General features: G+C 33.1%; 5 protein-coding genes across 16 annotated transcripts; 3 read left to right on the forward strand and 2 right to left on the reverse strand.

Moving 5' to 3' along the window:
- The first annotated feature begins 17,277 nt into the window (after positions 1-17,277).
- Positions 17,278-26,665, forward strand: ATPsynF (ATP synthase, subunit F). The gene is made up of 5 exons (XM_076489148.1): positions 17,278-17,410; positions 17,686-17,816; positions 21,681-21,779; positions 24,069-24,185; positions 24,655-26,665. Exons 2-5 carry the CDS (start codon positions 17,738-17,740, stop codon positions 24,684-24,686), a joined length of 327 nt encoding a protein of 108 aa, XP_076345263.1. The 5' UTR covers positions 17,278-17,410; positions 17,686-17,737; the 3' UTR covers positions 24,687-26,665.
- Positions 25,640-31,559, reverse strand: LOC143244457 (ras-related C3 botulinum toxin substrate 1-like). 2 transcript variants are annotated; one of them, XM_076489146.1, is made up of 5 exons: positions 31,008-31,559; positions 29,541-29,612; positions 28,741-28,858; positions 28,062-28,124; positions 25,640-27,470 (listed from the first exon to the last, which is right to left on the reverse strand). In XM_076489146.1, the coding sequence occupies exons 1-5, from the start codon at positions 31,040-31,042 to the stop codon at positions 27,180-27,182; spliced, it is 579 nt and encodes a 192-aa protein (XP_076345261.1). In that variant the 5' UTR covers positions 31,043-31,559; the 3' UTR covers positions 25,640-27,179. The 2 variants fall into 2 exon arrangements, with proteins under 2 accessions (XP_076345261.1, XP_076345262.1); XM_076489147.1 differs by lacking the exon at positions 28,062-28,124 and having other exon boundaries at positions 31,008-31,516.
- A 14-nt stretch (positions 31,560-31,573) lies between these two features.
- Positions 31,574-48,294, forward strand: LOC143244456 (WD repeat-containing protein 13-like). 3 transcript variants are annotated; one of them, XM_076489144.1, is made up of 15 exons: positions 31,594-31,777; positions 31,956-32,088; positions 36,567-36,622; positions 37,330-37,412; positions 38,202-38,256; positions 41,124-41,233; positions 42,284-42,366; positions 43,105-43,245; positions 44,146-44,312; positions 44,739-44,798; positions 46,040-46,123; positions 46,696-46,754; positions 46,952-47,071; positions 47,250-47,374; positions 47,850-48,294. In XM_076489144.1, exons 4-15 carry the CDS (start codon positions 37,357-37,359, stop codon positions 48,038-48,040), a joined length of 1,251 nt encoding a protein of 416 aa, XP_076345259.1. In that variant the 5' UTR covers positions 31,594-31,777; positions 31,956-32,088; positions 36,567-36,622; positions 37,330-37,356; the 3' UTR covers positions 48,041-48,294. The 3 variants fall into 3 exon arrangements, with proteins under 3 accessions (XP_076345257.1, XP_076345259.1, XP_076345258.1); XM_076489143.1 differs by having other exon boundaries at positions 31,627-31,777; positions 31,956-32,128; XM_076489142.1 differs by lacking the exon at positions 31,956-32,088 and having other exon boundaries at positions 31,574-31,777.
- A 6-nt stretch (positions 48,295-48,300) lies between these two features.
- LOC143244455 (uncharacterized) lies at positions 48,301-85,387 on the reverse strand. Its single transcript, XM_076489141.1, has 14 exons — positions 85,369-85,387; positions 83,788-83,902; positions 82,727-82,860; positions 79,935-80,181; positions 79,480-79,672; positions 78,970-79,057; positions 75,349-75,479; positions 72,295-72,379; positions 64,055-64,173; positions 62,337-62,486; positions 56,853-61,530; positions 55,892-56,036; positions 54,724-54,888; positions 48,301-53,886 (listed from the first exon to the last, which is right to left on the reverse strand). The coding sequence occupies exons 2-14, from the start codon at positions 83,867-83,869 to the stop codon at positions 51,170-51,172; spliced, it is 8,934 nt and encodes a 2,977-aa protein (XP_076345256.1). The 5' UTR covers positions 83,870-83,902; positions 85,369-85,387; the 3' UTR covers positions 48,301-51,169.
- Positions 85,388-88,495: 3,108 nt separating this feature from the next.
- On the forward strand, positions 88,496-112,640 carry LOC143244450 (cytohesin-1-like). Of its 9 annotated transcripts, none has more exons than XM_076489129.1 (12): positions 88,496-88,629; positions 92,749-92,822; positions 97,613-97,677; positions 101,427-101,493; positions 102,256-102,402; positions 102,810-102,890; positions 103,497-103,609; positions 105,667-105,815; positions 106,230-106,341; positions 106,693-106,769; positions 109,835-110,055; positions 110,718-112,640. In XM_076489129.1, exons 3-12 carry the CDS (start codon positions 97,668-97,670, stop codon positions 110,788-110,790), a joined length of 1,050 nt encoding a protein of 349 aa, XP_076345244.1. In that variant the 5' UTR covers positions 88,496-88,629; positions 92,749-92,822; positions 97,613-97,667; the 3' UTR covers positions 110,791-112,640. The 9 variants fall into 9 exon arrangements, with proteins under 9 accessions (XP_076345244.1, XP_076345246.1, XP_076345243.1 ...); XM_076489131.1 differs by having other exon boundaries at positions 102,284-102,402; XM_076489128.1 differs by having other exon boundaries at positions 88,501-88,976.
- The last annotated feature ends 9,256 nt before the right edge of the window (positions 112,641-121,896 follow it).

Consider the following 121,896-nt stretch of genomic DNA (forward strand, 5'->3'; position numbering starts at 1 on the left):
AGGGCGAGCATGTTTAGCGCGACTCGGATGCGAACCCGCGACCCTCAGATTACGAGCGCATGCCTTAACGCGCTCGGCCATGCCGGTCCGGCATTATTCTTAAGTTGTCAAATAGATAAGATCTTTATGTTCGGAAAATGTTTCCCAGTAATATTTGTTTGTTTGTTAGCTTCAAAATTTTCGTGAAAAGATAAATAAAAGGGTACCTGCACATAGTAATATCTAATTTATGAATTGATAGACTAGAGGAAAGATAGTTAAGACACGTTCCGTGTACTGTTGGGCTACTCTTGCCTTTGTAAAGTGTCTTTAATCAGCGTCTAGTCTATTGAGAGTGTTTTTTTAATTAGTACGTACAGAAACAATTTTGATAAACCCAATCTTTAAGTTTTTTTTTTTTCTTTTGATGACTTAAATAATGTTTGAATGCTGACGTCTTACATTCTTTTTGGTCATCCCCTGTGTGTTCGATTTCCTTCGGTAGATATAGTAGATAACTAGATGTGGCTTTGCTATACGAAAACACACACACACAAACATTTTCCTGGCCTGGCCACAAAAAGTCACTCGACAAGTAATTGTGGGTCCTAATTCCAGTCACCGAACGTACACTACTTTTCAGTAGTGAGGGCATTATCAAGTGACGATCAATCCTATTTTTCGTTGATAAAAAAGTAGCCCATGATTGGGAGGTTGGTAATGTTGATTAAATGATTTCTCTCTAGTCTATTACTTTAAAATTATGGGCAGTTTGAGCAGGTAACCCTCGAGTAGCTTTGCACGAAAGTTAACGACAAAACTCACATTTTTTTCATTATTTATTAGTTACATTAATGTTTGTCAGCTAATATTGAACGCCTAGCAGATAAATTTTACATTATAAATGCTGTTTTTACGGATGATTGTTTGTAAATTCATGAAGTTCAAATCAAGGGAAGCATTAAAAATATAATCACGGGAGATTTTAACCACTTTTACTAGGCCTAAAAAACCCAGCTATTCACTAGCTTAGACGTTTTATCTACTGCATTAACCACATTTAATCTTTCAATAAAAACGTTTCTCATTTTTTGAAGTTTATGTTTGTTATCTGAGCTTTAAAAAATATAATATAAAAGCAACTGATTTAGTGTGAAAATGTTTAACTTTCAACTTTATTTGGTAGTTTTTGTGAAATTATATTACTATAAAAATTAATAATTGGTAACAAATCTTTTTAAGCGTCCTGGCCATGCAGAGTGAAATTAGTAAACAACAATTTCTGAAAAAAAAAATCTTATTGCAACGGTATGTCATAGAAACTACTTATTAATAGATCACATGAATTTATACATGAAACCTTTCTAATTCTTTATTTAAAAACTCCATCCTTTTGAAATATACATTATTGTTTTTAATTGTACATTTTTATTATAAAACTATCAGGAATAACACCCTACTGATGCGGTTTCTTTACAGCACAAAATCTGGTGTAGATAATGTTCACCTTTTAGCCGTGGGGTTATTGTAATGTGACGGTTAAATCCACTATCCCTTCGTAAAGAGTAACTCAAGAGTTTGCGATGGGTGTTACCAAACGGTTACCCCTACGTCTATAGTCGGCAATTGAAAATTACAGATGAAGCTAGATAGCCTTTATTAGCTTTGCCGTAAACAACACAGCGTGATGAAATTAAAAAAATAAACATTTAAAAATTTGCGTATATATATATATATATTTATAAAGAGCGAGAAATATCTTTGTTAATAAAATCCTATAAAATGATTCTGACAAAAGGTACATAAAACAAGCCAAGAAAGAGAACGTGCTAGTTACGAACACTCAAAGGAATGTATCATGTTACAACGTAAGAAGAAAATATAGTGTTACAACATATGTGGGCCCGGCATGGCCAGGTGGGTTAGGGCGTTCAACTCGTATTCCGAGGTTCGCGGGTTCGAATCCCCGTCGCACCAAACATACTCGCCATTTCAGCCGTGGGGTGTTATAATGGTACGGTCAATCCCACTATTCGTTGGTAAAAGAGTAGCCCAAGAGTTGGCGGTAGATGATGATGACTAGCTGCCTTCCTTCTAGTCTTACACTGCTAAATTAGGGACGGCTAGCGCAGATAGCCCTTGAGTAGCTTTGCGCAAAATTCAAAAAAGAACGTTACAACATATAAAAAGGAAAAATATATATATATTTTTTTCGATTTAGTTGTGCGGAAAGGTAAAGCGACCAGTACTAACCTACCATAACGTATTATCTACATTTTGTGTATTTGAACAACAACGGCAAATCAGCTTATTACAACGTTAGGCTTAGGCCTTTAAATATGATGATTACGTGAATTTTAAGGTTTTATTTCTTCGTAATTTTCAGCCCTCCCCCCGTTTGTACAGCGGTATGTCTTCGGATTTACAACGCTAAAATCAGGCGTTTGTTTGTTTGTTTTGGAATTTCGCACAAAGCTACTCAAGGGCTACCTGTGCTAGCCGTCCCTAATTTAGCAGTGTAAGACTAGAGGGAAGGCAGCTAGTCATCACCACCCACCGCCAACTCTTGGGCTACTCTTTTACCAACGAATAGTGGGATTGACCGTCACATTATAACGCCCCCACGGCTGAATGGGCGAATATGTTTGGCGCGACCGGGATGCGAACCCGCGACCCTCAGATTACGAGTCGCACGCCTTAACACGCTTGGCCATGCTGGGCCCCTCAGGCGTTTGATTCCCCTCGGTTGGCTCAGCTCGATGTGGCTTTGCTATAAGAAAACACCCTCCCACCCTTTTAATTTTTAACAGTAAATTTGTTTTCAACCAACGTAAAAAGAAGCTTATGGTAACTCATATTGACTGCAACAGCCGACTTGTCTTCAATCGCAGATATTTTCATCGTTAAAGATTTTATTTTTAATTACAAAGTATTAACATTACACACAGTGAAAGGATATACGTGTATTAAAAATGTTTTTCGCCAGGTTTCGTTACATGCGTAAGGCTAAGACTATTTATAAAACAGTAAAAAGTTAATAAAAATACTATCTCAATTTGAAAAAAAGTTCGACTTAATTTAAAATTGGCAAATGTGCATTAAATAAACTGTCTAAAACTTTTCGGTGTCTTCTGCTGGGTAGAGCTGAAGACGCATAATTCAGTCCTAAACTGTAGCTCACTAGCGTCATCTCCGAATTTCTCAACGATGTGTGTTTTGCATCCAGAAATATTGAGAAATCTTCAGTGGAAAACAATAGTGTTTTAATCAAAATGGTTTAGCAGAAAACTATTAGTTTCCTGTGCTATTAACATTTATTTTTATTTGTGCCTAAACAATATGATAAAGTAAAAAAAAATAAAAATAAAAAATCTGAGTGTTTAATGTCACAGTTTTACCGTCATGTCAGATGAATGATTCAATACGGTAAAAAAAATGTTGAACTTTGGACATTCATACAATTGTACTTTGAATACGCTTTTTGTTTGACAATAGGTGGCCTTATGTAAAACTACCAATCACACAGAACACAATGAAACTGAAAGGCCTAAACACGTGAGTACCGCAGTACAAATAAGGTTTCGCATTCTGGAAGACTTGCGGTTTGCTTTTTTGGGCGTGGAATGCTTTGGTTAGTTATATAAAGTAAAATTATAATCACCTAAGGCGTGGACTAAAATCACGTGGCGTAATTGGATGTGACTTTTACTTACAAACATGTTTTTAAAGTTCTTAATTGTGTTCCTACATTTCTGTCTTCTCGAGTTTCTTACAAGCCCTAGTCCTTGTGAGTACCATAAGTCATTATAGTTTTATACAGAAACTTTGTTAGAGTCGATTCGTACTTACAATAAGTGAGGAAATAAAAACTTCCTCCTTATCTTACTGGAAAACTTCCACTCAATGAAGCTATCATTTACCCATTATATGGTATGTTTATGTTTAAAGTACAGTTAAGACTACGTGCAAAGGAAAAAAATGTTAAGTTGGTTTCGATGAAACGTTAATAAGATAAAAAACTGCGCGTGATAATGGTGTATTGTGATATTTCACACGTTAAGTTTAACAACTACAAACATCGTGAACACTGAGCCAGCGGATAACTTTCGGCTTTCAGTTTTAGTGTTATATACCAAGGAAAACGTTAAATTGGTCATAAAACGAAGGTTATCTTAAATATGAAATGAATCATTATTGCCTGAAGAACTGCTGTTAACTACAAATGTTAGCTGGCTGGATAGTTTTGTAACATCCTATTGTTTTTCTCTTTTTCTGTTTAATGTACAGACTTACAGAGTTGCTACATATACAGGGTGGTCCAAAATTATCTTTCCTATTTTAAAATATAATGATCAAATAATTAAAGAATTACAACCACGCTTTTTTCAACATCCTAAAACAGCTTTTACTGGGATGTTTTATTTGTTTTTTGTACTTTTGTGAGTAGTGTTATCTCCTAAAATGACAACTGTGCAAGAAAAGTATCGATGGGATGGAATAGTATGGTTGGGCCAATTCCGTGTCCGCCAAACACCAGCCCAAAATACTTCTTTCTTCAGGTGTGTTCAAGTCATCGTGTTTCTTACACCTGTGGGAAGCATCAGAGAGCTTTGTTTTTTGAATTTCGCGCAAAGCTACTCGAGGGCTATCTGAGCTAGCCGTCCCTAATTTAGCAGTGTAAGACTAAAGGGAAGGCAGCTAGTCATCATCACCCACCGTCAACTCTTGGGCTACTCTTTTACCAACGAATAGTGGGATTGACCGTAACATTATAACACCTCCACGGCTGAAAGGGCGAGCATGTTTGGCGCGACGGGGATGCGAACCCACGACTCTCGGATTATCAGTGGAGCGCCTTACCCACCTAGCCATGCCGGGCTTATATCACAGACCGAAAGACCAGGATAACGAATGTCATCGCCACTGTAACAGAGATACTTTTGGACCGCCCTGCATTTATCTGTATTTTTATTTTCTTTTTTTTTTTGTCACATCCAACGGAAGCTGAAGATACCCTTGGCTAGCTGACAAATAAATATTTGTGATTATAAACACCAGCAAAGCAGACGTTGGATAGTATTTAAAATACTAATCCATGGGTTTCGTCTCTCTTAAGGTTATCCAAAATATTTTTGCATTTCCCTGAGCCAGCTGCATGTTAGATATATTCAACAAAATTAAAAATACTGTTTATATGTTAAGCCTCATACAACTTTAACGAGCCAACTTTTTGAACTTCTGTTTGTAATCTAGAACACAACTTGTATTTCACTGTAACCCCCTACACTGGTCTAGTTATTCTTCCTGGCCTGTTTCTGTTTTAAATCTGAGCGGGTTTCAGTAACTTTTGTTTCACTTCTCATCTCCCTTCCCCTCGTTTTACTCGACAGAAAAAACAAACAAACAGGACAGAAACAATAGAAACGTGATTAGTTTTTGTAGTATGAGTGAAACTCGATACTTTTGCTTTAAGTCGAAATTTGATTGTAAGAATCTAATATGTTTTCTAAAACTGATATATCCAGAGAATTACTGAAGAACCTGGGCAGTGGTTTCAAGAGAACGAAGAAGATTCTCCTGTCTAGCGAAATCAAAATTAAAAACAAATACAAAATGACACCAAACTGCCATTAGTTATAACACAGGATGATCCAAAAATCTGTAGACGAGAAATTGCTTAATTTTTTTTTGTCACTCAGGCTTAGAGTGAAAACGTATCATGTCATAACAACTGACAGTAGGACCTTTTCTCACCTATTATAACAATACTCAGTTATTGTCTTTCCTAAAATACGCACGCACTTAATTTCAATGAATGTAAACAAAAGATTGATGTAAAAATACTTTAGTAGACATTTTGTACAATGTATTAAATGTTTATCAAAGTTTTTAGCCTCCCAGTGGCACAGTGGTATAGCTGTGGACTTACAACACTAAAAACTGGGTTTCAGTTCCCGTGGTGAGCAGAGCACAGATAGCCCATTGTGTAGCTTTGTGCTTAATTTCAAAACAAAAACATCAAAGTTTTTTGTTTTGTTTTTTTTTAAAAAAAGGTCTAACGTTACGTTGTAGAATAACATTATAAGTTTATTTGTTGGTAACATTAAGTGCGGTAAAATTTAGCTCTGACTACACTAAACCAAAAAACACATTCAAGGTACGCTGATAATTTATCTCTTTATCGAATATAAGCTGTTCTTAATAAAGGCTTAACTATGTCAAGCCTAAAAGAAGTGGACTTGTTGATTTCAGTGCCTCTGATTACAGTTATTTTGCGTAATTATAGAAATACCGTATTTAAAGAAGTACTGCTGTAGTAAAGATAATTTGACTACGCGGGTTTTTATTAGCATAAAGTATTATTGGAACTACAGAAAAATTTTATATTTTTTACAGCGTACAGTCAATAATTAAGGAGTTTTTCCGATACAATATATTATTTTGGACTACAATATAACTTATGGTTCTTTTTACAGCGTACAGTCAGTATTTAAAGAGTTTTTCCGATACAATATATTACTCTGGACTACAATATAACGTATGGTTCTTTTTACAGCGTACAGTCAGTAATTAAGGAGTTTTTCCGATACAATATATTATTTTGGACTACAATATAACGTATGGTTCTTTTTACAGCGTACAGTCAGTAATTAAGGAGTTTTTCCGATACAATATATTACTCTGGACTACAATATAACGTATGGTTCTTTTTACAGCGTACAGTCAGTAATTAAGGAGTTTTTCCGATACAATATATTATTTTGGACTACAATATAACGTATGGTTCTTTTTACAGCGTACAGTCAGTAATTAATTAGTTACTACAATATAACGTATGGTTCTTTTTACAGCGACAGTCAGTAATTAATTAGTTACTACAACATAACGTATGGTTCTTTTTACAGTGACAGTCAGTAATTAATTAGTTTCTACAACATAACGTATGGTTCTTTTTACAGCGTACAGTCAGTAATTAAAGAGTTTTTTCGATACAACATATTATTTTGGACTACAATATAACATATGGTTCTTTTTACAGCGTACAGTCAGTAATTAAGGAGTTTTTTCGATACAATATATTATTTTGGACTACAATATAACGTATGGTTCTTTTTCAACATTTCATTTCTGTTGACATTTTTGAAACAACAATCCATTCCTGTTATGGGGAACGTAAATCATGCGTAAAATCCTAGAATTAGAAAAATATTCATTGTAAATATCTGAGATAACCACGGATATTACATGGATAAATAAGACTCACCCCGTTGTGATTTCACTAATCTTCACTACACCTACCCTGATATGTCGTGTTTTTTGTTCTCTTTCGGCGGGGCCCGGCATGGCCAGGTGGGTTAAGGCATGCGACTCGTAATCTGAGGGTCGCGAGTTCACATCCCCGTCGCGCCAAACATGTTCGCCCTTTCAGTCGTGGGGGCGTTATAATGTTATGGTCAATCCCACTATTCGTTGCTAAGAGAGTAGGCCAAGAGTTGGCGGTGGATGGTGATGACTAGCTGCCTTCCCTCTAGTGTTAGACTGCAAAATTAGGGACGGCTAACGTAGATAGCCCTCGAGTAGCTTTGCACGAAACTTAGAAAACGAACAATACTACAATAATCACTTTTTTTTCCTACTAGAGTTGCTCACTATTTAGTTTTGTTTTTACAGTATACCATATATCTTAGTATTTCTTTTTCTATATATATCACTTGTATCTAGGGTTAAGGATTTCTGAAAAAATACCATTGATTCAAGAAGTAAAGTGTTTTCTTCCCTATGAGACACTAAACAGGAAAGAAACAATGATCATTTGAACCTTGAGATGATGAATGTGACGTCACGTCATAAGTCAAAAACAGTTAGTAAAGTGGGGGAGGAAAGCAATTCCAAGTATCACCGCCGGGAAATTATTCGTCTCTCGGTAGATCAGCGATTAGTTCGATTCCTCACGAGAGACAGAGTCCCCACAGCTCACTGTGTAGCTTTGTTCCCCTCTTCCAGTGGGTCGGCTGTAAACAGACAAATCCGAGGTTCGTTTCCCTGTGGTAGACAGAGATGCAAATAGCCTGTTGTGTAGCTCTGCATTCAAACAACTAGAGTATTGTCCTACTCTTGAAGGCTCAGCCGCAAGTCTGAGAGTTTACAACACACTTAGCCCAACGCGTGGCTTTGGCTTAACAAACAGACGAATGATGGATATTAATACCATCAAACGTCCAACTGTTAACCTTAAACGACCGACTTGTTTATAGCCGGTGAGTTCCCCCTATATTGTATCATAACAAGTACTTTTTACGTTTTTGGCTGGCTACAGCAATGTGTGAAGAAATAACCAAACTAGTAGGTGAAATAACTCGTTCTGTGCGTAGAATATATAAAAAAACTCAAGTATTAATTAATAGGTGTCTGACTAATATTTCATATGAGATGTTATAACTAAACAAAGTCATGGGCCTCCAAACAGTTTAGAATATGAACTGTTTATATTAAAAAAAGTGTTCAGAAACCCGATGAGATGCATACTCCATTAGTGATTTTAGGGCTAACGTAAATCACATAAAATATCTTTATCGAGCTAAAAGACAGGCCGTTACTTCTTTCTTACGTCTACGTGTACTACTAAAATCATACGCACACATAAGTCTGTATCTGTATAAAAACATTAAGGATTAAAAATGACCCAATAGTTTTTCTCTTCATAATATTATATCTGTTATACTGCAGTACAAACAACCGTTAGAAATGTATATGCGAAAATGCTTATGTGACGGATGACATAACCTATGATTTGTTTATATGATTGGTAGAGTAGACGATGATGGGCAAATATGGAAATTTCTGATGGAGGAGTAAGTGTGTATCGGTTTACAGAAGAGCTTGGGAAAGATTAAAAAGAAAAATAGTGTAACATTTAAATTTAGGTTAAGACTGATTCGTGGTAGTTAAAAAACAACAAACTAAAACACCTAGTTGCCGATTATAAGAGTAACAGGCATAACTGACAATGTTCACGAGTTCTTACGTTGTGTACGCGTCGAAAACTGTGAAAGAAACCTCGTGTTGCCACCATTTTGTTTGGAAGAAATTTATCTGTTGAGTAAATCACAGTCATATTTCATTATTTTGCAGACTTCCTTTGAAATGTAGCCTGTTTTTTAAGGACGCCTACACAATTTTTAATTACAGTTTCATGATGTTCACGTATTACTATATCACCAACAAGCTTTTTAAGCATCAGGCTTTCTTTCCATCTGTATACTTTGATTATTTGAATTAATTATTATTATTAAAGATCTAATGAATTATGAGTACCGTCCCATTGTCCAAGCCACGGTTTGTGGTTCAGTCTAATATGCGGTGTGAGGATAAATTAAATTGCTGAAATAAGTGACATGTATTTCGGAATTCGTTTGAAATAACTGAAATCTATTCTATATATTATTCTCGAACACACAGAACAGAGTAATTGGTTTCTTATTCGTCCTATTTTATAAAATAATTTATGTTAAGGTCCGACAACTTTACTTCAATAATATGTTTCAATGATAGCTCTTCCACATAAGGTACGGACTGGAAAGAGACTGTGTGATTGGCCAACACGACTCTGACGTCGTATCATACGAGCACATGCTACTCAGAACGGCAATGACTCTACGTAAAAAACACTCGAGTTCGTTTGTCTGTGTATATTGCAAAATAAAATGTTTTATTCATCTCCGTTTCCCGTAAAATCAAATTAAACTAAAATTTTTGTGCTGAAGTCTTTTTTTGTCTGCAAAATTTCATCATTTTTAGGGTGTTTTATTATCCCCATGTTTTGAAAAAAAAAAAATTCGATATTTTTTCAGGCTTAAATTCTTTAAATAACTTTCCAAGGGCGCAGGACCTAGGGGTGCTGAGGGTGCAGAATAACCTCATAGCTTGACGTAAGGAGGTGCTCGTCATTTGTAGTTTTCATCATATATAAGAGTTTCGGTTTTGTTCAAGAGTTTTCAGCATATTCATTAAAAATTGTTTCGGCGTCATTTGAATAACTTTCATTATTATTTTCATAACTCCTAGTTAATATCAATGAAAGGTAAATGGATGATGAACTTTGTATGATTAGTTCTTCGTAGCTGAAGAAGAGATAATTTTAATGAAATATAAAAATTATACGTATTTGTAAATAAAATAATATCTTTATCGTAATACCGTTTTGAACTCCAATTTGTTGTTTTTGTTCAACACTTTCACCACCATTCGAAGAGGACACTAATAAATAGTTCTGCGATTCGTTGGCACCCCATTTCACATCATAGTTTAGTTAAAACCGTGTCATATACTAAACAGTCATAACTGTTTCATGCTCTATACATTATTATAAATAATATTACTACATTTTTTTTACTTTACGTGAGTTTGTTTGACCACGTTTTATTGTTGTTGTTTTTCCAAATTGACCAGTATTTATCGGTCCAACACATAATGTCGACAATAAAACGTAACTTAAATACAGTGCGTGAAAATGTTAGAATAAGGAAAATTCAAGCAAAGAGCATAAAAACTACTGCTAATGTTTTGCGAATCGCGGCATGTATTAAATTTATTGTTTCACTACACAGATTCTCCTTAAGGAGTAGTCGATACAAATCCTTGGTCTAAGCTTAGTTCTGTCATTGTCAGTTAAGCCTAAGAATTTGTATAGTATTTCCGAAGAAACTGTAAATTGAATCGTCTAAAACATTGTTATTCCTTTGAAGACTCCTGGTCATCCAGGTACCGTGGGGAAAAACCGTTATATTTTTGTATTTCGGTTTACTGTTGTCAATGGAATATTATTATATTTGTCACGTAAAATTCGATTTTCTTTAACTTGTGAGTAAAAGTTTAGTTTTACTTTGCTGCTATATATGTATTTACATTTTATGATCAACAAGTTTTTATTAATATTTATCACATTGCTATTAATTATAGATAATATGAATTAATTATAATTTGTAATTTGTTTCTAAAAGGTGGCGTTTTCCGTTAATATACGTTAAAAATTTATATCGTAAATATTCGTATATTTCTTTTATCGAGGTAGGCCCGGCATGACCAAGCGTGTTAAGGCGTGCACCTCGTAATCTGAGGATCGCGGGTTCACACCCCCTTTCAGGCGTGGAGGCGTTATAATGTTACAGTCAATCCCACTATTCGTTGATAAAAGAGTAGCCCAAGAGTTGGCGGTGGGTGGTGATGACTAGCTGCCGTCCCTCTAGTCTTACACTGCTAAATTAGGGACGGCTAGCACAGATAGCCCTCGAGTATCTTTGTGCGAAATTCAAAAAACAAACAAACAAATTATCGAGGTGTCGGATCTTTTGTTACATAAAAAACACACACACGTTTAACAAATAGGTTTCTGGTCTCAATACGTACTTGTATTTAAAACCTAGAAACAAAATCATTATATAAACTATGTCGGTAGATGCTCCACGTTTATTTTCCGAGTCAATAAAAAATAAGAAAAGTTGTACACACACATTTTCTAGTTATCCTAGGTGATCAAAATAATAGGATTACAGATAGCGGTTTAATAGCCGTATTTGTTAGAATTGTTTATTTTCTATTTTTAAATACAAAAACGTTCCTCATATTTGCAGTTAAACAACTATTTGATATAAATCTATGTCATAACTCTTACTTATTATTATTATCTTATCTTTTACGTATTCTGTTTAATATATTTAAAGCATTTTGATTAACATATACGTACGTTTGTACCTTTTTTCGTATATTCTAAAAAAATTAGAAAAAAAACCTATTTGGTTATAAATGTTAAGCTGTTTACATTCTAAGTTACTTTTCATGGAATATTATTGTTCTCTTTCAAACCAACTAGCTTTTTTAAATTTTTTAAATACCTTTTTCAGCCGAGATGTGTCAGTGTCCTTACAAGGAAATCCGTCAGGGTTCTAATCTATTTTCGCAAATTGATGCTTTTGTGGCGCCATCTACTGTTTCTCCTTATAGTGCCTACACAAAAGAACGAAGTTTGTTCACGATTAGTGTCAAGTTGCCCTTATTATTATTGAGAACTCAACTGTATAATTCAATAATTTAGTTTATAATAAAATAGTGTTATATCTAGAAAAGGTGTTACAAATTTAAACACCTTGTTAATATTAAAATTTAAATATCAGTCTCAGTTGTAAAAGTACTCCATGCTAGTATAAATAAATGCAACACTACTAGTAGCTAATACTAGTAGTTTGAAATTTGGTTCAAAGTTCGACGCAAGTTACAACAGTTTCATTTGCACTTACATGTTTAGTGTCGATGGCAAAGAAACATTTTAAAATTAAGTCGAATAACTTTTAAGTCTTTAGTTTCTAAATTATATTTAAAAGTTATTAGGTACGGGACTTTTTATAATATTTGTTCATCTGAGTGACTGGGTAATTTTGTAGCTTAATTCTAATACGAAACTATGAAACAAAACACTATACCAGACTTTCTCATGTTTGAGCAATTTAAAATACTAGTAGACTAGTTTCCTGGCTCCTCTATATTGTCGTCGGTTAGTATGTTCTGGGTACGAGGCTAAATTTAAAGTAGCTGTTATGTAATTGTATGTTAACCTGAAAATGACCTAGGAAGGTCAAAACAATGTTCTTTGCTTATCAATAAAAGTGTTAATACCCATACCCACACCCATACCTTGTTAGAACAAAGTGGCTTTGTGATCAGTTACTCGTGTCTTGTAATAACACGCTAATGCACTGTTATAAAGACAAATTCGCATAAACTGACATGAACGACTAAACTTTTTGTAATAAAATTAGATTTTACTGGATTGTTCTTTATCCATTATTTGTTCTACGTTTCATATGCAAAATTTGAGTTGAGGAATTGTTTTAACTATAAAGTTAACTAGCTAAATAAAACTTCGTTAATTGTGGTGTGAATATCTACATTAACACTTCACTACAAGCTATGTCTTTACGCCCTTGGTGACCTCCTCTTTTTATTCACTTTGTAGGTTAAACGACAAAAAAAAAAAAAGTTGCCATTACAAAGTAAATGTTCTCTTTATATTTATCTCATATATTTCAAACAAACTTAATATAAACAAAAATTGGATGTAATTATTAAAATCCATGTATAATGACCCTGCACTATCAAGTTCTGTGAATCTGTGGTCCTTAACGAAATGTTCTGAGAATTACAAGCAAGAACACATCTTAGTGAACTACTTAACGATTTATTTAACTACGTAAACATATAAGGCATTTTATCGTGAAACACTGGCAGATAAAGATACCCACACAAAAAGACACTTCTTTAAATACAGGTCTAAGACATTTACTTCTTCGGAAGTAAATGAATTTTTTTTGTGTGTGTATGTTTTGTTTTACTTGTAACTTTGACAAAGTGTTCCTCAAGCATTTTATCGATTTCCAAGTAGGTTTAAACCTTTTAAAATTTCCAAGTAAATTAATATTCGTTGAAATAGATTATTTACAAATATCGTTACTAGATCCAAATACAAAGTATTCGATAAAATAAAACGCCATTTGATATATGAAAACAAAATGTGTCATAGAAGCATATCTCAGTGTCTTTATTTTTTTAAAGTTAAGGATAAAGTAGAAACGTGAACGGTTTTTTCGCCTTTTTGTTGGTATTTGAGCTATCATACAGCACAGTATATTTTAATATAAATTTCCATCTATTAGGGTTATACTTACTAAAAACTTGCTAGTAATTATAAACACCTATTTTTAATAATTACTTGCTAATAAATATTGCAGACCCAAAACTGTATAAAGTCGTATTGATTACTGAGTCAATTGTGAAAAGGCTCATAAAAAAGAGAAAATATAACTTTCCCAACATCGCTATTAGGGGTAAAAAGAGTGGATTTATGTTAAGGTCCGACAACTTTACTCCAATAATATTTTTCAATGATAGCGAGATCATACTACATTTTTTTTGCTCTAGAGCTAAAATTATATGACAAATGTGATTTAAGTAGTTAGAATTTAGTTTAGCGACTTAAGACGTTTTAAAAACCCAAATATATCTCTCACAAAGATCACGAAATAAATATACCATGGTATGACGCTCTTTGTTTACTCAGACTTGACCAAAATTTACGTGATGGATAAAGCATTACAACTGTTTATAACAGCCTGCACAGTATTTTATTATATAATTTAGTTCCATCAAACTTTAACTACTGCATTAATCATAACAACAAAATTCAACAATCTAAGTTGGAACAGGAAAATATAATCAAAAGATTCGGCAAGACGAGTAACAACAACCAATTAGCACTGACCACTTCCACTGGATGGGAGGTGTTGGATAATGATGTTTGTTTTTTGAATTTCGAGCAAAACTATTCGAGGGCTATCTCTACTAGCCGTCCCTAATCTAGTCGTGTAAGACTAGAGGGAGGGCAGTTAGTCATCACCAACCACCGCCAACTCTTGGGCTACTCTTTTACCAACGAATAGTGGAATTGACCGTCACATTATAACGCACCCACGGCTGAAAGGGCGAGCATGTTTGGCGCGACGGTGATGCGAACCCGCGACCCTCAGATTACGAGTGATGACTAGCTGCCTTCCCTCTAGCTTTACACTGCTAAATTAGGGATGGCTAGCGCAGATAGCCCTCGTGTAGCTTTGCGCGAAATATATGCATTAGAAATACATTTTGTTTATCTGATACAATTTTTTCTTTTATAAAACTGTATGTGTATATGGTATTTTAGCTCTCTTATTTGTGTGAAGTGAAATTATTACACTTCACTAGCTGTTCTTCTTTTTAAATTACAGTAAAACCCCATTTATCGCCACCCTGCTGATTCGTTATAAAGCTCTTGAAAGGTTGTTTGTTTGTTTATCACGAGAGAGAGAGAGAAAAAACTTAAGAAAGTCAGTAACTCTATTAACACTACTTTTTTCATGCTGAAGGTAGTAGTGTAGTAAATAATTTTTACTTAATAAAATAATGCAAAAAAGAACGTAGAATAATAAAATGCGAAAAACTCTGTAGCTATCAGTTTTTTCTGGCGTTTCTAGTGACGCTGTATGAACCGTTAAAACATCATCGTTCTATACAATATCGTTCCTGTGTGTGTGTGTGTGGGGAAGGGGGGAGACACCAACAATCTCAAAACACATTTTCTTCTGTACATTTCTTCTGTATTTTCTCAACCCAAACCAGCCGTTTTTACATATATATTTTTTCTCTACAAGTGGGTTTTCTCGTCATCATTAATGTAACTAATATAATACATCAGTCTAACTAGAAGTGTTTTATCTTGAAACAAAACATATCAATGATTAGAATGCATTACTAGCATAGGCCCACGAATTTAAACTTTATAAAAATTGTTTTAGTTTTAATGACAGATCTTCCATAATTCAGGTACTCAAATTTTGAAAATAATATTCAGTTTTTCTATCACATAAGGATTTTTTACAAATCCGGAAGAGAGTGAGAAAAAAAACAACTCACTTGGATCAAATTAATATTTTGTTTACCAAAGTGAACATTTTTATCATTATGTTTGTTAAAAAAAAAAAACAAATTGAAGAAAAGGGAAGAACATTGATCTCAAACGAATATCTATCCTGATTGTATGTGTGTATGTGTGAAATCTACGTCTTTTAATACTACATGTTGCCCCCCCCCCCAGTAGCACAGCGGTATGTCTGCGGACTTACACACTAAAAACTGGGTTTCAATATCCTTGTGGGCAGAGCACAGATAGCTCATTGTGTAGCTTTGTGCTTAATTTTAAACAAACAATACTACATGTTGTGGTCTTTATTTCACGTTTTGCGATATGACATTTTGTAAAATTATCTGTACGTAATGGTGAAAAATAGATATCACTTACATATTCAGAACATAGTTAAACATGTAAAAATTTCGAGACAATACAATAATGCAGGCCTGTATAATCAGTGGTTTCCAAACTGTGGGATGCGCCCCAAGGACACAAAGCGGTGACTGGGGAGGCACGGCCTTTTTTCAGGAGGACCCAAAAATAACAAAGAAGCAGAAAAACGAGTGTTTAATATTTAAACTTTTCCTGCTAATATTTGAGAAATTTATCAAAGAGAAACAAAGAAATCATTGTATTTCCTGTTATTATCATTTGTAAAAAATTATTCAGTACAAAGAAGGGGGTCAAGAAGAATAATGTTGAGTTGGGAGATGTCACGATATAAAGTTTGGAAACCACAGCATTAATTAATAAGTTATGTAGTCGCCCTGTGCGTGTTATCGATGTTTGCGGCCATAATCCTGAATATTATCTTAGGAAGGTCAACTATGGAGTTTAGGTTAGTCCTAAATCCTTATACTAAGCATACAATAAAAATAATAAAGGTCTTAAACTCTTACTCAGGTAAAGGCTACACGCTACAACCTTTGTCTTTAAAGTCTCAAGCTAATGTGTACTTGTTTCTGTATGGGAGTATTAGAAGGCAACACAGAAACATGTGAATGTTGGTTTGGAGTAACTTAAAATTGCATAGATCATCTGTTGAATTACACAAAATACCTGACTTCTTTGTTTCATCAAAGTGTTTAAGTCTGGTGTTTCCATGGTTCAATTGTATCTCTTGCTTTTGATTCCAGTAGACAGAAGATACATAAAAATCCTAGCCAGTTTTCACAAGGTAACACAATGTTGGTAAACTTTTTAAAAAATGTGTTTTAAACTATACTTGTTTTCCTTTATCGTTCGTGATCAATTTATGTTTTGCATTTTTGTCCAGAATCCTCATTTAGTATCCTGAATCTTCATTTTTCTGAAACTCTTGGATTTTCTTCTGTACGTCAGTGAAGTTTAATGCCACATACATATGATTATATTAAGAGTGTACAGTTTGAAGTAATAAATAAAGTTAAGCCGACTGAGCTTTGTAAAAACTATAGAGCTAATGAAATGTTTAATTCAGATTTGGCGCTATCTGTCAAGCTCGTTTCAAATGAATAAAATGTAATAATAATCCTTTTGATCATTTCCTTCCCTTTATCGTTATGACAGTATGTTAGTTAATAAGAATGTAGTTTAAGTTTCTTTAATAAATATACATTCACAGAAATGTCACTTGATTATTAAATTTCCGCAAAAAGTAACATACTTAAATTTTAACACAGGTTGTGTGTGTGTCTTCTTTAAGGGAATGAAAATCTAAGAGTTAAACAGGCAAGAAAGATTCTAAAGCAAATGCCAAATTTGGTGACGATGAACCCACTTTTTCGGAAATGAACGTTTGGAGACGTCTTGACTGATGATGACGTAATCTTGTCAAAAGGTCTTACACTTACAATAAAGTCTTCTTCATTGCTTGGTAAAACTGCCTTCAAACTTTTAAATGTCTAATTTATTGCACTCTTTTTTTTAAAGAATGCTTTAAGAAGTTTTAGCTTAAAGGTAAACACGAGATTTTGTATTTTACGTATGATGAATATATAATTTATTTTTTTATTTTAACCTATTATCACTTTGGTTTCAAAATTGAATTATAATAGCAAATTTTATGCTACCATTCTTTTAAAAAGGGAAGTAAATGTAAGATAAAAATATTCTTTGAAATTATAATTGCCTATGAAATTTCATACGGTCAAAAAGGAGCCTTTTTCAGTTTTTCTTGTCTTGGAAATATTTTCCGTTAAAAATATATTTCTACGCTACTTTCATTTTTACAGAGGACGCTTTTCTAACCTTGTGGGACGAATAAATTTTGGATAAAATATCAATATGGGTTTTGGAGATTATCCAGCCGAATATAATCCTAAGGTTCATGGCCCATATGATCCAGCAAGATATTATGGCAAAGGTAACAATAATTGTAATTGCAGTATTATGTATGTTAGTATCTTAAATGTTGTTAATGTATAATAATAATTACTGCATAGTCTGAGGATTAGACCTCTTCTGAGATCACCCTGTACCGTGTATGCTCCACATTTCATTAACATCTTGTCGATTGTATTTATAAACTATTCCTTTTTTTTTTTTTCCTCTACATCTCCTATGCACAACAAGAAACCCTTGGTTCTTCGAGACTGTCCTTTCACACTTGTCCGTACGAAATATTTAAACCAATTTTTACAGGTTTAGAAAATCGCGGATTCCCGTATCAGATTTTTATAGTGTTGGCCCCTACTTTTGCTAAAAGGCGATTTATACATATCATTTGAAACTAAACTACTCATCCAAACTATTCATAAAAGTTTTGTTTTTCATATCTTAAAGAAAAATTTGTGCCCTCTACCATAGTCTGGTGGTACTTCATCAGAATTTATGAATTTCAATCTTAATTTGATGTTCTCTCAAACTCTCCTTCTTCTGTGAAAATATTTAGAGATATTTCAGCTTTTCCAAAAGTAAACTTGGGCATGAATGTTCTTTTAAAGAAATCATAAACTTTATTTTTTCTATGGCCTTTATCAAAGCTTTAAAACTCTTTACAAATTTTCCACTATCTGATTGATTACTAGTATCACCACAGTGACAAAGTCCAGTAAATATAGTTTTTTTTTTCTCATAATTTCTACTTTCATTTTTCTTCTTTACCTTCTCAGTTGTTGCCCTTTGCACTCTTTCTTCTTTTTCATGACCTAAAATTCTTCCAGAATTTTTAAAAGAAAAATTGTTCTTATCCCTTTTCTGATACCTATTCAAAATATTTTCTCCTGCCTGAAGTCATCTTCTTAGCTTTCTTATTGCTATCCACCAGCTCAATATTCTTTCTTAAATACAGTTATTAAAGTTGAAGATGTATTTCCAAATGAAGTCTAGTTAGTACCTTGTATTGATCCAATGGTTCTCCTTTAACTTTTATGTAATATTTTCTGTATACAAACATCCAGTTTGTCTTATTGGTCACTTTTATACATTGTCTAGAAGATTTTAGAGATATTTTTCTTTATCAATTTTAACTAATTTTCCCAGGAAAATTGCATGAATAATTAGTATTATGAACAACTTATTTCCTTAAGACTAAAATTTATCTATATTATATATTGGTCAACAAGTTTGCTCTGTTGTTTCATTCACTAATGTAGGATAAATAGCATCTAGTCCAGTGCCTTGTTTTATTTCATGTTTTTCAATCATGCCAGCTCCATTCTAACCTGAACTGTTTTTGAGGATGTTGGATATTCTTTTGCAAGGAGATATACATAATGAATTTATCCTGTGTCTTAACCTAGTAAAATCTAATGAGAAAAACAAAAGCCTTTGTCTTCATTTTTTTGAAGCCAATTCCCATTTTAACATTTTTTTTCCCCTTTGATGTATTTAAAATAACTATCTTGTGTGGTTGATCTTCATTGATGTTCGTAGTATATTTTATCAAAGTCTACCTCTTCCATTCTAACAAACATTTGGAATTTTTTAAAATATTGTAATAGTTTTGATCAATCTTCAATAACATTTTCTGTTTAAGTTATTTGTACTCAAGATAAGTTTTTTCCTAACCCTAAAATTTTTGCTTTGTGTTTTGTGGTAATCTTGCCTTTTTAAAGGTTTTCCCACTTCAGACAATCAAGAACCTTTTGAAGTTTCAGTTTACATGAAATGGTAGCTTTTTCATGCCATCGTCTTTACTTCCTGATTACAAACAACCCCCATCAGTATTTTTGAAGTTGAAATCGCATATAATCAACAAAGTATGTTAGTTTATTAAGACTGTCCAAACCACTTCAAAAAACAAAACTTAAATCCAACCTTGATAACTTTAGCTTACTGTATCTACCTCTTCTGAAGGCAACTCATTCAAACAGTTTACCATCTTCCTAAAAAAGTAAAACTTTTAAACTGAAGATGACTTTTTTTTTTTTTCCCCACCAAATTTTATGTATAAAAAGGATGAAGTGTCAGTGCTGTTGATTCCCTCTAACAATCTTGGACATGTTGGTCAGATTCCCTGTAGTTTTTCTTTGTCGGTGCAAAACAATTTTGGAGATCTTAAGCTGTTCTTGTAAGACAACCTTTACATCAGAGGTCTTATCTCTGTACCCTCCTTTGAACCCTTCAGGATCCTCAAGGAAGAGAACCCAACATGAAATACAGTTGAAGCTGGACAGTTAACTCTGTTATCAGTTAGTGTCATGTAAAAGAATTAACATCAAGAAAATAACTAACCAAAATTCTTTTTTTTTATTATTATTACTTCTTTTTCTTGTTTTATTATTATTCCAGCTGTTAATTAACTAAAATTGTAACTAAAGTGACTGATGTCTCCAAAATAACTAATTATCATCAGGTTTAATTATTTCAACTATCCATGTAAATGTTTTTGAGCTGTTTTTGTAAAAATATAATGTAACATAATGTTTAAGAACAACAAGAGGTCTACTGGTCCATCTAGGCTGTCTCATTCTTTAAATTAAACTAAATTTATTAAAGTATTAAAGTAAAAACCCCTCAAATCCAGCCCTTGCCATTCATATAGTTATCAAGCATTTTCTTTAACTCACTTAAATTTACTGCTTCCATAACACCCAAATGCAACCAGTTCCAGATGTCAACCACCCTGTTAGAAAAATAACAGTGTTAGCTGTAGATTATTCTACTCTACCAAAATTTGTCCCCTAGCCCTACTATTCTTGCTGCTAAGTAGGAAAAAAAAATGGATGTATTAACACCATAATTTCCCTTAACAATCTTAAACACCTCAGTCAGATCTCCTCTAACTCTTCTTTTTTCAAGAGAAAACAATTTCTTAACCTCTTCACCCTATGACAACTTTTCTCTTGTAGCAGACATAATCTGAACACTTTATAACAATTTGATGCATTTCCTAATTTAGTAAAACTTCCTAAAAATAAGCTTTCATTCTTTCTTCTTTCCATGTAATTTGATGTCAACTAAAATTTGGTAGCAAATATAATTTTAACTTCTGATGATCGGAGCATTCGACTTAAATGAAACATTGATAATTATTTTGGAATGGGCGATTGCAATAATTTATTTTGAAATTATAGACTATAATTAATTTAATTCACTAAAATTAACAAGCATGATGAGTTTGGTCTTATGTTTAGATAAATATTGACCACAGGAAACAGTTTTTTTTCTTTATGAAGTATTTTTCTTGTTTGAAAAGCAGATGCACCATATGTACATAATTATGTTGGAATTAACAGTAGTTTTGTAAATAGATGATAATCTTTAAATTGAAAAATGAACATTTGTAAGGCCTACATCTGTTTCTCTCCAACAATGCCCAAAATTGAATGTCTATACAGTGGTGATGCTAGTAGATGGCAGTGCTAATGGAAAGTGACTCAGCCTATCAGTCATTGGGTCATCCATCTGCACAAAGACTGTTTAATAGTTTGATTTTAGTTTTCTTAGTTAGGCTTGCAAGAGTGGAACACAAGATTGTGATATTGCCATCTCTAAATACATTTGTCATGGTTGTTGCCTCAGTGAAAAACAATGTAATGAAATGTGTGTGCAGCATCCGTGCAGGAAATCATACCCCATGTTTTAGCTTTATGGGTCCACAATCTTGTTGCTGACCTCCCAGGAAATTTGCATGATTTTTATTAAAATAGAATATGCAGATATGCCTACATAAACCTTCAGTATGTAAATAGATTTTTCCCTCACATGTGACTTGATATGTGGTTAGAGTTGTATTATTTAGAATTCTTAATGTGTTAACTTGTCATTTTGTGTTTAATTACAGCTGATATTCCCTTTGGGGAGGTGAAAGTTGGGGAACTTGGCCAGTGGATATTACGACGTAACAAGTCACCGGGTGCTGTGACAGGAGTCATTAGCAGAGGTCAGTATTATTTCAATACCAATTTAGCATTGGTGTTGTCTAGAGTGGGGTTTCCCATATCTTTTGAGTTTTCAACCCCTAGACAAACTTATAAAGTTGTGGTATGACTCTCAAATTAATATTTTTTTTATAGTAAGCATAAAATAAAAGGTTTATTTTAAAATTTATTTTTGAAATATATATTTTTTCATTACTACATGAATTTATACACTGTAGAAAAGTGATGAAAGTCATTTATTTGCTGTTGGTACCAAGGATTGGGCAGTTTAGTTGTGTAGGCCAACCTTAAACTAGGGACCATTTATGATCCCTATTAACCCCAGTGTTTTATTTATCCCCAGTACAGTCTCATTGACCCCAGAAGGTTAATACCAACCATTTTTGTAAATCTTGATGTATAAGCTAGTAACTTGTGTGTCCAATGTTTGTCTTCTATGCGATGTGTATATGTATGTGTAACATGTATTTTTTAATTCTAACAACACAGTGAAATATGCATGTTTAATGATACTCAGAAAATGTTTTATAATGACCATTCATTTTACTTTTAGAACTGATTTTTTTCTTTATCTTGAAGAATTAATTTAACTTTATATAAATGATAGGATGAGATAAGAATTGTAAGGTGACACTAGCAAAATGGTAAAGAATTATTGGTAGCATTAAACCCTATAATTAGTAGTTATGGTAACATAGTCGCACAGATAAAATAAAAATGTCAATTATTTTAATTAAACTGATTAATTACCCTGGAGTTCTTACATGGAAAATTGGTCAATTTTCTTATGCCTATTCATTTCAATCAACAAAAGTACAACCTTATTGAATGTGTGGACTCCACTGTTATAAGTAATTTTTTAAAGTAACATATCATTTTAACTGCAATATTGCATAATACTGGTGACACCTGACTGTTTACTGTAAAACATAAACTACTAAATGTGCATGAATATTTGGAAAGCCAACAGTTCCCAACCTGGAAACTATAAAATAAAATTGTCATTGGATTTTTTGGTGATTTTAAAAATGATTGCAGACATCTTTTATAAGATATGGAAGTCAACTTAAGCCACAATAAACTACAAAAAATATTTTGTTTCCAAATTATAACAAGTGGTCATTTTGTCCATCAAGGCTCTCTCATTTTCTGAAACATTATATGGAAATCCCTTATCTTGTATGAATTTATTGATTTTGAAAGTAAATTAATTATAGTACTGGAAGGCTAGTTATTGTCAGTTATGTCTTTTTAATCTTCCAAAAGTAAATCATAAATACTGAAAGTTTGGACAGTTGTGGAAATAACAAAAGTACAGGCATTGCTGTGTAGTAAATACAGATAAAATCATACAATTTAATGAGTGCATGTATTGATTAAAATCGTACAGTGGAGCGCAGTTAAGCCGCGGTATTTGGGGGGTCAACCTGCTTAACCGCGGCTTAAACCTTTGTGACTGAAAAGCCGAAGTCGCCAACAGCTCTGCCGAGGAGCCTCATCAGGGCCATTGCGTGATCATTATATCGGATTATCGAATTAAAAATAATACTTTAATTATTGATCACTTTTTTCACAGATTTACCACGGATTAACTTTAATGTATGGAGAGGTGTTATTCGGTAACAATGGCAGCCTCCATAAAGCTGACATAGAGAGCGGATAAGGTAGATCAACTGTCGATTTCTATTGTAATATATTTTATTTATTTCCCAAATTAAAGCAAATCCTTTTTAACTATCCCCTTGAAGTTATAAAGCCAGGATTAAATTTGTAAGCCGCGTTTTTACACGTTGTTAAATTAGAGGTGAGCTGCGATAATCCTCGCTCACAAGACTTGCTACAGCGGCTTAAGCGATTTCGCGGTTTACTGGTCTGCTGCTTAATGGCGCTCCACTGTATTACCTTTGAGGTTATCCGTAATGTTGGTGCGCACTATTTTATTTTTAAAAATCTGGGGAATTACATTACAAACTTCTGATTAGAGTGAGGTCAGTGCTTTGAGTGAAACTAAAAATCAATACAGCTAATTAACCATATTATTCTTATGTTCCTCTTTATGACATTTAAGTGTGCACTGTTTCCATCAGTTGGCTACCTACACTGTTAATGGTCACTAATATTAGCCATACTATTTTTAAATAACATATAAATAATTTCATATTTTAAGATTTTGTTTTTGAACTGATTACCCAACTTTTTGTTCCATTAGTAGAACATTGTGCATTCTCATGTAGAGTTTACTGGGGAACAAAAAAAAAACTTAAAAAAACAACAACTTTTTCTTATATTAGCTTGGTGGCGCTGGCAACACAAGTACATTCAACCGAAACATGCAGGTCTTGCAGGAATTATTCAGTTATGCTTGGGATGCATTGGCTTTTTCTACGTTATTAACTACCCCAAGCTACGTAAGTACAGTTTTTACATCAGAAATGTTTAATTTTAAGTTGTGTAACTTTTCCAAGGTGCTAAAAAGGTAAGACTTGTAGCTTAAGTGTATTTCAACTATTCATTGTGGGAATATCATTCTATTTGAAGAATAAGTGAGCACCATTACAAATGGTGGAACTTTTATTATCCATCCAGAAGAACAAAATTAAAATTCTACTTTAAGTGTAACAGTAAGTAATACCTCGTACAAACAGTAAAAAAAATAACTCTGCAGGATGTGTACTGCTTCATTTTATTAATGTGTTGTAAAACTAATTCTGTATCCCACCTGGTTCCTAATTCACACCACTACATCTTGTTAAGCATAACTTGTTGGGCTCAACCTCTGTTGTGGGCAATCCAAAGATGGCAAGTTGTGTAGATTTATATGTAATTACAAAAGAAGTTACTTAGTTATCCACTAAATATTTTTTTATGCTCCTGCAGGCCACCACAGGAACTACAAATACCACTGGTGAGAATTGTGGTCATAGAATGGTTAGAGAGGAACTGAAGACCATCTCCCAGTGAAAAAAAATTAAAAGCCAGAAGGATATTTGAGGGAAATAAACATTTTGAAATTATTAGTGTTTGAAGTATTGTTGTATAACACAGCTATATATGTAGAAAACTAAGATAATTAAAAGTAGGTTCAATTAGTAATTGTTAACATTTTCTGTAGTTTTATTTTTTTTACTAAATTCGTTTTGAAACAAAAAAGCTAAATTTTTATTTTCGTTTTTTTTTCAGTATTTAGGAAAAAACTGAAGTTTCTGGTCAGTAGTTATGGTGTATTGAAAAACCTTTTAGCTAGTGAAAAGTAAAACATTTTAATAAATATGATTTGGTACCTAACTCATTAAAGCATTACAGGCTGGCAATAAATAATGGGGGTACAGTACCCACATACCTGTCATGATTTTAAAATGCTTTCATCATTTTTTGTGGCAATGACACATAGTTAGATCTGGATTTCAGTTGAGTATGTAACAAATTGTATCTAATAACTATTTCTAAAGTTTCCTAGGAAATGTTTTTATTAGCCTTGTAGTTCTAGTAACCTTCCACTAAGTGTACTCAATAATAGACAACATTCTGAGCTACTAGTATGTTGTGATGTTTTGACAGTTTTTTAAGCCGATATTTCGGTGAATGAAAATGTTATATGACAAGTTAGAAAGAGTTGCTGATTTTATATCCATAGAATAGAATTTTTTTGTAACAGTTACTAGATGAGGTTTAGTTTGTTTGATGTAAGTCAATTTTAAGGTAGATTAGAATGGACTGCAAAATATTGTTTTGGATATGTAATAGTTTCTATTGGCTTGGGTTTGTTATCCCACCTACAAAATCTTTGAAGATTACTCCCTTATCTTCAACTAAACTTGGCAATTATTTTATCCTAGTGGAAAGTTTCAAATGACAATACACATTGAATAAATCAAATGCTTTATTGAAATGCATGTAAAAACCATAATACAAACTTGTTTTTTTACATACAAAAAATTTTTATATTGGCAGTTATCAAAGATGACATCAGTAGACTCAAATTTATAACTTAACACATTAACTTTCTCAAACTTTTATTACAACTTCATAGCATAAAATCTGATGGAGAGAGAGCACTATAGAATTAGAACAATTAGATTTTTTTCTAACATTTCTGTATACTTGTCATAAAATGCATGCACTATTTACTTAGATATTTAAGTTTGGCTGTTTTGGAAAGAAATTGGGGTCAGAACTGTGAAGTTGTCTGCAATCATTTTTATTTTGGGGTCTTTAGCTTAATGCTGCCAACTCAGTCATACAATATTTTACAAAGGATTAAAAAGTTAAATATAATTTTCCTAAAAAAAAAGTTCTTTACTTCACTCGCATAGTTATAGTAACAAAAGTTTCATAAAACAAAAGGGGAGATGGTACCATGATCATTGCTGTAACATTTCTCTTGGATGTACACGTATCATTGATAATCACTGATGGACTAAATGCCAGATTTTTTTTTACTTCATCACAGGTTCCTTTTGTTATAAATTTTAATTGTTAATTTTGTATCATTCTAATACAGCTATATAACATTGACATGTGAAATGATCAAACTTTACACAGTGGTACTCCATGTGTTTCTTTGAGATTAATTTATGAAGTTTTTATCAAGAATGATAATTTTAATTCCATTATTATACTGAATAAGGGGTGTATGCTCAGACAGCTTTACTCTCTGTATGTATGTCCTTACCTAAACAGTAGTATCTGAAATGAACAATTAATTCAACTCCATTCCTTATTTTCTGATAAAATAATCAAAAGTAGTGTTACTGAAAGTTATTTTCATTTATTTCATCTGTCTAAGTAACTAAAAATAGTGTTCTTATAAGTTTTCATTATATTTAATTGATTTGGGCCACAATTCCTGAAAATAAGGAAATAAAGTTGGTGTTTCCCATTATTACAATTTATTATTCCAGCTGTTAGTTAAATGAAATGTATTATAAACTCAGTGACTAATCATATTCAACCAACAGCCTAACTATATTACCTGTACAATGTTGAACTTGTACTAAAAAGTACATACATATGTTAACTTAGTTTTAAAATGTGATACCTACGTTATGTTACAACTTTTTCACAAAGAATTAATTTTGAATGTAAAAAATGAACTTTAATGGTTTCTTTCAAGCTCTATAACATGTTAAATGAAAACAGACATTAATTATATCTCACCAACAGCTTTTTAAATCTATTTACATGCATTAATTAAAACAAAAATTCAGAACTCCAAGTCCTGAACCAAATATTAGTTGCACTTTACTGAACTGTTATGGGCACAAAGAAAGAAGACAGCATCCTACGTCCATGTGTTCAATGTTGTAGCATGATTGGTCCTTGACAAAACGTTCATCAGTCTGTGTGATGATAGAACACATCTGTCAGCAAGAAACTGGATATTTCTTTTCAGAAGTATCATTTCACAATAACGCACATTTTTTCTTCTTACTTGGCTTGGGTTGAGGGCATAGAACAGCTCTAATTGCTTCATCAAAGACATTCTTCAAACCTTTTTGGGTCAGTGCTGAACACTCAAGGTACTTGAGGGCTCCCACCTCCTTAGCCATAGCCAACCCTTGAGGATAGGTGAGGGTGTTAAGTTTACGGTCTTTCAACTTGTTGATGGTGTCTTTGTCATCTTGTAGGTCTAACTTGGTACCTACCAAAATTATGGGTGTATTGGGGCAATGGTGGGCAATCTCTGGATACCACTGATGTAAAGGTTTAATTAAGTCATTGTAAAAGTAGATCTCTTCTATGTTACTAAATACAATCTTAAGCACATATATTCTGGTGAACTGTTCTATTAGTTTTTTAATGGCAAGGAACTCGCCTTCAGATTTAAAACAAGTCACAGAATAAATATTTGACAAACCAAACCTGAGTTAGTTAACTTGCTCAGCTAATTGTATTTACTACTTTGGAAATCCTCAATAATTACAACTGGATGCCAATAAACAAACATCATTTTGTAGTTATACAACATTTAATTAACTCTTAGTTGCAGTTTGCTAACAAAAATTGAAAGGAAAAAAACAAAACTGACTTTTGCTTCTGTTTTTATTTAAATAACTTGTAGATACCTCACACAGAAAAAAAACTTTGTGGTTTCAAATATGAATTGCTTGTGCTAAAATAAGAAGTAATGCATTTATTCTCTAACAGAAGTGTCATTTTTGTTTTAAATAAAAAAAAAATAGTATTTTATATCTGGATTACTCAAATTACAAAACCAAAATATATTGAAATTCTGCTCAATAATTTGTTTTTGTAGTTAAACAAACAAATAACTGATAATTCACCTTTGCTCTGACATTCTCAAATGATGCAGGGTTCACAAGAGAAAAACAAATTAGGAAGACATCCTAAAGGGGAAAAAGGTTTAGTGAATAATCTACTTACATTTTATGTCCTGTTGAAACTATATTATTTATGCATTAAAAAAAGAACAAAACATGTAAAGTTTTACCCAAATAGGATCAGTTCATAATGTAGGTGTCGTTAAATTATCAACACTACATATCGTTACACACATTGGCTTTCCATACCACACAACAAGAGAAGTGTGGTTCCTTAATACTACACTTAAAAGTTGACTCTGTTCCACGATGCAATATTTAATTCGAAGAATGGTTTGGATAAAGATAATTAACAAGACAGATTAATTGAAAACTAATACCTCATGGGAGAGAGAAAGAAATTAAAGGACTAAAATATTTGATAAATAATATGATGTTGCAAGGATCAGCAATAAACCACTCAGTATTTACAAGGTTGACAATCTGTATTTGAAATTATAATTTTTGTGTATTTTTCAAATTTGGTATGAATTTCCAGATAGTACAAAATTTAAATGCTTTTGTATACAAACTTGCAAATGTCAAGAATTGTGCATCTACCCACAAATGAAAGGGATCTTTGAGAGGTTGGACCAGGTACGGGAATTGTTATTATTAAAGTACGCGTTTAAAACATGCTTACTGTCTGAGGGTAAGACAGTGGCCTTAGTCTGTCATAGTCTTCTTGTCCTGCTGTGTCCCACAAACCGAGATTGATTGGTTTGCCGTCCACCATAACATTGGCAGAGTAATTATCAAACCTGCAATCAGTCTTCATTTGTTACACATCATTTTGATTATAATAAGACCAAGAAATAATGAGAATGATTCACATAAACTGTCACAATCTCCTGTGTAAAACAATATTTGAAAGTTAATAATAATAAAAGAATAAAATAAATACATTTAACATGTACTATTAATGGAGTACATTCAACTTCTCTACTAGCAAACAATATTTTACAGATAGGTTGTTTAACCCACAAACAATACAGTGGTATTGCACATACACATGTATATTTATTGAAATATTTGCTGTTCACTAGCTATACTTTACATTGAAAATATAATAGGGCTAATTCATGATGACAAGAAACCCACCTGAATTAAAAACGTATCTCAAAATGGTTGGTATGGATATTAAAATAGAGAACAACGTTTTTGACCTTCCTAGGTCATCTTCAGGTTAACAAAGTTTGAACCTACCCGTTGCCCGGCATGTCTTACTGACAAATGAACACGGGCACTCTCATCCCTAAGACATGCTCAGCAACAGTCATCTGCAAGCTCTCTCTTTGTTAACCTATGACATATATAATTAATTACAATATTGCTTCTCCAGCTTAGAATAAGTATTAATGCTGAAACAATAGTAAAGAATTAGTCCAGGAAATTAACTGGATTCTTATATTAGTGATACTTAATATGGAAAGAGGTACTCACACTGTTGGGATGTATTCTCCTGGAAATGCATTTGTTGTGTAACTTATTAATAGACATGTTTTACCAACAGCTCTGCAAGGAAATTTTAAATTAAAAACCCAGTTAATACAATAATTATTATATAGGTAATAAGTTTCAAACAACAGATAGTGGAGCAATTTCATGTATTTTGTTTACTTATTACTGGTACTTTTGAAACTTGTTTCTTTGTTTGTTTTTTGAAATTTTACACAAGGGCTATCTGAGCTAGCCATCCCTTTTTAGCAGTGAAAGACTGGAGGGTAGACAGCTAGTTATCACCACCCACTGACAACTCTTGGGCTACTCTTTTACCAACAAATAGTGGGATTGAATGTTGCATTATAATGCCCCCATCATGACTGAAAGGGCAAGCATGTTTGGTGTGGAGGGGATTTAAATACATGACCTTCAGATTACAAGTCGAACATTCTAACCACCTGGCCATGCTGGGCTGTTGAAACATATACAAAATACAGTTGCAAACTTGAAATTTCATGAGGATATTATTGAAAAAAATGTCTGGGCATATAGTGTCCACATACATCATAAAACATTTGCACAAATTATGTTTTCTAGTTTCACTGCTTTCAGATGTTTTAAGAATACATCATCTAGATTTACAGATTCTAAACTTCTTAGTAAAACAACTGTGTTACCACCACAAAAACCTTTCTCTCTGGTAAAGAGATCTCAAGAAAATTAATTGTATTTGTATATGATAATCTTTCTAAATGTGGCATCATCCTGTAGCTATTTCATAAACAATCTCTTATAATTAACAAACATCCTTTCTTACATAAAATGACCAAAACTGCATACAATATTCCAAGTGACATCTAACCAACACCTTCTAATGAACTGATGACCTCATATGACCTTTCTAAGGAGTGAGAAGTTCATATCACATAATGATTTGTTTGAAGAACAAGGATTACTGTTGCACCTTGACCATTTAAAAAGTAGTTATTTTTGTTTTGTCTTCTTGCACTGTTTGTTTGATAGATAGAAAACACTGGGGGTGTTTCTGGGGAACAATGCATGTTCCTAAAAAATTCTCAGCTGTAGAATCCTAGCGTATACATACCAATATTTTAAAATAAGTGCCTCTAAACCTTGAACCCAAATTATATACACAAACATAAATAACTTTTCAATTAATAAATAACCACACAATAATAAATGCTACAATATTATCACATTGCTTTTGTTTACAGTAAGATACCAGTAAAACTTAACTGCTAAAATACACTTAGTATATAATATAAAAACAAATAAAAAATTACGAAATGTGAACAAACTGTGTTGACAGTCTTAAATAACCCTTTGACCACAGTAAGTCATAACAAAACCGAGGTAAAATCTATATTTTTATGCGTAATTTACATAAATACACTCGAAACATGTAATTTTTTGTGGAATTAAACAAAAGTGTAAAGTGTTACTTACCCATCTCCAACTACCACACATTTAATTGCTTGCATGTTGATTGTTGTAAAATGTCAAGTTATAACTAAAATCATTGATCACAGCAAAAACTATATTTAATCTCTCTGACGTCAAACTCAACTATTACTTATGGACATGAAATACTGAATTTATTCAACCTACAAAAGTAATGTAAATTACGTATTAGTAGAATCGCAGCTTAATTAAGCAAGAAGTCCATCCACACTACTTAGTGCAACTAGTATTCTTACAACTACAGATTTGTTACTAAAATAATATTTTAAAAAATCACGAAAACACCTGTTATTTGCACTGTAAATTATGAACTCAACATTATGCAACCTTCCTTAAGAAGAATTATACTGTAGTTTTCGAACATCTGTATTTCCATTCGGCTAACTAATAAATGTAAACCTACAACTAGAAATACTACGGTTAAAGCTACATCGTATAACACTACAAATTCAATACTTATCACTCAGACCGGAATTAAAAGGAAACCGTGACGGAAATTGGGGCGTGGATCTACAGTTCAAATTTTAGTCATGCTGTAACTTTATTAGCGCCACCTAGGGTTAGGATTGACTAATACATGCGTGTTTAGTGAATTTGGAATTTAGTTTGTCTGAAGTAGGCTTTAGCTTGGTATATTTATATCGTTTGATACCTTTTCCTGAAAGAAAAGAACATAATGACAGCAGTTTGGCAGCAAGTGCTTGCTTTAGATGCAAGATACAATAATTACAGAGCTCCAAATAATCCAAATTTTAGTAAGTTTATTTCTGTAGTAGGCTAGTATAAATTGTAATTACGCCTACTTTTACGAACTGTATCTCGTGAGTCATTGACGATACTGATAGTATTAAATGATTCATGAACGATATAAATCATAAGTAATATGTGTAAGATATTTTTTTTTAATTTTTTGGTTAAATTTTTATTCATCAGTACGAAATTATCGGTGTGTCGGAAGTGCAACCATCGATGACGTGATTGAAACAACAGTTTAGAGATTAACACGGTTAAAGTTTTTCTGTGAAACCTATCGCTGGGATCTCTAATGCTTGGCTCATCAATTAAGGTAACTCTTGTTTTTTGGAGTTGAACCTATATTGATCGAGGTAAGCATAGTAATTATGTAGTTTTTAGAACAATCAGTGTTTAAAAGCAATTAAATCGTGCTATAACACACAGGCTGCATTCGTTGGCTTAACAATGTAAATCATTTAAAATCGTCTTTTTCTCTTTACAATTAACCGATTTCCAATTTAATAAACCATAATGAATATTTTTAATATTATTACAGTATATTAAGTCTAACCGTTGTTTGTCATTTACGTTTTAACACACACATGAGTGTGTAGTTTTGATATGTTTTATTTACTGTATTTTACCATGTGAAATGCTTTGACATTAAATGCTAATAATGTCATTGGTGCATCAAATTATACGCAGTAAAATTTGTACTTACAATTTTTCAAATGAACTACTGTGTCAGAGTTCACTAAAATATTAGTGTAGTCTTCAAACAGTCTATAATGAGCAATTCCCTTGGGTTTATACACGTTTATAGTGAATCTTACCAGCTTTTATTCTTCGGGAGTTTGGTAAGTCATTGAATTATAACAATAGTTTGTGCTGTCTGTTGACTTTAATGACTATATGGTATTCCACAGTGGATTGAGCCATATGGGGGTCCTTGACCTCCCATCCAAGCATTCTTGAAACTACAGCATTTCTAGATTATTTGACAATGAAAAGATGGAACATATTTTCTGCAGCTGGTCTAAAGACAAGACTTGAAATAAAACATTGTCCACTGTTACTGGCTGGCTTAATGAATCATATTCATTTATAAACCTTGCTAATTTACCTGACATATTGGATAGTAAAGGTAAAATATTGGACATTCTGTGTTATCAGAACTTATTTTTATACTTGGTTGAAAGCTGTTCTCTGTAGTCAAAAAACTGTGAAACAAAAATTATACCCATTCTATGAGGATGTATGTGACATTTATTGTGAATGTTTAGACTTTTTAAAAATTGTGTCATAATTTGTTATATAACAGTGGTTACATGATTCAAGAGATCTCCCATTTTTGACCCATTAGTTTGATAAATGGGTTAAGATAACACCCCAATAAATACCCCTTTTCTGTGTTTAAAAGTATTAAGTAGATGCTGTCTCAAATCTGCTTGGGTTTAGATGTTAAAATGATGTATTAAAAAAGTCCTCATGCATGTCTCAATTTCAAAGTATTACTGTGTTTGTTGAGGACAAATTCATTAATGTAATCACCCATTTGGGTAGTTGTGAAAAGTATAATAGATCCTTAAACACTGAAAGGTTTATCATGTGATTTCATGTATATAAAGTAATGTACATTTATTTCATTTAAAGTTCAAAGGATAGCAAGTTAATCCATTTGGCCTGTCTAGGTTTCTTTTACAACTTTCCTTCAGTCATTATATAAATATTCACAGTGTTGTGAAAGGTTTATCATGTTATTCCATGTATATAAAGTAATGTACATTTATTTCATTTAAAGTCCAAAAGATAGCAAGTTAATCCATTTGGCCTGTCTAGGTTTCTTTTACAACTTTCCTTCAGCCATTATATAAATATTCATTTTTCCTACATCTACCTCTAATCTCTAAAGTACTCACCCAGTGTTGTGTTAACTTTCTTCATTGTTTCAGCTTCTCTTCCACAGTTGAAAAGAAATATTCTGTAAGCCAACCATTCTGTTAAGTATTAGAAAAGTAACATTATCGTGTGTAAGTTCTCTCTGTGTTAAAGTTGTGCCAGGACAGGACTTTAATAAATTTATTTGTGTAGTGGATATGCAATTGGTTTTATGAATCCATGATAAAATATATAAATATTTCTATTATCTTTTAGGTCTTCTTTGCTCCATTTTATATAAGTTTCAGGATATTTTATTTAAAAACTGCTTGACAGTGTTGTGTAAACATTTTCATGTATTAAACAACAAATTAAGGTTGACAATAAGTATTTATTATTTTGACACGATTTAAAAACATTGGTGGTCAAATCCAAAGTTACTGTTACTAGTTGTTGAATACAAGATTTTTAATTAATCTCTCCCACCCCATTCATCATTGACTCAGAATAAGTTTGAGGGTTCATAACCCTAAAGAAACATGGCTTGGTAGCCACAGTTGAAACATGCATAGACAGCCCATTGTTTAGTTTCGTACATAAAATTACATCAACATTTTTTTAAATGCCAGGAACATATTTAATGTTAAACAGGTAGACTGTCAAACATAAATTAGATGATATGAGAGTACATTAAGGTGCCCCTTGAGAGACCTTTTTATATGGTATATTTGTATATTTAAATGAGATCTAATACGTTTTGTGATAGCTTCAAAAGCACATGGATTCTAATATACATGAAGGACAGGGGTACATAAGAGAAGACCAAGCAATATTTACTGTGGAAGATGTTTTCCTGACATAGAACTACCACAGGATGTAACTCTTGTTACATTTTTATTTTTCCCATGTGAATTATTTTGTATCTAGGACTTGTTTGTGTAGTATGTTTGTTTATGTTTAACATAATTTTTACTACTTTTCATCTAATTTTGTTTTTGTGAATGCAATCTTTAAACAGCTTCGGCCTTCAATCAGTTGGATGCTACTATAGCATGTAGTCTACAAAAATATTTACACTATAGTGTGTGGTCTACACAGGTACTATTATCACCATTTTAATGATTCATTAAAACATAATTTCTTAATAAATTATTTATATTTATCTGTTTTTGTTCAGCAAATAATAATAATTTAATAAGTTGTGCATTCCAAAGGAGTACTGTAAATGTAGCTTGTAATTTTACTAGGTTTGGTTGTTGGAACTTGTATTATTGTGATTATATTTGCTCCAAGGCATTATGTAAGTGTTTTATACTTTATTACTTGGAAAGTGTCACTTATAATTACTGATGTCAGTTGCATATAAAGTTAAATTGAAGATGATAGTATGAATATTCTTGTAGAGTGCATGCTATGATAGCACTGTTAATTGTTTGTAATTATGAGTTGCAATGAATAATAAAAGGTAAAATAAGTGATTTTGTAATAAAATTATTGTATAAGTTAAAGTCTCAATATCTGTCTTGGCCACATTTATAAATGTTTAAACCTTTTATTTCTGCTATACTGATAAACAATATGTAGACATTATCACTGAATAATTCTGTCTTATACATATTGTACACCCTAATTCTTCAATTTAACTGTAATGAAGAAAGATCCACTTTTTGACAGTGTTTTTATAATTTTATATTCAGAGTTCTTGAATTTGTATCCTTTTATGGCACACCCTACGTATAAGCCAATCAAAGTTCAACTTATTTAGTAGAACCAGTCATTTGTTTACACACAAAAAATTCTATTACTTATTGGAATGTATATTTTTATAGTACCAGTAATGTTTTTCTGTGTTGCTAACTGAATGGTGTATAAGGCTTATATCAAAGTAATGTTAACAAGACATTATGGCAAGGGAATATAGACATGCTGCCTGCCATGTTAAGTGTGGACCTAAAGGATAAACCTATTTGTTATACAGAATATTGCCATTCTTTCTACAGCCTAGTACTATAGATGTCACATAGGCAGAAAGTATTGTCTATCCTGCATAAACAGACATTTTATGTCTGCAACAGACTGTACGGTCTGAAGGTTCAGAGTGACTTAGGTTGATGTGGAAAAAGACTGAAGTGGATGATGAGGCAGTGGATTTTCCTGAGTCATATGAAAATTTCTTACAGTCATTGATGTTGGATGTATCAGCTGAAGCACATGGTGTTTTACATGTAAGAATGTCTATTTGAGAACAAACTGTATGACATGTAGATCAATAGTAAAAGGGCTGTACAAAGATTTAATCCTGCTGTGTTTCAAGTAAGTTGTACTCTTTGGATACAGATGACGGACATTGTCTTGCTTGAGTAATGGGACGCTATGTACACTTTGCCTAATAATGTAGTTCTCAAACTCAAGTGGGAAAAGGGAGTGACTGAAAGTATAATGCAAATGCTTAGTGTAAGGTGAAATATAACATATTTAGGTATGGCTTGTAAGCAAGATTAAAAGTAATTATTTAGTCATTTTTATGGTTATTATTATTATTATTTCTGAAATAAACTAAACACAATATATGTTTAAAAAATTTTAGATTGAACAGAATTTTTGCCTTGTAGACCTTTTTCTCCATTAGTTGCTAAATGGAATGTAAATGTTTGCTTGGTTCATAGTTTCACTTCTTCCTTCATTTTGAACATTATATTTCACATGAAAAGATATTTATTAATTTGTTCACTAGCAGTTCAACTAGAATGAAATAGAATATTTGATCTTGATATGAAATTTTAATTTTTTTTGTGTGTGAGCATTATTTGAAGTTTTGTAACTTAAATTGATAAGGTGGTTAAAAGTATTAACCTACTAATATTTGTATTGTGTCAAATTAATCAGTGAGCCATTTGAAGAGCAGAACTTTTTATGATTTGTTTTTCGTAGGAACTCAGTACATTAGACGACGCAGTCAACTGCTGAGAGAAAATGCTAAAGAAGAGGTAATATTACAGTTTTGGTTCATGTTATTATCAGGAAAGTGCAACATATTCCTACAGAGCCTAATGTGACACATCTGCATTCATTAGATATTTGTATATAAGAATATTTTTGCTAAGTTTATTTTACAGAAAAAATAATAACTCTATGTGAGAAAAGCAACAACTGCATACACAAGTGGTCAGGTATGAATCTATATGCTGTTGTCCCAGTCCTTAAACTGAACCCTGTGCAGACTGTGGATGAATCTTAAAATTGAAGTCATTGTGAAATAGAGTATCATATTTTTTATGACCCTGTTTAAATATTTTCATGCCAATATGTATCTTTCTTTTGAATAACTCTTCAGGTGTAACTTTAGATTACTGAGTATTTCTCTATGAATTGAAAATTAGCTTGAAACTCTCAAAGTTTTTTTTATCTTAACCCAGAAAATTAGTCGTGTATAGAGCAAATGGACTTGTACGTAGTATGAGAATTTTAGGAACTGGTGTAGTTTTTGTAACGAGTCTTGTAATAGTTTTTGTTAGAGGTGTTTCAGTTTTAGAACACAAAAACTTGCAATTGTCTCTGAAAATGTTTGAATATACATATATTATTTTGCAATAAATGTTTCTGTGTTTAATGCATTAAAAGAAAAGGAACTTGTGTTAAAAATGTTTGCTAAAAGTGAATTTAATCATCTACTTATGCATGATATTTGTTATAGCGTAATCCTTTCATTCGTAAACAATACATGAGACTCCGTTGTCAACTTCTGGCTCAGAGGTATGGAGTGACTGTCGATCAAACGTAAGTCTTAAATCATCCAATTTATCTGCTCCTTCTATAGCCCTATACTGTTTAAAATGTTAGATATTTTAATCAGTTCATATAATAGATTTCAGATTAAAATGAAGTCAAGAGTTCTGAAGTAATTGCTAAAATAAAAACTGAAAATATTTGATGTGAATTTTAAGTACATGAGATCCTGGATGGTTACATGTATATAGTGTATAAAGACTTGTATGTTTTGAGAAATCTTTCTCAGTGAACAACAATTTGTCTTTAAAGTTTAGTTTTTTACTGAACAGTAATAAATTATTTTATGGTCTGCATTTACTAATATACATTTTGTAACACTTCAAGTATTTGCTCAGGTTAAATGTGCCTATGTAATTCAAATGATTTAATGAGAACTTGAGTATTAATACTTCTACCAGTTGTAGCTGGTCTAAACAGACAGCAGGTTTAAAGAAAGGGGGTAACAGATCTGCTGTCAAATAATAAAGGACATTTATATACCCAAAAATTTATCATCTCATTGGGAGCTGTGAATTGTAAGAAAATTATTAAAATGATTAATAACTATTTATCATTATAAATTTTTACCTTGTTCACTTTTATGTATTTTAGAGAACTATCAGTTTAGAGTACAAAAAATGACAAACTCAGAGTAGAATTGGCAGTGGTAACTGTTTTAATTGTCAATAATATTTATAACATGTTTAATAAGTCTCAAGTCCGAATAAAGATAAAGAAGTGTACATAAAGATTTAAGTTATCATCAGGTTTAACATGTGTATGCATTTTCATGTGTAGGAGTATTCGGAGCCGTAGTCTTGGGGCTCGGAGCAGCAGTAGAGCAACATTGGAGGTAGTTTGTTTTTTCTTGGTTATGAACAAGAGAAATTATCACTAATTTCTTACACAATTTATTAAGTGCAAATAAATATTGCATACTTCTGTTTCATTACAATTAATTTTATGACTTAATTTATGTAGAAACATCTAAGATGCATATATTTGTTCTACTTTGTCTTTCATTATTTTTCTTTTGTCATAATTAATTAAATGTACGTCAGATGTCATGTATTGTTGTTATTCCATCAGTTTCTTCTGCTTTTCAGACCTCTTCATCCTATTTAGCTTCCATTTTACAGTCCTTCTGATTGACCAAGGTAGAAGTAGGTATAGCAGAATTGCTCAACCCTGTTGTTTACCTCTGGCTTTTCAACTGTTAGGAGAAGGTAATTTCGTTACCTCTTGTTCATTGTTAGGCTCCTAGCCTTTGAAACCATTGTGGAGACAATGATTATTGCCTCCACAAGTGACCACTGCCTGGTCCTATACAAGAGTAGTAGACTTCTTATCTTGTGTTGCCTGCTTACTAGCACATTCTTGTGGTAGTCCTCTTCAGTTATTTGTCATTGCTGCTGCTGTTTTTTGTTTCTTCCCACTCCTTATTTGTTTATTAATTGTCCATTTCTGGTTGCATATCTGCTTTATTGGCTGCCTTTTAGTACCATGTGAATGTTTACTGCATTTCACCCAATCACCCGTGACAGGAATATCATGTTTCATCTCATCAGGTTTGACATTTAAGGATGTTTTTGGTGTCTAAATCATGATATCCTATAACCCTTCACATCCAGGTGTGGTACTACTATTCATATCATGATATTTAACAGTGTTACACTAAAAATTCAGTTAAATAACTTTATTATCAATATATGTCAATAAATTTAGCATGAAAAGGTAGGTTATAATTCAAATGTTTTATGAACTAAGATTTAATGTCTTAATTTTACAAAGAAATATTTAAAAACAATTGTAACTATCATTTTCCTGTGTAATGTGGTTTGTCTGAATTCTTTAACTTTAGAACCAGGTTGCTGCAGTTTCCAATGAATTAGAAACATACTACCTTCTAAGTTTGCTAGTATATCAGTAATTTTGTCGAATCCACCAGAGAAGCCATTTCTACTCCATTTTTAACTTTAAAGATTGTTTGTTAACCAACTTTAGATGTGGTCCTCCAGTGGCACAGTCTGTGGACTCAAACTGCTAAAAACTGGGTTTCAATACTTGCAGTGGGCAAAGCACAGACCATTGTGTAGCTTTGTGCTTAATTTTAAACAAACTTTAGGTGTATGATGGACATATTTCTAACCAATAGAAGGAACAGGTTCTTTACATCAAGCTAATAATTATTCTTATGAATAGATTCTTTTCTCTTGATTGAAACTTCTTGTTATATGACCATTGTATTGCTTCTGCGAATAGCTAACAGAATTTGTAATCTGTTTATAGCTTCCTTAGAAAGTTGGATAAATTATTGTAGTTTTGAAACATTCTGTTCCAGTGACTGATACATTTGTTTATGTTCCAAAATGCATACTTGTAAGGCACATTCATCTTTTTTTTTTACACCCAAATCTGTGAGACTTGATGAGGTTTAGGGAAAAATGGATTCACATTTGCACAAAAGTTCAAACTAGTTTGACGGTACAGTAACCACTATAAATGGTTATTTTTCATTCATCGTTATATGTACATATGTTATATCTTTTAAAGAAATGTAACTAAATGTAAAAATTATAAAATTGTCAGCTTAGCCTATCAAATCTATAGTAAAATGAAACACATCAGAAATTTCACAAGTAAACCATGTCTCAGTGTATGCTCACATTCTCTTTGTATTATTCATGCTTGGAAGTCTAATAATTCATGATATTTTAATACAAGGATTACAGTCCCTAAATAAAATCATAAAAGCAAACAGAAGTTAAAAGATTAACAGTTAAAATTGATAAAATAAGTAATTTGGAACCTTTTGATTACCATTGCAGTTAGTTCAGAGGATTTTATATTTTTTAACTGTACACTGATGATTTCTATACTGAAGAAAGAATACCTTAAAAAAATGACAATACCAGTATACAGAAGAGACAAAGCATACTTTCTTTAGAAGGGGAAACACCTTGGAAGCCCCTTGCTAGTACAGCTGTAAGTCTAATCAGTAGTTCAATTCCCTTCGGTGGGCTCAGCAAATAGCTCGATGAGACTTTGCTATAAGAAAACACACACGCCTTGGAAACGTGACAGTACCAGTGTACATAAAGAGTGTCACACCCAGTGTGTACTTTCATGATGACGAGAAACCCACATAAATAAAAATTGAAATAAAAATGTATTTCAAGATGGCTGGTATTGGTATTAAAACTTTAATTAAAATAAAGTAGAGAACAACGTTTCAACCTTCTTAGGTCATCTTCAGGTTAACATGGTGCACCAGCCATTCGGAGATACAGTGTGTACTTTCATTAGAAGGAAGATCACATTGAAGAGTTAACAATAACAGTAGATATAAGTGTCACAGAAGAAATGAATTGTGATTTTTACTGAAGACAACACTCTTTGATACTTTTTACAATAAAACAGTTCATAGAATGTTCTCTGTAAACTAAAACACTGCCAGTTTTAGAAAGATTCATCTACAGTTGATATCTTAATTTTAGATATTCAAATGCTCTCTTATTAATATTCTAATTTAAAAACCCTAACCTATTATTTAATAAATATAAGACTGGTATCGTGCCAATAATAATAATAATCAAAACTTATTTTGATTTACAAAGACATTTTGTACAATAAGTAATTAAGAACCTTGTTTAAAAGTTCCTATATTATTTAATTAAATAGAACAATGACATTTATGTTTCTTATTGTTTGTTTTTGAAGAAATCTGAATCCCTAGATGGCCGAGGAGAAGGGAGGAAAGGACAACACAAACTCCCTGATCATGTGACTGAAGAAGGACTAGTTCCAACTTATGCTGCTGAGGCCAGCAAGTAATTTGAAAATGGGAGTGATTTTTTTTTATGACATACAGACAAAAAATGTAGCATATGTTTTAAAGAAGTTACTTCATCATCTCAGGACTCCATTGGTTGGTTAAATGATATCTTTGGAACCACAGACAGTAACTGAATTATTTCTAGCTTGGTAGCACTATTTAGGCCACTTCTGCACTTGCATTGATAAGTTATAACTTGTAAACGTGATCATATCTGATTCAGATATAAAATTTGATAACCATTGAATGTCTTTAAATTTAAATTGGATCACTGTAAGACGAACCCATGCCTATAACTACCGACCTGAAAACTGGGTGTCACATATGTTTATTTGCAGCTCTATGGTCACTTGTTTACTGGCATTATCATTATCAACCCCAAGTGGTTGAACTGCATTTTACATGTTAGAACTAATATGAATACAGACTATTTAACTTAGTGTCTCTTTATTTATAAAAGTCAGTACAACTATTAGCAACTATGTACAACTATTCCCAGAGTTCCTTTTCACCAACCAACTTGAAGCTGATGTCCACCTTACGATTTCAGTAGTTTCAAACTGCAAGGAGTGTTTTTAAAGTGTTGAGTGGGAAACTTTAGTTACATGGTGTACAGTAGTAGTATTGAGTGGGAAACTTTAGTTACATGGTGTACAGTAGTAGTATTGAGTGGGAAACTTTAGTTACATGGTGTACAGTAGTAGTATTGAGTGGAAGACTAATTATATTAAAGTGAATATTGATCAAGACTGGAAGTACATTATAATAGATATAAAGTAGGAGAGTTTGATATTATTGTGGTTAGTTTTAATATCAATCTATAACGTTTATTGTCTCTGAAAAGTACTACTTACATAACAATCAGTATTAGTGAAGGCTGTAGATACATCGTGTTTGTATGTATGTTTTTTCTTAATATGGGTGTAATGATGTAACCACTGGTCAATGTTTGAAATGTCAATTATTCTCTAATAGTTTTTTTTTTACATTTTAGAATTTCTGTTAACCTATAGAAAAATTTGATTACTGTTTTGATATTTTCAAGGGCCATGGTAGGAGGTACTTCAATATCAGAAAATTATGCATTTGCTGGCGTTCACCATATATTTGACCAACATCACGATGCAGGTGAGATTGATTTTAATCTCAGAAAATGTAATAAATACATTTCAGTCACCCTGCATTCATGCTTGACCTCGACATTTATGTTACAGCACACTCGTCTTAAAGAAATAAAGAATATTGTAGCGTTTCAGTTATCATCTGATGGTATGAAAAATGGTTTATGTAACCTTATGAGAAAAGAAAATTATGTGATTGGTGTTATGGCCAGACAGTCATTAATTGTATGTGTTTAGGCTTTACTGTAATTGCAGTATCTGTTTGTTGTTAATATAAATAAAGCTGTTACATTTACAAAAAACAAACAAACACAAAAGAACATGTTACTAAGTCAAAAGTATCAGTAGAATCTGAAGGATGTTATATCTTAAATGTAAAACAACACGTCAAAATGTGCTACTTGGTCAGAGGTAGTAACAGGTTGTGAAAAATACTGTTTAGTTGCCCCTGAGATTTAAACAAAGACCGAAGTGTTACCAAATCAAAAGCAACATTACACTGTAACGAGCAGAATGTAGTTCCCACTCAGTTAAAGGTACTTTAAGATTTAATTTCAAGTTTATCGTTTGAGTTTGAAAATATACAAACCATTATTTCTCTTACAAATATATCTTCTTTAATTCAATTTATTTTCAAGATTTTCTGATTAAATTCTAATTTTTGAGATATTTGTATTATTGGGAAAGATGAGGTATGTTTATTGTTTATTTATTACTTTGGATATTTTTTTTCATCTACTTTCAGTGACAGCAGTTAAATTTGCCAACAATGACAAATCTCTTTTAGCCTGCTCTTCATTGGATGGGAACCTGTCAATTTGTCAGTTGACTCCACCCCCAGCTACTGTTGTTTATCTTCTCAAAGGCCACACAGATGGCGTGACTGGTAAGAAAATATGTACGATGTCAGTAGAAGTTGTAGTGTTGTAAACTAAAGACTTTAAAGTGGAAGTGGACACGGAGGGCTAGTAAATGAATGTCCAAGGCATTTGAACAAGTCGTATTCATTATATATGCAAAAACGGCTCATTTGGGTTGAGAAAATATTTTACGTAGAAGATCGAACAACATTTCGACCTTCTTTGGTCATCGTCAGGTTCACAAAGAAAGAAAGAGGTAACTGACCGGAAACTGACCACATGTTTGGAAGGGGTTGTGTAACTGAGTGTTGGAATGTAGAGGGCGGTGTTAGATGTTTGAATATATAATTTTATTTTATTATATTTAATGTAGGTATAAAATATTTTCTCAACCGAAACAAGCTGTTTTTGCATATATATTTCTCTACAAGTGGGTTTTCTCGACAATACTGATTAAGTCGTATTCATTGATCTATGTGTCAGTATTTGTGTAATGTTTAAAATCAAATAAATAATTCAAATGGAGCACTTCTTAGTTACAGAAGTTCAATAAAGCTTTCAATGGCTTCCACTCAAAACAAAAGAAAAAACTACATGCTTTGACTTAATTTTGTGAAGAAATATGAAAGTATGAAATATTTCATTTTAATTATATATTTGATTTGATGTTAATCTTATATCAAACTTAGTCTAAAGCAATGATGTGATGAACATGAACTCTAAAAACTGAAAAGACAACATTACTGATGGAAGCATCTGATTATATTTAAGTATAATAGATTACGTGTCTGCAGATTAAATATAATATGTTATTTTTAAGAGTGCATATTTAACAAATGTAGAGCAACATACTGTAAGTCAGTATTACAATACATGCTAATTGTTTTTATATTTGTTTGTCTTTGATTTTGAGATTTTTTGATTAGGATTTGAGTGGTCTGTGTCAAATGACTTACTGGTGTCTTGTTCCCTTGATGGAACGGTCAGACTGTGGGATGCAGCATCGGGTTCTTGTGTCAGGATCGTTCGAGACCCGTTAGGAGCACCTGTCCATTCGTGCACTTTTCAACCACTAAACAACAACATGATGGTTGTATCCTTTAGAAATACTTAAACCTATTAAATTAGTTTGTACATAAAATTTTAGTCACATTATTTGTTCACTTATACAGTGTCTAAATGTTGTATTTTGACTCGTTTTTCACAGTATGCAACAAAGATGTTTTTTTTGTCTCTAAGCTATATGTTTTACTTAATAGGTGCAATGTACCCTGGAGAGAATTAAACTTAGGTACTAGTTTTATGTCTGTAAAGTAAAGCTCTTACAAAATCGTTTCTACTGTAATCTTTAAGAGACATTGCTAGAGTAACTCTTGTAAATTTTATTTCAAAAATTTGAATTCAAACTGATTTTTTTTTACTTGAAAATATGTTTTAACATTTAAGAAAATATGGAAGTTAATTGAATGTTTGATTTCTCTAAAACAGTAAACCTTAAGAACTTTAACCACCTTACTAGACTGGAAACAGCAGAGGACTTGTTCAGGTTTTGAATATATCAACTGGAATTTATCTAAAGGTTAGGACTAATTTATAGAAAGGTTTGTGATCAGTAGATGTAAATGTATCAACTGGAATTTGTCTGAAGGTTAGGACTAATAGAAAAGTTTGTGATCAGTAGATGTAACTGTATCATCCAGAATTTGTCTGAAGGTTAGGATTAATTTATAAAAAAGTTTGTGATCAGTAGATGTAAATGTATCAACCGGAATTTGTCTGAAGTTTAGGACTAATTTATAGAAAAGCTTGTGATCAGTAGATGTAAACCTATTTATAGAATCTGTTATGTGCTGTTGTAGAACTGCATAAGTTAATAGTTTTTTAATGTTTTAATTTCTGTACACAGTATCTAGTGCACTGTTACATATAGTGTAATTCCTCTTTTTGTTAGCTCTTTGTTTTGAAGGTATTTTTGTTTTACTGACAAACAAACAAATGTAAAGAAGAACTGAATTGTTTTAAAATGTTATTTTTTTAACATGTTTGGAAAATAAAGGTTTATAGTTTTGGTTTCACATTGGTGTTGTATGTAACTCGACTAGTTTCTAACAGAAAATAAGTAAACACGAATGAATGAATAATTGTACACCAAACAAAACGTAAATGAAGCTTTATCTGAATTTCCAATTTTAATAATCTGTATTTGGAAGCTTTAGGTTGCTATAGCTGGAGAAAGTACATTAATACAAGAGGGAAGGATTGTTAATGATACAATACTTTCAAGTCAGAAAAAAAGGCCTAGTGTGGTACCCACAATCCTAGATTACCTATGTTAACAATAAGTCCCATATGTGTATTTAAAGGAGCTGATCCCTAAATTTATACTAACTAATACAACTCCTCAAAATGAGTGAAACCTCACATGACACAGAAAGAGGATCAAGCAAGTATGAGCTCTGTGGGAAAGTTATGATATGTAACTTTTGTCTGAACAAGAATATTAGTTCCAGGTTTTGAACTTTATACACCAAAGTTACAAAAATCTCAACTAACAATATGCAGAACACTGCCAGAAAATTTAGAAAAATTATCTGAATTTACCTCAACAGTGATGTATATTCTTTGGTATGGAAGCATTAAATTAGCAGCTTTTTCTACCATGATGCAAGTTCTGTTATAGGCCTAAAAAAACATATTAATAAATACAAGGAAATAGACAGCATGTTCATACCTTTAGATTTTATCAACACAGTGCTCAATGTTTATGAAGTTTCCTTTGTTTTGACTTACTTTCAGTAAAGTTAATTCTGTTTATCTCAGGGTGGAAGCAGTAAAATTACTGGTCAGGTGTATTCCTTGGTGTTTGAATCATCTGGCAGACTGTTGTGGGTTGGAGATGGAGTTGTAAGTATCATTCTATAATTGTGATTGAAATAACCTCAAAATAATTAGTTGCTGTTTGGACATTACCCTTAGTAACGTTTGGTGTTGTAATAGTTATGCTAGTTAAAAGATGCAGCAACAATACTGTTGGTTAAAGGAGTTGTTGTAACAATGTTAGTAACAACACTGTTGATCAACATGACTGTTGTAATAATACTATTGAAGTAAATGTTGTTACAGTAACAATACTCCTGGTCAACATAGATAATAGTTAAAACAGAATTACTGTTGAAAAGAAGTCTTAGGTAATCTATCCATTTCTGATAGTGTAATGTGTTTTATCCCTCTATGAAAGTTAGGAAATGGTTTAAGTTGATGAATATATTGACAAACAGTTTGAGACTTCATCTTCAAAGTAAACAAGTGAACACAACGTATCTAAAAATTTTTTTTATTGGCAACATATCAGCCTTGGGTTTCACAAGATAGTTTTCAGTCTAAAGCAGCACATCCCTGAAGCAAGACAGCTCAGGCTGTTTAGGAAGATGTTTGTATTTTGGTGGATTATTTACCTTTATTTTCAATGTTTACAGGGATATATTGTCTCATACCTGTTTGACCTGCCAACTGGACGTCTAACAAAGGCTAAAAGGTATGGTACAACCGATGCTCTTTGTTACAAAAGTTGAAAATTATATCTAACATTTTCAGTTGGAAATGTTCAGTTAAAACCAATGTTAAAAATCTGATTTCTGCACAGCTATTTTTATGTGTCCATAACATAATGGAGACCTCATAGTAAAGTAATTATATTTTAATGATCACCAAATCCTGCTTTCACATCATCAGGATCTTAGTGGCAGAAAACAGTCCAATCACGTGTTTATCTGCACGCACCTGGGTAAGCAGAGAAGCTCGTGACCCATCTCTTCTGGTGAACTGTGCTGCGGGTGTTCTGCTGCTGTTCAGGTCAGTAAGAAGTTTGTTAATCCATCAGTTTTATTGTACTTTCTTCTATGGTTGTTCATTGTGTATCATCAAGCCTGAACAATTTTAGTCATACCATTTAAGTTCATAGAAATGTTACTGTTAGGAGGTGTCAGGTTTTAAGATTACACATGTGCACACTTTGTGTTTTGTGACATAGCATTACCCGTAGCGATGGAAACCTTCTCTTGAAAAGGAAGTTCCCACTGAAACATCGCTCTCATCATCTCAAAATAAGAAGTTCTTTCTGCCCCATCATCTCATTCCGTCAGGGTGCCTGTGTGGGTAAGGCTTGTTCCTAACTCTTCATTCTGACTTTTAGCAGCTATCGATGTAATTAGTTGATTGTTTCTTTGTGTAGTAAAGTAACTTTTTAATTGTTTGAAGATACTCGGGACCTAAACAAGAACTTTCTAATCACTTGAATACACACAATTCCTGGTGGGCCTTTAACATGAATTATTTTCTTTATATTTTAGGCTATCTTGCAAATAACAGTGAAACTTTTAAAGCATAGTTTATTAGTAACAGCTATAGTGGAGAGCATCGTTCTTGTAAACGGTCTTCCAGATTCAAGGATACGAGAAATAATTTTAAATTTTCTTATATATAAGTATGTGTAACTCGTGAAATTAAACACAAGTACCCCTAATTATTGATGAACATATTCCTATGATAATAATTGACAACAAAGTTTTTAATTCAAAACTTCTTGAAGATTACTTTAAGACAGAATAACATCACTGTGTGTATTTTATAGTGACTGGGAGTGAAGATATGTGCGTATATTTCTTTGATGTGGAACGAGAGAGAAAACCCTGTCTCAACAAACTCCAAGGCCACTCTGCTCCTGTGTTAGACGTCTGTTTTAACTACGATGAAAGTCTTCTGGCATCCAGTGATGCTGAAGGTATGGTGATTGTGTGGAAACGAGAAAAGAGACAGTTTTAGTAATCTTAGATGGATATAACATTGTGATAGTATGTTGCTGATGGCAATGTAATACTTTATTTAATAAATTTGTAAAAGTTTTACTTACAAAATATCTCACAAAGCATTCATTCCACAAAACAACTGTGAAAATCAAGAACGGCGTTGCCGAACCCTTGTTTTATTTTCCTCCATTTTGTAAAAATGCAGTTCTTGTGTTTAGTTTATTGCTTTACTCAGTTTGTAGTTTGAGTGTATTAAACTTGCAAAGAAAAGTGAGGTGGTAATTGTCAATAATTTTATTTTTGGCTACCACCATCACATACAACAAATCTGTAAAATTACCATAAATACTTGAGAATCAGGACGGATCACAGTGAACTCTGCTTAAATTCATTAATTCTATTTTTGGCATGGAAAACATTTTTTTCTTTTCTGAAGGAACTATACTGCATAAAAAGATTATATATATATATATATATACACACACGCATATACATGGCTCACAGTTCAATTATGGCGATAATTATTTTGATTTCTCACTTCTAAACAATCACCTAATTATCGGTAATATCCATACATAAAATATCGTACAGGAAGTTCACTCGAGACTATTTCATTAGTAACTCCATAAAAATGTTACAAATTCAGAAAATTGGTTTCCTTTAACACAATTTCAGCAATACAACTTTTTTTCTTGTATATATATCTATAGCTGCATAGAAACCTTGAGTATGTTAAATTAATTTAAATAATAGTAGCTTAAAGTGAGCAAATTTACAAAGTAAGATATTGTTTAAAAGATAAAAAGAAAGCATCGTGGAACAAAGTAAATTAAGAACCCTACATCAAAACCAAGTTATTCAAGTATGATAAAACGGCTTAATCACAGCTATGGTGTTTAGGAACTTCATATTATGGTATATGTACCAAAAGATAGCAAGCTTGTGAACTGCCATTTCATCAAACTTACCACTTAGTGATTTAGCAACATTTAGTATACTGGTCATGATGCATTTATAACACTGTCAGACTTTTTCTCACCCTCTGCAGAATTTGTAACTTTCATACATATTCCCAGAAAACAAAAACTCTACATTTCTGATGGAATGCTGTTACATGAAAGAATATTCACATTGTACTAATTAAACAGTTTCCATCTTGAAAATGTGATAATACTGTAGTAACTACAAACAGATTCCATAATTCATTTATGGCTTAAGTTAGTTCATGGTGAAAAGCTTTGGTAAGAAAAATATTTTTGTTTCATATAATGATTTTAGCTTCACTAAAGTCTCAAGGTCTTGAGATGTAATAACAGCTATATCTCTTTACCAAAAAAATGAAAAAGCCAATTTAAATTATACTCAAAGATGTTTCTTTTGAGGGGACAAGGCAAGTAATGTTGATAACGTTCAGAATGAAAAAGAGAGAAAATTCTCGTTTTAACTGCAAAAGTTCAGTACGTTATAGTACTCAAGAAAATGTAGGCTTCTTTAATTGACCAATTATCTGTGCCTATGTGGAATTTTTGCAAGCTGTACACCATGTATGGTATACTGCCCGAGCCAGACCATGCCCCTTACCATAAATCAGAAGTTAATGGGTTAACTGTTCTTCCCACTCAATTACAATAAGCATAAACTATTTTATACTAACCCTTATTTTTTAAAAAAAGTGTTGCTAGACAGCTAACACATGTTGGGTAGTTTCATATGGACTGGTCTAATTTTGGAGACATTTTGGGCTCTGTGTTGAGTTCAGAACTCCAAACCTGGAGAAAAGACAGGCAGTTGAAATAAGACATCCACTGTGTTTAAAAGTTGCTTAGAACTTTTTAAAAAAAGAAGTCAATATAACAATCACAATAAAAATTTAAAATAGAGAACATATGAAAACTTGCACTTTGGGAATACTACAGTAGACGACCCATGACTTTAGTGTTGGTGAGATCCCAGTGTTTGATGGATAATATACATTTTATAATCTATGAACTGTATCAACAACAAAAACAATTATACTGTCAAAATATACAAAACAAAAAATTACCTTACTATAGCTTTAACTGATCCATAAGTTACCACCAAACTGTCAGTTTGCAGGTACCATCTCAGTTAGTACAAAAGAAATGTCTATAATTAGTATTACTTTAAGCACAACCTATGTAGTTTTGAACCTTCACAAAATGATGTTTCTGGTGAGTTATAAACATCCATAGACTCTTCTCCTTATTCACAATGACTTAGGGTAATAGATTGGATTTGTTGTTTGGCTTGGTTCTAATCAAGAAAACTACAAGCAATGATATGTTTCAATGTTTACATCTGAACTTCACACTTATCAAGCAAAGCCCGACTGTAAAGTACCTAATCATATTTTCAAGATTGCTTCAGGGAACAATAAACAATATTATCTTCATCAGAATTTCAGTTATTATCCTTGAAGTAATTGTGAGCCATCTTTAAACTGACCTTATCACTTTGAGAGTCAAAACTCCATTATTTATTTTGTCTCAAACAATCTCTGGCAGTTATTCTTTAAATGACCAATGTTTCAGCTTCCTCAAACCGATGACTAGATAAATTTGTTTTTCATAACTACCAAACTTTTGTGGAGAAGGTCTGGGTTCTTCTTCAGTAGTGATACTCTTAAGACCTTTCATTGGTTTGATCAGACTATAGTAAAAGTGGCTCTCTAACTAAGACTTTAATTATATCAGTTTTTGAACAAAGTTTGATGTTTACATTTAAATATTGTAACTCTTCATTAAGGTTCCAACATTTTTGCCAAACTGAAGGATTCTGTTGCATCACCCAACTGATAGTTAGACCTGTTTGTTTATAGATCTACATCCAGTAACAAAGTTACTACTTGTGCTGCTCTCTAGAATCTTACTTATTGGTATTCATAAGACCAATGTCTCGTAAAGTACCAATCAGCCGATAAAGATCAATTATGTATAGGTTTACTTTTCTAAGTCACCTCCAACATGTTCAAAATCACTGCTTCTTTCAACACCAATGTTCTCCAAGTGAACAGACTCACACCAGTACTTCTCACTTCACAATAATTGTTAGCTGTAAAATATGCATGGTTTTTTAATTCCTTATGTTGGTAACACTCATTGTTTTCTAACTCTTCAAGTTGCCTTCAAACATTTCTGTCTGTTAGGAACTCAGAGCTAGGGTTTGAATCATCTTGTTGATTTTGACCATTTCTTTCTATGAGTGATTCCACTTTTTCTGCTTCCTTACGTTGGCTTTGACTGTTTCTTTCTGTCAGTGATTCGACATCTTTTGGTTCCTTACGTTCGCTTTGACTGTCTCTTTCTGTTAGCGATTCAACATCTTCGGGTTCCTTACGTTCGCTTTGACTGTTTCTTTCTGTCAGTGATTCGACATCTTCTGGTTCCTTACGTTCGCTTTGACTGTCTCTTTCTGTTAGTGATTCGACATCTTCTGGTTCCTTACGTTCGCTTTGACTGTCTCTTTCTGTTAGTGATTCAACATCCTCGGGTTCCTTACGTTCGCTTTGACTGTCTCTTACCGTTAGTGATTCAACATCCTCGGGTTCCTTACGTTCGCTTTGACTGTCTCTTACCGTTAGTGATTCAACATCCTCGGGTTCCTTACGTTCGCTTTGACTGTCTCTTACCGTTAGTGATTCAACATCTTCGGGTTCCTTACGTTCGCTTTGACTGTCTCTTTCTGTTAGTGATTCAACATCTTCGGGTTCCTTACGTTCGCTTTGACTGTTTCTTTCTGTCAGTGATTCGACATCTTCGGGTTCCTTACGTTCGCTTTGACTGTCTCTTTCTGTTAGTGATTCAACATCTTCGGGTTCCTTACGTTCGCTTTGACTGTCTCTTTCTGTTAGTGATTCAACATCTTCGGGTTCCTTACGTTCGCTTTGACTGTCTCTTACCGTTAGTGATTCAACATCTTCGGGTTCCTTACGTTCGCTTTGACTGTTTCTTTCTGTCAGTGATTCAACATCTTCGGGTTCCTTACGTTCGATTTGACTGTCTCTTACCGTTAGTGATTCAACATCCTCGGGTTCCTTACGTTCGCTTTGACTGTCTCTTACCGTTAGTGATTCAACATCTTCGGGTTCCTTACGTTCGCTTTGACTGTCTCTTTCTGTTAGTGATTCAACATCTTCGGGTTCCTTACATTCGCTTTGACTGTCTCTTTCTGTCAGTGATTCAACATCTTCTGGTTCCTTACGTTCGCTTTGACTGTCTCTTTCTGTTAGTGATTCAACATCTTCGGGTTCCTTACGTTCGCTTTGACTGTTTCTTTCTGTCAGTGATTCGACATCTTCGGGTTCCTTACGTTCGCTTTGACTGTCTCTTTCTGTTAGTGATTCAACATCTTCGGGTTCCTTACGTTCGCTTTGACTGTCTCTTTCTGTTAGTGATTCAACATCTTCGGGTTCCTTACGTTCGCTTTGACTGTCTCTTTCTGTTAGTGATTCAACATCTTCGGGTTCCTTACGTTCGCTTTGACTGTCTCTTTCTGTTAGTGATTCAACATCTTCGGGTTCCTTACGTTCGCTTTGACTGTTTCTTTCTGTCAGTGATTCAACATCTTCTGGTTCCTTACGTTCGCTTTGACTGTCTCTTACCGTTAGTGATTCAACATCTTCGGGTTCCTTACATTCGCTTTGACTGTCTCTTTCTGTTAGTGATTCAACATCTTTGGGTTCCTTACGTTCGCTTTGACTGTCTCTTTCTGTTAGTGATTCGACATCTTCTGGTTCCTTACGTTCGCTTTGACTGTCTCTTTCTGTCAGTGATTCAACATCTTCGGGTTCCTTACGTTCGCTTTGACTGTCTCTTTCTGTTAGTGATTCGACATCTTCAGGTTCCTTACATTGCCTTTGACCATTTCTTTCTGTCAGTGATTCAGCAACATCTTCCAAGTCATCTTGTTGGCTCTGAATATCCCTGTCCATCATTAATTTCGTGCTATTTTCTGACTCTTTATAATTAATTGCAATATTTCCTTCAGTAAATGACTGTATGATTTCATCTAAGGAAGACTCACATTCTTTACAATTTTCATCAAGTTCCTGTACATCACATTTAAAAAAGTCCTCTTGGTCACTGTCTGCAATTTCAAAATGAAAGTCAGAAGTAGACAATTCGTTATTTGGAGAGTACGGATCAGGTTCTTTTTTAAGTCTCTCAACTCCAATCTCTGTACATTCACCAAAGTTCTCCTCCATGACACAAAATTCTTTCTTAGTGTTCTGAATTGGCTCTTTGGACTGTCGTAAGGTACACCATTCAAAACATGCCTCATTGGAAGTCAGTGGTTTAAAAGTATTTGCATGATAGAAACCTTTTACATCTCTTTTCAGGTGTCCTAGATTATGAAAATCTACAAAATTAGGCAACTTGTCTGGTAAAGTAAGGAGATTTGATAATGGTTGAAAGTCATAACTAACTCCTGACTGGGATTCCTCACACATGCTGTTCCTTACACAACCTGTCATGTGATCATAACTTGGATGACAATTATCAACTTCCAGGTCATGAACTGTCATTATTGCCAAATTATAGGCTTCAGTCACAACCTGTGTTTCATCCTTTTGTGAAGATGACGATTCATTTTCCATATATGACAAAGCTACAGAACCAGAGGTATCTGCACCAGATCTACAAAACTGGTTTTTGTCTTCCTTGTTAGGATATTGGGTACCAGGTTTACAGGAAGTAAAGAAACTGTGACTAAGGACCTCCTTATTCTTGCTGTCACTATAAGACAAACTTTCTTTAAAACAAGGCCTGTCTTTTCTCAGCAAATTCTTGTTGTCTTGAACAATATCCTGCACAAATTCTTCTGCAGCAATCTTTGGTACATCTGTAAACAATGGACATTCAGCTTTTGTATAGTAGATATGTACAAGATACAAGAAATACTTGTAAAAAACAAAGCTACCTAAAGAATAAAATAAAACATTCAGTAGAATATATCAATCCAATCATACTACTGTAACACAAGTAATTATTTGTCATCCAGTTTAAATTAAAATCTGATATTTAGAAGATTAATATACTAAATAGAAAAATCGTAAGTGTAAAATGTGTTACATAACAGAGCTAGACAAATTATTACAGCTACTGAAATAACAGATCCAACTTGACAGTAACTGGGTAAACAAATCTCTGAAACAACCAACAACTGTAAAACAAAAAAAAAAACACACCCTAAAACCAAGTTTTCCAGTACTCTTTGTTATTTTAAATTCTGAACAGCACAGATGAATTTGCTCTCATTTCCAGGTTGTGATGGAGTAAAATCTCTACCCAATGTTCCACACAATACTACTTAGTGACCACTATGCTGTGCAAAACAAGATCCGATTCCCCATCTTTATACACTTGTTTCCTTCATGCCCTCTATATCCTACTCAATTCATCTAATTTAATCTCATTGACTCCCACATTGAGTGTTAAATAATCTAGGTGAATGACAATAATAAATGTTGAAATACTGTGTTGATATCTCAGGGTTAATATTAACCGTATTCACTAACTTATATGATTGGTTCAACCTTCCGTGAGATAACCCTCTCAAAATATTTATACCACTTCTTGTATCCCACCTCCAGAAAAAAAGGAAAGTTGTTTTAATACAAATACCAATTTTACAGTAGTAAATGCACAAAAGCAAAATTGGGCCTGGACAAGAACTAACCTTCTACAACATCGTCATTGTCAGAAACACTTCCAACTGTATACGACACATCAATGTTCTGATGAGTTGAGACCAATGGTTCAAAACAGATTGGTGCACTACAGTTCTGTTTAATGTCTTCTGCAACAGGGTGATCTTCACCTAATGCTCCCTCTAAGTCCCAATCTACAATATAAGATACAACCAAACTTGTAAACTAACCTACCACAAAACTTACATCTTCTATAAGAACAAATCATATAACTGAGCATATCCATCTTAAGATCTCTAATATATTCAAAGAAATTAAATGAGTAAAAAAAGCAGCATTTTACTTCAGCTGGATGACAGTTTTTCCTTTAATGCACTGTTGGTTTTGTATCATCAATAGAAATGTTCTTACACATAGTCCTATGGGGTCAAAATGCATATGCCATGACATTTTACCAAGTACCATTGAACATTTAATGTCAGGGTTACTCTTCAGGCACATTATGCTACTATATTAAGAATAAAAAATGTAAGTTTTTTTTCTACCTGGCACATTGAAAGGTAAACTTTATTATTAGTTGCAGCCCACTAGTTTTGTAAACAGTTACCAAAACTAGTTGGATGTAACTATAATAAAGATTTCACCTTTTAATGTGTCAAAAGACAAAAACGTTTTTTTGTATTTTTTATTTTTAATAACTATTAATTTTACTCTACACTGCTGAGTTCATGATAATTTGTGATAGAATACATACCAGATACAGAGACATTGAAAAAAAATTAAATATGCATTTAGAAGATTCTACAGGTTATTCAAATATGCAAACTGGACAATAACCAAGGGTAGTTTTATTCATTACACAAACATTGTCTCATAATCCAACTTGTCAGTGTAAGCCAGACTGAATTGGTTGATTCACAGACATATCTTTAGTACAAATACTTTTATTAGCACATGCTGTCCTGCGTACAATGCACACATACTTTTTACTAAATGCTTGCCACGTTTCACAAACTTATACACAGTAAATTAAAAATGACAGTGTTGGGTTGCTTCAACACCATGCACGTTTTTGTTAAATAATGTTTATATGCTGTCAAATTTGGCAGATCAGTGGTTTCTCCTATTGGTAAAGGGAGTTAAACAACTAAGTAGATAAATAACCTAAAAGTTTCTCATATCAGATACAGGTCATACCTGCATAGTTTTCATCATACATGCTCCAGACGAAAGCTTCAGCATCATCCTCCACATCATCATTACTCTCGATTTCTGGGGGATAGTTGTAAATTAGCACTGGATAATCTTCATGAAAAGATACGCTTTTCTTCATTCCAAGCAGCTGCAGTTAACAGTTATAACCACATAAGTACCATGGAGACTATTTTATTCAGTATTATTTCATGGGTCTATTATATTAGTTGTGTCACATGCAGGAGAGGTTATATGGGTTTGACAATATATACTTTACTTACAAATGGAATGACTGCAGGAACTTAAAAACATCTTTGACTAAGTCAGAAACTTAAAATCTAAAAATTCCACTTATATTCTTTTAAAGGATAGTCTATTCATTAATATTTTACTGTTCCATACAAATATTCCAAAAACAATCGATAGCTAATAAAAGGAAATCAGTCACCTTTAGTTACGAGTAATATATTACCATGATCTTGTCGAAACATCAAAACCATGCAAACTTTAAGTTTTAAACTTCAAAAACAATGGAAACCACATGGTTGGATCCCTTTAATTGAGCAAGAAGCTGTGTCTGTAGTGTTTTCAAATACAGAAATTCTATGAAAATAAAACATGGATTCAAATATAGGAGTTTCACTCAACTTTATATTATTGTTACTCATACACAATACATAATTATTAACACTACATCAAACTTTTGTGCTTGTTATAGTTGTCTACAATATTCATAATCATTGCTCATTTTTTGCATTCTATAAATCTTCAAGAACAGATATCTGAAATTCGAAACATGATTCCATCATAAAGAACCTTTAATTATATTTCATTTAGTGTGTGTATGTGTTTATATATTTATACATATGTATAGAAATATACATAGAAACTGTCACTTACAGCAATAACAAAAAAACAGGATTTATTGGAAAATGTGACCTACATCTTTGGACTATATACATACCTTTCTTTCTGTTGATAAAAGAGCACTTCGGGTAGGAGTGGCATTACAATCCCACGTAGAAAACTTCACATCTCCTTTCTCTTCTTCTAGTTCATCACTTTCAGGATTTTTTCCTTTAAAATCTTTCTCTACCTTCCAATATCTGAATTTCAAATTAAAGCACTCATATGGTCCTGATGTAGGGCTACAAGTGGTATCAGAGCTGCTAGAATCATCAGTGTCACTCAGATGAAAGTCAACGTTGTGCTTACCAAAGTCTTTTCTGCAGATTACATTTAAACCTCTCTCTATTCCTGTATTTTCAGTGAGAGACTCTTGTTCTGGTATATCATCATCTGACAGGATCAGAAGTCCTTCTTGGTCCTTGCTGGTTACTTCAACATCTCCACTCTGGTCAGTACACAAGCATTCTCTACCAGAAAGAATATCATCTCCTTCAAAGATCAATTCACCTTTTGGACTTTCTAGTACCAAAGGATAGCTATTGTAATACATATTTGGAGAACGTGGCTCTTCGTTGTAACAAAATAGTTGGTTGGACACATCCTGAATAACTTTCTGTCCATTCACGTTCATTGGTTTCTCAATAAATGCCTCCTCTGGACTTCTGTAAATGGATAAACCATCTATACTGGAGGAATGATTCTTAGTTGGTTCCGTTCTGGAGCAGACGTCATCCTGTTCTGAGCACAAAATGCTAAGTTCTTGCTCTTTTGACCAGAATGAAGTGTGGTCATACCTTAACAACCTAAAGACTTCATCATTACCTCCTTGATCAACTATTGATTTTGAACCACAGACATTTGAATCCTCTTGAAAAGGCCTTGGAAATTCAAAATAATTTGGGTTAGAACATATTTCCTCACCTTCGTAACCAATGTTCTCTGAAACATGGTGAGAATGACTCAGACTGGTTTTTGTTTCTCCTTCACTAAGACCTTCAAGTATATCTTCCAACTGGTATTCTCCAACACTTTCAGAACTGCTTGTAGAAGCTGTCTGTTCTTTCTGTCCCTCATCTGTATTGATAACTTCATCAAAGAACCCCTCTCTTTGTTGATCAGTAGCTATAAAAATGTCATCTGCTGGTGCATCTCTGAATTCATTATCACTGTGTTTTAATCTCTGATCAGTCAAAAAATCCTTAAGATATGTTTCATCAGAAGAAAAATCTTCAACAGATTTATCAAGTGGTATAACACCAGTAGAACCATGGTTCTTGACATGTTCACCAGCATTTTCAACCACTGGCAGCATGTCCATTTCATTCTTAACAACCGGAATTGGTGCATTTTCTTTGACTACTTCCAATCTTCTGGATAATTCATCAAATTCATTTTGACAGATCATTGTATCAGAATAATAAAGATTTTCATTGGATGTATTTTCTTCTTCTCTGCCTTTACAAATATTTGTCTGAACAACCTGGATAACTTCAGATAACAACAACTGGTCAAGCACAATGATGACACTGGAGTCTGCAAGTGGTGAAAACTTATTGGATCCTGATGGTGGCTCATCAGAAACATGATATTTCCTGTTCTGATGCTGAAACTTTCTGTCCTGTAAACTAGCCTTTTCTGTGAAAGAGTCGCCTAACACCTCACTGTCAGGACCTTCTGCCTCTGTATGGCACTGGAAAGGTAAGATATTACTTTTTTCTATGGAAACATCATGAATGTTATCCATGGTGTCAATACAAGATACTTCTTTCTGAAGCATTTCATATTGTCCATCTTCATTGCTTGTATCTTGGTTACTGGATTCTGCTGAGTAAAACTCAGACATTTCCTGGTAACTCTGATTAAAAGAACTACCAGTACATGTTAACTTCGAAACCTCATTATCAAGGATATTGTTTACTGAAATTTGAATGTTATCTTCAAAACTGCCATTAACTTCCATCACATGATCACCACCAATGATAGTTGTATTGCCCATGGTTTGTTTGTTACCTTCCATTACATGGTCACCACCACCTATAGTTGTATAGTGCTCATCATATTGTGTAGAGTAGAAATCAAATGAAGAAGAAATGACATCTTCATTACTCCACTGAAACATGCTAACATCTTCCTGTATGTGAACTTCTTGACTAAAACCACTTTTTTCCATGTTCTTAAACAAAGGTTCACAGTTCACAGATCCTTTCTCAGTTACTTTACTATCTGGTTCTCCCTGCTGAAATCTAAAAGAGGAAGACACAGTCAGTTGATTGTTCTGTTCAACTATATTGTTGTATATTAACTCCTCCAATTCCTGATCAGAACTAATTTGATCTTTCTCATTACTAAAACTTTGTTCAAGATTTTCGTTGTCAGATAAACCATTATAGCCATTCTTAATTTCAAGATTTCCATCAAAAACTGCTCCAACTGTTGTGAAAGGTTTATTACTATAGAGGTCTTTACATGTTTCAGAAGTCAACAGGTAACTCTCAGTTGATGGTGTTGGACTTCCTAGTTTCATTTCAAACATTATGAGATCCTCATGCTCATCTTGTGACTTTACAATGTTATTTTCCTTGACTGTCCTATACACACTATCTTGCTCTGAATTATGCTCAACAAGTATACAACCTGAAGAAACAATATTAATGTCTGACATCCAGTGGTTTGAGTCACTATTTTTGTGAGTTTCTATCTGTTGCTTATCACTTGAGTTTACAATATTTTCACCACTATCTAAAGCTGGACTTGTGATTTCCTTATCTGAAAATTTCAAAGTCTCACAACTCAAACTGAGGTGCCCACCATCACCTAGTTCTTCATCTGAACAGACTCCAAGATTCTTTACCTTATAATGTTCTGGGAATGACAAGATGGATGAATTAATTTGGGAAATATTTTCACTGTCAAAAGGAGGAAAAGATAATCTTATATCATCAACAGTAACACATGTTTGCTCAGATTTATGACCCACTTTTGTTCTCATTTCATAACTTGGACCAAGCATCATTTCTTTTTCTCCACATGAAACAACATCACCAAACTTGCACACGGAAGTTCCGATCTGTTCCTTTCCAGCTTCAGACGACCCATCAAATGAAACAATATCTTTAGCTTTAACAGCAGGAAGCAATTTAAAGCTGTCTGAATAACAGCAATCAGAGTCAGAAAATGGGATTCCAGGGTTTTCTAAACATGAACCTCTTTCACCAGTTTCTTTATCTAAACAAAGGTGAAGAATGGATGTCGGTTTCTCTTCTAAGGAATGAAAATGTAAGGTTGAATAGTACTTCACATATGAATCATCCCCACTACTCTCCTTCCTTGTTGAAGCAGTGGAGTCGTGCCTGACCTTTGAAGATTGTGTGTCTGCACAGGGTTCTTTTTTGTTTGATTCCCAACCAGTTGAACAATCACTCTCTGTAACACATCTTCCCCTTACAGATGATTCAAACAAAGTACACCCATTACTTGATACCTCTTCAACTACATGCACCTTGGAATCTCCTGAAGAACTGTTTACTTCTAATACTGAAAGATCATTATTTATCTCTCCACTCACTATTGCTTCTACTAAATTCTTTCCTGAGAAATTTGGCAGTGTTGTTTCAAAGAGAATTCTAAGAGACTTGTCACCAATCATATGTGGTTGACTTCTTACCTCTGAACTTGTATGGCTGCTATCAAACTGGTTCATGTCAGTTGTAGGATATCCTACTTCTGTTTGGCACAGTTCAGTGTTTGAGCTTTTTGTACTAGGTGTTACATTCCCGGTAAAAGTATGAGAAGCTGGAGAAATGTTCAAGGAAGAACCATCAACCAAAATTTCAGTGCTAGATTTAGTACATTCACAGAACTCCTTCTCCAGATCATAAGGAAAGTATAAAATGTTATCTGTGCCTGAATTACTCTGCTCAGTAGTATTTGTTACCTGAGAAAAATAAAAATCTGATTTTTCAGACATATCATGAGGGAAAGTTTTAGTCAATCCATTATCTGGTTCATCATGGTCATTCAAATCTTTAGCATTTTCTATTTCATGTTCTTGTGTTTCCATAGAGATACTACCTTGAAAGACAGCTACATTCTGTATCCAGTCAGTGGAAGCTACATCTGTCTCATTTACCCTACAAAATGGTAGAAGGGTTTCTTCAACCATGGTGACATTCCCATTATGCATCTCTTTCTGCTCATTAGAAGCTATAAGATATGTCAGTTCTGTGGAACTGGAACCCTCTCCAACATCCAGAAACAAAGAGTCACTACCCTCGTCATCTACACAGTTTTGTAAAGATAGTATCTGCTCAACTTTTGTGTCTCGCTCTGACAACTCTTCTATACTACTCCGAAGGTTCTGTAGACTAGGAGATATGTTTTCATGCAGTTTGTCATCACAGTCCATTGTGAAAGACTTAAGAGAAGAAGTTTCATTTGGCAACTGTTCAGAATTCAAGGAAAATAACAAACCATCTCTTTTAAGTGTATGATCCTCCACAGAAACCTCTGGAACAAAATCATTTTCAAACTTTAAGCTGCACTTGGCATTTTTTGTAAAGGGAAAACCATGATCTCTAGAAACTGGATATAAAGCTTGCCACCTCCTCTCTAAATCATCACTGTTAGAAGGTGTAGCACCTTTATTTTTATACAGGTGTGTTAGTAAGGCTTCCAGTGTATCCAACCCAGGCTTTTCACTGTCTGTAACCCAGCAAAGTTTCATAATTTGATATCTGAGGGACACAACAATAACAAATTATATATATATATATATATATATATATATATCCTTAAAGAAATTATCAAAGACAGGAGAATTTTCCTATATCATGTCAATTACCTACAAAATTGACAAACAAGACAATGGAATATTCTTAAACTATTACTTTTTCTGTTACTATCCATTGTTGAAGAGATAATTTATGTATCTTAATGGCTTTGCTCTTATAAAAACTTCAGAAATTTTGTTGTTATAAGAAGAAAACTCTATCTCATCTTGATTTAACTGAAAAATGTGTTTAAAATATATATATGTAGAAGTTCAAATTTTTGCAAGGGGGCTATCTCTGCACAGCCATCTCTAATTTTGAACTCAGAGACAGAAGGAAAATTAGCTAATCAGTAGCGTCTAGGCTTTTGTTGACTGACAATTGGCAGGACTTGACGGTGACTCTTACACTCACAAAGTGGAGAGCACATGATTATTTTGCAGCAATGAGATGCAAACCATGTATATTCAGCTTAACAGTACAGGCAAATGAAAATGCTATATGAAAACAGTGTTGATTAAACAAATATGATATACAGAGTACATTTAGTACAAGTAAAAAACCCTAATAAACCAATGAATGAAACCACCTACAAACATACACACGTTTAAACAAAATTGTATTGCAGTATTAGCTTTACCCAATACTTTTATACATATTTTAATATTGTATTTTAATGTTACAATGCACACAGATAATTCTAAACAGAAAATGCTCTGCTTTCACTCTCTTACTAACTAAAGTTTCCATGTCAACATACTGACACGTACACTTTATCTACATGAGCTAAAGGTATCTTCGGTTGTTGTAAAACCACATTTTTGTCCATGATAACCTTCTGAATGACGTCATCATCCCTGAGCTCTGAGTAAGGCTGATCACCAAACTGAAATATCTCCCACAACACCACACCAAAAGACCTGAAATGGAAAGGATACAAATATGTACACTTTATTATGGAATATAAAAACAAAAAAGTTAATCTGAATAATTTCCAGACAAACAGATGTGTGTGTGTGTGTTGCTTAATATCTGGTGCTTGTAATGTCACTAAAATTGGCAGTTGTGTGCGTGTTACTTAATATCTGGTGCTTGTAATGTCGCCAAAACTGGCAGTTGTGCACGTGTTACTTAATATCTGGTGCTTGTAATGCCACCAAAATTGGCAGTTGTGCGCGTGTTACTTAATATCTGGTGCTTGTAATGCCACCAAAATTGGCAGTTGTGCTGCGTGTTACTTAATATCTGGTGCTTGTAATGCCACCAAAATTGGCAGTTGTGCTGCGTGTTACTTAATATCTGGTGCTTGTAATGCCACCAAAATTGGCAGTTGTCGCGTGTTACTTAATATCTGGTGCTTGTAATGCCACCAAAATTGGCAGTTTGTGCTGGTGCGTGTTACTTAATATCTGGTGCTTGTAATGCCACCAAAATTGGCAGTTGTGCGCGTGTTACTTAATATCTGGTGCTTGTAATGTCACCAAAATTGGCAGTTGTGTGCGTGTTACTTAATATCTGGTGCTTGTAATGTCACCAAAATTGGCAGTTGTGTGCGTGTTACTTAATATCTGGTGCTTGTAATGTCACCAAAATTGGCAGTGCCACCAAAATTGGCGTGTTACTTAATATCTGGTGCTTGTAATGTCACCAAAATTGGCAGTTGTGTGCGTGTTACATAATATCTGGTGCTTGTAATGTCACCAAAATTGGCAGTTGTGTGCGTGTTACATAATATCTGGTGCTTGTAATGTCACCAAAATTGGCAGTTGTGTGCGTGTTACTTAATATCTGGTGCTTGTAATGTCACCAAAATTGGCAGTTGTGCGTGTTACTTAATATCTGGTGCGTGTTACTTAATATCTGGTGCTTGTAATATCACCAAAATTGGCAGTTGTGTGTGTGTTACTTAATATCTGGTGCTTGTAATATCACCAAAATTGGCAGTTGTGTGTGTGTGTTACTTAATATCTGGTACTTGTAATATCACCAAAACTGACAGTTGTGTGTGTGTTACTTAATATCTGGTACTGGTAATATCACCAAAATTGACAGTTGTGTGTGTATATTATTTAATATCTGGTATTTGTAATATCACTAAAACTTACAGGTTGTGTGTTAATAACATCCAACACTTGTAATATTATCAAAGCTGAATATTTAAATATATTAATAAAGAAATTAAAGGCATATATGTATGAAAAAATGTCACACCTGACTAATACTGAAAAAATTGTGAGTTTTAAAAATGTTCTGTAAACAGTAGTATTTGAAAGGAAAAACGCTTGTTATACTGGTGGTGTAATTAATAAATCTATGTCAATAAAAACTATTACCATATATTGTCAACGCTCTTAAATTATGTAAGAAAGAGGTATAGTATTTATTAATATACATTATTCAGACTTTCAGAAGGTAAGGTATGAGGGTACAATATTTATTTGATCACATTTATCCAAACTTTTCTAAAATGGTTAAATACAAAACTCACCAAATATTTGCTTGTTTCGTCAATTCTCTTGTTTCAATGGAGGTTTTGGTACACAGTAGCGAATCTGGCGAGCACCATCGAACAGAAATGGCCATATCACCAAGACAGTAGTAGTCACCCTAGAATATTCAGAAAATGCAAGCCAAACTTAGCCTCACTTCCTTCCAAAATAGATGGAAAATACTTTTTAGTTCCATTCATTTGGGTTTGAAACATATTAATTCCATTCTTAATAAAATAGCACTTTCCTGCTTTTCAGTTTTTCAGTATTTGAATATCAATGTTTTGTATGATTTTACAATTAACATAAAATTTGTATTATACAAAACTGGTACTTCATGGTTTTGTGATTATTTCCAAACACAAAAATATTAACAGTTTTAGAAAGATTTAAATCCAGACTTGTCCTCACTTAACCCTTAAACAGTGGAAAGTTTGTAAGTTGCAGTATCAATTGATGATGGCTGCCATTTAAAGGTTAACCTTAGTCCTCCTGGTAAAAATTACCAGTTTTAAAGAGGAAAACTTGTCCATTTATTGCTCATAAACTCTCTTCCACATACTTATCTGTGGAGTATTTACATGTGTGACACTACATTACCTGTGTTTGAAAGTTGTGGTGTTAACCAGCCAAGTTTGGAGTTTTTATCACTGTGAAAAAAAAAAAAAATTAACCTTCAAATTCCCCAACGTTTATAAGATTTGGATAACTGAAGAAATGTTAAAATGTGTGTGCATGTTATTTTCATGTTTTCTTTAATGTAGCTGAAAATAAACCTAACACTATCCATAAACATGGACAACTGTTCATTTAATAATAAAACAAATTACATTTAAAGCAAGTTTTTCTCCTTTTATTTTGAATTTAAAATAATAAAGTCGTAGATAAAATATTCCCGCAATAATAACAAATATCATTGCCAATTTTTTTTCTCAGGCAGTACTACTATCCCCCTACAATTAATTTTCTCTGACTTATTTATAAAACTGAATACTCAAATATTCCTGAATTAAAATGGAAAACACAAAACTTTAACCCTATAGACACAATTCATGGGTCAAAGGCCATGTCACTGCATAAAACTGACTTGTATTCAAAGTTTTATTTAACTACTAATTTGATTTTATCTTCACAAGTTTGGTAATAAATTGTAGATTAAAATTCCATTTTTAGTATTATATATTAGTTAATTTCTTAATTTAAAAGCAAATATTAAATGACCACACCTAAATATTGATTTCTGTGAGTTATGTGGTATGTTGAATGCAGCACTGGTTCAAATTAGATGTTCTGATGTGAAAATACACAGTTTATAGTTTCATATGAATTATGAACTGAAATTATTAATATTGACAAATTAAAATGTAAAATAAGAATTTTGTATATTTTTATTTTGCTGATGTATGGCTTATGTACTGAACCAAACACAGAAGCCCCCCCACTCATCTCCTTCCATATTTAGAAATAGTCCTTTATATACAATTACTTCAATATATGACATGTGAATAGTCAACAAAAAGCTTAGAATGTCTTGTAGTTGCTTTCTCAACCATTTTAAAGTATTAAAAAGCCAACTTGCTCTTTTGAATGAAGATTACAAGCAGGTAGATTGTTTTTAAATTGCTCAAAATTACATATTTTTTAATATGAAATAGAGCTTAATTACTAAACTTAATAAATTATAATAACATTATATGACATCAGTAGAGTTATTTGTGATTTTCTGTCATTCTGATTGTACACATAAAAGCTAAAAACAAGATTTTGTTTCACATCCTCCATGTGCAAAACTTGTAAAATCTTAGTAGCCCATGGTAAGCAGCAAACAATAACAAAGATTGTTGTAACTACAAGTTATTATTGTTTGCTATATTTATTTATTTAATGTTCTATGTTAAAGAAAAATAACTTTAGTAACTTATTTCTAAATAGTAATAACCAATTTACATACAATGCTGGCCAAAATCTTAAGGCCAATGAACATAAAGAAAAAATATGCATTTTGTGCTGTTAGACTTATATGAGTAGAGCTTTGAAAGATGAAAATAGGAAAAGGGAAAATAAAATTAAAAACTTTTTTAGCATTTAAAAGGGAAAATGTGAACATTATGACATTAGCCTAAATACTAGCTGGTCAAAATTTTAAGACCATACTGGAATGAAGTGTTAATCAGTAAACACATAACGAAATTTAGTCATTTGTGTTCAAGTATTAGCGTTGTCAACATCTCCCACTGACATTTTCTGTGTTACATTGGGTAAAAACAGAGTTTGAACATGGCAGAATTGTCCAGCTGCAAAAGCAAGGTCTCTCTCAATGTGCCATCGCTGGTGAGATTGGGCATAGTAAAACTGTTGTTGCAAATTTCTTAAAAAACCCTGAGGGATACGGAACGAGAATTTCACCGGCATTGAGCAGGAGGATTCGACGGGTTGTCCGGCAAGACACCAACCAATTGTTGAATCAGATTAAGGCCCTTACGAATGCAGAATGCAGCTCAAGAACAATAAGACGGCATCTACAAGAGAAAGGCTTTAGAAACCATAAATGTCTTCAAAGGCCACACTACAAAACAGCTCGGATAAGCACCAAACATGAGACATAGAAAAGTGGACGAAAGTTTTGTTCTCTGATGATAAAAAATTTAACCTGAATGATCCAGATGGCTTCCAATGTTACTGGCACAATAAGGATATCCCACCGGAGACATTTTCTACACGACACAGTGGAGGAGGTTCCATCATGATCTGGGATGCTTTCTCCTTCCATGGAACATTGGAGCTTCCAGTTATACAGGGGTGTCAAACAGCATCTGGCTACATTGGCATGTTGGAGAGAGCATCCTTATTGAATGAAGGCTTTTGCTTGTGTGGAAATGACTGGATCTTTCAGCAGGACAATGCTGCAATCCACAATGCCCGCAGGACGAAGGACGTTTTCATGGTGTATAATGTGATTCCTTTGGACCATCCAGCATGTTCGCCCGAAGTGAACCCCATTGAAAATGTTTGGGGGTGGATGACAAGGGAAGTCTATAGAAGTAAACGTAAATTCCAAACAGTGCATGATCTTCATGAATAACATTCCAGCCAGCCTTCTACAAAAGCTTATATCGACCATGCCAAAGCTAATGTTTGCAGTTATTCACAATGACGGCCGTGCAACTCACTACTGAGACCTCTTGTTGGGCATTTCCTACCCTGTTTAGGACTTCTTTTTGGTATGGTCTTAAACTTTTGACCAGCTAGTATTTAGGCTAATTTCATAGTGTTCACATTTTCCCTATTAAATGCTAAAAAAGTTTTTTATTTTTATTTTCCCTTTTCTTATTTTGGTCTTTCAAAGCTCTATTCAAATAAGTGGTTGAGTGTAACAATGCAAAATGCATATTTTTTTCTTTATGTTCATTGGCCTTAAGATTTTGGCCAACAGTGTATATATAATATATATTAATTGAATTGTGACTGTATATTACAATATACTAGTCTACTAAAAAACAGCCAAGACAGGTCACTTTGTAGAGACTAAAGGTCAGTTCTATATTATTAGATATGAGTGAAGATATCCCACAGCAAAACTGAAAGGTCAATATAATAAAAATAATAAATATATGTTGTTCTGACATTTAAGCTATTTAAGACTATACGTGTGTTTTCGTATTATAACCTGTAGTCCTTTTATAACAACATAATTTATATTTATTTTTATAATGGTTAGAAGGTTAGTCAAATTGATAAACCCCACATAGTTAGAGAAATAACAGACAAAATATAAAATCTTACTGAAAATAAATGCCTGTAATGTTTTTAGGAGGATTCAAGAGATCACACAAATAATATTTGAGATTTCTGAAACAAATAATTTTTTAAATCACAACATAAAAATCATTACACACTCAGACTAGGAACAAAACACTCGATATTTTCAAAAATAAATTTTTCCTAAACTATTTCATTAAAAAATCTGACTTTTGTGTACAAGACACTTGTAATATTTACCTAAAAATCTATCAAATTCTATGAAGGTATACACACTGCATCAGAAGTTACAGTATAAATACTTAACTCGTATATGTTATACTGAGCCTGTCACAAAACTAACACACTGAAAGTAACCCATTACCTGTACAGTTTTAAACTAAACATACATATTTCAAACAATGGGAAATGTTTCCCAGATTTACAAATCTCCATTACTCTTTCAAACCAAAACTAATGAGGTATGAAGTAACTTAACTCTTGACCTTAATAAAACAGCTGGTAAATCAACACTTGACCTTAATAAAACAGCTGGTAAATCAACACTTGATCTTAATAAAACAGCTGGTAAATCAACACTTGACCTTAATAAAACAGCTGGTAAATCAACACTTGACCTTAATAAAACAGCTGGTAAATCAACACTTGACCTTAATAAAACAGCTGGTAAATCAACACTTGACCTTAATAAAACAGCTGGTAAATCAACACTTGACCTTAATAAAACAGCTGGTAAATCAACACTTGACCTTAATAAAACAGCTGGTAAATCAACACTTGACCTTAATAAAACAGCTGGTAAATCAACACTTGACCTTAATAAAACAGCTGGTAAATCAACACTTGACCTTAATAAAACAGCTGGTAAATCAACACTTGACCTTAATAAAACAGCTGGTAAATCAACACTTGACCTTAATAAAACAGCTGGTAAATCAACACTTGACCTTAATAAAACAGTTAGTAAATCAACACTTGACCTTAATAAAACAGTTAGTAAATCAACACTTGACCTTAATAAAACAGTTAGTAAATCAACACTTGACCTTAATAAAACAGTTAGTAAATTCAAAACCTCAATGAAAAATTCATAACTGAAAATTATTTATGCTTTATTAATTAATCTGTTTGAACTGAAGTTGTTTTTATAAACATAATACCTTATACAGAGAAACAAAAATCCACATATAAAGACCAACGATTATGTGGTCCTAAGCTATTCCAACCTTTAATGCCTGAATTAAAGAATATTTAATACCAGTTTAAGTAAACACACCACAACTGGCAACTGTCAGGAATGTACACAAGTAGAATAATCAAGCTATACACCGAAATTATCACTGGCAGAAATGTACCTGTCCCCAAACCATGATCAACCCACCCAGGATTTTCGATTTCTCCGTCACTGACTGGAGAAAACTTTCAACAACAATTTACCAGAGATAGCAATGCAGGCTAACAACCCCAAGTCCATAGATGATTACTTATCCAGCATAGTCAATACAATAACAAATTCAACAGACACAACAGTTCCCAATCGTAACCTCAACAATCATCCAAACTCATGGAAACTCACCAAAGCAGTCCACTCACTAATTATTAAAAGACGCAAACTCAGACGCCAATCCACTATTTTTCATGACACCACCACTAAAACCAGAATCAATCAGATAAACAACCTCATCTGTTGCCACATCAATGAACAAAAAGAACATAACTTGTCTGAGCTATGTGCATCACTAGATAATTCACACGAAGACTCTGCAACATTCTGGAAAAAATTCAAAAATATGTGCAATGATAACTCAAAGAAAAATATCCCAACCTGAAACTAGACAACAGTACAGCAACATCTGACCTTAAAAAAGCCAAATTACTAGCCAAATACTACAAACAGGTATTCACCACTCTTTTTGCACAATTCAAAATTTTATCAAAAATAATGCAAACTTAATTAGTATCGACTTCCCATGCTCCCTACCACGCAAAAACAATGAACATCTACCAACATCCCGCTACTCACTAAGCCAATAACACACGCCAAAATCAGGTTATTAATCAAAATACTAAAAAACACTACCCCAGGGGAAGATGACATGTGCAACATCATTCTTAAAAAAGCCTCAACTTCACTTATTAATTATCTAGTAGCCTCATTTAACCTTTCACTATACTCAGAGTATTACCCATCTCAATGTAAAACTGTAATAATAAAAATCATACCCAAAACAGCCCCAGCATCCAAGAATCCATAAGATTATGGACCTATCAGCCTCATTAACAGCATAGGTAAACTACTGGAAAAAATACTAACAGCACATATCATATGGTACCTGGATAGCAACACGTTACTTTCCAAAATAGAAAATGCCTCTTGTAGATACATACAGACTGCTGATCACTTAGTAAGGTTACCAGAATCTATCATACAGGGTTTTAATAAAAACCTCACCACTGTGGGTTTATTTCTGGATGTTAGACAAGCCTTCAACTCAGTATGGCATCAAGTACAAACTTCTTCAGTTTAACTTCCCATCAATCTTAACAAGATGAATATCAAGCTTTTTAGACAACAGAATAGCTTAAATAAAAATTAACAATGCAACATCTCACACCGTTCACCTCTCGGCAGGCGTTCCCCAAGGATCTGTACTTAGCCCCCTTTTATATGTCATGTATGTTAATGATATTCCATTCCTCAAATTAACGTACACCTATGCATCTCAATATGCTGACGACATAGCAGTATGGAGCACGTCATGTGAACCCCTGCTAGCAACCTCGAAAGTTCAATCCACACTTAACAGTATAACCGCCTGGTGCAACACCTGGCAAGTAGCACTCAATGCAATCAAACCTCAGGCCATAATCTTTAAATGCAAAATATCCAGGAGAAACAAGTCCATTTCAAAAGTCAAACTGAAAACGATGAATAGAGAGCTTAAATTCTCCCCCACCATAAAATTTCTAGACAACACATTCAACAGAAAACTAACATGGACCAACCACTTCAAAAACATTCTCACAAAAGTTTATAAACAAATCTTCTATCTAAGAAGAATCAATAGTATTGTCAAGGGTTGCAGGACCAAAAGTATTCTTATAATTTACGAGATATACATTCGCTCAATCATAGAATATGGAAACATGATTTCAGCAAATGCACCCTTAAACATCTAAAAAAACTGCAACGAACCCAGAATCTCACCATTCGACTGTCATATCATCTCCCTGCATACACATTGACTGCTTGCCTCATGAAAGCAAGCAACATCCCTGCTCTCAAGAAGAGACTAATCTCTATAGTATCACAATACTATAAAATAGCATGTAATTGTACCCAATTAACAAGGCAATTTCCAGAACTAGCAGCCACTCCATGTACATGGCAGCGATACCTCTCTCTGTACAACTTTATTCATGCCCTGAATGAAAACTCAAATATCTAATCATATATGCCATCTAACTTTCAGTGTTGAGCACTGGTAGGGTATATTATTAGGCACCCTACCAATGAAAGTGGGTTTTCTCGAGGTACTCCAATTTCCTCCCACAGCAAAATCTGTTTCGTTGGATCTATAGATCCCAGCCCTGAAGAGAGGCCTGTCTTTAAGTATCTAAATTTTTCTAAACTATAGTCATGTGTGTAAACTGTGTTGATGTACTGACTATGCATCTCCCTGCTCTTTCCAATGTGACCACAACTACACAAATAGATACTTTCCAGAGAATGTATGCTGGAGCTTCACGTCCAACTCTTCACACATTTTCCGGCTCAATGAGCCCTTTTTGCAGCTTTGACCAACGTGCTTCAAAGAGATAATAAACCTGTCAACATTCCAAGGTAATTTACTTCCATCACTCTAGTTTAGTAAATAAGTGTTACTTCAGTTCAGTTAATAAGTTTCAAATTATGAACCAAATTACCTCTAGCCACATGTGGGGTGAAGAGAAACAAGTTTCTGACTGCCCCAGGTTATTTTTCGTACCCCTTTGGGGGAACAAAATAATAATTTAACCCAAACACCTACCAAGAAATAACAGAAATGTACACAAGTAGAATAATCAAGCTATAAACCAAAATTATCACCAGAAATGAGTTTAAAATCTTACAACCATCAAAAAAAAGCTAGAAAAAAATCTGAATGGTTTAAGAACATCAGAACTAAAAACCTTTTAAAGGAAACTTTTCAACACTGGTAACATTTTAATACAAATGATGGTAATATAAGATGTTAGATGAAGCACTGACAGATGAAATCACATTTATTATATTTCACTGTCTGTGATTGAAGGTATTTATGTAATTTTGTACTGTCTCGTCCACTACAAGAGTTTTGGATGTGTAGTCTAAACAGTCATTTAGATAACCCAATTATTGTAAATACCATATATTACTTTTAATAATTTATTAAATGTATACAAAATCTTGACCTACTTTAATGGTTTTTATTATAAGAAATGGCCACGCATCTCTCACCTTGTATTTTTCTACTGACGTTCCATAATCTCCAATCTTCACTGTCCAATCTGAAGTGATCACACAGTTGCGAGCAGCCAAATCTCTACAGTACAAGAAACTTGATTTTAAACATTAACCAATTACTATTGGAAACATTTGTGTATCAAGTTAAACAAGCAAATGCACACAAAAAAGTTAAACTTAAAAAATCAACTTTATAAATGGAAGTGGGCCATTCCCTCCCACTATTTTGAGCCATAGAACATAAACCATTAACACATTAACATAAACGTGTTAGGACAAAGTCAAACATTACATTTCATGCTGCTTTCAAAGAACAGTGGAGGGTCAATCAAAGGTGGAACACCAAAATGTTACTAACCTTCATACTTAGTACAACAGAAACTCAGTGGAAGTGCTTAAGTTCAGTAAACAGTTAATATTTTGTGTCTCCCTTTTGCTTCAATAACTACACAATGTTTCAGCTATTGTTGCAACATATTTAATCAAAGTATCTTTTGTAATTTCACTCCAAATATCTCTGACACACTTCCATAAGTTTCTTTAGAAGTAACTTTTGATTTGTGAAGATTTTGATCTGTCGAATCCAAGATCTGATCAATTGGGCTGAGATCGGAGCTCTGTGGGAACCATTTTATCATTTGAATGACTCCAGCAGCTTCTTCCTTAGCTAAGTAATTTACTCATTGGTTGGATGAGAGTATGGGGTCATTATTTTCTTGGTAGTAGAATCCTTTAAAAATAATACACTGCTCCATTAGTCTATTTATTTTGGAAATATCTCCTGTTGCCTTAGAAGAAAAACAACCCAAACCATCACACTGCCTCCCCAATGCTTTATGGTAGGAGCTATGCTTTGGGGTAAGTGTCTTTCATCTTTTTTTCACAGGACGTACAACCTATGCTTTGTACGTCCCTGAGACTATTTTCCAATCATAAACAGTCCAGTTTTCATACATTTTAACCCGTTTCAGTCTCTTAACAATATTTGGAGACCAGAGTAAGATTGTTTTTTAACTGTTACATGACCAAATATTCCATTCTTGTTTAGTCTTCTAGATACTGTAGATCTGGAGACTTTTCTGTCATTTGGTACATGGTTGTTTACCTCATGTTTGACATCAGTACCAGTCTCCCTTCTGTACCGACAGCTTTATAAATAAAGATAATTGACATCAATATCATTCACTTTATGTGTTCTGCCTCTTCCATTACTATTTTCAAAGTTACCTGTCTCGGTCTCATAAACTAGGGTGTACTTGACAATGTTTGGGGAGCATTTCAAGTCTGCAACAATTTGTCAGAGAGTCCAACCAGCATCATGTGAAGCTCTTATGTGAATTCTATGCTCTAATGAAAATTCTCTATGCTGTTCAGGCTGTAGCATGACAACAAAATCGAATATGCAGTGCAATTAAATTGATTTATTATAGTATATACCAGTATCATATGTTAGCTTCGTTCTATATAGTTAAGACTCTGCATGAGGTACCATAATAGTTAGTTCAGACCCTAAGTTTGATCAGTATGTTCATTCAAAAGAACTTTTATGACATGCCCTTGGTACAAGTGTATGGGAATTATAAAAGATAAGAATTCTCACTCTGGCTCATTCAATTATCAACAGGGGGCAGTGAAGTATTATCATGGTGTTGAAACTTACATTCTGTACTCATATAGGAGAATGAACCTCATAAAATGGAAAGAATAATACATTGTCTTATCTTAACACTTTTGCATGGTATATCAAAGTAGATTTTGACACTGTTTGGCATCTTGGAGTGTAATGTCATTAAAACTTGGTTGTCTGGGTGGGGGTGGGGGGAGATGTGCAACATCTATTATTGATTAATTCACCAATTCATAAAAATGTGTCCAGATGGAGAATTTAAGAAAGAAACATCTCCTATAATTAATAGCATTTGAAAAAAAAAAAAGGAATATGAATGAGCTTGGTAATTCAGGACCATCTATAATCAGATGTGCAAAAAGTATCTCCTAACAGTGGTAAGTAAACACATTGTTTTGCAACAGGTGAGAATCCACAAAAACAAATATCAATGGCAAAAACTGTCCCTTATCTCAGGCAATAGTGCCCAACATAATAAAAAAGAACTTCTGTTTAGAAAAGTGACACAAGTCACATGTACAAAATTTACTTCCATAAATCCCTTTAATCACAATCTACCTCTGCAGATATCTGAAACATGTAATCATGCTATCACATACAGAAACATACAGCACAAGTTACTAGACATAACATAGAATATTTATGTCACAGAGCTGTTGAAATGGATACTAGAAAGCCTGCAGGAGGTCTGGTGTGCATGGAAAGTATGCTACAGGCCTATTGTAAAAATACATAGTCATCATACAGAGGTGATGAAAATGAACTGTAATGACATGAATGAGACTACAAAATTGTTTTAATAGAGCAAACCTAGCCTTGGTACACACTGAACATGGATACAAATAAGAAATCTACACATGTACAATTATTTGTGGCCATAAAAATTTTTCAATCTATTCTTATATTCTGTCTACATTCCTTACATGTTCATAAGCTTAAAACTGTACTGTACATTAACTGGTAATAGTCACAGTTAATAGCTAATAATATAACTTGTGAAGTTGAGAATCTCAAAGAGTGTTATATGTACTATCGATCTCTAATTTAAAGCGACAGACTATGGAAAGACAGCTAGTGTTAACACTCAATTCTTGGGCTACTGTTTAAAAACAAAAGTTGGATTTAATATCCTACTATAACACCTGCATAGTTGAAAGAGTGAGCATATTCAATGATTGGATTTGAATCCAAAATTGTGAATTGCACACCCTAACCACCAGGCCATATTATCAAAAAACTTTTTTTTTTAAATTGTACAATGCACAACAGATGGACTAGTATAATAACACAGCAGTAAAAAAAGAAAAACAGATACAAAATAATTAACAATTTCTATAAAAAAAATACACATTAGTGGGCTGCATAGGAAAGGATGTTATAGTTTGTTATCAATAATTATAATACTAAAATCAAAAACATACGTGTGTATAAACCCTTGCTCATGAATGTGCTGTAATCCAGAAGCCACATTAACAGCCATACGAAGAAGTGATTCACTTTCCACTAACAACTCACGCTTCGATTGATCATTTATCAAGAATTTCTTCAAATCCTGTAAAAACCAAGCATTGTTTTGGCTACTTTAAGATTATTAAATATCAGAATTCCAGATATTACCAACTGTTAAAACACATTCTTCTGGAATTTGTTTCCTTTTGTCCTTTTACACTGATTACATACAATGCCATTAGTTTTAAATACAAACACACATCTTTAATACCCTATGCATTTTTAACAGGAATAATCCAATGTGTAAATAATGTACATGCAAAGGATAAAGGTTTCTACATTTCGTGATGAAAAGAAACCCATTTGAAGTAAAAATGTATTCTCAAGATGGCTGGTACAGGTATTAAAACTTTAATTAAAATAGAGAACAACAGTTTGCAAATTCTCTTTGTTAACCTGAAGATGACCTAAGAAGGTCAAAATGTTGTTCTGTACTTTATTCTAATTAAAGTTCTAATACCCACACCCATCCATTTCGAGAATACACTTCTACATCTGTCCTTCAACCATTTGTCTTTCACTTCTGCAACCTGCATATAAACCAAAATGTGACTTAAAATTTGTCTATCAAACACTTTTTTTGAGTGAAAAGTCTTAAACAGGCTGTCCCGTCTAATGAAGCTTTGGACTGTTGACAGATCATATTAATTTCCAGGTGTTTATATTACTCAACACTTTATAACTTTTATAAACAAATTTTCTGTATAATATATAATGTGTTTGGCACTATAGAAAATATAACTTACATGATTAGAATATGAACACTAGTCATGCTACAATATAACATAAGATCTTGGGACAACAAAGGACATACTGGTTCATCTCGGCTGTTCAAAACTCAAGCTAAGTTAGCCTAAATAAAAAACCCTTTGAAGCCAGTCTATTTAACATCTGAAGACAACACATTCCAAAGGTCACCCACCCTGTTAGAATAATGAAACTGTTATAGCAGAAGATGACTCCTAACCTACTAAAATTTACACTCAAGTCCCTTCATACAACTGTTCTCACTGTTACATAAAAATTGTTAATTATACATGGTTAATCTGTGTGGTACTGATATCAGTTAGAATTGTGAATTATACATGGCCAATCTGTGTGGTACTGATATCAGTTAGAATTGTGAATTATACATGGCCAATCTGTGTGGTACTGATATCAGTTAGAATTGTGAATTATACATGGCCAATGTGTACTGATATGTTAGAATTGTGAATTATACTGATCTGTGTGGTACTGATATCAGTTAGAATTGTGAATTATACATGGCCAATCTGTGTGGTACTGATATCAGTTAGAATTGTGAATTATACATGGCTAATCTGTGTGGTACTGATATCAGTTATAATTGTGAATTATACATGGCTAATCTGTGTGGTACTGATATCAGTTAGAATTGTGAATTATACATGGCTAATCTGTGTGGTACTGATATCAGTTAGAATTGTGAATTATACATGGCTAATCTGTGTGGTACTGATATCAGTTAGAATTGTGAATTATACATGGCTAATCTGTGTGGTACTGATATCAGTTAGAATTGTGAATTATACATGGCTAATCTGTGTGGTACTGATATCAGTTCGAATTGTGAATTATACATGGCTAATCTGTGTGGTACTGATATCAGTTAGAATTGTGAATTATACATGGCTAATCTGTGTAGTACTGATATCAGTTAGAATTGTGAATTATACATGGCTAATCTGTGTAGTACTGATATCAGTTAGAATTGTGAATTATACATGGCCAATCTGTGTGGTACTGATATCAGTTAGAATTGTGAATTATACATGGCCAATCTGTGTGGTACTGATATCAGTTAGAATTGTGAATTATACATGGCCAATCTGTGTGGTACTGATATCAGTTAGAATTGTGAATTATACATGGCCAATCTGTGTGGTACCAATATAATTAAGAATTGTTAATTATACATGGCCAATCTGTGTGGTACCAATATAATTAAGAATTGTTAATTGTACATGGCCAATCTGTGTGGTACTGACATCATTAAGAATTGTTAATTGTACATGGCCAATCTGTGTGGTACTGACATCATTAAGAATTGTTAATTGTACATGGCCAATCTGTGTGGTACTGACATCATTAAGAATTGTTAATTGTACATGGCCAATCTGTGTGGTACTGACATAATTAAGAATTGTTAATTATACATGGCCAATCTGTGTGGTAGTAATATTGTTAAAAGCTGTTTATAAAAAAATAAGTATGATGTAGGAATGACATTTCCAGAAAGTACAGAAACAAGGTAGAAAAAAATACACAAAACCACATGAAAAACATAGCATAAGTAGCCAAATCTTTCCAAGAATAACTTTTATTTATAACTAAATGTTGAATTTCTTTCATTTGCATGAATTCATGTTTGAATAATGCTATAAAGTCTTACATTGACAAATTTCCATAATTTTGCAATATTGAGTCAGTAGCTACTTACATAGAGATTTTTATATTTATCTCTGCCTTGTTTCTGCTGCTTATTACGTGTCAAAAACACAATAGATATATTTACAATCCAATAGATGGCATTACATCACACTTATTTTTTTAAAAATTGTTTTATTACTTGTTTCCCTTCTTTTTAAATGTTAATGAATGGAAGTCACTATGAAGGCAGTCTGGCATGATGAGTTGTCTTGGTGGACATCATGTGTTGAAGGTAATGAAACTATGAAGTTAAAATACAACAAGTCATCACAACAACTTCAAACACTGGTGAGCTAACCCTTCTGACATCACAATTTGAACAACCAGCAGAACATGGCTGTTCTACTCAATAATTCTATACTCAGTGATGTTTTGACTAAAATGAAGATCTTAGCAGCTTTTGAAAACCTTAAAAACCCAAGTTAAGAGTTTACAGAAGACTATGAAATCATTATAAGAGAGATTCAAGAATATAATGAATAATACATAGTATGTGTAAACCATGGTTTTTCCTGCTCATCCCTACACACCAAACATGGTACTGTTTAGTAACTGTTAATTATACACAGTCAAAATGAGTAACTATAATCCAACATGTTTCCCTGAAGCAATCATTGTTTAAAAATACACATTTAAAAGTATCACCATAGAAACAGCATGGCCAATCAATGAACACAATATTTAAATCACCTACTATCATGCAAAATAGGTTTTATACAGTGAGGGTAATACATGTAATAACATTTATATAAAAGATACTTTTTCAACATAGGTCAAAATTTAAGGGAGAAAAGCTGTGGTGAGCACAAACAAGATATTATCAATAATTAAGACTATTTTGATTACTTTTCCCTGACATTATCACATGAGAAAGTTTCTTCCACTGGTAAAAACAAAACTTAAACAGTTGTAAATAAGCACTTTTGTATTATAAAATAAAAAATACTAACCGCAATCCAGAAACACAAGTACATAAATATGTGGACTTAATAAATGTTTACCCATAAAAAGATTGAACTTAATTTGTGTCTGACACAAAACATGTGGTATACACATAAATAAAATATAAATTTAAACCTTACCATTGACACAAACTCCAGAAGGATCAAGAAAGGAGAGTCTTCAAGGCACTGTCCAATCACCCGTAAAATATTAGGATGACGAAGTTTTCTGTTGAAGATCAGAAAACAAATATTTTGCATCAAACGTTACTGAAGTTCCTTTATCTGTTGTAAATGTTAATAGTACATCAGTTTAATACAAGACTGTTTATGTTGACTACATAATGTTTGTATGATGCATTCTGATATTATTCTATCTTGTGTTCTGTTTTGTTATTTTCAAAAGACAACCTTGTGATCTCAGTGTTTGAAGACTGCATTTTCGTCTTTGTTCTCAGAAACTTTTTCTTGTACCATATTTTGTCTTGCTTGCATTCTCAAGTTACCTAGAATAACTCTGGCACTAAACATTAACTATCTGATTCATGCAATAGCAATCTATTACCCTTATCACTCCAATAAATGATACCACACAGAAAAACTATTTTTAATTATGTAAGGTATTCAACCGGATGCATTCCAAAAACTCACCTGAAAACCTCGACTTCATTCAGAAAATAATTATGTTGCGAGGGTAAAGCATCCTCATTCAGTATTTTAATAGCTACCCGAGACTGAGGTTGGTCCACACCAATTTCCTGAACCTGACCTTCAACCACTTTTCCAAACCAACCATTGCCAATCTCGTTCAAATACTGGATGTGGTGACGGTTGAAACTATTATCTATAAAGGTTTTTAATAATGATGCCAAGCAATAAGAGCACATAATGGTTTTTATCATAAAGAAGGCTTAAGGTAAACTAACAATATGCCATTTTTTAACATCTTTATTATCCAATTGAAAAATGAAAAATACTGCTTAATAAAAATGTTGTATCAATTTCTAACTTATCTTGTTCAATGTTCAACAACAGAACAAAAAAAAAAATTAAAAGTTTATACTCAAATAAATTAATAACTTGAAAATACTAATTAAATACCATACCAAGCCATTCTTCCAGGACAAACTGCTTTGATGGAACTTGACCAAAATAGGCTGGATGGGGTACTCTGTCAGCTGGCAGATCGCTTTGTTTCCTGAAATGAATTTCTGGTGGTTGATCGAATTCAACTTCATCTTCATAAAACTGCCTGCTTAGTTGATGATGGATAGAATCCAATTCAAATGATGATCTTGGAAGATTATGGTAAATTTTCTGGGATAAAGCTATTCCGTTGCTCTGTCCTAAGTTCTGTATGTGAAACACACAAAACACAAAATTATAACAGGTATAGCGAGCCACATCTTCAATAATCATAGTCAAATCCAACAGGACTATGATAAATAATTTTGTATTATCAATCATTAATCCAACAACCTTCAACTTCTATGCTTTCTTAGTAACTACCAATCACAACACAATACTATGAACAATATAATTTGTGAAAAACAGTGACTCACCTGCTTAATATTTAGAAACATACCATGTTAAAATGTTTCCACTTTTCAGTTTTAATTTTTAACTATAGAAAAACAATTTTTTTAAACAATTATATACAACTTCTCAGCTTTTAACACTCGTAAAGAAACTATCAAACACTCCAACCAAATCTGCACTTGTCCTTGATTATATAATTTATAAATAGCAGTATTTCAAACCATAGTAACACAATAAATAATAAAGTATTTCATGCCTGTCAAGTACTGAATACATTGTCTTTACTGGAATTACTGGCAAAATAAAATATCTGTAACATTCTTTTAAACTGTTAAAAAATTTGGAAGTTTACAAATGTAAGTGAACCCACAGGCATGTTTACATTTGATAAACATACATATAAAGCTACAAATTTATATTAGATACAACTTCTTACACACATCCAAACTACCCAGTTTAATGTAAACATGTTACACGAGCAGCACAAAGCTGATACTGTAATCTGATTCATGTTAACTTTAGACCCTTGTACATTTTCAACTAAATTAAACAAAGGTGAAAAAAACCTTATCTCAGGTATCATTCCAGTTTATTTCCTTGCACAGTTTGAAGGAACATATTTAGTAGAAGGTTTAATTAAGTGATTTTTCTGTGATTTATGCCAAATAATACTGTTTGTGAATACATTTATCATAACATCAGAATATTAGAAACAAACACAGTTGCTGTTGGTCATTCAAATTAGAAAAAAATTAGAAACACTTTGTTGTTCTGCATCCATTTCTTTCCTTAAGTTGAAATGTAGCAGTGTGTCAACTTACTTGATGATGTATCATGGTTTAATATACAGAGCAATCTGAACAAAAAATTAAACTTAATTCATTAGACACTTTAATATCACTTTAACTCTACGATCTAAAAGTCTGTGATCCAGCAATCTTTTTTTTTTCCTTTGCCATTTATCTCTTTCTTTATTTCTCTGGTTCTTGTGTTCTATCAGACTCAATTTTAACCATCCTTAAACCACCCCCTCATGCTGAATTTAAAACATCATGAAATATCTACTTATAATCAATTCAGGAAATTTAAAAAATATTCAGCCATGCTCAAGTTTAGAACACTCAACAACAACCAGTCATGGTCAGTTAATTTGTTTGTTTGTTTGGGAATTTCGCACAAAGCTACTCGAGGGCTATCTGTGCTAGCCGTCCCTAATTTAGCAGTGTAAGACTAGAGGGAAGGCAGCTAGTCATCACCACCTATCGTCAACTCTTGGACTACTCTTTTACCAACGAATAGTGGGATTGACCGTCACATTATACACCCCCACGGCTGGGAGGGCGAGCATGTTTAGTGTGACGCAGGCGCGAACCCGCGACCCTCGGATTACGAGTCGCACGCCTTACGCACTTGGCCATGCCAGGCCATCATGGTCAGTTAAACAATATCCAATCGTTTTGAATGTGGGAAATTTAAAAAAAAAACATTCAGCTACATTGAAATTAGGAAAAATAAACAACATACAGTTTAGTTGAATTCCAGAAAATTAAATGTAATCAGCTGTGTTAAATTTGGGAAAATTAAACAACCAATCAAATTCAATTCTGGAAAACAATATCCAGTCAAGGAATGTATTACAGGTTTGTACAGTTGGAAAAACATGTACATTCAATTTAGGTTATTTATATTTAGTTGAAAAGCAGTATTTCAATGTTTTTATTACAGATTTTTCTGTAAAATTACATCATAAACATTGACCTTTGAAGTAAAGAAACCAGCTGAAGAAATTAATAGAGAGAAACACAAAAAACAGAGGTATATTATTCTAGTGTGTGTGTGTGTGTGTGTGTGTGTGTGTGTGTGTGTGTGTGTGTGTGTGTGTGCGTGTGTGTATAATCACATACAACATATAATCTCAATTTCTAGAAGCTTATAACAAAAGTTAAATAGAAATATATTTTAAAAATCAATTTATTACTTACAGTAATAATACATACAGTGACAGTGCCATCTGGCTGCAGCAAACAGAGAAAAAATTCAAAAGTTTGATACATTTTATTTTATATTGTACAAAAATAGAATCAACACCAAAAAATACAAATGTAACTGCTATTGTTATTATGTAATGTCAGTAAAATCTAGGATACAAAAGGGTTAACAGAAGATTATAAGAAAATAAATACTGCCCCAATTTTCAAAGATAATTTGATCCAAAGAGAACTACAATTTTGTTGTTCTATATACCAAGGTTATATGTGTCACTTAACATTAAAACATTGGGAAAATATATTAGAATTGCATTTTACAAATATAATTGTAAGATATGGTGTTATATATCAAAGGTTCCTGAAAATCTCACCTTTAATCTCTGATGGGGGCAGCATAAACAACCAGCTAGAACTATAACAAAGCACACCAAAAGAACACCTGTTACAACACCAGGTAGATATGGTATAGAACCAGACTGAAGGAAATCAGGATGTAACAGAGATCCTGCCAATTTAAACACATTGTGTTTAGCATACGTCTTACATTAAACACATACTACAGACATTACTGGAAATGGTTTTACAAATAACCTATGTGTAATGAAGGAAATTCCAGACTACACGAGTAATCCATCTTAAAATACACATTTTATTATGTATTCTAATTTATGTCTAAATTTAACAATTACGTTTTTCTTTTCCTATTTGTCAAATGTGACTTCAGAAATTATTTAAATAAAGTTTATTTAGTTGTTATATTTTTTTTTAATATAAAGTCTTCCAAACTGTTTTATTTGTACCTGGTCAGGTGTTGCAATATCTTTTAATCTATTCACATAAACAGTCTCTGATTAGCAGGAATAGAGGGTTGCCACTTTAAATGGTGGATTTATGTATATAGATACTGACATTTTAATACCATCTGCTGGATTCCTATTCAAAAGAGTGTATGTCTATAGCGTATGACTATAACTACACATACGATTTACCTCTAGATGTTCATTAATGTTCCCATAACTCATCCTTTTACTTTAATTTTTAAATAAATATTTCCTTCAACACTTTTTATTATTGTCCCACACTTATTTTTACACTATTTTGCTCTTATTAACATGGTCATATGTCAGACAACATAAGAACAAACTGTTATTATTTTGAATCACATCAACTGTTTGTTCTGCTATGATTAGGTTAATGTTCAATAGGGCATCTAAATGTTGATACATCTATAAGGTAAAATATTGGCAAAATTAAAACAACTGGAAACTGGCTGTTTCTCATCACTAAATACATTTACACTCCAGTTTTCACTATGCTTACTAAATTCTATTAATAGATCAATGCTACTTTCTAGTTAGTGATTTATTAAAAAACATTAACAAACTTGACAGCACATTAGCAAAGAAAATGTGTGGTCTGTACTCCAACTGACCTTTACTTAAAGGAACTGTATTTACTAAAGGAATCACCAAAGCCTGAAGAAAACTTAAAAGAAGAAAAAACTGATGATGCATCTTCAAGGGCTGTTGTTCTTTACAAAATATCAACTAGCAGGTAGAGAAAAAAACAAATTGTTCACAGTGATAACGACTTCATCACACCTGCATGAAATGAAAAAATATACATTAGTTTTTATTTTGAAAAGAAAAAACTGGAATACTATTCACAGAAGGCTATTGTTTCTTTGTACAGAACTTTAATTAGGCCTCATTTGGAAAACTGTTTTCAAAATACAGTGATCTTAACTAGACCATAGTCTGTCTTTTGACAAATATTAAACTTTTGTCTCCTTATCCAATTGTTTTCTAAATATAAAGAAATAAAAGGCTTTTATTCTTCCAATTCCCCAAATTTTGTTATTAACCATTATTTTAAGTTTAGAGTTATATTTAAAATAAAAATTAACTGCATCACATCAGATACTTATTCTAAAGTTTTGCACACAGCTTATCTATACTGGTCTTTAACAGAATTTAAAATTAAAGTACTGAAGCTTAGACTTGCAGAAATCTGGATAAAAAGAATAATAAAATATTCATTGGACCAAAACAAGTTACTGAGAAACTTAAAATTATAAAACATACAACTTACTACTTGATATAGCCAATTATAATGACAGTATTCAGAGTTTAGAAAATGTATGATTCTGTCTAGGCTTGCCTGAAACTCGTTATTTTAGAATGATCTTTGGATTTTCCATATCAAATGAATGATGGTATAAACTCATTATTATAACATTACTGACTATTTACATAAATCGATGATGCACTTCCATTTTGATCAAAAATACTATTGCAACTCAGTTTTCAAAGGAAAAGTATCCCTTAAGATATACGGTAATTTATAAGAGTTCACAGAATTGTTCTTAAATAATGAAAATGTCTGAAGCGAATTTCTCTTATTACGTAAACAATGTACAATTAATGAATTATGACATAGGCCTGGGTTTTTCATGACAGCACAAACTTCGTGCCCCTCAGTGACAACACAGTCAAAAAGACATTGGACATGAATTTGAATGTTTTATGCGACTACTGGTGACATACCACACAGGTGTTTTATTAAACAGTTGGTCGTTGTGGGTTTTGTCTGTGCCTAATCATGTATTAACACGTTACGACTTTTATATTAAAACTAGTATCTAGTCTACCAGGAAAGCAGAATTGTCAAGGTAACTTCAAAGTTTAAGTTTAATTTATTAAATGCTAGTTTACTTATTTGACTTTTAAAATTAGCCCTAATTACAGAACCACAAACTGTATTACAAGAATCGCGTTATTTTTCAGTCTACGCCTAGATTACAGTAATTATTAACTACTGACTACGCCTATGTTGCCCAACTGTACTATCTGTAAAGATAAAAACAATAAAAATATCGAAACAAACACTTTCTGAAGCAACACTCATGCGATTGTAAAAATAACGACATCAAAACTGAAATCTACTTCCGATCATCAATAAACATTAAGGTGCAGTTAAATTATTAAAATAAAACTATACATACTTATAATACCTGCTTAAAGAAATATAACAACAGCTGACCGTTACCAAATCACATACTTATTACGTATCGAAAATCTGATACTCAAAACAATAGAGTGGGCGGGTAGCACTAAAGTAAAAGTAGAATTTAAATTATTTAATAAGCCGATTAATTACTTTGATTTTTATTGATCTCTTTCTCCTCATTGTTCAATGAACTTTTAAGTTTAATAAATATTATGCTGGAACTATGGCTATGAAAATAACTTACAAACAAAATGTATAAATGTTTTAAAGAGTTTCCACATCTATAAAGTAATTAACCAACTACTGTTTTATTTTATTTGCTTAAATTAATTAGTCATCACATGCAAAATAAAATCACTCAACATGTGGACAACAGTCGTCCATTTGGTCTTTTAATTACGGTTGTCCCTCCTGACCCACCCTTGAGAAAAGTAAATCTACGTCCATTCTTTACTTTTTTAGGAATTCCCCACTAGTACAGTGGTTAGTCGACGGGCAACGTTAAAATCAGGGGTTCGATTCCCTTATATGGGCTCAGCAGATATCCGATGTGGCTTTGTTATAAGGAAACATACACGTACTTCTCAGGAAAATTATCGAATCTTCTTTTAAACCCATGTAAAGTGCCGGCCTCCACTATTGTCGATACAACCCTATTCCAGGAGTTAGTCACTCTTATTAGCAAATTAAAACTTTAATGGAATTGAGCCTGACTTTTCCAGGTCTTTAACTTTTGTCCTCTTATCCTATTATTAACAGAATATAGCACGCACGCACACACAAAGAAACCGAAATTTTGTTATTTTTTCTTTGTTGTTCTGTAGGCCCCCGATTAATCTTGCAAACTTCTATAATATTAGACTTATATTGGTGGTGTGAAAGTCTAGTAAAATATATTTTGCAACGACATTACACAAAATTTAAAATGTTGTTGGACAATCAGTATGGTTTGACTAGGAGGAAATCTTGCATTTCTAATCTTTTTAGATATTTTTAAAGTGATTATTATTTATGCAGGTAAGGGTACCGGTGTGGATTTGGAATAACTGGATTTTCCAAAAAAAAAACATTTGACAAGATGCCACGTAAAAGACTTCTTAAAAGTCATTTCTGTTAAGTATAGGCAATAGGATGGCCTCGTTAAATAGAAAACTGGTTATATGATAGAAAGCAAAGGGTTGTTATAAACATAGTTCAGTCAAACTGCATAAATGTTGCGAATGAGGTAGTTGTTCCTTTTTTATTTACATCAGTGACATAGTAAAATTGTTTAATTTTACTGGTAATATTAAGGTTTTGAATTCTGCTAGTTATGAAAATAATGCCACTGCTTTACAAAAGAATTTAGGTTATTTAATGAATTGAGCGGATAAATTGTGAATGTCTTTTAATTATACTAAATACAAGGTAATACGTGTGGGATATCACACTCTGAATTATGAGTATAATGTTGATGGAAATAATCTTAATGGAGATAAATACCTTATTTTACTGGATGATTAGTCTGTTAAGTCATCCAAGCAATGTGTTATTGAGAATGGCAAGGCAAATAGGATTTTACGTTGTATTTTCAGAGGTATTCAATACACATCTAAATATGTTAATATGTCATTAGTTAGCCCACATTTGGAGTACTTTGTTCTGTGCTGGGCTGCTTATTTACCTTAAAAAGGACACTGAATGGCTGAAAAGAATCCAGAAGAAGACTACGATTGTGATACCTAGGGTAGTAAGGTTGTGGTGCGAGAATAAGACATATGAGCTTGTTTTCTCTTGAAAAAAGAAAAGTTAGAAGGAACATAATTGAGGTGTTTAACTTTGTTATAATTATTAGTGTTTATGTATCATATGTTTTGTATTTAATGGTAACAGTAGTTAGACTAGGGGACACTTATATGAATTTTAGCAGGATAAGAGTCATTTTCAGCTAAAACAATTTATTTTTCGAACAAGGTAGATGGCATTTAGAAAGGAATGTCTTCGAATATGAGGAATATAGTTAATTTAAGGGGAAGCTTGATAAATACTTGAATGACAAGGAGTGGTTTTGAGTTTTTCTGTGTGTAGTTTAATGTAGTGAATAGAACAGTCTAGATGAACCAAAATAACCTATTTTGTTCTTTAATGTCATGTTATAAAAAATACATCACCTTTCATCCTTCTTTTCTCAAGGGAAAATAACTTAAGTGACCTGAATTCATATCCCCATAAAATATTACTTCCATCCTCAGAATTACCATATTAGATTTCCTCTGAGCTCTTTCCAAATAAATCAGAATTTTTTCTTATATAAGAAGACCAAGACTGTCCAAAATGTTCCAAGTGAAACATAACTTGGAATACGATTACTTTAAATACAAATCAATTTACTGCAAGGAAAATATTTTAACTTGTCCTGTATTACTTTTGAATTCCTTATTACAATTCCTCTGTGATTAATCTATGGTCACAGGTACATTCAACTAATGGAAACGAAAAGTACTGAGTAAGAATCGTGATGGATAATGTCATTAAGCAGCTAGTAGCGTGTTTTATTTAAACAAGTTAAGACTTGGCCTTATGCACTGAGTCGCAAAATTATTAATAAATCTGCATTAAAATGTTTTATATTTAAGGAACTTCATTCTGTTGAAGAATATAGTTTTTGGTAAGCACTCCTTACTGAATTGTCAAAAATTTTGAAACTGCCCAAAATCCAGAGTTACTTTTTTTCAGACAGAATGTAGTATTTATTGTATTAAATAAACATATAGATATATAAGTTTAATGTTACAAGAAACATAACTTTTGAGAGATCGATTTAAACTTTTTTGTTCACTTGAACTGGGTTGTTAAACTTATTCGTCTACATTATATACACGTTATCAATGAAAATTAAGGAAATTTTACTTGAGTTTCATAACACAACGTTTATTGCAGCAATTTGTTTGCAATTATTTACATATGGTGTCGAAACATATTATATGTTTCCCAAAAACAAAAACACTTTACTATGTTTATAAATCGTTACCTTCCAATTTAATACTATATTATTATAATGTGCTTTCACACAGAAATAAGTTATATCATTAATTTCTTTCTTTGGCTTAAAGTTTGAGAATTAATTTCATAATTTTGTTATCCACTAGAGGGCAATAACAGTTTGAGGTCATGTAGTTGTTCAGGTAAACGTTGTGGTTGGACGTCATCGTTATAATTCATTGTGTTCTAGGTCGGAGAAATACTTATATTTTGGTAAAGTTATGTATTACACCCCAAAGTAAATGTGAGTTTTGTTTCTACATTCCATTTATTGGCGGATGTGACAAGTTAAGTGAGGATATGATATGTCATACCGAATAAGTAGTCATTAGGGAATACTTGTGTTACAATAAGTTCAAGTTGTAAAACAGATGGATGCGAAGCTCGAAGATAGGGTAAATAGCTTGTGGTAAATAACACTAGTTCTAAAAGCAACTATACTTACGAATATATTAGTGAGAACAGTTGCAAAACTACGTCTGGAAATCTCGGTCAGATCGAAGTTCAGTTTTTTTTTATATATTTTTTGTCGAAACCACTTCAATAACTACTACAAACTTAAGATGGGGATTCAGCCTGAAGTTGTTTCAGGTAGGGCAGTGTGACTAAATAACGTTTCAAAAATTAAAAGAAATGAAACTCGTACTGTAAAGTTGCGTAATAGTAACTTGCAATTTAATATGAAGGCATTATGTAAGAATTCTTTTCTTAATTTTAAGTCTTCATCCCTAAACGTTTTATTTCTTCGTGAATGTTTTGCCTCTTTTTTTTTTTTTTCACGCATTTATAATTTTATTTGCCAGTTAGCAAGTGTGAAAGTAAAGTAAAATTAATAATTAAATATTGATATATTTTTGCAGTAGTTATTGTTCTTCAATATTAATATATTTTCACATAATTTTATATCGTAAATACATTCATAATTTTTGTTTTACATTTCATTCTGCTACTACTGTTCACTATAAAACGTTTTGATAATAAATTTTAGATGCTAAGTGCCTAGTTTTCGTTTAAAACTGATACGAATTTTGTCTAAAGAAAACACGTCGAGAAGTGGCGTTTCTTATGCCTCTTTCAGGATGTAATTAGAAAACAATTAAACTGTCTCAATTAACTTTGTTGCGAGATTAAGGGTATAATTTTGGAATTAGTTTTTTTTTACTGTTAATTAAACAAGGTAAAGTTATATGCCCATTGTGTTTTAGTTGTAGTGGAAAACCGTGATGTTATTGTCTTTTATGTAATTAATTTTTTGTTGTTGCTGTTCAAATATCATTTTATGTTACATGTACACATATTTCGGTTCCTCTCAACAACAGTTCGTGGGTTCTATTAAAACACCGGACGTATTGGAAATGGCAAATTTCCTGCCGTAGCGAAAGGAAGTTTGCTACTGAGATTTCATTATTCAGTATGTGAAGGAGGGGAGGGGTTAGCTACTTACAAAACTTTTACATCTGTTGAACGTAGTTAATTACCACTATTCAGTATTCACTACATATAGCTAAGTATTGGAGGAGTTCTGTGCACGTCAGATTATTTTCATTGTATAATTTGTCATCGTTAAAAAAAAATAATTTATGGTTAAACGGCTTAATTTTGATAGTTTCAGTCAGAATCAAACTTTTTTATATTTCTGATCACCTATTTTAGTTGTATAGTTATTACGGATGGAAGAAGGTACGAGTTTTTATATATTTTTTATATACTGCAGTAAGTTATTTTGAAATTAATTTTTTGACGGTTCAGAATAATGGAGTTTTTCATATATATCTCTTTTCGTTAGGAGAGCGTAGTTTTTCGTAGAGTAACAATAAGGATGTGTCGTTATTCTTTTCATAAACACTTTAACAAGTTTATTTTTCTTGTTACTCTGTTACACCCATCTATCTACATGATACATTTATATTTGTGATAAAATCCAGGTAAACTACAGATTTTTTTTTTTTTTAAGTCTCTTAGTCTCGGATTTTAAGTGAGGGATGAGCATAAACAAAATTTCATGTCTATTTAACCAGCAAGTCAGTGCTGAAGAGGCTTTTCAAAAGTATAAGAAAATTTATCGCTTTTGGGAAGGGAATTAGCTCTATCCAATCCGAACTGTTCATTGACTGAGATCAATAATTTAGAATTTTTAAGAGAGGGATATCCAATGAATTTAATGACATTGAAAAACAAAGGAATATGGACCATCAGAAAGAGATCTGCGAGAAGGCTTACCACGGTCGTAGTAACCAAAGAGTAGCGTCTTGTAATATGCAAAATTTCAAGTACGAAAAGATTAGTTGCACAAGACGCCCATGTGACCCCAACAACAGTACGCAACATAATGAATGAAGAAATATTTTTGTCCGAAAGAGCGACACGAATCACGTGTACTCTAATTCTTTTCATGACTTATCCTTTTGGGCCTGGCATGGCCTAGCGCGTTAAGGCGTGCGCTTCGTAATCTGAGGGTCGCGGGTTCGCGCCCGAGTCGTGCCAAACAGCAGTGGGGGCGTATTAATGTGACGGTCAATCCCACTATTCGTTGGTAAAAGAGTAGCTCAAGAGTTGGCGGTGGGTGGTGATGACTAGCTGCCTTCCCTCTAGTCTTACACTGCTAAATTAGGGACGGCTAGTAGCTTTGTGCGAAATTCCAAAAACAACAACAACGACTTATCCTTTCAGGCTTAACATATTTTCAGCACACGAGATTTCATGCAATTCTATATGTAGACATACTGGTCAAGTCCCCTGATGCAGTGTCTGTTAGTTTCTATGCGATTGGATGGGGTCAAAGAAGGATAATGAAAGCAGCAAACCAAAAAGAAAAGTTGTTAGAGCCACAATAGAGGTAAAAAAAAGACCTCTTAGTGAAGTATGAGTGTGGTGTTAGCGTGTCTGACCTAGCTACAAAGTTTGGTATGGCGAAGTCTACAGTCTGCACCATACTGAAAAATAGAGGTCATCAAAGGAGCTGATGTTGCAAAAGGAGTGACAGTGCTTACGAAACAAAGATCACAAACAATCTCCTGAAAAGCACTCCTGGAACGAGTGCTGATACAAGTGATGCCTTTAAGGGGTGGTTTGAAAAATTTAGAAAGAGAAGTGGCACACATAGTGTGGTGAAACATGAGGAAGGTGCCAGGCAGAAACAAACCTCATGAGACAAGTTTTTAGTGAGAAATAGGTCCAGTGAGTCTCGAGTAGGTTGTAGCGGTGCAAAGAAACAGAAAAGAGAAAGAACCCCAGAAGGAGAGTTACCTGACGTTTTTATGGAACGTGACTCCCCTTCCAAACAATAACCTTTCACTTACGCCATCAGCTCTCCACAGCACAGGTGAAGTGCAGTTAAATTTTCATTTATTGTTTTTTTTATTGTGTTTATAGTTTTTGTGGTTGGCTTTATGCATGTAAGTATTATTATACAGGTATAAATAAGCAAAATGTTTACTTAAAATGCTTCATAATGCGTAATTGTTGGAGGGCTGTAACGGATTAATTTAATTTACAGTATTTCTTATGGGAAAAATTGATTCGGTTTTCGAACACCTTTCTGGAACGGATTAAGTTCGAGATCCGAGGTACCACTGTAATAGTAAGATGTGATCTTATTGAAGCTTACAATGCTATCTATAAAATTGATGTGATTAAGGCTTCAGATGCCTTTGTTTTACATTATATAAATAATCGAACGAGATGACACAATCCTAAAATTTGGGAAAAACAGTTGTATTTTTCTAACGGGGTGATTGACTCATGGTATGACGTGTTGTCCGAAGTAACAGAAGTCAACACTGAACATTAATTTACTAAGGAAATTTATGGTTTTCTGAAAAAAACGGGTGAGTTTAATTTTCTAAGAGTGGATATGAAAGACAACCTTGAAGGACCAAATGATCACCTGTTTATGAGAAAGTAATTTTAAGTCGCACAGATTATCATAGTTTTTATTCCCCGTGAAACAGATTATTGTGACTAAAGTAAGTAATAAATTGATAACTTTAAGGCGCTACCAGTATCATTCCAATAATAGCAGTAGAGTGGAGCACACAATAAAAAAACAAATCTTATACTTGAAGGTTCTATGTGTGTATAGTATTGTGTACGATTTAACTTGCGCATTGTGGTCGCTATATTGTAATTTACACCCAGTGATTCGTGGTTACGCTTTGTTTTTAATTACTCTGTTCTGAATTATAATTTGATGTGTAAGTTCATAATTGTATTGTTTTTGTTGTCAATATTATTTACTATTGTTCTCCTGATTTGTTTTTTCAATTTTTCATGTAATTATTTTAAGAAACTTAAAGCTTACGGTTGATGATCTTTTATTTTGTACTTAATTTATTTAGTTAAAGTTTCAATTCGTTTTTTAAAGATCTAACACCTGAAGAGCGACAGCTGTTGACTGAGATTCGACGTCGCAAAGCTGAACTAATTCTAGAAATTCAGGTGAGGTATTTATTTACTTTTTAGTGACCAACTTCAATAGTGGCATTAATACCAAGATGCGCCACGTGTTAATAGCAATTGGAAACTGCGTGCATATGTATGACGGATGTTTTCAAAGAACGGGTGTAGGTCTCTTGTCACGGTCCACATACTGACGGCGTGAAACGTTAATGTGATTCCATTTATTACAGATGCATAAAGATCGAGTTCAGGCCTGTTACCATGGTAACAGACAGAAGGCATGAAACGCTAATGTGGACACATTCTGTTTATGACGTCATCACTTAACAAATGGTTTATTGTTTTTGAATTTCGTACAAAGCAACTCGAGGGCTATCTGTGCTAGCCGTCCCTAATTTAGCAGTGTAAGACTAGAGGTAAGGCAGCTAGTCATCACCACCCACCGCCAACTCTTGGGCTACTCTTTTACCAAAGAATAGTGGGATTGACCAACACATTATAACGCCCCCACGGCTGAAAGGGCGAACATGTTTGGTATTATAACTTTTATGTTGGCTTACTTTTAATACCAGTTTCAAACGTAAATGTTACCTTTGTACAACCGTTAACAGTGCTCGTATAAGCATTATGATAGTTTTCAAATATTGTATTGTTTTGTAATATAAATGCTTACTGTTTTTTATTTGTCGTTACTAATTGGGTAGGGTGAATGTAAATATTGTATATTTCACTCCGGGAGAAAAGAAATACGTCGTTTACAAAATCTATGTAAATGTATAAAGCCATTTAATAAACAGTAGATACAATAAATAGAACCATTTCTTTAGTTACAGGGTACCTCATCCCTCAGATTTCCGGGTTACGAATTATAAAGTCCAAGGTTTGAGATGCGATAGGTTTCAAAAAGCTTGCTACTTTCAGTTGTGAAATTTGGAGTTGAGAAATATCCATGAAACAACGAACTCGGGAAATTTGTATACAGTAACATACTATTAATGTCGTGTTTTTTATTTGTTTGTTTTGTGTTGTGTGCGAGTTACAAAAGAAAAATATCGTATGTCATTGTTGAGTGGCTCGTAGGATACTGGAATGCTGAATAATAACTTATCGCGGTGAGCAGTATAAGTTAAATCCAAGGGTACAATTCAGTTAGCCTTTTTAAAGTCCTCGAAATAATTTAAATTGATAGTTTAACTTTTCTCGTTACTGGGGCGGGTGCTTTTTCTTGTATATATTAGGACATGCACGTGAAAAATGATAAAAACTTAATTGTTGTCAACGCACTGAATTTTGGCCTTCAGCCATCCAATGAAAACAAGATTTAGTGACACAAACATAGATTTCGTAAAAAAATTTCAAGTACTTGGGCTGTGTTTCTTTTCATTTTCCTTAGCATCTGGTGGAAAATATGTATTAATTTTGTGGATTAACCTTTCCTGGGCAAACTTGTAAAAAATTAAGTTGACTGTGAAACGGACTTCTACTGCCTATTAAATAAATAACTTTAGAAATATATTTGCGACTGTACAATATACTTACTAATGTCAAGTGTATATAAGGCCTGCAACAGCTTACCCAAACTGACCTGTAAACGAAAAGCGTAAAAAATTTCGAAACGTTGCCCTTTTATACTTGAGCTGCATAAGTAGATTGCGTGGCCATCAGTATATTTCTAAAGTTTCTCTGATATACAGTAACTGCCAGTTTCACAAACAACTCGGTTTGAATACTGTGCCCAAACTATCTAATAAATAGTTGCATAAAATTCCTTTACTGGTTGTTTGGACGTGCCTTAAAGATGTGAAAGGTGAAGTTATTCTGTTACCTGTATTTTATACACAGCCAAAGAGGCTTATGTTTTTTGTATTTTATCACCCTAGAATTAAGAATGATTACCTGCACTGCAGATTCTGTTTGAGAAGTTTTTTCGGAAGACAATATTTTAAGTATCTTTTTCCATGTTAGAAGTAAACAGAACAGAAGAGCCTGCTAGCTATCGGTAGAAGGCGTTGCAGGTTGTGTATTTTGTGGATGCTTAATGTGTCTTTGAATGTTAAAAAAAATTTAGAACGAAAGAAGACACTGGTTATGAGATCGTGTTGTAATCAAAAGCAAAAAGTGTGTTAATGGATAAAATAAATTTGGCTCAAGAGTCATGTTTTCACTTAACGTGTAGAGCCTTCACGATTTTACAAAATTCAGTTAGGTTTGTGACAAGCTTCCAATATATCTTTAGTAATTATCGCTGATGTGAACTATTTTGGAAAATTATTTACAATGAGCGTTGAAAGACAAGTGCACATAAAATGAAAACTGGGGTAACAGTTCAGAAATGGGCATTTTAAATATATCGTTTGCTTTTTTGTTTTTGTTTAGTATTAAGTGCGATGTTTAAAATTAGATTTTATAACAGCGCCTGTAGATTTGGGACTGTTATAATGCGCGAAACGTGCATCTTCCTTCTGTACAACGGTTTGAGAGGGCATGCGGTAGAGTTGTGCACGTGCATAATAGAGCGAGGACTCTAAGTCAAGAGAGAGACAATGACGTCACTTTAAGGTTATTCATTGTCCAGACTGATAACTACGTGTGTTGCGATTTTTCTTGTTCAGAGTATTTCGTGAAACAGATCTAGATGTAATCAATTGTCGTGACCAACAAACCATAGTGAGTAGATATTATTGTTTCCTCCGATGGACATACTATAACGCTCGTTCTAGGAGGGGAAAAAAACGTGTTACTATGGGAACGCATTTCAGCTATGTACGTAAAATTACGTAAATAAATATTGTCACTGATGTTCGTGGTCTAACATACTATATCGGTAACCCAGAGCCATCAGGACAAGAATATGATTTAGTTGCATACGATGATTTACCGTCTTGACGTACACAAGCACATTATATTGATAACCATGGCATCTAATGGCTACCCATTAATTAAAAACCAGCAGTTACTTGCGAAATTTTAAAGAGTACATCCTAAACTTATATGAAGCGTTATGCTGTTGGTATCAAATTATGCTCGGAACGAGTAATCGTTAGGACCCCAGTGTGTCTGAGAAATGTATAAGTGTTGTTTGGGTGGTTTCCAACGTCTAACTTGGACTATAGAGGACGAAGAAGAAATGGTATAATAATATATCGATACACTGTAGTTCCGTCAAGCTGCTGTTATTTGAGTGAATAAGAAGTGTATTCCTATTACATTAAACATATTTATAGCTATTAACTTTTTATTTTTAAGGACGCTTTTTCTTATTTTATTTATAAGTTTTCAGTGTTATATAATTCCATTAGTTTTTTACAATTATTTATTGCTTACGAAATGTATACTCGTTGCTGTAACTTGTAGGCAATATTTTTGGTTTTAATCCCAACGCATCTCATCAGGTTCGACCAGCTAAGGAAATTAAGGCTAGCCATAATTTTATATACCAAGTTTGTCCTGCAAAATAACATTGATAATAATAATTATATATATATATTAGACATTTTATCCAATACTGTTAATTAAAGTAGCGTTAGGAAAAAAAATCTATGCTTGATCTTACTTTCGTTGTGTAACGTAAATCATTGGGCAAAAGTAATTTGTGCTAACCTTATTATAGGGAAACTGTTTAAAAGAATATTGAATTATTGGCATTTGAACTGTAATGTTAAGAATGAACTATGTCAAAAGTTAAAAATGTCCTGTTAAATTACAAGTTTTGTGTTTTGGAAGAACTGTATATGACATGATGTATTTTGTTATAGTTACACTATGTATTATGAAGTTTGTAGATTTGGTGTAATTGCTGTAAGAACGTTAATGATTGCCATATGATTTTAACAAACCTAAACTGACTAGTTATTCTTGTCTAAACAGAACTCTTGTTTAAAAAAATAAAAACACTGTTTTTTTTCTGGTAATGAAGTTAAGCAAATTATAATTGTGATAGACGAAGGTGTCATTAATTTATGATACAGGGTGTTCAGAAAGTCGCTGTGCACTTTTGTAATCATATTTTATTCAATCTATTTCAAGCCAGCAACTGATAGCGGTGTTTAGAAACAAAATAAGAAGGATCCAGGCCTGTATTGATGCCAATGGGGGTCACTTTCAACTTTGTTTATAATTGTCATTCATATTTATCTCCTGTATTCTATATTGAAACATGTCTGTTAATAAATATATAAGTGCACAGTGACTTTCTGAACACCCTGTATCATTAAATATTAATTAAGACTATTCTGAGTGAGTTATAAAGATCCAAAATGACCAGGTGGTTAGGGCACTTGACTTCCAATCTGAGGGTTGCTGGTTCAAATTCCCCATCTCACCAAATGTGCTTCAACCATGAGGGCATTATAATGTGATGGCCAATCTTGCTGTTCATTGGTAAAATATTCACTTGAGTTGCCAGTGGGTGGTGATCAGTAGCTGCCTTCCTTCTAGTCTTTCACTGTTAGATTAAGGATGGCTAGCACAGGTAACCTTTAAGTTGCTTTGTGCAAAACTCAAACAATAAAATATAATTATCTTAAGCCTAACATTTCATCAGTGATTTCAAAATCATTAACAGTATGTAAGTTCTGTTGTCTTTGTTAATGAAAATTTTACAAAAAGTTTATAGTAAACATTGTTTATATAAACATTTCAAAAGATGACATTGTTAAATTGTATCTGAAATTAAATTATTTTCTGTTCTTTATGCCGTAAGTATTTCATCAAGTTATTGAAACATAAGAGGTCTCTTGTGTTGTTTAACCACTTGTCTGTGTTAAATGCAGAATGTTATGGCACTGAGAATGATTCACATTTTTGAGAAGTCTAACATTTTCTTTTAGCAATTGAAAGATGAGATTGCTGAAGTTGCTGAGAAGATGGAAAGAATGGAAATAGATGATGAAGGGTAAGTTTTGTGTATCCAGACTTTTTTATAAAATGTTAATACAATAAATGTTCTATTGAAGAATGTTTAGTCAATGAAACTTTGAATTTCTTGATTTCCATAGGAAAGAATAACATGCATAGAATATTATATCCATCCTACAGATGGAAAGACAAGAGCTATGACATTGCAGTTTGAAGCAGGTAGTGCAACTGAACTGGAGAGAAGTTTTTATATTTAAGTTTTGATTTCAAGTGAAATATGATCTCTTTGATATTACCTCTTTCAGTGGTGATGTAACTGTTGCAGATACTTTAGATTCGTTGTAATAGGTGAAATTATTATTATTAGTTCTGGATCTTTTACTTCTTTACTACGTAAATGAATAAATGCATGTTCTTAATGCATAAATTGTCCCCTTAAATAATTAATTAAAATTGCAATTAAACCAATTAATGTCATAAAATAATCAGTTGGTGTTTCCAGTTATTTTTTTTCATTATTCCAACTATCTGGTTGTTGAAGTTACAACTGAATAGATTATTGTCACAACATTAATTAACTAATTAAAAAATTACTGCTGTAAGCAGAATATTGTCATTATTGTATTTAATTCAAGTTTGTTCATTGATTGTTTTGTCGAGTTGTGACACTAATCATGTAATCGAAATCAAGGTTAATGATTGTTCCAACTATTTAAATAATTGAAATATTAAAACTGTGTTTGTTTATTAAGCACGAAGCTACACAGTAGAATGTTTTCTATTCTCTTTGTATATCAAAACCTGATTTGTAGCATTGTAAATTTTATTTTGTTTATTCAACTCATGTGAAAATAGTAATTCTTTTTTAAAGCCATTCCATGAGAACAACTGATTCATTATTCAAATAAATAACCAACTAACAAAAAGCAACTCTAATGACAACAATATAGTTTGTATAACTCTTTCTTAACATCTCTCATCAGAGCAGATAGTGACATTCCTTGGCGAACACCAGAAGACAGAAGGATCATGTTGACCTTGTCTGTTATAGCATGTAGAACAGGGGTTCCCAACCTTTTGGTACTCGCGACCCCTTACCTAAAAGTTTGAAACCCATTTGACCCCCTACTTAGGGCTTACTATCAGCAGCTTAATTTTTATTTTATTTTCTGTGAAGGAGAGGGAAAGAAACATCTAAAAAAAAATATTTAAAAATTCTGTAATTATTTATTAGCAAATTAAATCACATTGGTCCAACCTGAATTCACAAAAAGAACATCTCTTAAAATAATATTAACATAAGTTTGAACAGCTATCCAACCCAGCTAGTAAGATGCCTGATGTTGCATTTCAGCAGCAAGCTTTGAAATTTGTGGCCGAGCGTTTGTTAGAGCCAGTCTCATGTCATCTCCAACATCCAATTTGTTCCTATTCTTTGTTTTTATATTGATAAGAGTGGAAAATCCTGCCTCACATAAGTAGGTAGAAGCAAATGGAACAAGGACACACAAAGCTATCATGCTGACTTTAGAGTATGACTGATACATAGCGCACCAGAACTGAGTCACGGATTTCACCTTGAAGAGATCACGAGCTGAAGAGTCATTCCTTAGATCCAGAAATTCATCTTGGATATCATCTGGGATGCTGGATACATCAAGTTCAGTACAAAATGGGTTCCTTACCAGGGCCTCCTGTTCCTGTGATAGCTCAGGGAAGTAACGCTCGACTTCCTTTTCTAGAGACTGAAGATGTTCGGTAATCTCATCCTTGAGGAACTGATCCAGTTGGATCTGAGACTCATCCGTCACTCCACAAAGTTTTTCAAGCATAGCGATGTTTCCAAGATTGGTTTTCCGACGCCAGTTCTGCAGTTTGGAAACAAAGGCCGAAGACTATCTTGAAAAGGAGAACATGTGTTTCCCTTCCTTGAAGCTTCAAATTGAGCTTGTTCAGCTGGTCAAAATGTCGGCTAGGTGCGCAACCCTTTTATTCCATGCTTCATCTTCAAGTGAGCTACAAGATCTTTCCTTTCTTGAGTCTCCAGGAATAGCTTTATTTCATCTTTCATTTCAAAGACACGATTAATAACGTTTCCTTTCGACAACCAACGTACTGCTGTGTAGAAGAGAAGGACTTCGTGGTCAGCATTCATGTCTTTGCATAGTTCTTTGAATAGGCGAGTGTTGAGTGCTTGAGTCTTCACATAATTTACAATTTTGATTACAGATTCAAGCACTTCCTGCAGAGAAGCAGGGAGAGTCTTACTGGCGAGAGCATATTGGTGAATCATGCAGTGGATGCCCTTTGCTTGAGGTGCTAGCTTCTTCACTCTCGACTGGAATCCTGATTTCGATCCCAGCATAGCCGGTGCCCCATCCGTACAAACCCCACACACGTTTTCCCATTGAAGATCTTCGTCTTGAAAAAAAGTTGAAACTTTTTCTATGACATCATCAGCTTTTGTTGTGGTTTCAAGTGCACTGCAGAATAAGAATTCGTCTTTGATTTCACCTGAATTAATGTATCTCACGAAGACAAGCAACTGAGAACATGAACTTACATCTGTTGACTCGTCGAGCTGAAAGGAGAACAAAGGGGAACCCTTGATTTCCGTCAAAACCTGTTCCTTCACATCCATAGACATTTTAGAAATGCACCTCTGTATAGTATTATTTGACAGGAATACTTGCTGCATCTTCTTTGCACTGGCTTCTCCAAGAACAAGATTTACTGCTTTCATCATGCAGAGTTTAAGAAGTGTTTCTCCAATCGTGTGAGGCTTTTTTTGTTTAGCAATTTCGAATGCAACCTCATATGAAGCTTCCACTACAGCTGCACTCTGCTGCTGAAACGACCCACTTCTATCGATTATTTGGCTTTTAAGACACCGTTCATGCCGTTTGAAGAAATCCAAACCCTTCTTTGCGTGTTCTGGATGTTTCATCTCGAGATGACGCTTGAGTTTTGATGGTTTCATTGACTCTGCACTCAGGACAGCATGGCACAAAACACACTGTGGTTTCTCGATGCCGTCGTTGGCGAGCACAGTGGTGAAGCCAATGTTGAGGTAGCATTCTGAGTATCTGCGCCGTTTAGCCATGGACACAACTCACCTCTACTGCTTACTTATCTCCTTGTTAAAATAAAATAAAAATGTTGAATAATGAATGCTTTGGCAACTGTAGATCTTACACTGACTACTTGTGGGGGGGTGCAGGTAGAGTAATGATGGGGTAAGTATTGGGAGGGAAGGGAGTGTGGCCAGTCGCGCGATTCATCATCCACCAATCAGCAACGGACATGTGATTCACGTGTCGACAGCAAGCACACACACTTAATCACAGCTAAACAGACACACAAGCATACGTACATGCGCGTGCACTCACATACTCGCTATTCACTAGTACATACATACATACATACAGTTGCAGACACATACACATTCACACAGGCACGCATACATACATCCATAATATCACCTAATGACATTGAACTAACGTAGCACACGTTTTGCTTTGTACCAAAACAAAAAAAATGTAAGAGCATGAAAATGTGATTGATGAAATAAAATTAATGTTATCCCAAGCTACTTCTAACAAGGCTTCGAGACCCCCCACCGGTTGGGAACCCCTGATGTAGAATAACTTCACAGTAATATAAAAATATGGGTTTTTAATCACTTGTAGTAAGACTCAAGGTTAAGTTGTATTTTGGTTTTTTTTTTACTAGTATTTTATTGTAGTACATATCATAATGTTTTTAACATATTTTATTGGATTACAGAAAAATTCCCACAAGGGAGAAAGTGTTATCCATTGGAAAAAAGAAATTTAATATGGATCCTAAAAAGGTAAACATACCATTGATGATTCTGAAACCATATTGCAGTTAGTGTGGATATTGAGAACCTGATTTTAGACATTTTAGATCAGTTAGTTGACTGTAATACAGTGTAGATTATTAATTGATGTAGTATATTAAATAGCTGAACTGATTGTGTTACAGTCGAGTGTATTGAATGGCATAATATACTAAGTAGTCAAGCCAACAGTGTCACAGTATAGAATATTTATTATTGTAATATAGAGAGTTGTTGAATATATTTTTTCTTATAGCTGCAGTTACTTTCCTCTGTGTAAGTTTTGTTTTCTCAGTTGTTGTTTTTTTACAGGATTTTATTGTGTTAATATTTTTAACCATAGCCTCCAAATTCTAACAGTGTTTTAGGCTTACTTGTGTATTGATCTTTGACCTAAAAATAATGAAACAAACATAAAGGAAACTTTTGAAATAAATTTTATATAATTCAAGTAAAGAATACTTTTATTCGTTTAGTTGTCTTTTTAATTGAAATATAGTTTGTTTTTTTGTGATGGAATATACTTATCTCTTTAAATTACAGATTTCCTGTCTTTGAGCATGTACAAAATTAACTAAGTCTTGTAGTAGAAACTAATTGTATTTTTTAAAATAATAAGTAATTTATCAGAAATGCTTACTGTGATTACATTATGTCTTTAAACGTTTTCACTGAAAAGATGCATAGTGGACTGGTATAACATTACAAAGTGAGAATGTTTTTGTGTTCTGATATACTGTATAATCCTTTTAGCTTTTTCTTTTCTCAAATTTTCTACAAGGGAATAGAGTATCTGATAGACCACAATCAGCTTGAAAACACCTTTCAGGATGTAGCACAGTTTCTGTACAAAGAAGAAGGTCTGAACAAAACTGCCATAGGAGATTACTTAGGGGAAAGGTGGGTATTGTTATACTATTGTTGTTGTTGTTGTTTTTTTCTGTATATGTGTCTGTTGAAACAATAGCTTTACAACCTTTACCTGTTAAAAGCATCAACTTATAAACTGTTTTTTCAAGAAGTACTTTGAACTATGTTTTTATTCTTGTTTTTAGAATATGTAATTAGAAATTCGTTTCAGTAAACTTTTGTATTAAACCACCTGGTGTTACTTGGCGATTTTAATCTCTTTCGTTTTTTTGAACTACAACTGTAATTATCTTTAAGATCAAGTTTGCTTGTAATAATTAGTATTTAAGAGATATGTTCTACTCTCAACATTTCATTCTAGCTAACAAGACTCCAAGTCTTCTGAATCAAGCATTTCTTAATAATATTTTGTTAGAAACATTTATTTCTCTCCCAAGGAATGACTTCAACATGGAAGTACTTGACTCCTTTGTGTCACTTCATGACTTCACAGATTTAATCCTGGTGCAGGCACTCAGGTAGTGTAATATCACAAGTACAACTTTTCTTGTATTTAGAATTTTCCTTTTTAATAAAAAAGAATTTTTGGGTGGGAGTATTGCACTAGTTGATATATTTGAAATCTAAAATCAAGCAATAGGGTTAGTATTTTATTCTGTGGTTACAGCCTGTTACAAAATTAGAATTAATGCGGACAGTAAAAGGTATGTTTAAGGTTTTATAGAAGTTGCGTTATTTGTGATGAGTAATCAAGAAAACTTTCACATGTTTCTGTGTTTAAGCTTTAGTAATTGTACGTAAAAGAAATTTAACAATAAGTTTTTACTAAAACTCGCACTAAATGTTATGATTTAATGGAAGAAGAAGTTATGTGTAATATTGTTTACTGAGTAGTCCTGGTTAATTGGGGAAGAATGGACTTGAAAAATTGTTTGTGTAACTTTACACTATTGTCAAATTAGGAAGTTTAACAAAAAGTTGTGAAAACAACAACGTGGTCTAATGAATTACTCGTCTCATTTCTGTCAGTTATACAAAAAGAACCTCTAACAGGTGTGTTGGAAATGTTGAGATAGTAATACCTTTTATTACATGCATAAGAAATATCTTTGTTTTGTTTTCAGGCAGTTCTTATGGAGCTTTCGTCTGCCAGGAGAAGCTCAGAAAATTGATAGGATGATGGAAAAATTCGCTCAGCGTTATTGTCAGTTGAATCCTGAGGTTTTTAGTAACACTGGTCAGTATATTTATCATATATATTTATTATTTTATATAGTAAACACCACCACACCCTCTAGCAGCATGTCTTTAGATTTGTACCATTAAAAACCAGGTTTCACTATCGTGGTGGGCAGAGCACAGTTGTTTTTTTTGTGTAGCTTTGTGCTTAATAACAAACAACAATGTAGTAAACAAGGTTAAAGGTTTACAAGTGGAAACAACCTCGCATACTAACTTTGTATAAGTAGGTGATAAGCAGCTGTAATGTTAAAACTTCAAATTATGATGTAACATTTAAGGAGAACAAAGGGCCTTGTTGGTTCATGAGACTGTCCTTTCAACTAAATATTTCAAAACCAGCCCTTACTATTTCAGTATTTGTAATGCTGTTCTTTCATTTTATCCCTTTGTGAACCAGTTTGGTGTTTTTCACTTGTAGTCACCACCCTTTATTGTTTCCAGTCAGTAGGGAACATGTCTATCATGAATATGTAAAAAACAATTAGTGAAATAATTTGAGTATGAAATAGATTTAAAGATAAAGGTACTTACAGCAAAAATTGTACTGTTTCTCATACTTACACTGTTTATTGTAGTATATTTTTCTAATATTGGGCATGAATTTCCCATTGAAAATGTAACATCGTACGATATCTTAGTATTTAAAAAAAATTGAAAAGGTTAGCAAAAACTTAAAACAGACAGTTAACTGTAAATCTGAGAAATGTATCGTAAAGTTTTGTTGTCACTATGATTTCCTTATAACTAGCTGTTTTAAATGAATAATTAGCTTTGGCATAAATTAACCCAAGTAGCTTTTATGCAGTTCATAAGTTTAAAAGATCTGTTATTTAAAACTACAAACTCTTTATTAACACTTTCACTTTCTCCCTCATATATGAGTGACATGGTTTTACAGTAACATACTGTATCAATCACATACGAGTGATGCATAGTAAGTAAAATCTGTGTTACACAAATGTGATTCATAGTACTTTTATGTTTGTAAGGGACTATTTGAATCTGGTTCATAAGACTTGTTTTCAAGTTTTTGTCACAGTTTTAAAATAAAGTTTAAGCAGAAAGATATTTACTTGTATACATGTGTATTATATGTATACATATAAAACAAACATATGAATTGTAAATCCTTGTCAAAAACTGTTTTGTTTCTCAACTTAGTTATTTATTACAAAAATAAAATATACTTCTTGTTAGAAGGAAAACAGTGTGAGTGATATGGTCCTGAAGTAAATGGACTTTGATACAGGTCCACGTCACTAATTTTTTTAAATTAACAAAATGCATGTTAATAATCCTAAATCTAGCAGAAAGTTACCATTCTGTATTTAAAAAAAAAAAAAAAATGGCCAAAGCAAAATTCCACAAATTTGCACTCTTAAAGAAAGTTTCTCTTTTCAGTTATCACTCATCACTAAAATTATCAACTTCTCCCTTTTGTCATTAATGTAATTGATTCCAAAATCTTGGTGTTTTCATTTGATCATTATTACATTCAGTATACCATGTTTATACTTATATTTAAGCCTTTCTCTATAACACTTTTTAATGACAATGGTATTTATTAAACACTTTACCATATTTCCATTATGTTACCCTATACATTTGTTCTTTCTAAATGTCCAATTGAATACGAAAATGTGATGAATGCTTGTGTTCTTTTTTGTAGTTTGAATATTATGAACTTTTTATAAGATTTTATAACTATTTATGGAACCTAACCAAATTCTGAATCATCTGTAATAAAACTGTTTTTGGTATTACTGTGTTTTTAGTATTTATTTTCTACCAGATGAATCAGTTACCAAAGTCACTTATACCATAAATAAGAATTAGGTTCCTTTCTGCTACAGATCTACAGGGCCTTATATTTGAGAGGAAAATGTTTGGTGGTTTATTTGTTTAATACATCATCAGAGCTTTTTTTTCTTCAGATACTTATCATTTTTATTTGTAACTTATAATTTTATGATCTGTTGTGGAACCTTTTATCAATTATAAAGTAAAAGTGAAAGCTTGTTCCTGTAATTTTGAATTTATTTTTTCCTTTAGATACATGTTATGTTCTTTCATTTGCTGTTATCATGTTAAATACTTCGCTACACAATCCTAGTGTCAAGGATAAGCCATCTGTTGAGCAGTTTATCAACATGAACAGAGGGATCAACAATGGTGGTGATTTACCAAGGGAGTTATTGGTGGTAAGTAGCTTAAATGCCCTCTAACTTGTGGATAATGACTTTAAAAACGTTTACTTTATTGTAGAGTAGATTAATTGATGTTCAAATGACAGCCAGCTGGTTAAGCCTAGTGGTAAAGCTTGATTAAGTTTAAAGAGTAATTAATGCGAAATTTAAGATATTGTATAGTTTGAACTAACTTTAGTAGTTTGTGAAAACAAATTATTATGTAAGCTAAATTTTCATTGCTAATTATAGAATTTTTTCATGCAGTTAAACATAGGAACAACAAAGTTAGGCTTAATTTCTTTATTAAAATAAACATTTTCTTGCATATCTAAATTGTTTTTAGCTATGAGATTGTATACAACATGCACAGAAAATAACATTTTTCAAAAGTGCCAAGGCTAACAGTTAAAAAATATTTATCTCCAGAGTTTGTACAATAGCATCAAACAAGAACCCTTTAAGATTCCAGAAGATGATGGCAATGATTTAATGCACACATTCTTTAATCCTGACAGAGAAGGTTGGCTTTGGAAACAAGGTAACAGAACTACTGTGAGCCAATTTGTTTACAATAATTACATTATAGTTTTAGGGTTAAGAATTGAATGTATTCTGAGGTGAGAGAGATAATACATTGCAGCTGGGAGGAGATATTTAGTGTGGGTACTTCTTGGATCAGAAATTGTTAGATTATATTAACGTAATTTTATAAATACTCCTTCCTATCTTGTTTGCTTGTGAAACGTACTACTGATGTCACACTTGTTTGACTTTTGTTGTTGTTTAAGATTTAATTACTTTCTTTTAACGTGATGTTTTTAATGTCACTTAAATGTCATTTTTTCAGCTTTAAAAGTAATTTTTTCTCTGAATGTTTTCACACTGGCAGGTGGACGATACAAAAGCTGGAAAAGAAGATGGTTTATATTGAATGACAATTGTCTGTACTACTTTGAATATACTACCGTAAGTATGTTTGATTGAAATTTAGGTATAATGTAAAGTGTTTATTAATTCAAGTGTTTGAGGGTGGATTATGGTTTTTAAAGAAAAGCTTAGATTTGTCAAACTAAAAGTAGAAAAATAGTGCTTGGTTAAAGTTTTGCTATAGTGTGTTATATACATATACAGTGGTACCTCGGTTCTCAAACAACTCCCTTTTTGAACAATTCGATTTTCGAACATATTGTTTGAGAAAAAAATGTCTCGGTTGTCAAACATAAACTCGGTTCCCAAACCAAGCTGTCTTGGCCCAAACCCCCGAAATAACCCGACTGTTGACCTGAACGACCCTTCGACCATTTTCGGCCCATGCCAAGCTTGCCCAAAACATTTTACCTGCACCTGTCGCTCAGTCCACACCCCCGCTAAAATCTGCTGTAAACATTCTCTTTTTTTTGTTGTTGTTTTTTAAATATTCTGATTAAATAAGCCACCATGGGGTCAAAGAAGGATAATGAAAGCAGCAAGCCAAAAAGAAAAGTTGTTAGAGCCACAATAGAGGTAAAAAAAGATCTCATAGCGAAGTATGAGAGTGTTGTTCACATGTCTGATCTTGCTACACAGTTTGGTATGGCGAAGTCTACAGTCTGCACCATACTGAAAAATAGAGGTCATCAAAGGAACTGATATTGCAAAAGGAGTGACCATGCTTACGAAACAAAGATCACCAACAATGGAAGAAGTAGAAAAACTGTTGTTGATTTGGGTAAACAAAAAACAGTTAACTGGTGATAGCATTTCTGAGACCATCATTTGTGAGAAAGCAAAGCAATTGCATCAGTGATGTTGAGAAAACCCACTTGTAGAGAAATATGTATGCAAAAACGGCTTGTTTGGGTTGAGAAAATATTTTACCTAGAAGGTTGAAATGTTGTTCACTCTTCTAAGTAAGATATTTTCCCAACCCAAACGAGCCGTTTTTGCATACATAAAGCAGTTGCATGCTGACCTCCTGAAAAACACCTCTGGAACGAGTGCTGATACAATTGGTGCCTTTAAGGCTAGTAGGGGGTGGTTTGAAAAATTTAGGGAGAGAAGTGGCATACATAGTGTGGTGAGACATGGGGAGGGTGCCAGTTCTAACAAAGATGCTGCTGATAAATTTGTTAGGGAATTTAAGGACTATGTAGTAGCTAAGGGTTTTATTCTCCAGCAAGTGTTCAACTGTGATGAAAAAGGCCTCTTTTGGAAGAAAATGCCAAAGAGGACCTACACCAAGGAGGAGAAGTCACTGCTAGGACACAAGCCAATGAAGGACAGGCTAACTCTATTGTTATGTAGTAATACAAGTGGGGACTTAAAACTTAAGCCTTTGCTTGTGTACCATTCTGAGAATTCGAGGGTTTTTAATAAAAATAATGTCCTGAAAAGTAAACTAAATGTCACGTGGAGGGCTAATAGTAAAGCATGGGTAACCAGGTAATTTGTAATGGAGTGGATCCATGAAGTGTTTGCCCCAAGTGTAAAGAATTACCTCACGGAAATACAGTTGTCACTCAAGGCCCTTCTTGTAATGGACAATGCACCTGCTCACCCACCAGGCTTGGAGGACGGGTTAGTGGAGGAGTACAGTTTCATTACGGTGATGCTCTTGCCCACTAACACAACTCCTCTCATTCAGCTCATGGACCAGCAGGTCATATTGATCTTTAAAAAACCCTACACCAAAGCACTGTTTCAAAGGTGCTTTGAAGTGACCTCTGACACAGAGTTAACCCTCAGAGAGTTCTGAAAAAAATCACTTTAATATCCTCCATTGCTTGAGGATCATAGACAAAGCCTGAAGAGAAGTGTCTTTGAGGACCATGAACTCAGCTTGGAAGAAATTGTGGCCAGACTCAGTAGCAGATAGAGACTTTGAAGGCTTTGAGGCTGAGCCTGTTGTTGAGGATATTGTCTCACAAGGCAAGTGTATGGGCTTGAATGTGAGTGGTGATGATGTGGAGGAGCTGGTGGAAGACCACATCACTGAGCTCACCACGGAAGAACTTCAAGACCTACAGAAGGAGTAGCAACACAAGGCAACTGAGGAAATGTCTTCAGATGAGGAGGAGGAAAGGGAGGATGTTCCTAGTTCACTAGTCAAGGAAATGTGTGGAAAATGTGGAGAGTTACAAAGTTTTGTGGAAACTTTTCACCCTGACAAAGCTGTAGCAAACTGCAGCATAAACCTTTTTAATGACAATGTCATGTCTTACTTCAGAAACATTTTAAAATGCAGGCAGAAACAAACCTCATTAGACATGTTTTTAGTAAGAAATAGGTCCAGTGAGTCTCAAGCAGGTTGTAGTGGTGCAAAGAGACATAAAAGAGAAAGAACCCCAGGAGGAGAGTTACCTAATGTTTTTGTGGAAGGTGACTCCTCTTCCAAACAATAATAACCCTCCTACTCTCCACGTTCCTCACCACCTTTCACTTACGCCATCAGCTCTTCTTAGCACAGGTAAAGTGCAGTTAAATTTTCATTTATTGTTTTTTTATTGTGTTTATACTTTTTGTGGTTGACTTTATACATGTAAGTATTATTATACAGGTATAAATAAGCAATATTTTTACTTAAAATGCTTTATAATGCGTAATTTTTGGAGGTCTGTAATGAATTAATTTACAGTATTTCTTATGGGAAAAATTGATTCGGTATTCGAACAAATCGGTTTTTAAACAGCCTTCTAGAATGGATTAAGTTCAAGAACCGAGGTGCCACTGTATATATATTTTTTCTCTCTTTGAACAAAATGAATTACGGTTTTAAAAGGGATCATAGAACGCATAATAAGGTTAATCTAGGCACCTCTACCTAGCTTGCCATATATGTACTTAGACTAAGTTGTACAGATTAAACTAAATATGCCAAACATGTTTTCATATACCCTAAACTTTAGTATGCTTCTGTTGTAAACTTTGAAATATCTAATGACTTTTAACACTTTCCACTTTGATATTATGAATGGATTAAACAAATCCATCATTATGTGTGTTTTTGTTTTTAACTTAATCATTTTAAGATAGAATTTATCTTTCTTGAATAGGATAAAGAGCCACGGGGAATAATCCCACTGGAGAACGTACAAGTTCATGAAGTCCAAGACCGAAGCAAGACCAATTGTTTTGAACTATACTCTACAGGATGTGAGGTGATTAAAGCATGTAAAACAGACTTTGAGGGTAAGGTTGTCGAAGGGAAACACACGGTCTATCGTATGTCTGCTTCAACAGTGGAGGAAATGAAAGAATGGATCAAGTGTATAAGGTACTTTTTATAAATATTTATAAATGAAACATTTTATTAACTACAAATAAAGACATAAAAACGTCGACCTGAAATTGAGAAACATACGAGACATTGAAGTCACATAATGTGTCTATAAGCTAGAGGCAGTAAACCTGTATCACATTAGTTGTTTCAGCTTATTCTACTTTTGATATTAATGTAAAAAATCTTATTATAGTTTTGCTATTCTGAATGTTGATGGAGAGGTTTAGAAGTTATGTCCTGTAATAACTGAAATTTTATAAAAGTTTTTCTTCACGTTCAAGAAGTTGTACTGGAACAACTTTAGAACTTGTTTGTAGTCCTAACATAATAGAAACTTTAGATTTAACTTTTCTTTATAAAATAATATAGTTTTAAAAATTATTAATTTCTTCATGTATAATATTAAGCTTAATTATTCTGTTTTGTTTTTCTTGAGAATGCATTTCTTAAGTGAGATTTTTCTGCATTATTTATTAATTGTAAATGTATGTTAATTCACGTGCTTTGTGATTTATTGATATGGATATATTTAGGATGCTACATTTTCTCTAATGATAATGCTTCATGGAATAATTCAAGGACAGTAATTATTTTATCTCACTGTTTGAAATGTAGCTTTGTTTCTCATAACATTTTTTGTACCCTTGTCATTATAGGCAAAGCATCAGCCACAATCCTTTTTATGATATGTTGGCTGCTAGGAAGAAGAAAGCCCAGCATCTAAAGTGAATTTTATATGTAAATGTTAAAATTCAAAAAACTGGAGTGCTTGTCATATATAATTAACATGTTGTAAGTAAATGTGTGAAAATTATATCCTGCTGCTTAAGTAAGTTCATCAATTTATCAGTGACTTGAGGTTAAAGAAAGATTTGACTGAAACGTTTTGTAACTAGCCTCAAGATAACTGTCCAGCAAGTGCTTTAACTTTAGTAGAATAATCTGATCTCTTTAAATTATGTTTTTGAATATAAATTCATATATTTCAAACAATATCTATTTAGCATTCAACCTTTCTTTCTTATAATTAACTGTAGTAGACAACTGTAGTGAAATACATAATTATGCTTTTGATAGCATACTTTTCAAGGCTTAGATTTCTTAAAAGTACAGTTTAGAAAATTGTAGGTTTGTGCATATCCTGTAAATTTCAGTGTCTTCATTCACTTCTTTCAAAACCACAATACGAAAATATTTAACCCAAAGTTTAGGAATAACTGGACAAATTTGATTGATTTGTGTGTTAGCTATTTTTACGAAATAGAAGTATTCGTATTTTGATATTACAATGTCTATACAGTTCATCATCATGAAGGAAAGAGAGAAAAATCTGGTTCTCTACAAATATATTGTACTCTTAGTGATGGAGGTAAAACTATCAGGTGTTTGCTATAAGAAATAGAGTGTTAGATAATTTATGTTACAGAAAGGCTTAGGTTAATGAAATAAATTTGGAAGAAGGAAAGATGGTGAAAATGATGAAATTTATTCCAAATAATTAATGGTCAGTATTATAAGATTTCAAGTTTGTTAGCCTTGACTCGTTATGAGTTGAGTACAAGTGTTAAAGGTTACATTTCTGTGATTTTCCAGTCACTGAAATTACTGTATTCATTTCATTTAAATTGTTCATCTGGGAAAAAGTTCCTTTAGTAGTATTGGATTGATGTGGCATTACATGAGTAACTATAAAGTGATTGTGTGCATTAAGTAAACTTTCACCTCGTAATGTCACATTTACTTGTATTTTTTCCTGTTAACGTGTAGCATCAAATAAGAGGGTTTACTACATAAACAGTTTCTTCCTTACATAAAATTTGAACTTTTTTATTAAATTAGAGATAACAAAATGTAATGGTTATAAGTTTTGGAAATATTTTTGGAATTAACTACATTATTTCTATAACGTTCATGTTTTCAGTCACTGAATGCAGTGAATATCATAAGACAGAAAGAGGGACTTGTTGGTGGCTAGAAACGGTTTCTGTTTTAGATCCTGGATATCAGTTGTTTTTTTTCCAGGACAAAAATTAAAAACAAAAGTTGACCAAAAATAGTAGCAGTCAGAAACAACTTCACATACATGGAAAAAAAAAAGAGAAAATTCTATTAATATAAATAAAATTATGACCTGTCTCCAGAGTGTATCTACTAGTTCAATATTGTCAGTAACCCAGGTGTATTTCTTTTTGAACCAATAAAAATAGATTCTGGAGATACAAGTAATCATTGTGTTTACATTAAAGTTAAGAAAAACAAGTGTGAAACATTCATTTACAAATATAATAGTTTTTGTCCATTGCTTATTTTTTCTCTCATGTAATTTGTTTTATTGACTGCAGGTTTTAATATAAGAACTCTAACAGTTATGTACTGGTTGTATATGAGATCTCATTATGATGTGCATGTTGTTTTTTTCACAACAATCAATAACTGTATTTTTAAAAAAACAGTAGTAATAGTTATTAGTTCTAAGAATCTTCTTCGAAGTTATTTTTTTTATAAGTATCTTGAAATACTGGCTACAAAGTATTGGATTAACACAGTTTGACTTAATAAAATAATTATTAAAAAAGCCACTTGAACTTGTCTGTTTATCCATTGAATCAACTAGCAAGCTTAAAAATGTAATTTGGATAAGAAATCCTTACTTAACAAGAGCCCTAACATCGACACTAATAATCAATAAACTTCATTTACTCAACAATAGCCTACTCTGTTCGAAATTCCAAACAGTGACTTCTGTAAGAGAGTATCACAGTGTTTAACTAATAACGTTAAAACTTGGTAGTGTAAATATTATTATGAATTGGTTTTAAGTTGTGAATGCTACTGTACTAGTAATAGAAGGGTGGTGGTGAGAATTTTAATAAATTAACTAAGTTTATTAAACAAAAATTGATTTTATTTGAATAAGGAACAATAGAAGAATATAATATACATTATTAACAGATATAATTATCTGTGAGAGATATTACACATCCCAAAGTTCATTAAACATTTCACACTGGTACACATGTGGATGAGATGTTTGAAACTGACACACACCATCTTCATTAATCGTTAATTTAATTATTAAGGTGATACATGAATTCAGACTTCGTCTCCATGAAATTGATGACCATAAACATCCAAATAAATATTAAACCTGACCCTCGCAAATTAATAATTTTTGTTATAAATCAGTTAACAACTGTTTGTTACAATTTAACTTAAAACGTAACTGAGATGGGTAAGGACATCTGTGAAAGCCGTTAAGTTATTCAAAGAACAACGTCCAACAGTGGGACAGTGGTAAGTTTACAAGTTCACATCTGTAACATCCTGGGTTGCGGGTTCACAAAACATGCTCGTCCTTTCAGCCGTGAGGACGTTATAATGTAACGGTCAATCCCACTATTCGTTGGTAAAAGTTGGCAGTTGGTGGTGATGACTAGTTATCTTCCCTTTAGTTTTACACTGCTAACTGACGGACGGCTAGTGCAAATAAACCTCGTGTATCTTTTGCGTGAAATTCAAAAACAAACAACATCCTGGGTCAGATTCTCTGCAGTGAACACAACAGATAACTTAATATAGTTTTGTTGTAAAACAAACAAAAGACAGAGAGAGAGAGAGAGAGACTTCTAAAAACACACTATCGAAAATTACCACACACACTTTCTTTGTGAACCTGACGGTGACCGAAGAAGGTCGAAACATTGTTCGCTTTTCTCTACCCATACCAACCGTTTTTACATATTTTTTTCTACAAGTGGGTTTTTCTCGTCTTCACGGATTATAGCTGCTAATTGTTTATCAAAGGAGATGTGATATAAAATTTGGGATATAAAGAATGTTTATAAATTCAATGTATGTCATCAAATGTACATGAAATTAGCACATTGAGAATCCACGACCAGCAAAAACTTTAATACTCTCCATACTGATATAAACTGAACGGTTCGAATCTCCGTCACACCAAACATGCTCGCCTTTTCAGCCGTGGGGGCGTTATAATGTGATAGTCAATCTCACTATTCATTGGTAAAAGAATTGGCAGTGAGTGGTGATGATTAGCTGCCTCCCCTCTAGTCTTACACTGCTAAATTAGGGACGGCTAGTGCAGATAGTCTTCATGCAACTTTGCACGAAATTGAAAAACAAATAAACAATGAATTTTAACAACGATAATGAAAGGGCCTGTTAATTTTTTACCTCCTTTACAGATTTTTTTATATAACAAAATAATAAAGGAAGGTCAACGTATGAGATGTTGTTGACCATCCATTGGAATTTAACGTGACCTTGTTAATAAGCGATGTGCTGAGTTTATATGCAAGCGATCGATTTAGCCCCAAACTCCACAAGTTTCAAGTATCCTAAGTTACGAGGAACCAATTTTGGAAGAAATGAGATTATATTTTGGTCAACTTTCAACCTCCTAAGTGATTAAAGAAGTCGCAAGAGGTTTGGGGTATTTTTCTCAATTTTTAATTATTACTTTTAAAACTTATAAAGGATGAAAAATTTTAAAAGCATTATGAACCTCCCTATAAGTCAGTGTTAAGCTACGGACTTCCAGCAATAAAATTCGAGGTTTGATTCCCTGTAGTGGACAGTGCACAGATAATTTATTGTGGAATTAGTTATGGTTTATTTGCCTTGATATTTTTCCTACAACATAAATTTGACCTCAAAAAAGTCTTAGTTTTAAGATATATAAAATGTTTACCAATAAGGATGGTTAATTAATGAATGGAGGGACTCTTACTTGCCACAGTGGGGGTGGATGATATAGAAATCATAACTAATGCTACTGTATTTGGTCGCATTATCTTACATTAGTGAACCCCAGAGGTTACTCTTGTCCAACCGAATACTCGGACTGGATCATCACTTTTAGAACGCACACATGCTCTGTAAATCTGAGTGCATTTGTGTGAGAAACTTGAATCACGAATTCTGAATTCATGGACAGGGCATGCTAATTACTAGGTCACGCCCAACACTGAGCAGGGTCATAGTTTGTTGAAGTAACAAAGTATTTTTTTCCCCTAGATAATTTCTTCTAATTCTACAGCGAGATGTTTTATATAAATGGGATTAGCTTGCTAACAAAATGCAACACTAGTTAATGAAATAGAAATGAAAATACACGAATCTCTTTTGTATATTGATTCCCATGCAACTGTTGCCATCGGTATTTCAACTTGAGAACACCTTATGTGGGCATGGTCTAAATAGCCAGGTCAGATGTCCCTATTGTTAATGTAAATAATCATACTTTTTAACTACTAACCATTTGGATAGCAGCATGTTCCTCAACAACTTTGACCATTGTTTTGAGATAAGGAAAATGATCTTTATCTTTAAAGTTGTTAACATATTTGAATAGTATAGTTTAAATGTGACACACATTTGTTGAATTTCACGCCAAGCTACTGCACAGCTATCTGTCTATAATTTTGAAGTGAAAGACTAGAGGGAAAGCAGGCACTTAAGATCACCCACCGCCAATTATTGGGCTACTCTCTACCAACGAGTAATGTTGGGATTGATCGAAACTTAATGATGCCTCACACGACTGAAAGAGTGTTAATTTACGTTGACGGGATTCAAACTCGCAATATGCGAGTCGAGTGCCCTAATCACCAGATTATACCAAGTCCTAACATGTTATTATGATAAAATATTTTGATTCACTGCCAATATTAACTTGTGATCATGACAAACTATATACTAAGAATGACTCTAACACTCAGTTATGACACTCGTGTTTCACGTTACCTACAACTAGGTTGTTGATTGTTATCTCTACTGACTCAGTAATAACATGTCAAGTAATAAAAAATTATACAAGCCAGTTTGTAAGCACTGAACAAGAGACATGCTGAGAGGCAAATGCAATAGGGTACCAATAGACTAAAATCTACGGGGCGATGCCTGCAGGTTCGATAGTAATACGTCATTTAAGTGTTTACTGTTGTTAATGTATTCGGTCAGAAGCCAGTCGTAATAAACACTGTACAAAATATGTGACTTTTGAGTTATGTTTTACACTGTAGTTTAAGGTTAGACAAGAAAACTACACCTAACTGTAAATACAAAACTTGTAAACCCATATAAAAATGCACAAAAATAGCATGCATGTTAGACTTGCAAGGAAAATTCCTTTCAAAATGGCCTGTTTGTAATTATTATTATTGTCTTACCACCCTACAACACAGGCTAAATGTACAATGCTATATAAGGTACCATGAAAGTTATGGAGGTATTAAGAAGTTTATTTATTTCTTCTATGCTTTACATAAGTTAAAAAAACATCATAATTCTAGTGTAAACAACATATCACTACCCCTGGAAGTCTGTTTGCTTACATGTATTTGGTGCTCCTTTAAAAAACAGGTACAGGGTGAAACAAGAATTACCAGCCAATAACAGGTGAACATTAAATTACTGAAACATGTAGATACTCAATGATTTGTACACTATACAGTTGGTGATACAAATATTTATTTAAAGAGATGTTTTAGACAAATATATTTTATTTTAAAAGGCTACTTTTCTACGTGTAACATTTTAAATGTGCTCAGTATGGGTGTGTCTTAGTCTAGACATACATTCGCTTATTGCTACACATTATATATAAAGAATTTTGTTATGTTGAAACAAAATCTCCACGACATTATCTACAACTAGGTTGTTGAATGTAACCTCTAGTTACTACTTATGTTTTTTATTATTACAATGTATAAGGTTAGCTACCATATCAAGTAAGTGATCCTTTGCCCTTAATTAAACAGAAGAAAAAAGCCAGCAAACAACATAAATTAAAAATTGAATAATCAAAAACCTTCAAAGAGATATTGTAAAAAATATGTAGAAATTGTTTATTTCCACCTCTTTTGACCTCTTAAAATGAAATTCAGGTAACAGCACAGAGCAAAAATAGGGGTTTGTAGTTTGAGTAAAAAAAGCCTACAGTATCTCTAGCTTTGTTTCCTTAAATTTTATTATGATCTCTATCTGCAGATTTTTAAATCCCAATTTTATATTTATCTCATAATAATTTTGGTCATGTTTAGCTGTACTACAGAATGATATTTGTCCAGTTGGTAAATTCCCTTTAATTATAGTAGCTTGAGATGGCTGAGTTTTAAAATGTCTATTCCAAAGATGTAACTATTGCTCCCCACGTCATTACGAAAAATATTGTTCACAGGCTTTGTCTCCTTAGCTGAGAACAAATATTAACTTTTAAGTTCCAATGGAAGGGGTTCAGAAAAGAACTACTGTGAAGATTCCATGAATGGAAGGGTTGTCATATAGGTACAAATTAAAATAACATATTTTCTCTCAAAAAAGAAAAGGTTTGAGGAGATCTTATTGAAGTTTACAAGGTTATCCAGGGGATCAATAGGTTAAAGGTTACTTGATTTGCTTGTGCTGTAATCTGAAGACAATATGGCAAGAGTTTATGATTTGAAAAACAGGTGCAAGGCTCCACAGTTTTAACAGGATAATTGACTTATGGAATGGGTTACTATTGGCAATAGTAGAGTTTAGAAAAGGAATTAGTAATTTCCTGAAAAATAAGAGTTTTGACTTTTTTCAAGAGTGGATGTGCAGTGATAGCTTTGAAATACCCATTGGTCCCTCATTTTTTTACATGTTAAGTAAATTAGATATATATTATATAATCCAACTAACTTAACATAAAACTTTGATTTCAACTAACAACTTCAGTGCTAATAGTTGTAAAATTGGAATGGTAAGTTTACTGTTTACATAACCTTACTTAATAATCAGAGAACAACACATGCTATTCACATTTCTTGGTAACTAAAATCAGTTTCTGCATCAGTTATGATAAAATGGATAATCTTTTATATGGGAGCTATAAATGAAATAAGTTTAAATTGGTGTAAACACGTTTCAATAAAGTATACAATGTCTCTTTCCTTTAAAAATTTGTTGAAAATGCCTGTAAAAGATAAAAACCAAGGTATTAAATAACTTTTATAGTTTACTTTCTTACAGAGAAAGTTTGCTCACATCATGTTACTAATGGATATTTGTATATTTCAGATGGTTTCAGAGAAGTGTGTATAGTTCTGTAATACTCAGAAAATGAAAATATTTCACTTATCACTTTGAAAGTTTAGTGTGATTTTCAACTGTGGTGGATCAAGTGAACATGCATATAGGAGAGGCTAGATGAAATAGAAACTAACCAATTATTAATTGGTTATAAATGAATGAGGTTTCCCACTGTGTCAAAGAAAAGAGAGAACAAAAGAGTACAGAGAAATGTCAAATTTGTTACAATATTTTTATAATCCACTTCTGTGTTACAACAACTTACAGGTTTTATGGACTTTCTCCATCTATTTGGAATTGGTTGCTATCCTGCCCCAGTTGTTCTTGGTGTCAAAGACTGGGGAAGCTGAAACCATCTAGACTGCCCTCTACTCTGACTTCTTTTACTTGTATATTTTTAGAAGTGAGTAGAGTGGGTTTTAATAACTTTCACAGTTCACACAGATCCTGGAAAACAATAAAATATAACCTTTAAACATTTCAGTCCTGGAAATCCTGTGGAAAACCACTATTTTAATGTAAGGATCCTGGGAAAAGTTCTGAAATTTTATTAGCAGTTTAGAAATACCCCTCCCATCCTACCTGTGATGTAATTGGCTTTATTAAACACAAAAGTTTGATCACCAATATTGAGTTTGTTCATATTTTGTGTGAGCCATTGTAAATCTTGTATTTCTCAAGCCAATTAAAAATTTCTGCTGACAGACGTGATTGATGAATTAATATGCCAGGAAACTTCACTTTATTCTCTAGATAAAATAGTTGGTTAAACGATAATCCTTGTGAGATTTATTATTGTATTCCTGAATGAACTGGGTAAGACAACAGTGATAACAGCAGATAACTTAAGCAGTATTGGAACACATGATGCTGTTCAGTGTTTAATATTACAGATATTTACAAAAAATGATACAAGTAAAAGAAAACTTAATATTAATAGAGCAATTTTTACCTGTTGGGTAAATTCATTGCTCTGGCAAGCAGTTCTTACTTCATAACCTTTTATAATGTTCAAGGACTTACAAAGCCAGAATCTGGGGTTTGATCTCCTGCAGTGGACTCATCAAATAGCCCAATGTGGCTTTGCTCTAAAACAACTACTTAATCTTGTATTTTGTGAATCTAAGATATAACTGAATTTTTGTATTTTGTTTTAAATGTCACTTTGAAATCTTAGGATGTGTGTCTGTGTATACCTATAATAGAAATAAAACAAAGTTTTCCACCTCTGGACGAACTCTGTCATCAAGTTCATATTAAACACATATCAACATAATATATGTATGTAAAAACGGCTCGTTTGGGTTAAGAAAATATTTTATGTGGAGGAGCGAACAACGTTTCGACCTTCTTCTGTCATCATCAGGTTCACAGCTTCTGTGTTCACTGCTGAACTGTACGCCATTTCTCTTGCCCTGGATCACATAGAAGCTAAGCAGTACTCAAACTGCACTATATATACTGACTCGCTTAGTTCTCTACTGGCAATGGAATCACTTCATGCTGGTTCACACCCTGTTCTCACCGATATTGAAAACCAACAGGCCCATTTCTCTTTAACATCTACTTCTGTACAGTTTTTCTGTATACCAGACCACGTTGGTATTCGCGGGAATGATCTTGTCGACACTGCGGCTAAGTCTATCTTCTCTGGCATTGTCACTGCTGTGCCTATTCCATACATGGACTATGGTCCTGTATTCAAGGCTCAGCTCCGTGCCAGCTGGCAGTCGACTTGAAGTGAGCAACCCGAAAACAAGCTTTTCCAAATAAAACCCTATATTGGACTTTGACCCTCTTGCTTCCGTAAGGATCAAAAAGAGGTTGTTCTTGTAACTAGACTACACATTGGTCACAGTTTTTTAACTCATCGTTTTCTTTTATTTGGAACTGATACACCAGTATGTGGTTTGTGTAACACTCAGGTCACAATAAGCCACATTTTACTTTTTTGCCATCGTTACGACGGCACCATTTTAAACATGTTCTGTCCCAAGGTTTGTCCGTAACATTGGACAGTGTTATCGGTGATGGTGACATTGTCCACCTTGGTAAACTTTTTAGTTTTTTAATGGCCATTAATCTTTTTAATGCCATTTAAGTTTTTTAATTTATACATTAGACCTTTTTAATGTGGCTCCCTTTTAAGAATCACAGTTCATGTAGTTCAATTTGAAATTATAAACTGGCCGTAACATTAAATAACTCAACATCAGAACTGTAAAGGCCAACTTCAGGTGACTAACGCTGCTGTTTGAACTACCTGCTAGTCATCCTGGCAAGCTATTATTAAAATTTTGCTACACGTGTTTTAAAACTTTTGTTACTTTACTTTTTGAAAAATGGCCATAATGTCACATAACTCGGAACCAGGACTGGAAAGGCCAACTTCAGGTGACTGATGGTGGTTCCTATACTTACCTGTTAGTCTTCCTGACGGATTATGATAATTACCATTATGCTACAGAAAGTCCTTATCAACTTGAATTACTGTTAGACTAGATGTAAACACTGGTTTTATGTGTCTTTTTTAAACTGTTTTGTTTTACCTTAATTACCTGTTGTGAATTTGCAAAATTCACTTTTAACTTTTTACCGGATGTTTGACGCAGATAGCCTAACTGCTTTGGGCCATAAAACACTAAATTAACTATCCAACTGTTGGTACAGCAGTAAGTCTACGAATTTAGATACTAATATCAGGCGTTCTATTCCCCTCCGTGAACTCAGCAGATAGCCCGATCTATATAAGATATATAAGAAAAACACACACAAATTATCTATGTACTTTAGATGAATTGTTTATCCTGTATTGATAAACGTAGAAAACTAAATAGTTTTTTAACTCTTCGAACACTGTCTTTATTAAATAACGAGATCTCGACTCCTTTCTATTCTCAAACCTTCTGTATAGATCTGATATACGTGTGTGTGTGTGTGAAAGAAAAACAACAAAATCTACGAGTATTGTATTTCGAAAAAAAAAGTAATAGAATAAAGAATTTTAGGGTGAAAGTGTAGCAAAAAAATTGAAGTTTAAAAATGGTTGATCACCTGTATAATGTAAGCACAATGTGGTGAGTTTTACTTTATTATCTTAAGTGTGCAGAGAATTTAAATACTGTTTCTAATTAGGCCTAGGAATGAGAAATAGTAGCAGTGATTCAATGGTTAAACTTAAACCAAAGATTTGGCTATCGTTTCATTCAACAAGAAACGTGAAATCTAACTTCAGACGTTATTTATTATACATTTCAATACAATATAGCACTTGTTTAAAAACATTGTTCTGTTGGTATTATGTTGTATTGGAACGCATAATACTAGAAGACAGATATATTCATACGAGGTCTGTTCAAAAAATACGCGGACTGTTTGAATTGCGCGGCTCCAGTTGGTTCCAGGGGAATCCGCTTGGTGTCGCTAGGTTCGCACAGATCAGCTGATTACGACGCCATTTCCCGATTGCAGATATCTTCATTTGTGTATTAGCTACGCGGTTTTAAGTGAAGTGCGATTTTTTCGTTTGGCGGATTTCAAAATGGATGACCTGAAGGAGCAACGACTTGCTGTGAAAATTTGTGTTAAACTTGGAAAATCTGCGACTGAAACTTTTGCTATGCTTAACACGGCTTACGGTGATGTTACTATGAAGCGTACGGCATGTTTCAAGTGGCATGAACGTTTTAAGGATGGTCGACAGTCCATTGAAGATGATGAGCGTCCTGGACGTCCTTCCACGTCAACTGACGA

Source organism: Tachypleus tridentatus, chromosome 2 (genome assembly GCF_004210375.1).
Source record: "Tachypleus tridentatus isolate NWPU-2018 chromosome 2, ASM421037v1, whole genome shotgun sequence".
Lineage (NCBI taxonomy): Eukaryota > Metazoa > Arthropoda > Merostomata > Xiphosura > Limulidae > Tachypleus > Tachypleus tridentatus.

Coding starts and splice junctions, on each gene's coding strand:
- ATPsynF (XM_076489148.1), top strand. CDS start 17,738: ATGGGTTTTGGAGATTATCCAGCCGAATATAATCCTAAGGTTCATGGC. Junction 17,817..21,680: donor AGCAAGATATTATGGCAAAG/GTAACAATAATT, acceptor GTTTAATTACAG/CTGATATTCCCTTTGGGGAG. Junction 21,780..24,068: donor GACAGGAGTCATTAGCAGAG/GTCAGTATTATT, acceptor TTCTTATATTAG/CTTGGTGGCGCTGGCAACAC.
- LOC143244457 (XM_076489146.1), bottom strand. CDS start 31,042: ATGCAAGCAATTAAATGTGTGGTAGTTGGAGATGG. Junction 28,859..29,540: donor GGAGAATACATCCCAACAGT/GTGAGTACCTCT, acceptor GACTGATTGCAG/GTTTGATAATTACTCTGCCA. Junction 28,125..28,740: donor CACTGTCTTACCCTCAGACA/GTAAGCATGTTT, acceptor TTTCCCCTTTAG/GATGTCTTCCTAATTTGTTT.
- LOC143244456 (XM_076489142.1), top strand. CDS start 31,699: ATGACAGCAGTTTGGCAGCAAGTGCTTGCTTTAGATGCAAGATACAAT. Junction 37,413..38,201: donor GGAGTGACTGTCGATCAAAC/GTAAGTCTTAAA, acceptor TTTCATGTGTAG/GAGTATTCGGAGCCGTAGTC. Junction 46,755..46,951: donor CGTCTAACAAAGGCTAAAAG/GTATGGTACAAC, acceptor TCACATCATCAG/GATCTTAGTGGCAGAAAACA.
- LOC143244455 (XM_076489141.1), bottom strand. CDS start 83,869: ATGCATCATCAGTTTTTTCTTCTTTTAAGTTTTCTTCAGGCTTTGGTG. Junction 82,861..83,787: donor TACAGTTCCTTTAAGTAAAG/GTCAGTTGGAGT, acceptor TTAAATTGGCAG/GATCTCTGTTACATCCTGAT. Junction 61,531..62,336: donor TTAGCTCATGTAGATAAAGT/GTACGTGTCAGT, acceptor TGTGTCCCTCAG/ATATCAAATTATGAAACTTT.
- LOC143244450 (XM_076489126.1), top strand. CDS start 88,949: ATGGGGATTCAGCCTGAAGTTGTTTCAG. Junction 88,977..92,748: donor TCAGCCTGAAGTTGTTTCAG/GTAGGGCAGTGT, acceptor CGTTTTTTAAAG/ATCTAACACCTGAAGAGCGA. Junction 92,823..97,612: donor AACTAATTCTAGAAATTCAG/GTGAGGTATTTA, acceptor ATTTTCTTTTAG/CAATTGAAAGATGAGATTGC.